Below are 144,179 nucleotides of genomic sequence, written 5' to 3' on the forward strand. Positions count from 1 at the left end.
AGAAATGCTAATGTCTGCAGTGGGATGAAGGCTGGGTTTGAAAGCAAACATTGTAAGGATCTTAGACCTAGACCTCAGTTATTTCAGTGCCTCACTACCATTGCCTCTGACCATGGGAGTGGAAGTTAGTGGGGATTTTCCATATATTAACAAAATAACTTATAAGTCATGCTGCTGGATGGATTTAGTTATCTCCATGCAGATTACAAAGGGTCTCTTTTGGTATTGGCTATGGTAGAGAAGATGCGCAAATGACAATATCAGCTGTGCTCAGGATGGAAACTTAAATAATGTATTGGGCATAGGCTTTGTGGCATAGTTACAGACAGATTTTGCTGCAACTTCCAGTTTAGATGATTTAGGTTAAGACACCCAGACCTATAAGTAATTCATGTGAGTTTCTGCTTCTGGTATTTCTGTCAAGATGTATATCTACACTGATCTGCTTAGCCATGTAGGTCCTGTAGACTAAGTACCCAAAGTGTCACTCAAGGAAAATGGATCTGATGTTTTTGTTCCTTAATAACATATGGACAAGTATGAGCAGCAAGCTAATTTTGGACATTACCTCAGAAGTGACTAAGTCAGGGACTCAAGCCATTCATTGTTATTCATTCAACTGGGAAAACTAATATGATACAAAGCGTACTAGATGGGGTCTATCTGTACTCTCTCCAGCAGTAGTGGGACATTTACCAATGAGTTCAGTGGGTGGAGACTGGACCTTGAACCTCCATCCTACAGCTCCAACTTCCGTGGTTGCACTTAGGTGCTCTGCCTACAAATGAACAAACCTGGCTCTCACTGGCAACTTACACTTCCTACTCATCCCTTCAATTAATTGCAAAGAGACAATCCATGTGCACACCTTGCAGACAACAGGACTTCTCTTGCCTTTTCAAACAGTTTAATACATTGGAAACATCCAAACTGCAGAGACACTTATTTGTTGTATAACAACAACCATCTTGTAAGAAGTTACTTTTGATAGCTGGGCTACACCTACTGCAGTTGGGAAGCCCAGTGCTTTATGCTGTTGAGGGAACTTTTTTCCTTCTCTATCAGTTTGCTGTTGTGTCAGTGATACTGATAACAGCTCAGTTGCAGATGCTATTTTAAATGCCAAGGCAGATTGACTCCATAAAGATACTCCAGCTAAGGTTAAAATCAATCTATAAAATGAAGAAAATTCTGCTTTTGAAGCTTGTTTACTGAAGAAAACACTTCCAAATACTGTAGATAGATGGGGGGGGGGGGGGGGAAGGAGACATTAAACATCAGGCCATATTCATGCCTTCTAGCTTTTAGGGTTCATAGGACAAAAATGATTACCAGTGCAGAGTCTATTACAGAAGATGAGAAAGTTCCTCATGGGTTTATTTTCTGACAAAAACACTTCATTTGGAGTTCATTCCATTTCTGTAGATTTCTACTCTAACAACTGAGTTTCTTATTAACCATTCCATTTTTTATTTAGGGAAAAAAATGTAATGAAGTATTTTGATAACACTGAAACTAACTTAAATGAAAACAAAACAAAACAAGAACAACCTCTTGAAAAGTTGTGCTACTGGCCTCTGGCCATCATATTTATATTGGCAATGCTTCCAAACTCAGTTGGAGAGTCAGCACATAAAAAGCCATCTTCTACTTGACTGATTAGTATATCTTGTCGTATGTTTCCCTAGTGGAGAGAACCCAATAAACTTACAATTGCTCAGTTGCAGAAAGGCGACAGCATTAGACAACACTGCTTTGAAATTCTAATTCTTACTGATTTTATGGTTTATTGCCAATAAAGCAAAGACATTTTTCATGTACAACTTTAAAATACAAACAATTTTTCTAATAAGTAGCATCTAGCATCTGTGTAAACCTATAACAGACCTATTCTTCCATTGACAAGCTTGATGGATTCACACTTTCTAGGTGTCCTGAAAGCTTAACATGTTTTATGGCAGCCTTCTGCTATAAGCCGAAAATGGAAACTACTGATGATGGGATCAAAGCCAACAAAAAAATCTTAACAGAGAAATACATACTTGTGATATGGTTGAAAATCCAAGGCAGAACTACTGGCAGCAGTGGATTGAGATGTAGAATACCTGCAGTGGGATCTAATATTCAGTCTCATTTCGTTGCTGCTGAAAAGCAGTGAAGACCTGTATTCTTTGAAAGACCAATAAGGTGCTGCAAGCAGATTTTATTAGAGAAAAATCTGCATCTAGAAAAATCCATTCTGCTGTGCACAAAGGTTTAGTGAACAAGCTTTTACCTTTTACTACAGAAACGTAGTTTACATCTACTGGACCCTGAAACCTCTCTGGCATGATAAGCTATGCAATGAGACGTGCCCAGCCCATCACCCTCCCAAACCCACTGCCTTCATCCTACCTTACCAATGCCTTGCAAGTGGATCACAAAGTCTGTACAAATTATAATCCATTACTGTGTTCATAAATGCAAAACAAATCAAGTAGATTGGTCATATATTTCTAGCTGAAAATAGTTATTTTCCTCCCTCCCTCCCTCCCTCCCTCCCTCCCTCCCTCCCTCCCTCCCTCCCTCCCTCCTTTCCTCCCTCCTTCCCTCCCTTCCTTCCTTTCTCTCTCCATCCTTCCCTCCCTTCTTCCCTTCCTCCCTCCCTCTATTCATTTTCTTATAAAGGCCTAGGTACAAACTTAGAAGAAGAGAAAAGGTAGTCCTATCAGAAAGATGTTTTCTCTTTATCCAAACTATATAGCACACTAAAAATCTGCTTAGCATTCAGTGTTTATTACATCTGCAGTTTGGCCTCTTCTTTCTATTACCAATGCCAAAAACTGGCTTAGAGTGCTGAAACAGTTGTAGAGTGGTAATCAGCAAATACGGAACAACAGACCTATTCCACTGCTGGAAAATGTGCACATTTTAGGTGATGATGCTCAATAGGAATTGCATTTATTTTCATTTACTTACATTAAAATACATTTGAAAATGAACAAATGTAGTGAAAATAACATATAATTTATGTTGCACCAAAAAACGTACTGAATTATTTGGAAAAAAATTAAGTCTACTGTAAATTTTTTTCTCATCTGCATAGCTCCAGCCAGTATCTGCAAATGGGATAAACATTTATTAAAATGCAGAACAGAGGAAGTTTTAGCCAGTGGCTTAAGGTAGAGGGAAAAGACTGTTTAAAAAAGTCACAATGTCATAAAGAGTTGGTAAGTGATGTATAACTGTGAATGCCTACAGTTAGTGTTGGCAAACATGAAGCCCTTCTAAGTATTTCAGATGAGAGTATTTTGATTTATTTATAAACCTCACATACTCTGGAATTTTATTAGTCTGCATTCCACTCCCAGGAACAAGTTCCTAAGAGCTCCAGAAGAACAGAAAACAAGACTGATGTTTTGGGAGTGAAAACTGTGGCTATAAAGTAATGACATTAAGTGAGGAGTGGTATCTTTTTAAAGAATAAATAGCATTAGGTAAACAGAGGGCTATTTGCCTTTTGGTTAGAGACTTAATGGAGCAAAATATATATGAAAGAAGGACAAAGGCCTATGTGGATAATAAAACTAAGGACTGACTATGAGTAATGCATGTCACAGTCATCAGGAAACGAAAATCAATGCTAAAAATTTAGGAAACTGCATTTATGGTTGCTTTTATTATACGATCATGCCGATCTCTGAAGGAGTGTAAAGGTTCTGGGTTTTTCATCTCTCACCTCTGTGCTGAAATCCACCTAATACTTCAAGAAAAAATGTGATGTTTTTCATGCACCTTCAAGTTATAGAAAAGAAATGTTATTAAAAAAACAAAACAAAACAAAACTATGTACAGTCTCTTCCCTTCTATATTTTTACCCCTGAGTTTCTCACAGGACTGACCGTAAAATGTCCGTATCTGTATTTATGTCTGTATTTATGTACAATTCAAGGAGTAGAATGGTAGAATTCCTTACCCAAGAAGGAAAAAAAACCTGATTCTCGTTTTACACAGCTCAAACTTTCAGTCTGCACCATTACTTTGTTTTTCATAATTGCAGAGTGATGATAAGAAAGTTTTAACTGCTGTTTGAAAGAATAGTCTATAAATCCTTACCTTTCTTGAGGAATTATGTAGCATTTATCTCAGAATGTAGCACTTTCATACCTTACAATGAATGCTTCACTCTGAAGCCATCCTGAAGTCATTAATAGCCATCTGTGAGTCAAAGAACTTGAATTCGAGAAATCTGGATGGTAAATATTTATCAAGGACACCTGCCATTTCAAGAACTATCTATAGGAAACTCAACACTCAGTAGTATATGGAAGGCTATGCACACTGAAATGCAACCAAGACGTTAGTGTGCATATAGCCACCACATGGAGCAACAGCACATGAAGGAAGAGGAGCTCTCTGAAAGCATGCCTGTCTGCAGAATGCTGCCTGGTCTGTGTCTACCATGTGTATTTAACATGTAATTAACAGCAAATTTAGTAGCATTTATGATAACTTATCTTGGGATCTATCACAGAATCATTTGTGTTTGAAAGGACATTTAAAGGTCATCTAGTTCAACTCCTCTGCACTGAACAGCAACATCCACAGCTAGATCAGAACCTGGTCCTACCTGACCTTGGATGTCTCCAGGGATGGGACTTCCACCACTTATCTGGGAAACCTCTTCCAGTGCCTCTATACCATCACATCCTCCAGATGTGCTCCAACAGGTCAATGTTTCTTCTGTGCAGAGATCGCATCTGGATGCAGTACTCCAGGTGAGGCCTCACCACATAGAGCAGAACAGCAGGATCACCTCCCTCGAACTTCTGGCCATGCTTCTTTTGACGCAGCCCAGGATCTGTTTGTCTTCCTGGGCTGTAAGAGCACATTGCTGGCTCATGTCCAGCTTGCTGGCCACTGGTACCCTCAAGTCCATTTCAGCGGGGCTGTGGTCAACCCTTACAGCCCCTGCTTGTATTGGTTACCTCGACCCAGGTACAATACTTTGCACTTGGCTTTGTTAAACATCATGAGACACACCTGGCTCCACTGCTCAAGCCTATCTAGGTCCCTCAGGATGGCATCCCACCCCTCAACCGCACCCCTCAGCTTGGTGTCGTCAGCAAACTTGCTGAGGATGCACCCCACCCCGCCATCAGTGTTACTGATGAAGTTATTAAAGAGTATTGATACCAGCACTGACTTCAAGATGAATTCATGCTAGTTTGTTGTCCCTTCTGAAAAGCAGTAAGCTATTTCAGTTCTATCTTCCGTAGAGTCTTTGCCAGAAGATGCCCATATTCAATAAATGAAAAGTAGACAAAATAAACTGAAACCAGTCTCCTTCCTTGAAAATGAAATGCCCAGCACATAATTCAGGCCAGCCTCACCTTTTTAGTACAAAATGTTCTTGAATTTACTCAGTTGCTAATACAAGTCAACTAAGAATTCATCAGTCACCTGTCACTGGCATAAGAAAGAAAAAGAGACCCAACCTAGCATTTGACTGGAGAAAGAAACAGCAACATATTCATATTGAATGAATTCAGATAGAATATTTTTTTTGGCAAAGGCATGATATTGAACCAGAAAGATCATTGTCTTTCCAGCTGTGTTTTTCTTTCTGACTGTGAATTTCTTAGTGAAAAATTAAATAGGATTTTAATAATTAAATAGAATTTTAATTTTAATTTAGTATAATTTTATTTTTCCATTATTCAAAGAAAATTATAACCACCAAAATGCTGCCTGCAATAATACAGTCAATGAAAATGAGACACAGAAGGGATCTCAAGAGGTTATTTAGTCCAGTATTTTGTTTTGAAGGCGAGAAAATACGACTTCACAGTTCATGTCAGATGCTTGTCTTTCATGTCAGTAAAATGTACACTGGGACAAGAACTTTGGGAGAATGGCAGAAAGAAATGTTATTTTTTGATGTTGCCTAAGAGCAGGACTACACAGTAAACATCACAACTAATTCCACTTCTGGAGATGATTATAAAGTAAACATGAAATTCATACTTAATACTAAGGACGTTTCTTTGGTCTATTTCTTTCCCACTCAAAATTACTTATTATTGAATATGAGGCCCAGTTTCTTCATTTCTTCACCTTTTTCTGAGCAAGAATTACATGACATTCACTACACAGATGGAAACAAAACCGAGTAACAGGATAAACAGGTCTTGGGGATTTAAGTTTGAAGGGGAAGAAGAATGATCTTTTTTCTTCCCCTGAATCTCTTTGTGGGGAGGAGTAGGACAGGGAGGAAACGTTCATTTTGTTCATTTCATTCCTTTCATTCAGAAGACAAACAGCTGTTTCAGCTGACACTACATCCAGCCTGATAACAGTATGCTTTATTGGTTGTCCTGTTTCATCTAGGAAAGCTTTGTTCACAATATACTATTTCAGGCCTGCTGGTCTGTGACGCTGCCTGTTTGAAGTAAGTCAAACACACAGAGAAAATCAAAATATGGTAAAAGAGATTGCATTGCCTTTACTCAGAAAGCTAATATTAATTCGAGCAGTGTTCCTACAAAATTCAAGTGAAAGTTGCGCCTTGTTCTTTTCCTTCATGTATGATTATGTACTTTCTTAGCAATCTATACATGTGGATCCAAAATAACACAGTTACGGCTCACTACCCAAACTGCCATACAAGAGTCACCTCATCTCTGGATGTAAGATTCACCACTGATTGGAAAACCAAGTGTGTTATAACAAGTCCCCCAGTGTCATATAACTGGACTGGCAGAGGAGTTGCTAACCTGGTTTTGGAAATTCAATACATTCCATGAACTTTATTTCATCTTTACCAACATTATTGGTGTCAAACGACCAGCAAATGAACTCAGACCCAGTTAAAAGAGTAACTTAAAGAAAGAGCATAAATACTGAAGTAAGGCTAACCATGAAGATCCGTAAGTACAAAAAACTAAAAAGGGTATGTTCTTTGACTCCCTTTTCTCATCAAATTCAGAAAGAAGGCATGGAGAAAATTATTGCTTAGTAGGGAAAAGGTCTGTGACATTTTCCACTGAAACAAAAAAAAAAAAATCAGGCAAAAGGGAATTTCTTATATGTTATACATTCAAAGCGATACTATTTAAGAACTGCTGTCACTCCCAACAAGTAAGAGTGAAACCTCAGTACTTCTCTTCTGCTCAGTGAAGCAGCGTCAATGTGATCTCTGATGCATGTCCAGTTAACACATTTGTACTTGAACATCTATATATAGCAGCCTATTATCAGTTTAACACCATTTCAAATTACTGTGAGACTGAATGAAGCTGTTTATTTTCAGTCTGTGACTGAATACTTTGTATAGAAGTCAATGAAACCAGTTTAGACTTGCTAAGAATTTGCCCTAAAACTTCTAAGTCTTAGCTATTCTGATAGCTATTTTCAGCAACAAGTAGGCTGAAAAACATAATAAATAACCCTTGCGTCCCACAGTAACTATGTTTAATCCAAAACACAAATAAGGTAACTTCCCAAAATTGCATAATTAATTACAGATACAAAGGCAAAGATAGGACATTTTTTTCACAAAGTAGTCCAGGCTCCTAATATGGACCCAGCATATTTCCTTCCTGCCAAGCTTCTTGCAGAGGTAAGCCCATTCTAATATTAATTTCAAAACCTTCCTGGTTTCTGCAACACAAAGCCTCACCAGAGCTTACCAGATCCATGGAAAACAGGGTATTAGAGCACGCTATAAGGAAGAAAAAGATCTCTTCACAAAAAGGAGTAGGAGTAACTCTGTTTACCTCAGCACTGCTGTGTTGCTGGGAGTAGACAAACCCAGAGACCACCTTTTTAAAGGGATTTGTAGCTTTGAACAAATGCAATACACATTTTATCTGTCCATCTGTAGGATAATGCCCGAAGCTGATCTGCACTTGATGTGCAAATGGTAGGTCTAGCATTTGCATGCACAAGTGATATGCTGGGACCCGTTTGCACTTACATATGTAGAAGATGACATTTGAAAAACTGGCTCCTAGAATCATTCCTTCTGTGAATGTTATGCAGCCATCTGTACAAAAGTTAGCAACCAAATACTTTGCCATCAGCAGAGTGTTACCCTTTCAGATAGACTGGCTAAGAGTTGTTTTTTGTGGTTTTTTTTTTTTTTTTTTAAAAACTTCTTTTCAACAGAAAATAGTTTTTCCAACTAATACAATTTTCCAACATAATATAAATATGTTGTTAGTTTTTAGCTGAATCATTCCTTTTCACACCATTGCCAAATTTGATTTGATTGATCTGATAGCTGCTAAGCTTGACTGTGCCCTGGAACTTTAGCTTTCTCTGTTGTACCCTGATCAGAGATTCTCAAGTCAAATCCTAGCAGCTCAGCAACAGAAGTGTGATCTGAGGGGCTGCAGCTTGCAGAAAGAAACATTACCTCAGATAGCACCAAAGCATTTTGGCGGGTGGTGAGGATTAAGGGGTGAGGAGGCAAAAAACAACTTTTTTTTTTTCTTACCCCACTTCCACAAGCATAAAAAAATCCAGCGTGGAAAGAATTATTTCCCCAGCTTATTTTCAGTGATTCTGAAAACCCTAACTTGCCACAAAATGGTGCATTGCTCTTCCAGGAGTGAACTACTCAAGGACGAAGGTCTTTTCCAGACAAATTATTGGGACAAACTGTCAGATAGATTCCTTTACATTAAGATCAATGTAAAGGCAGCTGCTCACAGCCAGTGCTCTGTTTTCAATGAAATGTGCTGCCTCTTGATCAATGGTGTGGGTGGACAAAGCGTGTAGTGGGAGAGGCATGAAGGCCAGGGCCTTGAATGATGAGAACCACATGTGGAATCCATGGGTCGTGCACTGTGCAAAATGCTCAGTATGTTAAATCTATCAGGAGACTCTGCAGCGTGCCCAGTTACAGATATTAAATACGCGTGTTGCATGTTAGATTACATCTGACTCAAATAACCTAGACACAGGTGATAGCCAATGACAGAACCCATCATAGAGTCATGAAAACAACAGTGTGGCAGTTTTCCAAGATATGCTGAAACTGCACACATGCTAGGACAGGTGTTCTCTACTTCTACACTACGCCTGAGAAATTAATTAGGTAAGTGGAAGAGCAGCCTTGATTTGCCTTGTGTTAATCTTTGCGAATACTCACCACGTTTTTGCCCTCCTTAGTACTTCAGTATTTTGTATGAGACTGAAGTCATGTGTGCCCACATGCACACAGGTCAGAGAGAATGACTGTATATTTTTTTCCAATTTCTTCTGGAAAAAAAAGGGGGGGAGGAGGGGAAGTACGTAGGGGGGATGAGAAGCCTGTTTCGCTGTATCTATGTATTTACAACAAATTTTGCTCACATTTACATGAGAGCAAAATTGGCATCTATTAAATCAAGCATAATTTTAATGGCAAAACTGAATAATAATAAAAAAAAATTCCTCCCAAAAAAATGCTGCTGCAAAGCAACTTACCTTCCTCACTTGTAAAGCTTCTGAAGATCCAAGGTGCATTTGGATCTTCAACATTAATCCTCCTCTTACGAGGAGATATTTTTAAATTGCCTTTTTTTTGTTCAAAGTCCTCTTATATACAAGAATACTCAATGTGGGAGTAAAGTTGTCTTACTTCAGTTTGGTAGTGCTTTATCTTCCCATCCTATTCTCATAGCATTTTACACTTATATAAGCTACATACAGTGCATTATTGCACAGGACAAAAGACGATGACAAACTGTGATCTAAAAGCCAATGGATTTGGTATTTTGCTTTGGATTTGTCTGAAAAATGAATTTTGATGCCCAATACTCCACTAACAATTGAAACCAGTCCGCAGTGCTTTGTTGTTTCTACCAGAAACCTTTCTGAATCACAGAAAAATAGACATTAGATAGTTGACAGCTTTTATGAAATACTTAAAATCATTTCCCTCTCTCACTACTGATGTCCATTTCCATAGAAGCAGAGGAGAAAATGGACCGTTAACATCTAGGAGTCAACTTAAGCTACGCATACTTAAGCGGTCAATTTCTACCACTGAAAAAGACACTGAATTAGTGAAAATTGGAGTTCTAAAATGACCCCTAAAACAATCTTTTCATGTATTTTTCTGTACTAACCAGGCTCAAACTCTATGGAACAGAGCAACAAAGGCACTTGTAGCTAGCAGGGAAGCAGAAGATGAGTATTCCACATCACATGCAACAGCCGGAAAAAAAACACAAAACAAAACTAAAGGCAGCTGACATGTTGGGGTTCTAAAGCCCCTAAAATGAAATGAGGTTTTCAATTCATTGAAAATTGCATAGACTTGTTTTTTAAATAGTGGCTATTTCATAGTTTTGTTTATTAAAACAAATTCTTGACATCCTTTAGCAAGTGCAACTAGACTCTTCAAGAAGCCACTGTCCTTGGAAAGGTGCAATTACGGGAGAGAATCAGGTATATAGGTCATGGGGATGTCTTGTTACAATCATATATTCTCTCACACATTGTTTTTACCAGTGCAAGCTATTCCTGATTACATAAAAGAAGCAATTCCAAAGCATCTTATGGTATATACGTAATACATAACTGCAAATGCTGAGCTATAAAAATGTTAGACTTGCAGTCTGGAGATTATATAGCTTAGCAGCATGGTAGAGATAGAGAACATCACTTTTTTCTTTTTTTTTTTTTTTTTGGCACAGCACTATTGCAGTTAATGACATTGCTCCTGCTTTCTAAACATGAGAAGCTTCCTTTGTGGGAAATCAAGGCAATCAAAACCAGTTTTGCAGTGGTTGCTTTCAAGGCTAAGCGTGCATGTGTTGTGCTCTATTTGCACATTACATCAATCACAACATTCAACTGCCATTTTTGCTCATGTCTCTGTACGCAGTTAACAGTTTATGTATTCTTTCTAGAGCTGAAAGGCACCTTGCAAAACTTTAAAAGCATCAACTAGAAGTCTGTGCTGTAAAACTGTGTTTCTACCTGAAGACAGAACAGTAACATTTCAGCATGGCAGTTTGGATGCCTGGAGCTTAGTAGCTTTGCATCTCTTTGGATGAGTTTCACCCCCCTCCCCCCCCTCGCAGATGGTTAAAGGATGAAAATTACAGGCTTAGTTTTTTTTCTTCAAGAATTCTGTCTGATTTCTACAGTGCATTGATATAAAGGTCAAATTCCATCAGTTTCTGCCAGAGAATTCTCTGAATTTTATTTTTTTTTTCCCCCAAGATACATAATAAAGTAGAACACTTGCCTTAAAAATGCTTCAACTTTGGGGGGATCTGTCAATTTCTTTTCTTACAAAAGAAATTACCTCTGTATACTATTTGTTAATTTCAGTATTTAGCTCCATTATTTCAGTACTTAGTCTTCAGCATTGGGTTGAGTCCTTTTTTTCTGTCTCCATAGCTCTCAGAAGTGAGAAAGAACATCGTGTTCCTGCAGATTGCCCAGGACACATGCTTCACAGCTGTGCCAAGTTTGCAGCTGACCAATTGGCCTACGTTGCAAGAAGACTCATTTTCAAAATTTACAATCGTTTTTTTTAATGTGTGCCAGATAGGCCAATTCACTGTGAGACTTCTTTGATTTTATTGACGTTTAGAGCCTCATCCAGTTCCCAGTGAAGTCAATGGATGTCTTTCCAGTCCTTATAGAGGACTTGGATGAATCCCTAAGTGGGCAGAACCGTTTCCTGTCACCTATTTTGCCCTCTGAGACATTCAAAAGATCACTGACCGCCCCATTCTGTAAGACTGGATAAAGGCATCTATCCTGAAATTTAAAGGGAATGCATGATTGTCAAAGGTAGCCACTGAATAAAAGGTTGCGAGTCACTTAAACTAGCACATTTGCCAACATTAAGGCTTTCATGGGAATGGCAATACTTACGGCATTACTTTATTTGATCTGTTACAGAAATAATATGTACCTTTTAGAGTTCCAAGCCCTGTTTGCTGGAAAAGGCAGCTTGACCAGGTGAAAGAAATGCATGAACAAGCAAACATCAAAAATTACATTACTATTTCATTAGTACAAATTTTATAACAGTGGAAGCAGGCATAATTCAACCATAAAATGTTTTGATTAGAGTTTAATGTCTGAAACTATTTCAGACTGAACATTTCAGTTTACAGAGCATACAAACAGAATTCTGAAATTCAGCATTTGCAAAGATGAAATCATAAGCTGGAAGACTCCAAATCCAGATGACAATTTGAGTCTGTAGCCAACAATAGCATCCACTCTGCAAAGTAAAACCAACAGGGGAGCAGTGATGTTAGCATATGCACCTTAAACACAAGAAACTTATTTACTATACACGGCCTGATGTGACTTCCCTGCTAAGTGCAAGAAGAAACAGTACAAAACAGTAAAAAAAAGTACAAAAAGAGCTGGGCAGTTTAAGGCTTTACAATGCATTCACCAAAGTATTAGGAGGAAATGAAAGAAAATGAAGCTGATTAACTCTTTTCCCCATTTGCTGCAGAAATTCTTTCTAGCACCTTCAAGCAGCACCTTATCAATATAGTGTACATAAGAAGAAAGGAGGGAGGCAAGAGAGTTCACTTGCTAAAATAATAGAATATTTGTAGCCTCCTTTTCTCTCCCCTCCTGGCTCTCATCTTCTTTTCCCTCTAGCCGTTATAAGGAAACACAAAGAGTCATAAACTGAAAAGATCAATTCTTACAAGAAACTACAAGAATATTTGTCCTTTAAAGAGTTTGTGTATAAAACTTCTCCTCCTCCTCCTGCTGAAAGATCATAAGTTATCAAGTTATAAGTTATCACTTTGTGATGTCTGAATTCAGAGTTGCTTCAGGCCCTAGATTCCTTGAAATTCTAGATCTTCATGCATGCCAATTTGGCACTGCAGAAGATTTTAGAGAAGCACTCCTGAAGAAAATAACCAAAATCAGAAAGTGGCCCATTGTGGGCACAAAGGGACATGACTTGTCTGAAATTGAGCTATATCAGGGTGATATATTAAGAAAAGTTTTCAGTAGTAATGTCTAAAGGAAGATGACATGCTACCCTCAGATGTAAGAGTAGGAGAAACACAGAATAAGAGAATCATAGATTGGTCTGAGTTGGAACGGACCTTTAAGGTCACCTAGTTCCACCTCCCTGCTGTAGGCAGGGACACCTCCCTCTAGTACAGTCTCATCCAGCCTGGCCTTGAGCACCTCCAGGGCAACCTGTCCCAGTGTCTCACCACCCCCGCAGTAAAGAATTGCTTCCTAATAACTAGCCTAAATCTACCCTCTTCCAGTTTAAAACCATTTCCCCTTGTTCTGTTGCTACACGCCCTTATAAAATGTCCCTTCCCTGCTTTCCTGTAGGCCCCCCTCAGGTACTCCCAATGCTATTGCTCAAGGTGCTTGAGAACATGCCACAGGGAATCATTTTGGTATGGAAAGCATAAATTGGATATATAATCTTTTTCATCCATACTTTCTCTACATTCTAACATAATTGAATGTATATCGATAGAATATCTGGCAGGAGGCACGGAAATGATTTTCTACTCTTCTGTAGAAAGAAATTGCTATAAAGTCAATTAAGAAAAGAACTGGAACTAAAAACAAGCGATTATGGAAGAGGAGATATTTGAATGTAAGAATAAAAAAATCTTCCCCCAAAAGACAAGCAAAGACAGGATAAAAATCTACGTCACTGCAATTGTTAACATTTTCACTCTAAAATTGTTTTCATTTCCAATTGTATTATTCCCTAAAGAAAACAAAGAGGTCAGTTGTAGAAAATTGATGAGAACATGCTGTCTTTAATAAAACGTCAGGTCCAAAATTAGGAAAAGCAAAAGTGTAAGATACCTGGACATGTTTCTTCCAAGACAGTTTAGAGTCATACAAGGACATTAAGCCTATTTTCCCATTCCCTTTGCCCTTGCTGTCGTGGCTCTAAACACAATTATCTCCATTCCCATCTTTGCTCTTATGTAGAAAAAGGAAGATGAATATAAAGAGAAATATCAAGAAATGACTTTTCATGAGCCACTACATCTGGGGCTCTGCAAAGTCTGGATTTTGTCATTAGAGCAAGAATGCAAAATATGAAAAGAGAGGAAATCTGCCTCAGCTACTGGAATTAGTCCAGTGGCTAGCTGAGGTAGCAGTCATTGTTTATTTATACTACAGTATCATTCAGCAGGCTTGTTCAGACTGAAGTTTTGTAATCTAATGTGCTATATAAGCACAAAGAAAGGCATCCTCTCCCAGGACAGGAAATGTAAGGCAAAATTAGTGCCCTGAGGATTTGGTAACCAGTAAGGCAAAAGAGAAAAATGGGAAGGTAGCAGCTAAACATGTGCCAAAGAAGGGGCTAGCAGGACTCAAGGCACTATTTCTGCCTAAGATGATAATAACTATTTCTCTTTGACAGCTGATAATGTACATGGGTCTCAGCACACTGGCATTCAGCCTCCTTGTCTGAACAGAAAGAGTGGTTCACACAGTGGGTGAATCTGAGCACAAGAGCTGCAGAGTGTGAAAGCAATGCAGCACTGAACCTGGGGAATAAGGCAGGTTCCAGAAGAGATTGTGTGTGCGTGTGCACACATGCATGGATAAGACAGCTAAGACTGCTGGAGCTGACCAGGACTTCATACCTCTTTTCTTTCTCTACATCTACAAAAAGGAAGGACACATTAAAACAGCCTCAGGGTGTGCTACTGTTCAGCTTCCATTTGACCCTACAGTCACCAAGTCTGCACTTATGCCACCGATCTTTAAATGGAAGCATGAACTGAACCGCAGAACACAAGAAAATGGCCCCAAACAACCAGCTCCATCGTGGCTGAAGTAGCCATGATGCTGCCAGTCATTAAATCCCCTTTTTAGGAATATTTATGAAAAGATGAGACAAAATTTCCCACTTAGCTTATTTTTAGCAATGGGCTTTTGAATACTATAAGCAGATAAATGTACAGAGAATAAATGGTCACATTTTGGAAATGATGCTAGATTTCACATGGGCTAACAATTTGCTTGGAAAGTGGCTGATAAAACTCCTAGATGTAGGAAGGGAAATTGTAACTAGTTCCCTACTCAATTATTTTTACTGTCAACACTGCCTCAGATAATATTCATACATTGCCCACTGAACAATTCCAGCTCTCCTTCTCAAAGATAAGCATACCCACAACCAAGATGTTCTCATAAAAGATTAAAATTCCTTCCCATATCAACAACAAATTAGTCATTCATTTTCACAGTATTGCATTCTGGAATCTGAAAAAAAACATAAATTATTAAATGTTCTTGTGCTCCATTTACAAAAGCAACTATTTTAGTTAATTACTAATTTGGGCATGGCTTAAAAACTAATCAGAAAATATATTGTAAATGTTAGCACTCAAATATATAAAGTGAGTTCTACCAGGTTTCTGCCAGCTCTACTATCAGAGCTTACCAGGGAAATCTGGTGGAATAATCCTTCAGAGGAATAACTGCTAATGTAAAAAAGAGAGATTTGCAGACTATGCTTAGTAGTATAAAAATGGATCAAGATACTTAAGATACTATTTAAGTTAAATATGGCTTATAACAAAGATTGTGTTTTCTTTCCTCCTATAGCAGAGTTATTTTTATAGGCAGATACAGGAATATGGTTACATGCACTTGTGACTATTTCAGAAACCTGTGTGGTAACCCAATGATAAACTCCAATGAAATCTTATCTATTGACAAGATGAATAATTATGACAAGACACTTGTCAAAGTAACACTTTAACTTCATAACATTCCTGAAAGGGAATTCTTCAGACAGCTCTATCTGTATCACACCCTTTTACCAGCAATGAACCCAGATAAATAAATCACCTACTGGCATAAATAAAAGTACATGCTGGTTCACCTCAGGTGAGGACTGACAAGTAGGCTTCATCAGGACTTGACACAAGGACATCAAATTATGTGATTTGGTTCTTTTGTCCAACTTTCTATTGCAGTGGTGCTCTAAGGAAAAAAATGTCTTTTCACAGAGAGGATACATCCTGCAATTGCAAGTAATGTTCACTGGAATGTATTCCATCCAGAGTTATCATCCAAAGCAGTGGACATGTTAAAAAAAAAAAAAATACTAGGCAGCAACTTTGTGGCTTGACATGAAAGACTCTTAAAACAATCTGCTCTATGAATTAAACAAATATATTCAAACATCAAAGCAATCCTGGACAGCGTGGGCTTTTTTTTACGCCACTCTATGCAAACGGCTACTGTACTGGGCATCTGTTACTGTACCTCCTGAAGATGAGAAGGCTCTGGTACACAGGCTATGACCAGGCAGGGTGGGCAGAACAGTCTGCAAGCACCATCCCTTGTACTCCCCCAGGAATACTGAGGCTTCAGAGTGAATACTGGCAAGGGCAGTGAAATCTATTTCAGAAAACCTCCAAAAATTGCCTCCCTTCAGTTTTTTCTTGCCAAGACTCACTAAGATTCCATGCAGTGCTGATACTGCATGAAATATAGCACTGTGCAGGAAATAGGCTCACCACATTTATGGGAATGACTTAATTATCATTTTAGCTGTTACATTACTATATGGGACTCAGATATACATAAATCAGACATCTATCCAGCCCGTTCTTGCTCCCACTACAAGTGGTGGAAGAAAATCAACTTTGTATCACAGATCTTAGACAGAAATGACATGCTTTATTAAAAATCCAGAGTATGCAACTCTCACTATGAAAGAACTCCTAACCCACAGTGTATCTGTAGGCACCTTGATTTTTCTTTTACAGGTTTTTCTTTTCAGCTCACTACTCCGCAGTACAAGAACTAAAATGATAATTTAAATATTCCCTGAATCATTTTGCAAACCAAGAGCAAACATGGGAAAAAGAAAGAAAGAAAAGAAAGAAAGAAAAGAAAGAAAGAAAAGAAAGAAAGAAAAGAAAGAAAGAAAGGAAAGAAAGGAAGAAAGAAAGGAAGAAAGAAAGGAAGAAAGAAAGAAAGGAAGAAAGAAAGAAAGGAAGAAAGAAAGAAAGGAAGAAAGAAAGAAAGGAAGAAAGAAAGAAAGGAAGAAAGAAAGAAAGGAAGAAAGAAAGAAAGGAAGAAAGAAAGAAAGGAAGAAAGAAAGAAAGGAAGAAAGAAAGAAAGGAAGAAAGAAAGAAAGGAAGAAAGAAAGAAAGAAAGAAAGAAAGAAAGAAAGAAAGAAAGAAAGAAAGAAAGAAAGAAAGAAAGAAAGAAAGAAAGAAAGAAAGAAAGAAAGAAAGAAAGAAAGAAAGAAAGAAAGAAAGAAAGAAAGAAAGAAAGAAAGAAAGAAAGAAAGAAAGAAAGAAAGAAAGAAAGAAAGAAAGAAAGAAAGAAAGGAAGAAAGAAAGGAAGAAAGAAAGGAAGAAAGAAAGGAAGAAAGAAAGGAAGAAAGAAAGGAAGAAAGGAAGAAAGGAAGAAAGGAAGAAAGGAAGAAAGGAAGAAAGGAAGAAAGGAAGAAAGGAAGAAAGGAAGAAAGAAAGAAAGAAAGAAAGAAAGAAAGAAAGAAAGAAAGAAAGAAAGAAAGGAAGAAAGGAAGAAAGAAAGAAAGAAAGAAAGAAAGAAAGAAAGAAAGAAAGAAAGGAAGAAAGGAAGGAAAGAAAGGAAGAAAGGAAGAAAGGAAGGAAGAAAAGAAGAAAGAACAAAAAAATAACACAGGGAGACTTCCAGTGATTGAATAGTGAGACAGTGGGACAGTGGGCTGTGAATTCCCGAGGCCGTGCCTTCCTGCAGCTCTCTTGAGTACAGCACAACACAACACACGGCTCACCATGCCTCCTCTGCATTTCCTTGTTGAAAGCAGAAACACTAAGAACAACTGCTTGCGAGCTTATCTCACAGGTGAATCTACCACATGTGCTGCTATAACTCATTTTCCACAGAGTTTACATTAGCTACATTAGCTTTCCAGCTTCTTTCCTTTAGCCATTACCAAAAGCAACCAGTAGCCAGTCATGCCTATAGCATGGTATCTAACTGAGTCAAGGCCTGTCTTGGGACTACCCAGCTTGGAGATTCTCTGGGTGACAATGAAGACATGAGTATCTGACATGAGTTACTATGGCATGTAAAAGTTTGTGCCAAGTGCACAACTGCTGAGAAAAGCCACCCTTGCAGAGTCACTGGCTCTCTCTGGATCCCCATTTTCTGCCTTATCATCTCAGACTGGATGGGGACTGTCTACAAGTGGGTAATCTGAGATTGGGGTTTGCTTCCCACAATCCATTCCCCTTGGTAGTTTCCAGTTACCACGTGCAAGGCAGATGTAGTTTCTGAAAACATCACAGTGCTCTAAAAGCACTTCCTCCCATGAGCCCCCAAGAAAAGTTTTGCTGTACCAGCAATTCCTATGTTCTGCATCTTACTGTGATGCCCGTTACAGTGCACCTAACCCACACTCTGCTCCTGCAGCCTATACACTTTGGTTTTTATTTCCCGTATTCAAGCTATCAGCACCTTCTGTATCTTCTTCAGTTTTACCTCTAGAAAGATCTATGAAAGTCAAACAATTTTTTGCGTCACATTCATGACTTTTTTATGTTGGCTGCTTTCTTAATCCATTTTTGTACTGACTTCAGGCTATTTCATCTTCAAGGCTGTCATGAGATCCCTGTTAGATCTGACTTATGATATGACACAGCTCATGAATTCAAGTTCCCCAAATTCCTTTACTTTAAAAAGTGACGCTTCAAGAAACAGGGCAGAGGGCAGTCCCATCTCTTCTGATGCTGGTGACCCTACCGCAAGCTACAGTTGCATCATATCAAAGGATCTCTTTTCAGCAGCAAGCTACATCAATAAACTGCACTTTATAACACAGCTTCTGCTTCGGGGAACACGCACAGGCAAACAAGGGCTGTGACAGAGCAAACTCTACGCCAGACAACATAATTCACTTCTGTCGTGATCTGAAGACGACCCTGGTATCTTGGCACCAGCCACTACTTCATTTTGCTATTCCAACCCATGCCCATCCAATAAAAAACCCCAACACCAGTAATAAATACTCCCAGAGACTTTACCGCTCTGTTACAGGTTCATTTCCCTCTCTTGTAAATGTTATTGGCAAGTTCTCCTTTTCCAAAATGCACTGCATTGCCAAACTGATGTAGAAGAGAAACACTTCTCATGTGAAACATGAGAATATGAAACATGCAACCACAACATATAAATTGCTGGGTTCTGGGCAGAGACTACCACCCCTACTTTTGAACTTTCATTCTTTTCCTTAGACCCCAAAACTTCACTTTAAAACTGCAGCATTCTCTCTCCCCACCCCTTTTTTTTGTGGTTTAACAGATAAAGTCAGAAAGGGAGGAGGTTTCACCACTTTTGCTACCTACATAAACATAACATTATTCAGTTTTTCTGACACTTGCTGATAGGATGAATACAACAACTGAACTTCAAGGATAGCATTTTTTTGTTCTGCTAGTAAGAGTGCTTCTTTCGTTGTGGGCTTCGGTTTTATTACATTGGGTTTTTTGTTTGTTTGTTTGTTTGTTTGTTTCAGTTCAGCAAATATCTGATGCAATTTGATAGCAGTTCTATAAATTTTTAGCTCCAAACCTTTCCAAGAATATTTTTTCTATTATTTTTGCAAATAAAGTAATTTATAAACTATTAAGTTTGTATTGAAATACACCAACTCAAATGAATGTTAAATATTATATTACAATGGTGTCTCAATAGCATATACCAAGTAAGTATTCTTATAGAAATATCACATACAGTACACTGACTACTACATTTCAGATTAGAATAAAGCCAATTCAGCTTTTGTAGAATCACAGACTCGGAGAAGCAACCAGGTTGGAAAGGATCTCTAATGATCCCTCTAGTCCAGTCTGTCCAATTTGCTCCAAGCAGGGCTACTTAAAAGTTAGATTGCATAAATGATAAAGAGTTCCAAACTCTAACTTGTCAAATTGCTCTTTGTACACTGACATTCATTTAAGAACAGTTAAAAAGAACTGCTAATTGCATGTGCATGTGTGTTAGTATACAAGTGCACTGAGGGCCACCATGATAAATCACTCTGTCCTGCAGCAGCATGGTGGGACTGGCATTGTCAGTATCCTTCTGCCGCTCCTACCACAGAAGAGATAGAAAGCAGGTAAGAATAGTAAAAGCAACTAACCACCATGTATTCTCACTTGAAAAAAAGTGAGAGGCAGATGTTCTCAGCCTTCTCCATTCTTGGAGAATTAATGAAGCATCTCTTTCTAAGGTGCAACACAGCATTTACACGATCATTTTATGATTGCTAGAATGACAGCTGCCATGATGTGATGTTACAACAAGTGGAAGCTTTGTTGCGTGCAGTCAGTTGGCAATGGAATACCATTAAACAACTAATTAATCATATTTCAGTTTCACCCAAAAATATAAAAACAATCGCCCATTAGATTAAACAACAAAGATTCATTTGTTCATTGCTGCAATAAGAAAATAAGTACCTTGCCCAACCAGCAAAAGAAAACTGAATATGCTTTTCTTTTGGCCCTAAACTCCTGCTAGCATCACAGGATGAGACCTAGTTTTATATTTGCTTCCCAGTATTGTAATTGTTAGAAATGTCACTCAAGATGTATTTTATGTAGGAGCAACAGCACATGTTCCTGCCTGGCACAATTTGGATTATTCATGCCCATATTGCAGTGAATTTTGCAGGCTCTACAGAAACACATTGAAATTGGCAAGCTTTTCAAGGCTTGATCTTACATTTTTCACTTTTTGCAAAAGAAGGGAAGGTACCCACATTGAGACATATCATGAACAGTGACAGTTATGAATAATTGATGTAATGGTCCAAGTATTTCAGATAATTGGTAATAACAAGTTATTTCTTCTACCCTGATGTTACTGGAAGAAACGAGGACTCTATATAAACTGATGCAAAATGACTAGATGTTCACAGCCTAATTTAAACTTCTTCTTCTCAGATTGAGCTCACTACAGCAGGATGCAAATTTCTCTGTGATGTCAGTACTGAAACCTGCAAATGGGTTCTTTAGGGAAACAATCTCAATAGAATACACATCTACAGATAACCATGAAAACTGATTGATTATTACTCACGGGGATCTTACTACTACCATTGGTAGTATTCAGAAAGTCATGATAAACATTGGGTGCGCAAACAATACAGCACACATAGAAACTTCTAAGATTTCTGTTTATGCTGCTTCACTCATCTACACAGTAGACATGAGTCTTGCACGGCTGTCAAGCCTAGACTTTCCTATCGCTTAGAGTACAAGCACTGAGAGAGCAGAGGAGGAATTACTCATAGATTTCATAAAAAGCAGAATCTATGTTTATGTAATTTTATATGGTTGAAAGATAAACACAGATGTTGCATTTGCAGATATCATATTTATAACACTATTTTTATCAATTACACTGTGCTTCAAAGATAGAAAAACATTGTCTAATTATTTGCCTTAATAGCCTGTACATATGAAAAAAAAAATCTTTTTGATTTAAAAAGGATTCTCCACAAAAGTAAATTTTCATGCAAGCAAAAATTATCAGACCAGAGAAAAAGATTACATAAAAATCAACTTTCAGATGATTAAAAATAGTTTGGTTTTTAAGCCAAATATTTTGAAGACTTTTAATGAATACAAAATACTTTCAGGCTGTCATCTGCACACAGAAATCTTGTTTTCCACTAGTTCTGTGTTTTGGATGTGTTCCAAAGCAAACCGGATAGACTCCTTTCTAACTGATGCAATGGAACGACCCTCAGCTTTTTCATCCATGGTAATCTGGTGTTTTAATATCATCTGGGTGGCAGAGGAATGATTTAGAACCCACCTCAGTTGTGGGTGAGAAAGCTTAACTCAGTGAAAGTAATATTTGGTACGGTTTGTGTCTTCTTCAGAAAATTACTGTGCACATGCACTTCCACAGCCATGGAGGACTCCAGTGATCATCTATTCCATCTCCCTGGCCAAGGCAGCTCAACCAGAATCTAAGCTAGGCAGCTTCTTTGTTCCTAAAAACCTTCAGAGATTCTACCATCTCCTTAGTTGCCTTATATGGTGAAAAATAAATGAAAGCCTTAGATGTTCACCACAGCATTAAGTGAATAATAAGCTGGTAATAAATTGGAAATATCTATAAACGGAGATTTGGCTGATTAGCTCAGACATAGACATCTGTTGCTGATGTTAGGTTTTAGGTCAAACGGAACCCATTCTAACGTTCCTACAGAAATGAAATAAAATACAAATCAAATTGCCTGCTATGCCCAGCATGACCAGCACACTGTTAAGCTCTAAAATAAAAGGTTGTCAGGTTTACTTCTCCGATACTTAACTGATTAGAGGTTTGTCTCCTTCTTTCCTGGATTCCTCTATTTTTAGCTAATTCTTCTACTTCATACGCTAAAATTCTTCTAGGCAGTGAAGTAACTTGTATTTCATGCTAATATTTTGTCTTCTAAAGCACACCTGAAACCACAGTTTTAAGCAGTAACATTTTATTTGTCCTGGCTATGACAGAAGAATATCACAATTTTCAAGCACTGGTATTTATGCTTCTTGTGATCTATTTCATTTATTTTGTATCTAATTCGAGTCTACAATAACTACGGACTTTTTTTTTTTTTGCTGTTTTCCTGACTCCCCACTACGGTCATTCCTTTGGTAATTCTGCATGACTAGTTCGGCAGTGTATTAATAGAACTTAATCTGTGTAAATTCATTTTCATCTTCAGGAATATGAAATACTCCTAATACAAAATACTCCTAAAGATAAAGAAAGAAACATTAATTCTCAGCTGGCTGAAACTGCACTGCTGCAAGACATTATGGTATTATGTCAAGAGTGACAGGAATGTTCTGACTCATCTATGACATAAGTCATTAGCATTCATCACATCTAAGGTATATTCTAATAAAGATCTCTGTACTGCCTTGTCTACCTTCGCCCATACTACTACAGGAGATCTGATTCTGCAATGAGAAAATCCACTAATCTAGGTATCTTATTTTTCACATGGATTTGCCTTGACAGATCTTAGAAAAAAAACAGAAGGAAATCTCCCTGCTTAATGTGTCAGTAAAGAAGAAAAATGGGGTTTGCCAGTGATAATGACATAAATCCAAATTTTGGGGAAGCGTGCTTTCCCCACAGATTCTCTTTGATGACTGTTTGCATTTTTTTCCTCTCTATTCAATTTCTGTATTTTAATTTTTTTTATTTCTGAAAATCAAGCTGAACATTTTTGGTACAGGGAAGAGAATTTTCAAGATATTTTATCTCCAGTGCTGCACGACTTTTCCTACAGAAAGCCTGCTCAGAGGTAATATGTAAAAGCTCAAATCACCTAACCTCTACTAGTACTGAACAAAAGACCTGCTCATTTTTATATCACGTTCCCCAGTGCAGCCTGTGTCAGAAATGTTCCTCAAGTTATCCTGATGGATACACACAAAAGTTGTTTTTCTTAGCAAGCATAAGAATCTGTCTTGTAGCCCAATAATCCCACACTCTACCTGTATTTTACCTGTTTTTATTTCTCTCCATAGATTTACAAGCAGTCCTGTTTACGTGTCGCCATAACGAATTTCAGTTGGCCAAAAAATAGCCTTTTCAGTAAACATGTATCCAAATCAGGTGTATGTATGTGTCTAACTATAAGCTTTATATAGGAAAGCTTTACACAGCCCTAGGACTTTCACAAAAGTAGCTGATTGAAAAAGGACAAAGCTTTTGAACATGCGCATCTTCCTCTCTCCCTAGTGAGATTTACACTATAGTACTGGCTCATAACATTGTCAGAGAAAACCTCACTGCACAGCCATCACCCACCAAGATTAAACTTGGGAAATGGTCCCTGAAGACACTGGCATAATGATGTAGTTTGTGGGAAAGGAAGGTGAGGGAGCTGGAGACATCTTAGGAAATTAATCACAGCAGACCTAGAATGACAGCCAGCAAGCAGTGTGACAAAGCAGGCTACTGCTACCACCTGCTTTCTCCTCTTGGGTTCCTTTCTCTCCCCAGTCAACAGAAAAAGAAGCAAGCCATGTGCTTGTGGTGAACTCAAAAGAAAAGTTCAGGGAGGAAATGTGGCAAAGAAAACAGATTTCAAGATGCTGCAGAAAGGAAGCAGGCAGGAGGTCTATCTGACCCTGCTCTGGGAAGGGAATGCAGCCATTAGCTCCAGCTCTGCATTTCACCTGTGAGACACATCTAGTTGTACTGGCCATGGTCCATTATTCCAGAGGTTTATAGTTCCTTAAATACCCACTGTCAGGCCAGTGCCCAGGACTAGCATTCCAACCAGCTAGTCTGTCTAATCCTCTTCAAAATCCATGCTGTTTTTGCCCTCAGCAATAGCAAATGCAAGAGACAGTAGTCTGGACAGAAGAAATGGAACACTTTCTCAACTTTGCTTCTGCCTGCATTTTAAATCCCACAAGAAAAACAGTAAGAGATGAGAGCTGGCATTTCCCTCAATCTTCCATTTTATTATACAGTAATTAACTCACATTGATACGTTTGCTTATATAAAAACACCAATCTTTATTCCAAAAGGAGTGTTTAGTTTAAAAGTCACTCTGTGCACTTGGATCGTCAGACCATGACATGAGTTTTCCGGGGAACTGTTTTTTTACAGTTTTCCAGGGACTGGACCCTGCAACCCCATGTCTGCAGCCTTGCCCTGCTGTCACACTTTTGTGTAGTCAGATCCATGTTCCTGCTCCAAGAGGCCTCGGGAGCTGTCATCTTCTCTCATCTGCAGCTCTCAAGGGAAACAAGTCCTAATAAATCAATGCAGAAAGGGTTAATGGGTGTCAGGAAGCATGCCAGTGCATCATAGAAGCTTGCAAAGTCATTAAATCAACGTGGGAAAAAAAAATGTCTCCAAAAAAAGGAAGAAATTGTGGAAGAGTATGCTTTACAGAAATTATAACTGATAAGAGATTTCAATTTCTTCCCAACACTCCAAATTTCTTGTTTCAGAACATTTTTCAGCAAAAATACCTCCAAAACCTGAAGATTCCAGAAACATGCATAATACCTCTACCGCACTCCATCAAAACCTGTTAACACCATGTTGTAGTAGAGCTGTTCTCACTTTTGTTACCAGATCATAAGCTAACTTGCTGTCTAAGAACACCCAGCCACCAAATAAAGCCAGGCAGACTCTTCACGTCCCCCCAGCCAAATTGTGTTTCTTTTTCTGTAAGGCTCTCTTAAGACTTCACCAGTCTCAGCTTCACACATGGTATTTAAGGGCCTGATAGATACTTGTGTCCTGCCTCTACAATCAGAACCAATTTTATTGACACCTCTCTAACACGTGCCCTCCTAAAACTCACACTAAACACAGCAGAGAAAGACAACTCTGCAGTGCAGTAAAAGGTCTGACCCCATCTTTTTCTAACACTCCACCACAGCTGCACCCATTTGTACCACCACTGCAGGCACAAATACTTTACTTTTCATGGCCTATACATCTCTCTGGTCCTTATTTAGCTACTGTTAATTAGGACACACCTGGCACTTGTATCCACCATCCCATAGCACTGGTCTGGATGGCTTCTTAGCTTGCTTCTGGCACCCACCTTCCATTTCTGCATGCCATGTACTTGTGCCTGCCACACTTCTTCCTCTTTCACAGCAATACCTACAGGAACTGACTCACAGTAACATATGTACCAGTATTTATTACCTAAAGATAAATAGAGGCCTGTCCAGACACAGTACACACACCTCAAAAGCATAATTCTTTTGCTGCAGCCTCGTGGTGCCATGTCACACCCTCGTGTTGTCAGAGCCACCTCGGGTTGTGAGCTCCTTTGTGCAGGGAATAAGACACTTCACTCGGCGCTGCACAGGGCCTAGCAGACTCCAGCACCCTGCGAGATGGTACTTTGTGGTGTCAACCGAAGATCGTGGCTACTTCAGACAGCCGCCACCTCCACCCCGCGCACTGGGCTTAGCTGCGAGGCCGGGACAAACAGCACCGAGGATAGACGTGGGAGTCCAGACAGCCCAGGGCAGCCAAACCGCGGTGAGCGCAAGGCCGGGCTGGCAGCCCCGGGTGGAACCACGCACGCTGCTAGGGCTCTGCTGCCGCCCCGGTAGGACCCGACCCGTCCTCCCCGCAGCGGGCAGCAGCACCCCTAGCCCCGCATCACACGAGGCTCGTACCGGGGCCCAACGCGCTGCTAAAGGGGGGGCGGGCGGCGACGGGCACCGCCCCTGGTCTGTCAGCGGGCGGAGCTCGGGGACGGAGAAGGGGGCGGCCGCCGACAGGGTTGGAGCCCGCGCCGGGGGCGGGGCGGAGGCAGCGCCGGCGGCGGGCACTGCACCGCCTAGCACTAGGTCGGCGAGCGCAGCCGGGGTGAGCTGAGCCCGGGCGCTCTGCGGAGAGCGGAGTCGAGGCGGCGGCGGCGCGGAGGGAGTTGGCGGCGGTGCAGCCGCTGAGGTAAAGCGGGTGCCGCTGCGGCCGCCTCGCGTGGAACGGACCCGGGGGGAGCGCGGCGCCGGTCGCGGGCGGAGGGCAGGGCGGTGCGGGGCCGTGTGCGGCCGGGCGCCGGCGAAGGACTGGCTGAGCGGGAGTCGTCCCCGCGACTTTTTCCCCCGTCCGAAGCGCCGGATTGCCGCCGAGCACCGCGGCGCCGCAGGCCCAGGGCAGGGCAGGCGGACGGACGGCGCCGTGCCCCGGCGGCGGCGGCGCTTCTTCCCCCGCGGCTCCGCGCTTCCTGGTTGAGCTCTGCCGGCGGTGCCGGGGCGCGGGGTGAGGCCGGGCTCTCCCGCGGCTCCGGGTGCCGGCAGGAAGCGGCCGGGAGGTCAAGCCGGTGGCGCCGAGCGCAGCGCCAGCCCGGCGTTCGGCGCCCGTCTCCGCGCCGGGGATAAGTGGCCCCTGCGGAGGGCCGTCCTGCGGCGGAGCTGCCCCGCGGCTGCACGAACCGCAGCGGCGTTGCCCTCTTGCTCGGCGTTGCTGCTGTTGTGAATGGGTTCCCTGAAGCGGTCTTTACGCTGCACGCTTTCTCGCATAGCTGTGCTGCCCCTTCGGCGGCTTTGAGATGCTTCAGAGTGGGACGTGCTTTGCAGGATCCTGTGTTAAGTTAATGCCTTAGTTGTCTGCATGTTGTTCAGCGGTAGGGTCTCCACGGGCTTTAAAGCTGTATTTGAAAGGCTGGAATTTGCTTACGCAGTTGCGTGTGTATTTTTCCTAATACCTTAGTGACTGTCTCGAGCATCATTTTCTTGCAAAGAATGCTGCTCGCTGTGGCATTGCCGTAGTTATCTCCTGGGGAGCGGCAGCATCGCTAGAGATGTTACAGGTGTATAGACACCTAGTGGGGAGAACAGGCGGGCTCCGAGCGCGGCGGCAACAGCTGGTGCTCCAGTGCCTCCCTTAGCGTGCTAGTTAGGTAGCCTGAATTTCAACCATGTAATAGCTTTGGAAGGAAAGTTACTGCTTTCCTGGAAGTATTTGGAGTAAGTATTAGGGGACCAACAATCAAGAGTGAGAGACGACAGTACAGCAAGGTATGGATCATTATATGTGACAATTGAAAAGTGAAGAAAGTCCTTACTGCCTTACCAGAGGTGCGCAGTCCCTCTGGCTGGACAGCAGTAGTGTGGATCCATGGAGCAGAAGCTGTTTTTTCTTCTCTGTCCCCAATGTGGGAGGAAATGCTCAGGTACCAGCCATGTGGGACCCAAACATCTGAGCAGGGGGAGAACCTTTTATGTCTCATTCCTTTTCTACTTGAATTTACACAAACCTCTTGCAACTTTCTGGTGAATGTTAAAATCTCAGTCTGTCAGCACGCGTGACATAAATCATTTCATTGTGACCAGAATTCTGCCTGAAGTTGGGAATCTTTCACTGCGATCAAGCTCTTAGTAAATAAAAACCAAATGAATGCTTGATTCTTTTACAATGCTTCCTCCTCCTTTTCCATTCTGCCCGCCAACTGGAAATCCAGTAATACATCATCTCAAATATAATAATGTTTCTTGCCTAAAGTGTTTGGTTTGGGTTTTTTTTTTTTTTTTTTTTGCTCTACTTAGGATGGTCTCCAAGCTATTTATTTTAAGAGTAATTAGCTTAAATCAGTTTGAGACAAAATGTCTGAGGGCAAAGACCGTGTAAGCCCCACTCAGAGTAAAGAGAGTCTGTTTATAAAGAGAGTCTTAGCAGAGCAGAAAAGAACAGGAAGAACTTTCCAAAAGGGATTTTTGGAGACACTACAGCATTGCTGCTGGAGGAATGCTCTTTATCCATCCATGTACCATACGGCTGTCTGCAAAGTTCTTGGAGACACCGAACTTCACAGGTGCTGATAATATAAAAGAGTGCGTGAGTGTTGGATCAGTCAGAGGTTCAGATGTAGGGACCCTGTACCTGGGGCAGTGCTGAGCAGTGTGTATGGACCAGTCTTTGGTTTGGTGGATTTGGGGAGGCTTTGCTGCCATCATTGCATGGAGTTGTTCTGGAATGCAGTTATGTCACGCCTTTTGTTCTTACAGTTTTTGAATTTTTAAAAATGTCATAAACTCTTTCTTCTGCTGTTACAGCATTTCAAATTCTGCATTGTCAGACCAAATGCAAGACATACAAATGCTCATTTTAAATATCTGTCCATAAAGTTGCTATGATACATTTGATAATAAAAGATCAGAGGCGTAGGTCAAGTCAGTTAAATTATGCAGTGTTTAGACGACGTATTTGGTTAGCAGCCAAAACGCCTGTAGGCAGTAGGAATAAAATGAGTACTTGTAGCAGGGCACTTGTTGAACCCTTCTTGAAAAGAAAATATTTCTGAATATTTAGCGTAGTAGAAGAAGTAGCTTTTTAGCAGGTCTTGCTGTGTGCTGTTGGTTTTGATTGGAAACATTTGGATTATCTCCAGCATTTAAATCTAAGGGGTGAAAGTGTTTTGTTTCTTTGGTTTATGGGAGGAATTTGTGCTTTTGAAAAGATTTCTGTACAATTTAATTGATACTTGTGCTGTTGATTTTTGTTCTTCCCCCTTCCACTGCCTTTTTTCCTTTTTTTTTTTTTTTTCCTAATTCATGCCTGTTCACTTTCTCCTGGTAGAAAAGCTAAAATTAAATATCAGTGAAACTCTCCTCATGTTAATTTCATAGTCTGTGATGTTTGGTGGTATGTGCTAAGGCACATGGTTTGGGTTTTCAGAAGTGGCTACAGAAATTTCTCATTAAAATTTTGGTGGGAACTGGAGGCCTGATTCATGTGACTGGATTTGCAGAATTTTAAAACAAGTACTTGTGTGTAGGCTTCTTTAAAATGAGAAGTCTAATTGAGACTCATATAATTCTTCCCTATAGCAAAACTGGTTGCAGTGGATGATAAGGAAGTTCTTCAAGAACTTGCAATAGTTTCTTATGTGTTCTCTTACGAGAGATGTTGTGCAATAAGCTGCATGGAATTATATTTAGACTCAGTAGACTGAGGAGAAGCCACATATGAGCTAGGGATTGGACCATACGCTGAAAAAGGAAGCCTGTGTGCATTCTTATAAACACTTCTTAGCTTTTTCAGACAGTGTTCCTAGGACCTGCTGACTGAGACTTTAGAGAAAATAGTGTGGAAAAGAGAGGTCAGAGGTTCCCTTTTTCATTCCTGTCTGTTGTTGTCCAAGTGCAATGTGAAGAGAAGTGCTACAGAAAGAACTCCAGCTTTCTGTAGCATTAAGCATACATTATGCAGTTAATATTTTACCTACTGGTATTGCATAGTCCCCTCAGGTCCTCTATTCAGCTGTAGTTCAGGAGTTTCAATGCACTTTTGAATAGTTGGCACTTTCTGGTTCCCAGTATAGCATTTCAAATTATGAGTGGGCTTGACTTTTTAAGGAGATAAAAATGAGTGGTCAAAATGATGTTTAGAAAACTTTCACTGTGTGCTTTTTCTATATGCCTTTAAGCTACTGTTTCCTAAATTTAACTTTTCACTCATATTTTTTCCTCTAAGTCAGGCAACCTTGAGTCAAAAAAGCCTGTAGTCTCTTGCCTGTAGTGTAATTTAAGTGTACACCCTGGTACCTTTCGCCTCTAGTGCTGCTTAGGTGGTCCGGGCGTGTCTGTTTCAGTTGCTGGTTATTTTTTCAATATTGTGCTATAAACACATTACAGAACATCTGGATGATGGGGGAGTGGTAGAGTCTGTCTTTTGTATGAAAGTATAAGTATTATATCCATCAAGCAAAATAATTTGAGACGTATTGTTGCTCCTGTATATTAGAGAAGGGTGCTTCTGTCCAAGAGTTTTTGGGGATACAGGTTTTGGGTTGTGAGGTGATGCTTGCTTTCTGCATAAACAGCAAGAGATTGAATAGCCCAGCACTGAGTTCTGAGAGCATCAGCACTAATTACAGTGAGCTCCACCTCTGTCCTGACCTTTTGGCATGGGGTTGTGGCTATGTGTCTTCAGGGAGATAACTAGTAAAATCTTGCCAGGTTAGATGCTGCATTGACAGGATGCCTTATGGGCTTAGAGCAATCTCTGTCAGAGCCATAAGCCACAGAGAAGAAAGACAGTACATAGCAGCTTGTCTTATACTGTAGGAATAGAAATTTGGTTCAATACCTTCACAAAACACAGATTTGTGTATATATGTATTTTATGTGTGTATGTGAGGTTGCTTTCTTTTATGGATTACACTATCTCTGCCGGGGTTATGGAAAGCTTAAATCATAACCAGAATCCCAAGTTCACGAGTGACTGTACCAATTTTCTCTTTTCTTTCCAGGAAGAGCATGCGTGCAGTGTTCAGTGACAGAATATTTAAGGTACGTGCACGTCTATGGCAAGTTCATCAGATGGTGTGACTGGCTATGAGCATCAGCTGAAGTTGAGCATGGAGATTGGGAAGTTCCAGCAAGCTGAGAAAAGGAACTATTTGGAAGAGTTCTGCTAGACATAGAAGAAGTGGAACGCATTCTTCTGCAACAGTAATTGACTCAGAATAAATATACAAATTAAAAATCATCAGCAGTGAAATGATAGACCCTGGTACTTTTTGATTTTCTGGCGGATTTTATTACTTAGGCATTGCTATTGACATTTTTATTATCCCATTTAGTACATCTTGAATCTGTCTGTAAATTAGAATATAACTGGACAATTGCATTTTGATTCTGTTTAATAACACTTTGAATGTTAAATAATTTGCCAAGATGAGTGCTGAAGGATATCAATACAGAGCTTTGTATGACTACAAAAAAGAGCGAGAGGAAGACATTGACTTGCACTTAGGAGATATATTAACTGTGAATAAAGGTACCTTACTAGCACTTGGATTCAGCGAAGGGGAAGAAGCAAAGCCTGAGGAAATCGGTTGGTTAAACGGCTTTAATGAAACCACAGGGGAGAGGGGGGATTTTCCAGGAACTTATGTAGAATACATTGGAAGAAAAAAAATATCCCCCCCGACCCCAAAGCCTCGTCCTCCTCGACCCCTTCCTGTAGCACCAAGTCCTGCAAAAGCTGAAGCAGAGAGTGAGCAACAAGGTTAGTACTGACTTCAGAAGGTGTATGTATGTGTTTTTGTGTACGTGTCTGTCATATTTTTCAGATATTTTTGCTTCATTGGCTTATATGACTGTGTTTCCATGTCTTAACACATACTCGTCAGTTTTTTTTTTTTAGTGCCTGCAATCCATTCAAACAATTAAGAATTATATGTGCTTAAAATATTTAGCTCTTAAAATCTGTGGTCTCATGTGCTCTGTCTCAGTTACTTGTCACTGCAGTACCTTACTGTGAAGTACATCTCTTAGATTTAAAGATATACTTAAAATTCACAACCACAAAGGCTAAAACGGAGAATGAATGAGCAGGTCAGCATTTATTTGAGGTTTCTAAGATGCTGATTGAAATGGTTTCTTCAGTTGTTAATCATGTTAAAAATTTTCTTGGTCAATCTGATGGTACAAACTGCATAAAAACATCAAATTTGTATCATATTATCTGCTGTTAGCAACAGACTTATGAACTGTCACAAAGATTTTCATCTGGCATTAAAGTAAGAGCAGGTGTTTAAAAATGAATTGTAGAGTGATGAAGAGAAATTTGGGTTTAATTTCTATTTCAGGGTAGAGCATGCAGTAGAAAAAAATAACCCTTATATAAACAAGGGAAATAACTTCCTTTGTATAAACATAATTTGCTTTCTGACCCACATTTGCTAAGAAGATTGGGCAGAGCTCAGGCAGGATGTGATTGGAATTCTTCTGTTAGTAGAAGAAAGTCTTAAGAACTGCAAAAAGCGGTAGATTTAAAAACAAAATAAGAAAGCCTTCATGTGTCTACTTTACGTACGTTCAGATATTAGAGCTTTACACAGAAATAAGCCACATCCATCTGAATCTGAGTCGTACATTGGTCTCTCACTTCCCAGAATCTAGAATGTTTCATATTGCTTCAGCATCTAATGCTTTAAATTCTCAGTGTTTGTAACCTTTGGGAATAGGAGTTGTCGTATGTGATCCTGACTCCTGAATAGTATCGTTGCATTCTGCCTTCCTCAAAAACAATTGCAACATTTTGCAAAGTTTTGTTGTCAGTTTATCAGCTTCCATCCCAATTCACTTACTGTGGTGTTATATTTAGGTGTGCTGGTAATCATCAAAGATAAAAGTAGAATTTTAAAAATTGTATGCGGCAACGAAGCAGATACCTGGAAGAAGCATTTCTAGGTTGGTGAGGGCTTAATAATGAGTAGGCCAGAACTGTTTTGCATAGCAGTAGCCTTAAGTACTGAAGAAATGCTAGTTAGTGCATAGTATCTACATATACATCATCATTAGAGCAATGGAAGGGGTCAGCTGGATGTGTAGCTACGTAGGTCTCACCTCCCTGAGCACTCAGCCTCCAGTCACACAAGTCTCATAGTTTCTCATTCGATTACTTCTGAATGTCTTTGCACTGGAATGAATTTTTTTTCTTCTTTGATAATTCCTTTCTTCAGATGCTATTATAGATCCTTTCTCTAGATGCTAAGATATTTCTTTTCTGTCTTAAGCCACTGGGATAGATGCTGAGATAGTTGTCTTCATCACATATAGCTGCAGAATAACCACTGCTTTATGTGTAGACACCTTGGTGTTAACAGGTTATTCTGAGAGGCAGAGAGCGGATGTTCACATGTGCGCTGCGGTGAAGTAACCATTACCCAAGGCTTTGATGCACTTAATGCTTTAAACATCATCAGTGCTTTATAACCGGCTTGGTCTTTGTGCTCATGCATGATGCTCATGTGCCATAGCTCTGTGTTGAGAAGTCTCAGTGTTAATCTTGCAGTTTCTGAGCTCCTGAGAATTGTATTTGTAACAGGCCGAGTTCGAGGTTCTGGCTGCTGAAGTCTAAAATCCTGGTGCAGGTTTGGGGGAGGCTGTGCAGAAACACTCTTCAGATTCCTTGGGTTTAGATCATGCTCCCATCCTTAGGGACAAAGTCTCTCCTGACATGAAATTTACTCCTTCAGAACAGATTAGTGTTTTCATGCAATATGTTTATTTTTTAATAGTTTGGGTCTCTACAGAGTTTTGAAACAAGAAAGTGTTCTAATTTCTGGATTTTTTAACCTTAAAGTCTGTCTGGAGACATCATTATGTTATGCAGACGTTTTTAAGGATGAGCTTGCAGTCTAAACATATATTTTTCTGATTTTAAAAAAAAAAGTTCCCATAATCTTTTTTAATTGAAGATTTTAAACTCCCATCTAAATGGCCAGGCATGTTCAGCACCAGGAATTAAAGAGAAACACTGAAATATGAACTCCAAATGGCTGAAGAGATGGGGTAAATTGTTTCTAAGATGGTGAATACTTCAAAGAAATTGGGAAAACTTGATTTTACTTGTGTCCTTTCACAGTTCTTTTTGCAGGAAAGAGCCAAGGCAGAGAGTGCTCCAAATGCTAGAAATAACTGTGGGAAGTACAAGGAAAGAATACTATAAAATCTAAATGAAAGTGGAGCCTTTTAAGTAAGCAGAATAGTAATAATAATAAAAAAAGACGCCTACAATACCAGAAGTGCAGGAGGAAATACAGTTCAGTTAAAGATAAGAATAACACAGCAATGCACATCTGACTTTGAAAGAGCTTTGCTGTTTCTGCATTTGAAACTTGGTTCAGGGATTAGCACAGTTAATATTGTCTGGCAGTCAGTGTCATGGGCAGTGCACCAGCAGATTCTTCCCAGGATAATACTTGTCTCTACACCCCAAAAGTATATTTCAAGTGAATTAATGAGAAGTATGAAACTTGCTTGACCAAATACAGTCAAGTTTACATTTTCAGCATGTAATGATTTGAAACCGCTGTGTATGAATATGACAAAATAATGGGAAACTGGAAACAGACTCCTTAAATGTATCTCAGTTATTTGTAATCCATATACTTTTTTCCTTCTGTGAGAAGACTATACTGTACATACCATGTGTGCATATTTTGAATAAGAACATTAGGAAGTGAATTGCGAATTTTTAAGATTTTGTATACAATTGTGAGCTTTAAATTTTACCATACGCATAGATTTTTTTAAAAAATATTTTCTAATCACATCAGTAATCTCCAGGACTTCAATTATTCTGAATGTTTCTTCCCAGCCTTGTTAATTGTGCTCACTTGCTCATCAGTATGCACGTTCTTTAGTGTTGGATCAAACTTGCAGTACTTACACCACACAGCCAGGTGCTGCAGGTGCTGTGATACAAGTAACAGTAGGCATCTAAACATCAGTGGGGCTGGTAACACTGGCAGAGCTGTCTATCAGGCTAGTGTCCTGTGTAGTCATACTCCTATTTACCAATTGGAAGGTCTTTTAAACATTGAAAGCTAATTTGAAAACAAATAAAACTGCTAGTGGTGTCAAGTTACGTTAAAGCATTTGTTTCCTTATTGTAGCACCTAGGCCAAATCTTTGTCCATGCTTCTGTTTTATCAGTAACCCATTTAAATTGATTGAACCACTGATCAAGACCAAGCAGAGAACACTTGAATGATATTCAAGAACTGCTGCATTTTTGTCCATTTTTCTTTTACGTTTCTGAGTGAAGAATTAGAGATCATGTGAGTTTGTTTTGGTTTTGCTTGCTGTTTTGTGTTATAATTGCATCTGAAAATACATGAAAAAGCAGAGGTTTCAGTTTCAGACGTTGGTCAGGGCAGAGCTATCGAGAGGTGGATTTACCCCACAGTCGGTGCGAGGCCATCGGCACCTGGCTTGCCATTTCTTTCCAGGCTACTGCCTGCACAGACGGACACCCAGCACAGGGTCATTTCTGCATTTCCTCCAGACCCCTGGAGTTCATGTAAAGCAGAACTCAGACTTGATGTGAAAAACTCTTTATCTTTTGTTTTTTTTTCTTTCTTCTTTTTCCCACATTGCAGCTGCATAGTTCTGATTCTTGTTTCCTCTGAGTTCAGCTGAGCCTTCTGAACTTTGATTAAGCTGATCTGGTACAACTGTGTACTTTGGTTCATACAGTGGTGCTTCTCTACCAGGTATGAGTGAGTGGATTTTAACCAGACTTCAATGTATAAAGCTTTGATTGACAGAAATATTTTTCTTCACTTGAAATGCTAAATTCCCACTTGTAAGTGAAGGTCATTTTTGCAGAAGACAGACCAGAAATTTAAGAGTAATCTGTGTGTTCTGATGTCTTGGAGCTTTCTGCTACTTCCTGTGAAACTTAAGATGATTGTTTATGTTGACAATACAATTTCAACTGTTTTAAAGCCTAAACATAATCAGAAATTCTTCCTTCTTATGATGAAAAATAAATTTTAAGAAAAGAAAGTGACAAAACCATCAAAAAACAGCAGCTTTCTTCACTTTTCTCCTTGAACAGATACGGATCAGCAACTTAGACAAAGATAATGACAGAATATTTGGAAACTCTTTTCTATCAAAGACCAGGTTGTGCGGTGTCTGACAAGGATCCAGTCTGACAGAGAGGAGAAAACCGTTTGTGCATGCTTGAAGTGAATGCGCTGCAGAATTTGTTTCTGTATTTAATTTTCCTATAAAATCAGTAGAGAGATGGAGTTCATGAAAATTATTTACATTTGTTAAGTAGGGGATATAATAGCAAGTGGAATGCAGCAAGCTGGGAGCCTTCGCTGGGAATGGAAGAGTCATCATCTCTCCTGATTCAAGAAAATGGAAAAAGGAAATCAGGGGGTGAAGTGACGAGTCACTATCTCATTTGGTGACTACATTTGCCACTCAGTGCAGAGCCTTGGGCTTGTTCTAAATAGCCCAGTTTGAGAGCAAGTCTTCATTTGGCTAGCGTCATCAGAATGCCCTACAGTCACTAACTCTCAAAGCTGGTTGATTTTTGCTTGCAGTGAGAAAAGGGGCAGGTTAATGCCAGAAATCCTCATTATCTACTTCATCATAATGTTTCTCAGTGCATGAGAAACTTTATATTTATAACTGCCAAATTACCATATTTCTGAAAACAAAGCTCTCACCACCTGCTTTTACCACTAATGAAAAAAAAATTTTGCAAGCTGTATTGAAGTGAGAAAGAGCTCTTTTATTTTGCAGTGGTAAGTGGCAATTAAAATATTTTTTTGTGAACGCTATACAGAGCACAGGGTGATGCATACAAATGTTAGTTTGTGCTGCACGTTTGAGACCTGGGCAAATTCATGGCTGATGCTTGTCCCCATCTGCTGGTGGAGGAGAAAGGAAACAAGAGAAAGGAGGGAGCTTTACAGCCTTTGTCTTCCATATTGTAGTTGTGATGGAATACCATGTGAGAGAGAGTTTTTAGGAAAAATGTTTTATTTTACTTCGACAGATGTTATTTCTGAAGAAAACCATACCACTCGGGGAGCAGAGAAGCTCCTGCTGATCCCTGAGGATGACCAGATCTGGAAAGGCTTTGTATGGCTGATTTTTTTTTTTTTTTTTTTTTTTTTTTTTTTACTTCAGTTGTATCAATTAGTCTCAAAAAAAAAAAAAAACAAAAAAAAAACCATCTTTCTCCACACACTTCAAGAAACTGGAAGCAATGTACTGTACAATTTTGTTGCTATAAGAAATGTTTGTCTGTTTTGCATTACACTCATTTTGATGCACTTTTCTAGAGTTACAACAGAAGCATCATGTTGAGTGATTTTGTTGGCACTTCTTTAGCCTTCTGTAATGCAGACAAAGTATTTTAATATATCTTACTGACATGAATGATCCTGGGGCAAGATGCAAAACAAAGCAAAGGTAAAATAGCCTGCTCCTCTCAATTGGATTTATCTTGATCTTTCTTCTCACTGTGATCCAGGAACATCTGAAAAAGGTAACTGGCTAGCAAATAGTTCTTACTTAAATTTGCATATGATAAGATCAGTTTGTGAGTTTCAGTAACACATGGTGGTTTGTATTTGCCAAGAATGGATCACTCTGCACCCTGAGCAAACAGCCATGCCCACTTAAATAGTTGTGTGATGCCATATAAACATACAGATTTTCTTGTGTGAAAGAACACAGGTGTTGTAACTACAGCTGGCTGTGTTCTCTTTCACATCTGTGTCTTGCTGCAAAGCTGCTTTCCATGATGAACATCCATGAAATCAATCTGAAGGCTTCAATACAAAGAACTGCTTTATTTTAATAGCTAAAAATGATAAGGGGAATTACAGGATTTTAAAAAAGAATTCAACTGGAAAAGGATGTTAAGTCCTGAGAACAATTTGGTGAGACTCTGGATACTTAGGAGAATTTAGAGAGAGAATATTAGGCTGTATAAAAAAAGATGACTGCGGTTAAAGCTTAACTTCTACTCAAGCTTTCAGTAAAATACACGTCTAAAACCAATTCTAGTTTGTCTTTCCATCCATGAAAGTACTGATTTTATTTTTCATGTTATATATGCATTTGTTATTTACACTTTGTTGTAGAAATTCTTACATTCCTGAACATCACCTGGTGTGCTGGCAGGTGTAAATTTTCATGCTAATGTATCTCCTTCTTTCATTCCTATTTTAATGGTGTCTGAAGTGGTCTAGAAGATAGTACTCAAACAGTATTCTTTATATTCTGTTTTACAAAGAGTTTGCATGGTTTACCTATAAGACTGCGTCTGATAATAGTAAGTAGGTTCACACCTTTTTAGGTAATAAAGATGTGCAATCAAAAGTCCTCAGGACAGTTTTCAAAGCACACTACTGCTCTGAACCAGGGAAAGATGTGATTGTGTATGGTTCGTACTCTTAAATATCCTTTAGGACTATCTTGTATGTCAAAGCTACTGTGTAAACTGTAGCATGAATGATGAGAAAGGTCTTTAATAGTTCAGCTAGCTATCAGGCAGTGTGCTTTTATGATTCTCTGCATTTATTCATATGTGCTTGGCATTACTTGCAGACAGCAGACGTGGAGGGCAGCTGCTAGATCTATGCTCTGTGATCCAGCTCAGAACCCTTTCTGGTTCATCAGTACAGATCAACATCTTCTAGTAGTTCTTAAGCAGCTATTACATATTTCAGTAAATAAGCAAGGCCTAATCTAGGCTGTTTTTTCTGCAATTTTTATTGTGTATGGTGTGACACTGCACTGGAAGACCAGATGTAAAATTAACTCTTGTTATCTTTTGAGATTTCCTTCTTTAAAAAAACGAAAAAAACACCCAAAAATATAAAGATGTTGCTCAGTTTCACCAATTTCAATTTAGCACATCATGTTGATAGTTCAGGAGTTCTTTTCTTTCTCTCTTGGAGTTTCTTGATGCAGCATGTCTCAGCATTACTGTGCCATGGCTGCACTGGAAAGGGAAGAGAGCGGCACAAGGTGAGCTCTGTGGTGCAAGGAGGAAAAACACCTTTCCAGAGGCTTGATTCCTTGAGTTTTGTCTTGTTAACAACTACAACTGCAAAATTTATTTTAGCGGGTAGGAGAGAAAAGTTTAGCATCTCCACTGATTTCATCCTAGTTTTCTTCATCCCATCTGATGATGAGCTGATGAGTATGGAGGATTAGTCTTGGTGAAGGGCTTCTAAATGGTATTGAACACTGCAGATCTGTGTTTCAAAGCCTATCATGCTTGCTTCTCAAGCAGTCTGTGTCAAAGGTGGAGCTTTTAATTTGTGTGGTTACCTTTTAATTTCCAAGCCCTCTTCCTAAGCTGCTTCTTGCTCGAGGTAGACCAAAGCACTTAAGTTATAAAATTAATGAAAGAAACCACTAACTATGCACAGTGGTAGATAAGGTTTCATAGCTGTGAGGCTTCATTATCTATGCAGAACCGTTCCAGAAATATGCAGTGAAAGGCAAAGATTTGCAGCAATTTTCCTACTTTCACATGGTTTTTAACACTTTGAGGACACATTCCAGTCCTCTGTTGTTGATTTTTTTTTAATATATAATTTTTTAAATAAGCTGTGCTTGAATGGAGAAGTGAAAAAGTCTGTTGCGTGTATGAACACAGCAGTGAATTGTTTCCTGGCTGCTACACAGCTGTTTGGCACAGGTGAGGGCTGACAGAGGCGACTGCGAAGCCTGCTGTGGTTTCCTGCTTGCCTCCCAATTGACTGGTGTGCAGTTGAGGGCTGTCTAACCTGCCCTGTCTAATCGGTCTTAGAGCTGTAAGACTCTGGGGTAGGATGCTGGTGGGATGCAGCAAGGCGTATTCTGTACACTTTTCTGTCACCTCTGCCAAGCACAGGTCCCAGAGTGGCCTATGTGGAGTGATGCATGTGTCTTCAGTGATGACTTGGTGACATTTGGGAGCTCCTCTGCAGCACAAATTCTTGGCTGACCAGAATTGATTACTTTGTGACTCTTAGTAGTAGTTCTGTGGTTTATTCTGTGCCTTGTATTTATTGCATTGTTTGCAATATATTCTTTCTCTTGAGAGAAATGTCAGAAAATGTTATCCCTTTACATTCTGAAATGACTTATTTTGAAAGTGTTAGAGTTGGATCTATACAGATTTTCAAGAATAGTAGAGAATATTTTTTTGCCAGTCCAAATCTATTCAGTTGTTCTGAAGCCAGAATAATGTAGTTGCTCAATAGCCTACATAAGCAATTTTCTTACGGAGGGGAAGTTCCACTGTGAGCTAGTTCTGAGGCGAAAAGTTTTTTTTTTTTTTTTAGTGGATCTCACAGTCTGGCTTCTTCAATAGAGAAAGTGTTAAGGAACTCATACTCAAAACAGTAAGTAGCAAAATCTTCATATCAAATATCTGGAAATAAAGGCCTTTTTTGTTTACTTACTTAGGAGTCCTCAAGAGCACAGCAGGATGAATGTTTGAATTCTCCTTGCTCTGCTGAATTTATAATTTATTACTGTTGGTTGAAAGATCAGTGTGCATTCCCCACTGCTTTCAACTGCTTTTTCTAACTTCCTCTTGAGTTCAAACTTAGTGTGGACAACTCCAAGACCCTTTTGTTAACCTATGTAAGCTGCAACCTTATCTCTAAAACAGGAGATTTTTACAATCCAGAATTATCGAAACGCTTTTTTTGTTACAGTAAATCACCTAGAGTGACTAGCGTGAAGTCCTTCTGGCTTTTGAGAGAATTCCGACTGTCTGCTAGAGGAACATTTGGCACTCATCTGTTGCATGTAATGCTAATAATTGCTTCGGACTGTGCTGGTCTCTGTGCTAATGAAACGTCTTTTATATTCCTGGTGTTAAAACTTGCACTGACAAGGATACTGGTCTGGGGGTTCGTTTCCAGTGATTTAAGATTCAGGACTATTGAGTTCAGCAGTTTAGCAAAAAAGGGGAAGACGGTTACCAACTGTTGTTTTTTTTCTCCAGATGTTTCCTCTAAGACAAATATCTAGGGTTTTATTATGACACAGAAAAAACACGCCAGTAAGATGAGAATGGTTTGGGTTGTTTTTTTCTGTTCATTGTTACATCTAACAACTAGTCAATCAAATACTGTGGTAGATCCCCTGGTAGTTCAGATGGGACATGCCTGTGCTTGTTAATGTGAGCTGCTCTCTTCTGAGCAGAATTTTAGAGAGTTTTATTCAAAATCCTTTTGGATGCAAAGTAAAAATAAGATTATTTTAAAGTAATCTTCTTGTAAAGTACGCTTCTTGTAAATATTATACATGGGATTTTTGTTTACTTAAAAGACATGTTCATACAAGAAGTAGCAGGCTTTTCTTTTGCTTTCCCTAAAATTGGTGGCAAAACACATTCTGACTTGAGAAGGAACAGGATCAGGCCTATAGGCAGGATTTAGCAGCAGTGGGACAAATCCCACAGCTGTTACTCTCATTTCTCTCAGGCAAAATTCCCATTACCCTCAGGGTCTGGTGCACAAATGCTATAATTACTCCTAGCTCTGTTCTGAAAAGATTCTCCCTTTTCAGTATACCAAATTGCATTTAATGTAAATGTGTGTAAAATGATACACGTTAAAGATTGATGTAAAGTAGGACAGTCTCTTTTTTTTTTTTCATGGATATTGAAGACATGGAAGTGAAGTACTGTTAGAATCATCTTGTCTGAGCGCAGTCACAGGGCATGGAATTTCACTCCATGATTCCTGGGTTAAGCTCATAACATCTAGATGATTTTAAGCGTGTTTCTAATTCATCCAAACTTCTCTCTTTAGAATGTACTTAATGGAGGCAACTTAAATTTTACCTACTTAAATGACTCTTATAAAATAAGACTTGCAGATTTCGTAGCAGAGATGTCTTAATTGAGGGTGGAGGGACAGACATTTTGTAGTACTTGGTTAGGACAGTACTGAGATTATTTTCGCCAGGTTATTTTCTGCCATTATATTCAGGCACATTTTACTGTCTTACCTCTGCCTGCATCGTACAGCTTTACCAGCTGGAATCCAGCTCTGAGCATCAAAAGCAAAATAATTATTAGAATGTGAGTGCATGCATTGAACAGATGTGGTGATATTTAATCTTGTCTCATTTTTTTCCCTGATACTGAGAATTTATAGTTTCAGATTCTCCTTTGTTGTTAGTGTAAACGTTGTAATAGAAATGTGCATATTAGAAGGATGCGTGCTTTAAGTAGCTTTTTCTTCACAATTTTATGTTGCATCTCTAATAATTTCTTTCATTGTGTTGTAGTTGTGATTTGCAGAAGGAATACAGGGAGTTTTCTAAATTATGGGGAATTATGTAGGAAATTACAGTACTTGAGACTTGACAGTAGTTTTCTGATACCAATTAGTAACTTGCTTACTTGAAAGATGTTTTTGGTACCATCTTTATTCTGCTGTGCCATAAACTGTATCTTTATTTCACCCAGAGGTGTGGCAGTGCAATTTCATCCCAGTGTGATAGACAAGAGGTTTTCTTTTTTTTTTTTCTTCTGGATTATTCTATTGCAAGATTTCTGTCTAGGAAAATAATAGCCTAAAAGTTTGAACTTAAGAGGGTCTCAATATGGATGACAGATCAGTACTGGGGGAGATAGGAAAAAGACTCTTGACACCTGGAAGAGGAATTCATTAACTTAGCAGGCACACAAAGAACACGGGAAAGCTGTTCTGCCGTGGAAGAATCTGTGCTGTCTCGTACCAGACCTTTCTGCCAAATTTAAAAAATTTAAAAATACACCCCATGCATTTCCATATGAATTTGCCTGTTCACCTTTTGTATTCTTTTTTTTTTTTTTTTTTTTTTTTTTTTTAATTTTTCACATCTTCTATATAGTGATATGTAAACTGTGGGACCATTACTGTCTTAAGTACAAACAACTCAAGGACTCTGAAGAACTGTGGCATTTGATCTTTGAAAACCAAGGGTATAGGAATGCATGCTCCTATGAAAACCTCGAATTGCAAAAATCATTTGTAGTGGGCTGTAAAAGCATTTGACAGATTACGTGCAAGTATATACATGTGTGTTTCATTATTTGATTGCCTTAGGAGACTGGTGTTTAAGTTGGCAGATCTACTTATTAAAAGCAAAGCTCGTCAGTTGGCAGGATTACAGAATGCCAGAAGGAAAGGGAGAATAAATGCTGAGAGTAAGAGAATAAGTAATGCACATTGAGAAGCTATAAAGACAGGAAAAATTGGGCTTCATTGTGGTTCTGATTGTTCTTTTGGGCACAAGTTGATAGCCAGTATGAAGTAAAAGCATGAAGTTTTTTAATTTCAAGACAAATTCAGTGTTTTGGAAAATCTAGAGTCTTCTGTCAGTGTAAGTACAATTTGGTCCCCCTGTTTGGGGCCTGTCAGAAATCTTTCATTCTTGCTGCTTGTTTTTGCTGTCTCATGTGAAAAAAGGGCACCTTCCTCTGAAACTCTGAAATAGAGTTCTGTCAGATGTTGGTGTACGTGGACACTTTAAAGCTTGGGAACTTTGCTCTTAGTGTTGATTAGTTTGATTCACAACTGCAGTATTGATTCCCAGTATATGTTAAGTCTTCTGCATGTAATTTGATGATAAATAATTTGTAGCTGTTCTGCAAGGAAAGAAGCAACAGAAACCAAACACCACCACAGCCTTTTTCATAGCAGTTTAGAATATTCCAGGGTTTTGGAGACCAAACAAGCTGATTATGTGCATCTCCAAGGCGTCTGTACCTGTGGCTTACCACTTACTCTTTCCAGTCACATCCCTTCACATTCTCCTGCAGGACAGGTCAGAATATTCTCTTCGTGTTTTGCGTTTTTTGTTCTTGACTGGATGCTGTTAGAATAACCAGTAGTTTTGCCTTGTCTCTTAAGACTTCTCAGTTTGAGAGTGATGTTTGAAACGTGGGAAGCTGACTGGTGGAAAATTGACTTGATTGGTGGAGCGAAACGCAACAAAAAGAGAAGCAGAAGCGCTGTCTCCCCTGAGAAAGTAAGAAAAAAAATATTTCCCTTTAAACAGGACCTAGATTTAGGTGATTGCTCAAATTGGTCTATCTGAAAGAGGCAATTAGCGGCACATTTATGGAAGGTTTACTGTGAAGTATTACAGCGCTTTGTGAGGCTGCAGTGTGGGGATTCTGAGTCCTGCAGGAATTACATACATGCTGGGAGTAATGCTTAGATGAGTTAGACCAGTTGTCAGCTGTATTTACTGTTTCTGAAGAGTTTTGCAACTGTCTCAGTAAAGTTTAGTGAACGTGGATGAGCTAATTAGGACTCGAGTCTTCACAGATGTAACCGCTAGTTTAGAAGGGTAAAGCTAGAAGGGGGAATAAGTAGAAAGGTGCTGATTCTGATATGTCAGGCAAGTCATGTGAAGTACCCTCAAAGACAGGGAGTCATAAGGCTATTACAAAAATCAGGTCAGTTTAAAATTTATTCATTCCTGTTCCTTCTGTTCTCGGCAGGAAGCTAGCTTCTGGAAGGATTTTCCATCTGGGAATCAAGTGAGCCATCCTTACGCTTCTTGGCATGGCCCACATTAACAAAAAAAAGAAAAAAGGGAAAGAAAGATGTTCTTCTAAAATGTCAAATAAAAAAGGAAAGAGGTCTATTTTTCTGTTGGGGTCAAGTAAAGGTAACTACTACTCTGGTTCTTTCTTTTGGCATGATGAAGATGGAGGTATTCTTCTGGAAAAGGATAATAGAACAGATGTATAAGAGTTCATTTATTTTGTTTTATTTTAATTTTATTCTTTCTACCCTGGCAGCGTAGCAGGAAAACAACCAGTATGATATACCTGGCCTTTGGACAGAGTAGCAGCCAGTTCCCAATCCTTGCTGGCCAACCCTGAAGGCAGCATACTCCTTCCAGCCTTTCAGCCCCACAAACCTCCACCCGTTCCTTACTGAGTCATAGCTGGAAGACTTTATTTTTTTTTTTAATTTGATCACATCTTGTGCAACTTAGGCAAGTGTTTTTACTTCTTTGTTGTGTCCCATAATCAATGTACTGGAACAACTAAGTGATTATAGCTTTAAGCTTTCTCTGTGACTATGTAGAAACACAGATTTCACAGAATTGTAGGGGTTGGAAGGGACCTCCAGAGATCATCGAGTCCAACCCCCCTGCCAAAGCAGGTTCCCTATAGCAGGTCGCACAGGTAGGCATCCAGGCAGGTCTTGAACATCTCCAGAGAAGGAGACTCCACCACCTCCCTGGGCAGCCTGTTCCAGTGCTCCGTCACCTCACTGTAAAGAAGTTCTTGCGCATGTTTGTGCAGAACTTCCTATGCTGCAGATAGCTTGTCTTCTAACTAACCTTATCTCTTGTCAGGAGCAGATGATGGACAAACTGTTTTGTTGTTTTTTGGAAGAAGAGGCCTTCAGAAATGCAGTATACTTGTAGCACTTAAACTCACAGCATGTTAGTGGCGTGTTCATTTATTCACTCAGTACTACCCCAAGTTCGGAGGGTCAGCTCAAGGCGCGATCCTTCAAATTTCTTCAGTGAAGTTGGGGTATACCCACATCAGCTCCATGGTTTCCCTTGTTACAGAAAAGGCTAGAGCTGAGTGGCTGCAGGGAAGGAAAGGGAAGCAGCTGCTCAGGGTGCAGCTAGCTCACCTCTGAGCATTTGCAGAGGATAAAATGAGCTTCTGCCTGCCTGACACAGCTTTGATTTGATCACCTTAGATAAAAATCACTGAGAACATGTCAGTTCTCAATCACATGCATTCATTTTTTTTTCTATGCACAGCTCTTCTCCAGCTTAGGTATTCAAAGTTCTTGTAGAGAATATTTTTGCAGTTAGTTCAGCCTCTTCTATTCATCCTCATTCCTTCACACCATACTTGTTTTCGAGAGGGATACTTTTTTTTCTTAATTATTTAAATCTTAAGAAATGCCTTCATGCTGCAGGGTTGCATAGAATTTGCAAAAGGATTCATCTGATTCAGTTGCTTTGTTAATATTACAGGTTTTCTTACAGAGATGCTTTGCCTGTTTCTTCTAGTTTATTTGCAAATGACGACTAACAATGCAAATTGAAATCCTGCACTGTACTTCGTTACCCTTGACTTAAGTTAGTCTTTGGCTTGCAGATGAGAAGGTAAAACCATAGTAAAGTTTTCATGCCAGCTTTTCATTTACACCATCTTTGTTCTTTTCAGTTAAAAAAAAAAATCCTATAAACACATTTTTTTACCGTACAAATTTCTGCAGCACAGTGTGCTAGGCCGTAAGAAAATAAAGTTCTTTGTCTCACAGTCAAAGCAGTCTCTGGCTGCTTTGTAAAGGTCCATGAAATTAGTTCACCACTTTAACTACTAGGATCTAAATTACAGTTACTTTAACACTGCAGTGTGAATAAAGTTTGATTTATAGAAAAGAGGCCTATAAGTTCATGCATGAAGTGTCTATACTGCATATTCCATAACATCTTTTTTGTATCATGATTGCATGAATTAATGGGATTAGAAATCAATACTGGCATTACTATGTAGAGAAATATAGACAGGTGTATGACATGGGTCAGAAAATCTATTATGAACAGACTGAGAGTTCTCTTCTTTATACGAAATTAAAGATGACGGTGGGATTAACTCTCTGTAGCTCCAGTTCAGGAATTTCCAAGTAATGTTGTTGTTTCTGTATCTATGTCAGATCAGTGAATGGTTTAATGGCAGTAAGGATTAACCCAGTTTTACTTTCTTAAAAGATTACATTTCATCTAGATCCTTTTTTTTTCTTTTTTTCTTTTTTTAAGGAGGAAAAAATACTTGATTTGAAATATGTTAGTTTCCAGAAGTAAAAGAATTCCTTTTGATGCTGGATTACTGTTACAATTGTTTTTTTTTTTTTTTCCCCTGGGTGACAGCTATGCGCTCATTATTTTTAACTTTGTGTACTTATAAATGTTTCCCATAATTCCCAAAAGATGAAGGAACTGTTTTGGCTTTTATCTGTCAGCAGCTTCTGCCAGTGCTTTTATGTAAATCTTCCAGATCTAAACAACTTGACTTCTCAAGCACAGTAATACATATTATCTTTTCCTTGCCATAATGAAGAGCTTATTCTTTCCCTATAGACAGCTTTCCAGCAGATAGTTTGAGAGTGTTCTGTATCCCCACCACCTTAGTTTCTCCACAGCAAAAAAAAAAAAAAAAAAAAAGTAGCAAAATAAAATATTGTTTCAAAGCAAAAAACATACTGTCCTGAAGTTTAATGTATTCTGATTACTGTGTGAAAATAAAATTAAATGATGCTTCTCAGACAGAATCATTATTACAAACCAGTGACAGCCTTGCATAAGAAAAAATAATGACGGTATTAAAAAAAAAGAAAGTAGGAAAGAGTAAGGAACAAGGATCTGGTAAAGATGGGGCAGGTTGCTTTGGAGAGAATTCCAGCTTCTTCACTGAATGTCCATCCAGCAGCTGTATTTCTGTTACAAGGAAAAGATGCTGCAGGAGTACTGATATTAACCATCACTCTGATTATGTGAAAAGGCAACTGAGGTAGAATCTTGGTAAGTTTGTACTCAGAAGAAATTAGGGCAACATTTTTTAGGTGAAGAGGGTGAAATGTCTGAAAATAAGGGAACTTGGCATTATCACTGAAGCTTTCCACATGGAGGTCTTTGATGTAGTCTTACCATTACATGCTCCACAGTCTTGCCCAGAAGAGGTCAAAGGTGGTGCTGGCTGGACAGCGAATTTTCAATTGCTTCTTGAGATGAACCTCAGCATTCCTTCCCTTAAAAGGTAGGAGCTGTCTCTTGTGATGACAGGAACAGACAAGTACCTATTTGCTTTTCCACTTGCTATGAAGAGCTAGAGAGCAAGGTGTGGAACTAAGTGCTCTTGCATGATGTTGAATGTGAAATAATGGAGGACTCGGTTTTGAAGAGGGAAGTGAACAGGAGAAAAGGAGCTGTCTAGGAGACCATATGTCTGTATATAATCTAGTTAAAGCTCAAGATAGTAAATACCTCAGTTATTCAAGTGGGATCTATGCCTTGAGTGCACTGGACGCTGCATGTTCAAACAAGCAGAATATGTTCATGGGAAAAATGCTGAATCTTGATGTGGAAAGAAGAACTGGAATTTCACATGAAACCTTGCTTCATAGTTGTCTTAAGTTTTGAGCTCTTGACATTGTGATATTTATGCTTCTTTCATATAGTTTTGTTTCTGCTTGTGTGGTATAAAAGACAGAAAACAGGGAGTTCTCTTGTGGAGTGACTATAGTGAATTACTGTGTAAATCTGTGAACTTACATATTGTCTATTTAAAATAAAGCACCCTTTTACTACAGTCTGACCTTTTTTAAATTGAGAATGCGTAAGTTACTGGAATATTATGGCTTTATATCTTTGTGAAAGTTTGTAGAAGGTCAGTAGAGCAGCTGATACGAGTTCTCAGAGATTTCTTAGTTAAGACCGGTAAGGTAGGCAGAATGATCACAAGTTTGTTCATGTTTTGATAAGGGCTTCCAAGCACTACCAGTATAGTACAATAATATACCAGTTTTGCAATGTGAGTGCTTATTAGCAATGATAAACCTGAAAGTTGTATGAAGAAAACCTATTAAGTAGTTTCCAGGTGCAGATGTCAGTGGAACATGCTATCTCCCCTCACACCTGTGCTGTCCACAGTACACCTGACTATTCAGTGCATTATTTTTTCCTTCTCGATGTTGTGTACGGTTTCATATGAAATCATTGTCATAAGATGGAATGCTAGGTTTTTCACTGCCAGTTACAATGTATGATGAGAATTCGGCAGAACTACTCAAAAAAGCTCAGCTGTTTTTCAGCTATGGAGCTACGGAGCTACTGTCCTGAAGGAAGAAGGAATGTACATAACCTTCCTTTGGCAATAAAGACGGTGTTTGGAACTTTGCTGGATCTAAATTCTTGGCTGTCCTTGTACCTCCCTCTCCTTGCTGTCCCCTCCATGATCTTACCCTGCCTTGTGGGGGTGCAGTAAGTGAGTACTGTGTTCTCTCTAACTGCAGACTGCTGGCCTGGAGCCTGAAGATACCCACAGGATGCAAACTGTGTGTGTTGTCTTTTTAAAATGTTTTCTCTGTTTTCAGAATCATGCTGTGCCTCTCTCACGCTGGCAGTAAGGAAGGCCCAATGCGTGTCCACATCTCCCACACTGCTCAACCTTGGCTTCCTGGCTTATGGTGTGCTCTGTGCTTAGAAGCAGGAAGGCAGCTTATTTTACTGCATTCTTATTTACTTCATGGATTACTGTTTCTGTTTATCTGACAACACTTTAAAGGGCAGTTTAATAAACAGGTACTTCTCCCATCTTGTCCTCCAGCTCCTAGTGGGTTTGCTTTTGCAAAGCAGTTCAAACGTTATGTGTGGCATTACAGTGCAGTGTTCTGCATGCAAGGAGATACTGCACTTAGTATATTTTTCATAAGCTGTGCAGTTTCTCTTCAGCATAGGGCTACTTGCTTCTCTAATTTTGCTAATACAAATTGAAAATAGTTGTCGCCATTTCAAGTCTTGAATTCAGTTTGAAAAGAAGTACTGCGAAAGCTCACCAGTAGAGGGAAGCAAAGTATTGTCTTATAGAACAGTGTTAACTACTGGTTTTTTAAAAATTATCTGTGCTTCAGTTGAAGCCAACAAAAAACATCTGTTGCCTTATTTATAGCTCCTATTTCTAAGAAGTATACTCTGTGGCAGATGAGAAAAGTGCTTGACAGCTCATAATTCATAAAGTTACTGAGGTTTAATCTGATAGAATATTATGTACAGAATTCCTGCCCAGTACAAGCAGTATCACTTCCCTTTCAACAGATGATAGAAATAGAGCTTTATGAAACATTAAATTAATGGGTGTGAAACATGATTAGCAGTCAGTGCTAGATGTATAAACTGTTGTGAAGGAGTATTCTGTACTGCTGTTACTTGGTGGTTTTATATGTTCCATTTATTTATGCAGCTGAACCAGTCAGATATAGCTTTTTTTCTTTCCTTTCTTTCTGAGCTTTCATTTTGTTTTATCTTGTATGAATTTTTTCAACTGTCAGGGCAGTGAGTGTTTATTTTCTTGCGTCAGAGAAGGGTAAGGAAACCTCAGATTTCTCTTGGGAGAACAGCTAAAGTACAAATTTTTATGTCAAATCAAAGTTTTGTGCTGTTTAGTTCTGCCATCTACTGTTTACAGATAACTTTATTGTGCTCATCTGAAAGTGCCTTCGGCTATTTCCCCTTTGTTCGAATAGTTTCCCCTGTACTCCTTACCCCTGAGAATGGCTTGACATTACAAGAAAGGGATGAGGAGAGAAATTTATTCTTCCAGCTCCCCAAACTTCTTGCATAAACAGCATGCACATGGTATTTTTATCAGTCGGATCATTGCTTGTATGTACGTGTAGGTGATAAACATAGAAGGTATCAAAGTATGTGACTTGTCTAGGTTAATGCACTGATTTAAACTATTGACTATGTATTTTTCCAGATATTTTGTTTGAAGTGAAGTAACATTCAGTTTTTATTCCAGCGTTTGTAGATTCAGTGGGTTGAATTATAAGTGGCCTGATCGCGATATTCATACATTTGTCTTCCTGGAGAAATGACTGCCTCATTCTGTTAAGTGCTAAGTATTTTGTAACAAATTACACCCATTTTTCTGCAAGAACTGGTTTGAATGTTCTTTTTCAGGCTTGTAAATGGTGTTTTCAGTACTTGCCTCACATACACGATTGTGGAGATGCTGGGTTTGTGTTTTGATCAGTGTATTGGGATTGGCTGAAGTTCAGAGTCATGTTCAGAGTCATGTTCCACCTTTTGGAATAAAACCCTTCCAAAAAATCTGGTCCCTGTATGTTAGTCATGTAGGACCACAGAGGAAATAGGAATGTTTTTAAAAGTGATTTAAAGTCCAGAAGCATATTAATGAGTATTGTTTCTCCATAAGAGTTTATTGTTATCGAGATGCCCAGAAAATATGTTCTGCTTTTTTAGGTATTTCTTCTTTGCAGATGAAAGAAAAAGAGGACTGACTGCAGATATGATAAACTATTTTTCTAGTACCAATCTGTATTTTTTGCAGTGGCTAAAATGTTCAGTATACCATTAGCAGAGAACATCTGAATTAAGTTGTCACTCCATTTCTGGCACATAATGAATGCTTGCTGACTAGTGGAAGAACAAAACTGGGCAGGCAACATCTTTTAGAAGAATTTTCTGACAAGGTTTTTGAATCAGTATTTTTATTACTTTTCCTAGTTGTACTCCAGTCATGTAAGGTCAACAGCATATACTTTCTCCATTTGCTTTCATAGCTGTATGATCATTTTTACAGTAATAAATCTTGACTTGCAGACATTTTTCTGTCTGTGTAAAAATTGGGCTTCTTGTGAGCCTGTGCACTAATAGTTCTACTGGGTCAGAACTTTTCTTTTTCTAGTGCTTGGGTAGTCTTCATCTCTCTGTGTTTCTCCTGGGTCAAGTCTCCTCTAGCAGTGTTGGCTTCTGTGATACTCTGAGTCCACAGAGTCTGCGTGGTTGATGGCATCTGATAAAAATAAAAGACAAATAATAGTAGGCAGGCTTACTAAGCTACTCATAATGACATGCAAAATTCACCGAAGCCTAAAACTTTATTTTATATTTTCCTCTGAATATTGTTATTTTTAAAAAATGTATCTAATTAAAGTACTGGAAGAGACGGCTGAGCACTCCTGCCATTTTCAGTTATGTGTTCAGCACCTACAGGAATTTAATTGTAGTCAAACTTGAATTATCCCAGTTCACATGGAGCATGAAGAGAGGTCTTCTCCTCTTCCAACAGTTGCAGCTGAATTTACTGACTATTAGAGTGCTTGATTTATCTGTGACACACGGTGACATAAAATTCCTGGTCTTCACTCTCACTTTTGTTCATCTTTCTTCACCAAAGAACTTTTTGCTAGTGGCAGATAGACAGTACCAAATCCAGATTAGTCATCAAATCTCAGAGTGAATTTCTCTGTGGTATTTGTAATTTGTAATGCCAGACTTGTCTTTTCCTGTCTTGGTTGAACCCAAAGCTCAGATTCATATGAAAACTTTCTCTGTAGCATCTAGATTAGTAATTTTTTTTTTTCTCATACATGTTCTACCAAAAATTTCTGCAGAGGTGGCTGTTTCCTAAGACTATAACCAAACATACAGAGGACTGTGAAATGCCCCTGTGCTAATCATTAGGTGTTCTGTATCCCTGAGTTTCATTTCATTCCCTTCTGGAATCTTCCCACGGGAAGCAATGTCTGTACTTCCTGTGCTGTTGAAGGCAGGTGCTGAGGAAGGGGTAGAGTACACTGTGGCCCTGTGTTGGACATCTGTGTGGAGCATCGAGCTTCCCCATCAGCCTTTCAGAGGCACCTCCTGGTGCTTCCCAGAATTACAGGATCTTCATGGTTGTTTCCCAGAATAACAGCTATTCAGTGAAGAAAGTAAGCTCGTACCTACTCCAAAGCTTTCAGTAGTGAGTATGGGTACTGACTGTCCTCATCTTGCTGTATGTTATGCCATAGACAGTGCTGCGAGAAAAGGGATTTCATGTTTTTGATAAGCCATTTTTTCCTTGTTTGCTAATTGATCTCACTGAAGGACGTGGTCACCACTTGCTTCATGATGGCCATTATTTCTGCATCTCTTATTCTATGCTAATTATGCAGTTCTTTTTATTTCAGTTCATTTCAGTGCTGGTCACAACATTCATGTTTGGACGAATCTGTGATTTGCAAACATGGATAAGTGAAAATCTTATGAATGTATACTTTAGTTTGTTAGTGGAAACAGTTGCACACGTATAAGCTGGTTATGATTATCTGAAGACCTGTGCTTGGAAATGTTAGACTTTTATGTACAGCTGTGTTGCCATCAAAAGCAATGTGTACAAACAGCTTTAAATGTCATCTCTTGAAAAATAACACACATGGAGTAATTGAGTCAGCACTAAGTTCAAATGTGTTAGTATATAGTTCCTGTAAAATATCCAGAAATTGAACTCCAGCTCTTTTTCATGGTATTATATAGTTACATTTTAAGCTATCATTTCTATGGTGTTTGTACTGTTGTAGTTTAAGCCATGTATATTTTTTAAATGTATTCATTTTCATTTTTCTTTCAGCAGTAATGAAGGATTTGGCTCAGAAACTTCTGAAGCCAAATTCCAGCTTTAAATTTCCACTTGCCATTGCCAGGTACTAATGTTAAAATATCTCTTTTTACTGAGAACCCTTCCAAAAGGTGCAGCTGTGGGCTGGTTTCATCTTGCACTTTGTAGCTGTGTTGGCAACCCTTGAACATTAGGTATGTTCCCATCTCCCACACATTGCGATAGCCTTAATGCTGTTCAAGCCTGTCTGTATCAGGGAGAGGGTAGAGTTCACAGATTGGAGAGAATCCTGGCTTGTGGTTCCTCTCATTGGTTCTCACTATGGCAAGGTAAAAATAGAGCAAGTGGAAAATCCAGCTTTTATCATGTGTCATCAGAAGCTTCCTTACTATCTGGAGACATACTACTGGGCTTGTGACTAGAAGGAAGACATGAAAAGTGTATGACAGCTTTTCAGAACCTTCGTGTTTTGAAGAAAAAAAAAAAGTAGTTGATTACAGGATTTGAGGAGAAAAAAAAATAATGATTGCTTTAAGTGAAAAACTGATACTGGATTGTAGTAAAGGGATCTACAAAGTTGCTCAGATTCTTAAGAGTGGATTTGGTTCTCCAAGCCTCTGCGCTGTGCTACAGCATGCATCAAAACAGAAGATACTTTTGAAATCAGGTACTGAATGCAGGTTGCATGTTGGATTTATTTCCTTGCCTTATACTAGAAGTGACTTATGTGAAAAATTTCTTTTCCAGCTGTAAACCTTTGAATATGCTGTATTTTCTTCATCTAGTCTACTTGAAGAGTATCTTGTATTCTGACTATAAGATTCAAATGGTTTTTACAAAACAAGTATAGTTTTCTTTACTTTAATCTCTGCTATTTCCTGTTGACATTTCGAAAATGGAGGACATTTCCCAAATTTGACTGTATTTTATGTAGACGTTGTAAATTGGCTTCAATTTTACAAATTCTAGGTCTTTTTTTTTTTTTTTTTTCTTGTCAGATGTGTGTTTTGTGAGATCTTCCAACTTGAACATCATTTTCAATTTTCTGCATAAGTTGTAGAGTTTAAAGTACAAGTCAGTGTGATGCAGTAACTTAGTTATAGGGGCAATGACAGTAATGAGTGGGAAATCCTAGAGTAGGTAGATTAGGTAGTGTTCATTCATTAATTGCCTACATGCTTACAAAGTGAAAGTTTATTCATTGCTGTTGAGCATTGTAACTGTATCTTTAGATGCATTGTTCTGACATTACCATGCCGAAGCTGCCTAGATTGAGGTTGGTTTGTGTGTATGTGTTTGTGTCCTTTTTGCTACTGAGCTTTTACTCATCAGCTTAGTATTATGGGGAGGTGAATATCCTGGATTTTTAGTGAAATATGTAAATATTTTATATTTCATTTATTTATGGAATAGATTCTCTTTATTTTAAAGGCTCTCTTGATGTCTAAAATTGCAGCAACATCCCTGATTGATAAAAATTTCCAGTTTTGGAGAAATTGAATGGGGTATAGGAAAGAAGAAATCAGAAATCTTGATTTCTATTTTAAAATTTTAGTGCTACTTCAATATTTTGATAGATGTGCATTTTAGGGTGGCAGTAGGAAATTCTTAATTTTAACCAATGTGTTTGCTCAATATTCATGTCATTGTACACAAAGAGTAGATTTTACTTAAATATGAAGGTAAATGTTTCCGGAAGCTTTCCATTGTCATCTAAGAATATTATTTAAGAATACTGTGCAATAGAGGGATTCAGTAGCAGATGATATAGATGAGAAGAGAGGCACTCTACAATGTATTCGCACCATTCTTTATATCCTGTGGAGACAGATGTGCAGTATTGTGTGGCGTCTTTCTTCACTCTGCAGTGACTTCCTCCCATGAAGTCTTCACCTGGGATTAGATTCTCCTTTTGGTTTACTTCAGTGATTAAACTTCATTTATCAGGCATAGCCCACACCTCATGTTAAAAAACAACACCTTAAATCAATGGCAAATCGAATTATCTTTCTAAATACATCTTGCTTATAGCTACTTGCAGAGTATCCCTTGCCATCTTTTCAAGGCATGTTTTGCTGCATGTGAGAAAGCATAGTTCTCTCTGCTGCCTGAAAGGAAAGGCAGCAGCTGAATATGCAGGACAGACCGTCCTTGAGCTGCTATGCTGTCACTGAAAGGTTTCAAGTGTCTGTCAGACTGACTTCCACTCAGTGCAAGTGGCTCTTTCTCCTTATTTTTCTCTCATTTCTTTTTGCAGTTTCAATTTAGCTTGAAACACTGCCTCTAGCTGGAATTATGAGATGTGCATTTTTGTTCAGAGATGATGCAATTTCTTTGCAGTTACTTAAGAAGTAGAGTACTTACTGTAGCTGGCTACCTAGGGGAGCAGAAAGTTAAGTAAAAGTATGTAAACTGTTCTTAAATCCTATTCTTGCTTTGCTGCCATGTAGGGATGTATTTTATGCCCTTAGCATTCTGCAGTGTATTAATACGTGTCATACTTCAAATATTTTCTTAGAATACCCTTTGATATGATTCTGATCTGATCTTTCAGTATTATTTCAGTAGATTTGCCCTTACCATAAGATAGATTCATAGTTTGGGGTTGAGAAGAATTCTGTGATCTGATCAAATGATCTTTCAGTATTACAGTATGCCTAAGGAGATGCTGCTTGGACTGCATAGTCTTGCATTTGAGACCAGCTTGTGTTTGATGAAGAAGATAAGATGCTAAGCTAAAGGAAGGCACCTGAAAGTGGTTTGAAGATGTGAAGAGATGTATACATCATCTCCTTCCCTTAGTAGCTTGTTCTATATTAATTATTGCATTTGGAGGTCTAATGGTCAGCTACTTCTTGATCAGCTACACTAACATGTCCTTTATTTTTGTGTAGGTTTTAATTGTGAAGTTATACTAACTCAGCTATCTGATGGAGCTCGAGAGTTTATGTCAACTCATTTGCATGTTTAAAATAACTATATCATCATAAAGAAGGAAGTAGTGTGGTTTTTAACAGAACCTATTCTCTACAAGGTATGCAGACAATCCTTAGCTACACTGCTGCCTTTTATCGTTTCATCATAGGAATCCAACATCAACTTTTCCTTAAGATTGTTAATGTAACTAGCGTGTAGTCATCAGTCGTTTTGCTCGTCTTTTCAGGCTACAAGCAGAGCAGAAGAACTCCTTTGATCCTTAGGGTCTGCTCATTTTCCATGAGTGATTGAAAAGTAACATCAGCAGGCCAGGGATCTCCCTAGGCAACCCTTTTGAGTCTCTTGAATTCTCATTTTCTGGGCCTTCTAAGTTAAAAATTTATGATTAACAGATGTTTTCTTGTGTCCTTCTCAGTTATGAATGGACTGGAAAGTAATTCATGATTGTTATTCAGGCATTCTGCTGTATGTTGTAAGGGCCACCTTCTACTATAAATCTGTAAATAATTCATTATCTTTCGTTCTTCTCTTTAGTTCTCTTCACTTCCAAAGTTCTTCAGTAATTTCTGTCTTTTTCACTTGCAATTTGTTCACATTTTTAGAAAGATATGTACTTACTCAGTGAAAAAATTGTCTGCTATTTCAGTTCTGTTAGTTTAATTTTTGCATATTTGAAAGATATTAACTTAAAACAATATTTATATTTTGCTGTCATTTCTTTTTTCCCTTCTACTTAGTTATCATAATAGTTCTATTGAATCATGTGCACACACACAAATGGATATGTGCATGTATACATTTCAGAAGTGCACCATTTGTTCTGATGAATTTAATTGAGCAGAGATCAGCACTGTTTAGGCAACTGACAAATTTTACCTCAATGGTTAAGCTCTGTTTATCAGCCAAAAGCCATCAAAGTATGCCGGATGTTTCTGGCAGCTGTTTAATAATAACTTTATATAAACGTTCTTGTGTTCTAGGAATTCAAAAAGATTTCTTTAAAACTTTTTAAATTATTCTTTTGGCAAAAACAGTGCATTGAGAGATTGATCATCTCTCACACTACAGTGTTAGAACATTCGTTTATATAGTATGTTCTCTCAGCAAAGAAACCACTGCATGAAGTCTGTATGGAGATGTTATGCAGGGTTATTCGGATCTGCAAAGTGTTCCTTCCTGATTAGCTCACCATTCATCCTTAACCAATAATTGTAGAAAAGAAAATCATTGCTTCAAAAATACCTACACTGCTGACACTGCTAGGCTTGAAGAATGTCTGTGCATCTCTGTATCTATATAATTGAGCGTTTTTTGTGAATATGAGCCTGTTTCTACTGCTGTTCCCACCTTTTTTACCTAGTGGATCCTCAGCTCCCATATGGTGATGTGTTTCTCCCTCACCTGGTATACACTGGATGTAAATATTTTAGGAATATTTTTTTTCTTTCCTTTCTTGCATTGTGTTTCTGTCCTCCCATAGGTGTCAGACTTTTACTGTATTTTTCCTTCCTGTGTTAAATGAAAGGTGATTTTAGGATTGATGAAATTTTCTGAAAGAAAATGCTCAAAAAATACAATCCTCAAAATTTTTTACAGCTTTCTGATAAGTTTTGGAGCATTTTTACTTAAGCCTGACAAGTGAGATGTTTGCACAGCCTTTTACAGCTGATAAGATGAACTGTTTACTACTTAAAAATGAACTGGTTTCATTTTATGTCATGATTTTCATAACTGATGGTTGAATTCAAGTGTAGCTTAGCTTATTTTTATTTTTCTTTTACAGCTTTTTCACTTCCGGATCTTACGGAGCAGTTTTCACCTCCTGATGTTGCTCCACCAATCCTCATCAAGATAATAGAGACAATTGAAAAGAAAGGTAGGCTGAGGAGTTATCCATCACTTTTTATTTCTTGTGTGAGCCAAGGCTGCAGAATTAAATCCAGAATTGACATCTCCCTGTCCTAGAGCTGCTAAGGCATCACATTATCCAACTCAGATGAAAGTAGTCTCATTTAAGGTTTGTTGCGTTGGTTTCTGCTGAGAGGCTATTCAGACCTGAGCAAAGATAGAAGAAGAAGGGATTAGATTTATCTTTTTTTTTTTTTTTTTTCCTAACCCTCTGAAGTCCTAAGTCCTGATTGTGGAAGAAGCATCACGACATTTCATTGGATGCAGGGCCAAATAAGTAATTTTTTTCTCCAAATCAGAAAAAAAAAAACCAAACAACACAACTGAATATGAAAAGGTTAGAACTGTTTTTATACTTCAGGAGGCAGATGTTTATTACTGCTGTGTTCTGAGACAGTCAGTGATATTTTTTATGGTTTTTTTGCTCTCCAACTTCTTTATATTCTTTAGTCAAGTGCATTCTGAGGCGTACTACATGATGGATATGTCCTCTCTTGTGGTAGTGATGTGACACACCCTGTTTACACACTGAGGTTTTGGGCTCTACAGATTGTCAGTGGTAACCCAAGACTTGCCTGTTCCTTAGAAGAGACTGTATGTCTCTGTTACCTGTGTAGAGTACCAGGGGTGAGCTTGCTTGTGACTTAGAAGTCTCAGTTAAGTCTATTTAGGCTTAACACTAGTTAAGGTGTGTCAGAATTTCTGTCCTTTCCCATTCCTGAGGTAGTATACCTCAGGCTTCTTACTTATTAAATAGGCCAGGTAAAGGAAGATGTGTCTCCAGCGTTGCTCCTGCGGGTTGTTCTCTTTGCTTTGTCTGTTGCCAAATCCTGAGCTTCTGTGTTCATCTCACGGAGCGCTGCACTGAGTGAGGGAGTCTGCTGGGATCTCGGATCTTCTATGGCTAGTTCTATTTGCAGAACTTAGTTTGTGTGTACAAAGAAGTATATTACAGCCTTAAAAATCAATTGTATTTTGTAGGAGGATAGTGATGGTAGAATGTTGCTAATTTATTCTATATATGCTTATTTGAAGAATACAAAAGTACGTTGTTACACGGCAGCAGTCACTGGAATATTAATACATCCCATCAATTTTGTTTTGAAGGTCTGGAGTGCTCAACTTTATATGTGACACAAAGCTCAAGCAGCTCAGCAGAATTAAGACAAATTCTTGAATGTGGTAAGTACAGCTCTCTTCCCTGAAGAACTAGGTGGATTTTAGGGTCACACTGATCCTGTTTTCTTTGCTCCCCTGCTCAGCTTACGTATAACTTGATTCTGAATAATATAATAAGTCAAATATAAATAAGAAAGATTTGTAAAGTTTACGCTTAATATGGAAAAGTTGGGGTTTTGTTTTTGTTTTACTCTTGCAGGTTATCTTTTTATTCACTGCACCAGTTCCTCTTCCATAAATAATATTTTAGTCATTTGTTGGCCACCTGCTTGTTCAAGGGCTAAAAGTTCAGCTGCATGGGGGAAAAAAATAAAAAGAAAAGGGAGGTTTTGTGTTTGGTTTTCTTCTTTTTGAAGCAAGGGAAGGATGCATCATTCCTGTAGCACTGCACTACTGGTTAATATTTTGTAAACAAAAGGCCAGTTGTTTACGTACAGTTCTGTACGTACATTTGTGGCAGGAGAAGCAATAGCTGAACATTCCCTGTCTGGTATGGAGATGATGATGGAAGGGAAAGCAAATGATTTGAGCCAGTGTTGCTGCAAAAGTTTGGGTTCTCAGGCTTTGGGCATTGAAGATGCAGTTACACTGCTAATGCCACATACACATTCAACTTCTCTGACATGTGCTTCCTTCTCTTTTGGTATTATGGTTTTTATACCTTATGCCAGAATTTATAGGTGTGGCAACACTTAACTGCACTATGAGAGATGAGGAAGTATTGTAGCAGCAGTGCTTCACTATGCTTTTGCAACCTGGTGTGCAGTGTGAGCTTGCTTTTTGCATGAAGAGGCACAAAAATACAAGAGGTAGAAAATGAAACTGGTTACATGCCATGGTGCCAAATGAACTAATTAAGCAACTCATACTTCTCTCTTCATTTTTAGTAATTTCAAGTATTAGCAAAATAAACAAAAAAATGATGTTTTGAGTTGACTGTTCTTTCAAATCAAAAGAGCATCTTCTCCTTTGTTGAATCTGGTGGGAGAGAAGAGGTACATGCATGAAAGCAGAGAGAGAATATACACATGTGGTACTAACAGCCTAAGCCTTATTTTTAGCATCGTAATTATATTTCAGTCCGCATAAATCCGCATTTTTACAGCATAATATGAGTGCAGATCTTAATTTATTGAAATCCCATGTTAGGTCTTTAAACTGGTGTATACTTTTATGAAAGATTTGTTTATCTCCTAAGATCAAGAACTTGTGGTTTACATTTATTCTTATTTAAAATGTAATTAGGTTTGAGGAAAGGAAATCGGGACTTTACTTGTTAGTAACGTAGTAACGGAGTTTCTTACGCTGTTCTCTTTAAGATATTACTAGGGTCTTCCAGGACAGGTCCAGTGTGGTGGGTGTCCAGATGCATGGATACAGAGAGATTGGATCTTTGCTGCCTACTGTCTTGATTTAACAATGTGCAAGTCAGCTTTATTCACCAAGCTGTGAAGAGCATTAATGTGCTGTTCTGCTTATGGCTAAAGTACTCTGCATTTTAATTTGGATAACTGCCCGTTAGTTTCAACACAGTGTTATTTAGCTCCAAAATCAAAGCTGTCTTGCAGCTGGCCAGCTCAGTAGACAGAATAGTTAAGGTCTGTTTATAACTACACTCAAAAAGCTGCAGAGTAGCTCAAGTTAACTCTTACTCACACATTCATGTGTAGGAATGGGTCAACACTGAGAGAATCAGGACTTAAATTATGAAATAAACATTCTTGGAGCAACGGGACTGTTGAAAACTATTAGGAATTTGTAGTTGGTTAGGTTTCTCGGTGCTTAGTTGCTTTTGTAGAATGCATAGCCACACTGCAAGTTTTCTCATTATTTTCTCGAAAGGATTCTTTGGGATTAAACTCTGCTGCAGGCTTTCCTTTGGAGAAAACAGGAGGAAGGAGAAAGAGCACTGGGTGTCTCACTAAACTGTTTTGACTTTTTTCACAGAATGTGTAGGCACACCATATAGCTGAGTTCTCTACCTCACAGTACAATTTGTTTCAAGCTGGCTAAGTATTTTCTAGAGTTGTTTTAGAGGAGACTTGACTAGCCTAAAAAGTTGTTCAGCATTGGTATCTCTAGATTCTTGTCCCAGATGTGTCTTTCTGTAAACTTTTGGGACTATACTGCACCAGACTTTTATGTTTTAAGAGGAAAATCAAACTTGCTTGCACTATTTCTGTTTTCCTATTTTTAATTTTGCTGCTGATATCCCTTGCTCCAGCACTAAGAAGTACTGGTACTCTCAGACCTTAGTTTGAGTCATAACAATACTGGAAGGATACCAGGTTTTGCAAGATAAATCCCAACTGCTAGACAAAACACTCAGCACCTAGTTCTGCACATGTGTATTTGTTTCCACTTACTCACATAAATATTTACAGGCATGGAGCCCCGAGTTGTTAATTAGTCATAATAGCACTAGCTGTCAGCAAAGAGCTTGCATTTGGGTAAAGCCTTGATTAATACTTACTTCTTAAACAAAATATTTGTAGGTAAAACAGAGATCTGTTAAAAATATTCTGATATTCCATAACATTACCAACATAAAGCAAATCATTATCATGAGTTCAGCCTAGCACTGTGTATGACTGAAAGCCACACAGCAGTGGAAGTTATTTGTTTCATCAGATGTGAAAGGCCTGGGCACAGTGTTGAGCACTATATATTCAAGTCTTAACGATGTGTTTTGATGTTTTAGATTGATTATTTCTTTTGAGTTGTTAATTATAAACCAGATATTAATTAGCAGTTCTGGCTTGTTTTGAGAGGGTAATATCATAAGTCTGCATTTTTCTTCTAATTGCTAATGTCTTAGAACTATGCTGTTCTTTCCTTCCAGATGCCTCTTCATTGGATTTAGAAACTTTTGATGTACACACTTTATCAGATGCTCTCAAGAGGTATCTCCTAGATCTGCCAAATCCCATAATTCCAGCAACTGTTTACAGTGATGTAATTTCTGTTGCTCAAGGTAGGAATACCAAATTATTTCAAATGTCAGAAAAAAAGATTTTTTTTAGGATTTTGAGTTCTAGTGATCAGGTACATAACCCAGAGAACAAGGAAGATGCTGCACAACCTGGCAGTTATCTCGGAAAAAAAAATTGACACCTTTACTGTTTTTGATGAGAGCTGTTTCAGTTCAGATCTAGATCTGCATTATTTACTTATGTGTTTAGGTAAGCATGATAGAAAAAAAAAATATACAGGATAATGTAATTCTTTGCATTTTAGTTGGTAGAAGGACTGTAGAGAAACGGGGGAAAAATCAAGGACTTATCTGTGTGCAGAAAGCTAATTTTTAACTTTTTATCAGTGCTGACAAAGTAAACGTATTAGAGGTCGTGGTGTTCTGCAGTATGTTGGGAGTTAAAGATTATGAAGTGACAAATACATGCATGTAAGATTCACCACCTATGGTGCTGATTTCAAACAAACAGCGTACATGCTTTCAGCTCATCAGCGAAGTATTCTGTTGTATTTCTCAGGACAGGATATTGTTACTGGTAACCTTCAAAGTTAGAACAGCACCTGTGGGGCTTATCTAGTGCATCTCAGAATTACCCAATCATGTGTGACGCTAAACACAAGACAGACTTCTACCAGTACGCTCTGAACACATTGTGGTTTTTACCAAAATGCATATCTGTTTCCATTTGACTTCTGAATACTTGTTCTTTACTTTTCCCCAAGCATTTCACTTCTTTTCCAAAGAAGAAACAAATCTTACAGCACTAAGGAAGGACTGAATTTTTATTATTCTTCTGCAAAATCGATGCTTCCAAAGGAGGGAGATACTTCTACATTTTATTTGCTGAATATTCCCATGCTGATATCAAGATCCTTTTATCTGTTTACTTGTAGATGTGCAGAGCTCAGAAGAATACGCACAGTTGCTGAAGAAACTCATTAGATCTCCAAATATACCTCACCAATACTGGTTTACGCTCCAGTATTTGCTCAAACATTTCCTCAGACTTTGTCAAGCCTCCAGCAAAAATCTCTTGAATGCACGGTCTCTAGCTGAAATTTTCAGCCCTCTCCTTTTTAAATACCAGATAGCAAGGTACGTAGGACATCTTAATTATATTCGGTACCATAACTTGGGTTAACTGTATACAAAAGTAATTGTAATGAATTAATTTTGTGACCTGACTTCCAGCGGGGAGAGTATTCTGGTAATTTTTTCCAATTCTTTTGAATAATACTAGGGTAAAACGTTTGTATTTTTCCTGTTTCTTATTGTCTAATCCATCTCCTACAGCTCTGATAATACTGAACACCACATAAAGATTCTAGAGACTTTAATTACAAGTGAATGGAATGAGAGACAGCCTGTACCAGGTAAAAGTTATTCTAATTTTAAAAGCTATACAGTGTCATTTTTTAATAGTAAAATTCAACTTAAGGATAATAAACGGTTGTTGCTTTTCTTTCTTTTCAAACAGTGTAAAATGCGTAGTTGCAGAACTGAGTTGTTTATATTTTTCATAGTGATGTGTAACATCTGTTTTTATAAGGAATTATCTTTTTCATTAAATCAGCCTAATATCCATAGTTTCTACAGTCTTATGATTTTCATTCCTTTTTCATTAAAGAGAGAACATTAATTTTGTAATTTTAAGATGTGTAAACCAATAAAATGTGTATCATACAGTGGAGGTGGGAGGAGTAAGTTCTGGAGATTTTATTTAATTGTCCTAAAACTTAGCAATAGCTCAGAGATCATCTGAAGAAGTCAAGGTTTTCCCTTTTGTTTATGTTATACATATTTTTTTTTTTAATCCAGAGACTTAAAAGATTCATTTATCAATAAACTGCAGAAAATATTAAAAACACATTCAAGAAAATTAGTTTATAATTGTTTTGGTGCTGTGAGTTAGCATCTAATTTAGTCAATAAACTAAAAATCCTTCTCATTTAAGCAGAGATTCCTCTTTTAAAATCAAATACTTGGTAGAAGCATGGCAGAATTGCATACTGTGTACAAAGAAATTATGAAGGTAGGGACACTGTATGTGTGAGACTGAAGTAATTCCTTTTACAGCTTATTAACAAAGAGTATCCGAGCAAAGGATAGGGTCACGGTGAATAGAACATTAGGCATGATATAGCTCTCCCACCTCTATTCACAGTACAAGGTAGACTTCATGACAATTGGATTTGTAGGGCTGCTACAAATTTCAAAGAGCTGGAGCACATCAGCAGAAAAAGAGCAGCAGAAACCTACCCTATTTCTAGTATTACACTTACGCACATTCTGTAATCCCCTCCATCAATAAATGATTAATTTTAAAAATGTCTAAAGCAAAGGTTTTTGTTCCTACTGCTTTGATTGGAAGGTTCTTCCAACCTTGCCAGCTGTATTAATTTGAAACATTTTCCTAACAGCTAGTGTAAATGTATTTTCAGGTAATTTGTAGTTCCTTGTATTTTTTTTTCCTCAAAATAGGTTAGCAGGCATTTCCAGAACCACTCCACCTTTCTGTTCCTAATGTTTCATTAAAACCAGGAGAGTTCAAACTTTTAATGACTGCTTGCATTTCTTTATTAAAAATTTGCAAATAACTCATTTTTCTTTGCCACACATTTAAAGTATTAAGAAGGAAAATGCATTATTGAATCCTCTGTGCTTGACAGAGTTTGATAATAGCAGTTTTTGAAATTGTGTTTGCAGATACTTTAGGATATGTAGGTTTACATGGCTTGAGACAATCATGTGTGAGATAGTCAAGTACTGTTTCTTAAGTTGGTGAGAGTTACTGAGGTTGCACTGCAGAGATCACTTAGTTGCATATAGTCCCCAGTTGCTTTATGTGAGGAACATATAAAAGTGAGAGGTGTCAGTATTAGAACTACTAATGAGGAAACAGTCATCCTGAGAGTAACATTAGAGCACTTGAAGAAATATGGCTGTATTCATCAGATTTAGAGTTTGGCACTATATTAATAATTAAGCATTAGTCATTAAAAACAAAAACTTGTTTTTAATATTGCTTTGGGGTTAATTAATATTTTGTTATCAGTTGTTTATTTTGAGGGTCCTTCTGGGGTTTCTCATAGGACAAAAATAGACCTCCTTCTCTTTGTGTGTGACAGTTTATCCTGACCAATGGAATATTTTCAGTAGAATATTTGCACATCTATTAATATGCTGAAAAGAGGTACAGATTTTCAAACTTCGCAGTCTGTGGTTAGCTTCTCTGCTCTTAGGCATGTGAAGCATTTGAATAAGTTCTGAAAGTTGAATCTTTACTGAATGCTAAATGAGTCTCCAGGATTAGGACACAAGTCTGTGCTCAGCACCAAAATTGTTTGGTGACCTGATTGTTTGCAGTGTTGTGTTTTTTTGTTCTCACACAACTCTATAAGATGCATTTTTCCAAATTGTGAACTTCAATTCACTGCAATGAATTGTGGCTTGAATTTCCATAAAAATGTTTAGAGACATTGTAATAAAGGAAGATCTTTAGCAAAGAGAATTTATTTGTCACATAAGCGTGACAAATCTTACTTGTTGAAAGTAGTGTAATGACAATTAAGCAATTACAAGTAAGCCAGTGCTGCCCATTGTTTTTTTTTTTTTTTTTCCTCAGGCTGAATGGTTAGCATTCTCCTTTATTTCTTCTTTCTATTATTCTAAAGCATGGATGAAAACATTCCATCTAAAATGAATTGCACATGAAGTTCTAGTTGTATCTTAGGCAGTGAATAGATAATGAAAATCTTGGCCTAGAGATGACTGATTGGAGTAGGGAGGAGACCTTCACAGAACTGTTGGTCTTTTTCATACCACTTCACCCACCAGTTGTGGTTCTAGCTTCAGCCCATTAGAAAGCACACTAATTGGAATGCTACTGTATATTGGACATCCTATACAAAAGTGTTGCCTGCACAGCGTAGCACAAAAACAGGCGTTACTGCTAGGCCATTATTGGATTATTATTATTCATCAAACAGTACCTATGGTCTGAATTTCTTTTTCCCCTGTAACTGCAGCAGACTCTGTGTTTTTTTTGTTGTTGTTGTTACAGTAACATGTAGCCCTCTGCAAAGTTAAAACAGTGAACCTAGAATACTTCTTATGCCTATGTTTGTAGTATATGAAGACACAGAAGTGTTGCTGACATGACAAGCAACCCTTTGTTTGACAAAGGGCAATGGGAGATTAGGAGTAGGTTTGGGGGGAGAACATGGAGCAGTCAGGGTCCTTCTGAAGTGGAATAGTGTAGAGTGGCTTTGGTTGTGTGAGATGAAGGTGTATCCTAAGGCAGGGAAGTGAAGGGGAAGGAGGAAGAGATGGAGAGAAAGAAGCATGGAAAGTCAGTGGTGGCATTGTGGGCAGGAGCTGGAAGGAGCTGCTGCGTGGCAGCCACCTTGAGTCCACCTGTCCCCTTTTACTGTTGTAAAATAAGCGTGGAGAAGTGGGTTTTACTATTTGTGAGACCATAGTTAAGAATTGAAATAATGACTTACATCTAACTGCTGGGGATTCAGTGAGAATCCTGGCAGTATCACCACGGTGCAGGCACTTTGCTTTTAGCTGTACAAAAGATCAGCAAGATTAGCAGAGGGTAATCAATGCAGGGGAGGTTATAGAGACTCTTCCTTTTTTTTTTTTTTTATGGAAGTCTGTCTCAAAGCTACCCTGAACTATGCTGGTCAGGTTCAGCTCAATTCTGTCTGTAGGGTCTGAGGCCACAATGAGGAATGTATGAATCCTGTCCCTTGTCTGGACTTCTCATCCATCATGTCACAGGTTTTGCTGGGCTGTCGGACACATGATTTGGTGTGTGAGCAGGGGCAGTACATCCCCTGGGAGGGCTTTGTACCTGCTGCTGTGCATTGGCTTCTCACCCAGCAGAGGGCTCCCCTTCTAAGCTAATGGAAGTCAGGCTTCATAACCGATGTAGCCAAGAGCAAAATGCGTTGATAACGTCAGCCCTAGTATTGCTGATTTCTTGCATTAGATTTTGACAGTAGGACATACTTTATATTTCTCAATACCAAGTTGAGTGTATTTGGTAAAATTGAAAAATGTGGCATTGTAAGAATTATTTACAGATTAATGTGTGTTAATTTATACTCATACGTAAGTGCATGCAAACCTGTCAGGCTTTTCTGCTTTATGCATCATTTTATAGAAACAAATTGGTTATTGATATTGATAGGTGAGCATTGTGCTTAAGAGTGCAAAAAGAAGTATGCTGTTGCTTTCTGAAAATGCATGTCTACTGAGCACCGCTCAGTGTGTTGAAATTTGAATTTGAATAAAAGAAGGTTCAGTTGTGTGAAAATGCTGGAGTGTGCATGTAAGAATTTATTTTTTTGAAAATGTGTGTGGTTCCTTCCGCAGTATGATTTTAGACATTGATTTTTGCACAAGGCAGAGGAATAAAAAAAAAAAAGCCTGGATTTAGGAACAGTCTTATCTTTCATCTATACCTCTATACCCACGGTTTTTAAAATGATAATTAAGTGAACCAACTTTGGATTGTCCTATCTTCTTTGAAAATATGCATCTGTATCTTGGCCCTATAAAACGAAAAGTGTTACCAAGCTCTTTTGTAATTTTTAGCAATAAATAGGAGGCAAATCAGTTACCAGTAGGAGCTACACTATTCTTGTGCTGTGGCTGTGCAATGCCATGCTGTAAGAAATACTGGTTACTGTCTTAATTTGCAGTAGTCTTTCCTTTTATGATGGCACTGCTTTAAATTATATGTATAACATAATTGTTCAAGTAGGCAAAGGCTAGAATTTGAAGAGTTGAGTGATTTTTATAGGTGAAGTTAATCTGTGAATTGTAAAACGTTAAAATTGTACTGAAGATAACAGTATAATGAAGTATAAGCGAATTTTGGTAGATACAGTATTTTGTATCATAAAGGGATTTGGATAGGGGGAGTATTTGTGGGTTGACAATTTCAGTGCTATTTGACTGCCAGAAAGACTGCAAGCACATCTCACAGTACCCTGCTACCAGAAACTCTCAATTGTTTCCAAAAAGTGGAAGGAAAATACTCATCCCCTTCCTCCTTTCTCTGAATTGAACCCGGTGGTCTGCTGTTTCTCCTCTCACTTTGGATTTACTTCTTTATAAAGGTATAGCTGGCAAAGAAGTTAACTGTCATGCACAAAACAGAACAGGCTCTTCAATTGCTGCTCCATTCATTAAGAGGACAGATCTCCACCAAACAGTAAGGCAAGGAGGATAGATTTGACCCTCTCTGGGCAGTCCCTTTTCCCACCTGCCTGCATGCAGTGAGTAACCCTGACATGCTGGCAAACACAGATACAGAGAGGTGTTTCCTCTGCTTTTTCCACTTTACAAGAGCTGGGTAAAATGCCTCTCCGCTTCATTTTGAGGGTTTTCATGCAACACCTGTATTTGTGATCCAGAGCAGGAGGTGATGCTGTGGTTGCAAGCAGGCTATTTGGCTTGCACAGGGCTGACCTGTGAAATGCAGTTCTTTTCAAGGAAGATTTTGATTCTGTTTTATTTTTCTGCAGAAAGCCACTTCCTGCAGTTAGTTTGTTCTTAGTGTGTCTCTTCAGTACTGCACTCAGCAGCAGGTTGCAGAGCCTATTTAGGGCCTCTTACAATGGTCTTCTCGCTTACTTAGCTAAAATGAGAAAGTTAGCCCTGCATTGACCACTTGTTGGCTGATGACAACTTTTACTTTGAATTTGGCTCCCCTCCCCCACCTTAAATCCCTGGCTCAGCAAATATTTGAACCTGCCCAAGTTAATCATGAAACTGAGATCTTTATCTCTGAGAGACATGCAAGCTACTGAGGGTGGTGGTTTCTTTTTTTTTTTTTTTTTTTTTTTTTTTTTTTAAACGGTACTAAAGTCAGGTTCACTTTTTAATGATGAATCAGAGTAAGAGGATACCTTCTGTAGAGCACAGTGCTATAAACAGTTGAGAAGAAGGCTGGGATTTTCTCATTGCATATTGCAGAGATTTTGGTGGAACAGTGGTTGGAAAGCAGAGTCTTCTTTTTCCGAATTATTGTCTGCTTCAGAGCAGTTCCCTCAAAGAAGTTTTTTGTTTTGCTTTTTTTTTTTTAATGAAGATTTTTATAAGAGGAAGCCAATTTTTCAGGTTGTTGGATCGTCTTTTCAGACTGTGTAACAAGGGCAAGCATTTGCAATGCGTAATTTACAAAGTAAGTGATTCAGAATTTCTTTCTGTTTTCTTCATCACTTTATGGAACTATTTTACTGTAACTGATTACCAAGTAGGGATTTAATAGTCTTAAAATATGGGAGTGAAGGTCAGCTACCTGTAGGTTACGTGGGGAAACGCCTGTGTGCCTCCTGTCTTTCCCTGCCCGCGAGCGAGCCTGCCTTCGGCTGAGCAGCAACCGCTTGTGCAGCACAGCAGACTCAATTCAGCCAGAGCTGAATGCAGGGAGAAGTAATTTCTCCTGAAAAGCTTCATTCAACAGAACAAAAAACATTGCTGATCCCACATTTGACCTAAGTGCAGCCTTGTAGTCTTTGCGGGATCTCTTTGTAACTTAATTTAAATAATTACCTTGGCAACTCAATGTTTAGGTAGCAGGTGGGCGAACGTCGGAGCGCGGTGTCAGGACTTGTGCATGAGATGAGTTTAAGTATCCTGTTTCACTCTGAAAATGGAAGGAATCTGTGTAGCATGTCTACCTAAGCAGGGAGGGGAGTCTGCTTCACAATGAATTTAAGCTCCTTAACATATAATGCAGAGCAACATGCGTTTTTTTTTAACTGTTGGTACTCCAGACATGTTCTGATGTGTTAATTCTTGTATGAAGGCGATGAGCTGGTGAGGGGAGCAGAAGGAGGGGAGATCTGTGTGAAATGCTTGGAAAAACTAGAAATTGTCTTAATTTTTTACTGAGTATTTGTGAGATAGAGCACGTTTCAGCTGCGGCAGGATTCCTTATGATGAGGCACAGATAGTTACTACAGTTACCCTTTGTTGTGGTTATTTTTGGTATCTGATTTTCTGCTGCCGTAGAGGATAGTGAGGATGAAGCACTTGGATTGCTTTCCACAGCACTCTGCTCTGGAATCAATAGCCTGTTCTGTGCGTGTTTCCCAGAGAGGTCTGACAGAGTGGCAGTCCATGATGGGCGGTTAGAAAGAATATTTCTGAGCACCAGGAGTACACGGGAGTTGTAAAGTCAAGTTTGGAAGAAGATGCTGACAAGGACTCTTGTTAACTTGGTATTTCAGTGAGAACAGAGTGAAGAAACAATGTGAAAAGGTGAACTAAATCCTGCTGTATCCTGACAGACTAGCGTTCTATATTCAGCAAAATCATTTTTCAAGATCTTAACTCAGTTTTTTTTTTTACTTTATTCCACAGTGTTGGAGAGCCTGGTGAATGTAAGGTTACAATATTTGATGTTTAGGTTTCGAGATGAGTTAGTCCAGATCAATTGGAATTGTATTTTATTATAAAGTGATGCTGGGGGGAGGCATCTATTGCAGTGTGTCCCCTTTATATAGTAATTCTGGGAGCATCAGATCAGTGCGCCCATTAAAACACAGAAATCTGTACAGTTTGAAAATGTATTTCATATATATATATTTCATTATGTGGATACGTACGTGTTTAAGTACATGTGTGTGTAATGGGCACATAACGGATACTGACACACACAAACACGCATGCAGAGTCATGCTCTTATTCCCTTCCATATCTTAACATGTACAGAAACCCTCCAAAGCCTTTTCAGCGATAAACTCCAGGCGTCCGAGTAGGAAAATGAATCTAAGAAGTGACCTACCTATCCATAAAGGGAGCCGTGCTGTGTGTGAGCGTGCATGTGTTGTGTGCGTGTGGTGTGTGAGAGCTACGTGCTGCAGCATATCAGCCTTTTGTCATCCTGCCTGCCTTGGACTGTACCATGCTGCAAAGTCAGGAAAATGAAATGGAAACAAGGGTGTGTGAGAAGAGCCCGCTCTGTCTTTTTGCTTGTAATACCAGGTTTATATTGCGGTTCTGCTAAATGCAGGTTCCTTCTGAAACTGAAATTGTTCGAAGATTAACGTAGAACAAAATGATGAAACAGGAGTGGTCTGGTGACATTATTTTGACATGATTGGCTGAGGATTATGATGTAATAGGTTACAGTGCAGCCCCTTATAGGTTTTAAAATGAATTCCAAGACACCATTACAAAGAGAGCCTGACTCTTTCCTTGTATCTGAGCTTACTCAGTGAAACTCATACAAATGTACAATACTGTTTGGAATATGGAAGAACTGGATATAGAATATCCTAAGACAGATATAAACTGTGGCACAGACTTGATGTTTTACATAGAAATGGATCCACCAGGTAAAACTGCAGTCTTATTATGGAAGACTTAATTCTTTTTTATCTCTATGATAGATGCTGAAAAATTCTTAGTGGATATGTAAGATTTATTTACATTGTCAGTGCTACAAATAGTTTTTCTTTTTTTTCATTAATAAGAATTGTATTTCAGTGCTTGTTTATAGTAACTAGTATCATAACGTGTAGAATTACCTGCCTGCTTACTTAATTGATTTTTTTTCTGAATTAACCTGTTTCTGCTTTGATTATTTTTTTGTCTGTTGTGAAGAATTTCATTTCTTTTGTAATTATTTTTTGCTATATTTGTTTAACGCTGTGGCTAAAAGGAGATGCTGTAATAACACTTCTATTTTCTGAAGCAGTGATTACAGACTGTTGGTTTGGATCGTTTTAGAAAGAACTGATTTTTAAAATCTAACAATATTAATTGAATGCTTGATATCACATCATCTTCTCGTATCACATAAAAATACCGTGCTCTCTTTATTTTCATTGCATCATCTTTTGTAGCCAGTATAATATACATACAGGGATGTTCATAAGGAGTGTTGTACTTACTAAGAAACTAAAAGAGCTGGGATGATTTTTTATTCCTGACCCCCATATAGTCCCCCTTGCTAGTAAGTCAGGAGTGCTGCAGTGTCTTCCTCTGGCAGCCACTGGTATACGTATACATCTTTGACATTGAGGAAAGGGGCTGTGGTTTTTAATCAGCCCTGGCATTTGGAAGACAATTTATTCTGAAGAATTCTAAGATTAACGCAAGGGATATTTGGGTCACAGATGGGTTTCTTAAAGTGTTTTTTGGCAAATCATTGCACAGAATGCAGAGGATCATGGAAATCCAGTTCATAATATTAAAATGTACAGTACTGCTGTGGGTTTGCATTTTCTATTACTCAGCTTCTAGGTGAGACAACAATATTACTATAAGATCAGTGTGTAGGAGAAAAAAAAAATTATTTTCTGCATGTTTTATTATTTACGGTTACTGGAGATAGTGGAAGAAGGTAAAACCAAACTTCAGAATATTTTTTTTTTTTTTGAATGTTCTTATCAGAGAAGAAAGAGATAAGACGTTATATTTTGCTTAAAATACATTATTGGAAGACTAGCATACTTTTTTTTGAAACAGTACATCTATCTTGTTGAATTGTATTGTTTTCAGAAAAATATCTTCATTCCCTTGGTTACTTTTAAATACTGCTGGAGGTGGAATACTCCGTAACTATTTCTTTTCTCATTCATGTAATAATCTGTAATTTCAAGGGACGTGTGGTCATGTTTTCAATGAGTTATAATGAACTTTTCCCCCCTTTATTTGTAGCACTGCCTCCTAAGCCACCGAAACCTAATACTGTAACTAACAACGGCATGAATAACAACATGTCATTACAAGATGCTGAATGGTACTGGGGAGATATATCAAGGTAAATCAGCTCAAGACATGTAGTTCTCGTGTTTGACTTTATGTTCTTGCTGTGTTATTCTTTTTTTATGTACTCTGCATAAATACAGGAAAATTACAGTAATAAGAGCTATTTTTAGGATATTTTCCAACACAATCATATCACATTTGGTTTTATTCCAGACATGACTAAAAAGTTACTGGCAGTCCATTAGAATGTAATGCATGAAATGATTTGGTGATTGTTCTGTTATTTTAAGATAGCTGTATGAAATACTAGCATGAAAGGACAACACTGAGAAACAAGTATTTTTTTACCCTGTTTTTCATCCAGAACCACAACTGTAGGCACAGTACTTAACAAGCCAGACTAACAAGTGCTATGTATTAGCAACATTTTTAACTGTACTATATATAGGTACATTAGACCAGCACTGGCTGCTCCGATTGCGCAGGCTTGTATGAACAAGCAGAAGAACTCTGCAAGAATATCATTTTGTTTCAGCAGTGAGAGGACATAAAATATAGTGTTTTTGTATCCCAGTTGTTCTACAGTAATAGTAAATAAGTTCTTAAATAACTGTGTGAGTTTATATGGAGATCAAGGAGGCTTATAAAACAGTTATTTTAAGACAAGAATTTGGAGCACAGAGAGATGATAATGGAGTGAGAAGTAACTGAAATGATTAGTTACTTTTGCTTTCATTTTAGAGAAGAAGTAAATGAGAAACTTCGAGACACTGCTGATGGTACCTTTTTGGTACGAGATGCTTCAACCAAAATGCATGGGGACTACACACTTACTCTAAGGTAAGATGTTAGGTCTGAAATATGTGACAGCAAAATGCAGTACTGCATTGAAAAGACAGTGTTCTTTAGGAAATAGTACTCCAAGTATGCCTCACTTTATAACAAACTTTATTTGCAGGAAAGGAGGAAATAACAAATTAATCAAAATATTTCACCGAGATGGGAAATACGGCTTTTCTGACCCACTGACTTTCAACTCTGTGGTTGAGCTAATAAACCACTACCGGAATGAATCTCTAGCTCAGTACAATCCCAAACTTGATGTAAAATTACTGTATCCAGTGTCTAAGTACCAGCAGGTAATTTGCTTTATTTTCTTTGTGTTCCACGTAGATAAAGGGAAATTATCGCAGACTGTTACAAACAATTTCAGCTCTGTTAATATTGTAAAAAATAAAAGAAATGTGAAAGTGAGTATTTTTATTTAAAACTAGCTCCAGAAGCTGCTTATTAAATAATTAAAACTTTAAATACTGCAGATATGTTATTAAGAAATAAGCTTATGTAAATAATAGATAGCCCACTCATTGCAGATGAAATATATCATTTCCAGTATAAACTGCACACTCGTTATGGAAAACTGCTTTTTGTCATTAATTTCATTTGTGTTTGCACATGGTGCATATAGTACATCTTACCTCTATATTGATAAAAGAGGTGTCCCATTTACCATGTAAATACTTGAACTTTTTTAAGCAGTTCCGAAAATCTGTGCAGTGTGTTGTTGATTTATGAAATATCTTTTCTTCTGTTCCCAGGATCAAGTTGTTAAAGAGGATAGCATTGAAGCAGTGGGTAAGAAATTACATGAGTATAATACCCAGTTCCAAGAAAAAAGCCGAGAATATGACAGACTCTATGAAGACTATACACGAACGTCTCAGGTAAGACATGTTTGAAACCAAAAGACTATTGTGTGTTGAGGAGAATGTTACTGTAAATTCATACTGCCATCTTCTTCCTTCTTCCTCCTCTCTTCCCCTGCCTTTACTGTTGCTCAAAAACAGGAAGACAACATACTTAATGTGCTAGCTCAGTGCAATGGAACTGCTTACTTGTATTTGAACAGTCGCCACCTGCAACTTAACACTATGCTCAAGGGTGACACATGCATCCAAAGCAGTCACAAAGCTACTTTGATTTACCAGTACTTCTGCATGCTGTCCTCTTCTGTCCAAGTTACGGTTTTCAAGACACATATGCAAGGAAGCATTCTGTTTTATCACCAGTTTTGAAAAGATCTGCTTTCAGCTATGCAGGCTGGAGAGGTGGCATGTAGATGCACTGGTAGAAGGAAAAGCTGCTTCTATCCTCCTTTCGTTTTAAACAATTACTAGCCATGTCTTGAAGCATCAGTGAATTAGTGCTGTTTTACACCACTGGAATCCAGACTGTTCCTTAAAGTTAGCAGAAAATAAGACTGAAAGTAATAGAAAAAAAACGGAGGTGTGCAGGCAACTTTCGTTTCATCACTACAAAGACTTAGGTATTGACTAGCTAGGTAGAGGCAGGAGGATGGACTAGATGACTGGAGATCTGTCCTTTCCAGTGGCTTGTAATTTTTTTATTTCAGAAAGTCAGCTGTTCTTCTAAGCCTTGATACAAAGGGAAAATTGGATTGCCACAGGGCTTTAATCCTCAGAAACAAAACTTACTTATACAAAACAGAGATTGCATCTAACTCTTTGTCTAGTAGGTTTTCTTTCCTGGAAAGCCTTATCATGATAGCCTCTTGCACAGATCCGATTTCTCTATTTTGTACTGCAGACAGAATACATTCTGGTAATTGGATATTGAAGTCATTGTTAAAACATGCTCAAGTGTTTCCATGATACAAGCCAGTAAATTATCCCTCTGTTTGATAACCACTATAATTTAAACAACTATTTTATTTTCAGGAAATTCAAATGAAAAGAACAGCTATTGAAGCGTTTAATGAAACAATAAAAATATTTGAAGAGCAGTGCCAGACGCAAGAGAGATACAGTAAAGAATACATTGAAAAATTTAAACGAGAAGGAAATGAAAAAGAAATACAAAGGTCAGTATTTGTATTTGCAAAACCGAAGTAAGACTGCAAAGTTAAAGTAGATCAGTTGTAAGGAAAGAAGACTTCAAATGGGGCAGATGTGAACTGCAGAACATGAAGCTACATTTAGAGAAATGATCTGTTCTTTTAGTTGTCTTGATGAGAAAACAGAAGGTATAAAGGTCAAAATAAAACACGAGAATATAACCTATCACATTGTTCTATTCAGAATTATGCACAACTATGAAAAACTGAAGTCTCGAATAAGTGAAATTGTGGACAGCAGGCGTAGATTAGAAGAGGACTTAAAGAAGCAAGCAGCTGAATATAGAGAGATAGACAAGAGAATGAACAGCATTAAGCCAGACCTCATACAGCTGAGGAAGACAAGAGACCAGTACTTGATGTAAGTATCATTATGAATTAACAAGTTCTTGCTTTGATTTTTCTTCTTTTTTTTAACTGGCATCTAACTTCTGTGACTAATAATTAATTTTGTTTTGCAATTATTCTCCAGGTGGCTGACTCAAAAAGGTGTTCGGCAAAAGAAGCTAAATGAATGGCTTGGAAATGAAAATACAGAAGAGTGAGTATTCTGAGATTTAAATATTCCTGGTGTTTCCAATCATCTTGCACAGAAGTGAGGTAGAATGTATTTGATTCCAGGACCACAAAAGGGGAATCTCTAGCTTAGGTCTCTTGTAACAGTGCACACAGTTAACACATGGCAGCAGGCCTAATACAAATATTCAAAAGGACAGTTTGTCAGACCCTACTTGGCCATTACTCAGGGAAGTGTGGATCAGGTTACCATAGCAGAGCACAAGAACTTAACCTGTGTCTTTGTTCTTGTGAATGAAATGAAGATTATAAGGTGTTAGTGTCTTAGAGAGATGCCATATGAGTGGATAAATTGTTCAGAAGGTCCTTTAGGTGCAGATAGACTGTTTCCAAATTGCAGTTGCTGATATTATGGTGTTATCCTATACTAGGTAACATCAAAATAGTAAGTGAAGCTGTTTAAAGAAAATCTTCATTTCCTTTGTCTCCGAGACTGTCCTTGTTAGTGAATCTGTTAAGTACTTAGATTTCTACTGACAAATTAAATTTTTAGAACTTGACTTTTTTTCTGAAGTTGCAAAGAGAGTAAATGAGTGTAATAAGCAGCTGTAAAACCCAGAGGGGCAAAAAAAAAAAAGAGAACCCATCTTTCCCAATGAATTATATCCATGTGAGATGGCTTGTCTTGGTGGACTACTTGGAGATTCTTCAGGAAGACCGGTTGTAAACAGAGTGGGAGAGGCAGTGCCCACCACTGCAGGCTGCTGGCAAATAGGCTGCACTTAAACTGTAATATGTTGAAGTGGTGGTGTCCACATAGCTGAAGCAGAGGCATCTTCTTTCACAATGGGTTTAACTCAGAGAATTCTTTAAAAGTCTGAATCAGCTTTGTAGTGGTGACTGTTCTGTTAGAGAAGGTCCTATTATATATTACTACATGTTTTCTTCATAATCTGGTTATAAGAAAAGAGAATCCTCTACTATGTAACCCTTTCTACAAAGCCATCTTTCATATAAATAATTTATCTACCTGTACGACTGCTTGTAGCTTTCACATGCAGCAGATGTAATCAATATGTTGCATGATTTTTCACTGCTGACCAAGTGTTCTGATCTTTGGAAATAAAGCTGACTCAGTGGATATTGATTTCACTGGGCTGCTGTTTACCAAAACGTGGGGCAATGGTAGAGGTACCGAAGTGTTTGCAGCATATTCTGGAAAATAAGACAGCATCCTTTTTATGTCCTTCAGATCCATATGAGTATTTTTAAAAGAAACAAGGTCCGTAAGTTTTATTTTTATTCAGCAAGTGAAAGGTATTACATGATTTACACCCCTAGTTCTGTCTAAGAGGTGACCTACTAACCAATAACTTAGTGTTTTCCCAAGTAATATGAAAGGTGGTCTACCTTATTCCTGCAGCACATTGCGTGTAGCTCTGCAACATGTTGCACAACAAATATTTTGTCGTATTTTGACAGCCAATACTCTATGGTGGATGATGATGAAGACCTCCCACATCATGATGAGAGAACATGGAATGTGGGAAATATCAATAGAAGCCAAGCTGAAAATCTCCTGCGAGGAAAGCGAGATGGAACATTCCTTGTTCGAGAGAGCAGCAAACAAGGCTGCTACGCCTGCTCTGTTGTGTATGTACTCTAACCTGTGAATGATTTGAACAACCTTTGAGGAAGCTCAAATGCTGGGCATTGAGCAAGGGGTGTAGATATATGTTTGCATATGCATGGTTTCCATTGGATCTTTAGGCTTAGAAGCTGATCAACAAGTCTTCAGGCCATGAAGAAAGGAACATAGGGCACAAAACAACTCATCTATCTGCAGCTACTAAATCCTGCCTATCTCCTGTGTCCTGTGTAGAGTAGCCCAGCACCTGGGAATTCAGGTTAAATGTAGCCTTTTACCAGTATCCTACCGTAGAAGACAAGAGTGCTATGCAGTGATGAGCATTTTAAGGTTTCTTGTCCACATCTTAGTTTCCAGCTTAGTTTTATGGTATTGGGAAACTAAAAACTGTTTGTTTCTTTTCCTCTTTAGGGTGGATGGAGAAGTGAAGCACTGTGTGATAAACAAAACACCTACTGGGTATGGATTTGCAGAGCCATATAACTTGTACAACTCTCTGAAAGAACTGGTGCTACATTATCAACACACATCCCTCGTGCAGCACAATGACTCTCTCAATGTCACGCTAGCCTACCCAGTATATGCACAGCAGAGGCGATGAAGATCTTAATACTCTGGGTTGTTTGGTTTTTTCTAAAGGAGAGATTTGACAACATTGAAGCCTCTGGAGAGAGAAGGCTCCTTTCAGTCTTACTCAAGAATTTGAGCTGCAGTGTCAAAGCTGTCTGTCTTCAGATGGGACTAGAGCTTTCCTTCACAACTGCAGTGGGAGAGATCACAGCATTAAGCTGTGAATGTATGCTTCTAATCTGAAGTGCTTTTTTTTTTTTCCTTCCCAATTGAGAAACGGAAAACACAAGAGTAAGAAATCTAACCTGATCTCCCTGCAGGGACATAGAGGCCTTTAACCATGGTGCTTGTTTACGACCACTTCTGAAGCTTTACCAGCTAAAACATTGGATTCTGCAAACACGATGTTTAAGAGGTCTTTTCATTCACTTATTGGAATTTCTTGGTCCCGACCTGGCTGGGATTTGGTGTTGCCGCGCTCAATGGATCCAGACACACAGCATTGTGGATTTTTTGGTTTCTGGTGAATGACATGTAGCAGAATGGCACTTTCATTTATAAGGGACACTTTAAAGGACTTCAGTTACAGTATGCTGTTAAGAGAAATCGTGATAGTGAAGTGCCAGAAAGTGTTTTGCTTAGACGTTTAAAAATCCTGTTTTAAGAAAACAGGTCTTTCAATGGCATACAGTCTATAATAGTGTACATAGTGTTGGATGGCTAACTATCATTGATGGAAACTATCAGTACCAAACTGCTTCTCTTTTCCTCTTTCTGTTTGCTAAAAGCTGAATTCTTAGACTATGCTATGCAATACTGAATTTTCTTTAGGCTGTAGTCTTCTCTTGAGCATGTCTACAGGTTAAACTTGTTTTTCTTTCTTCTTTCCTTGCTTCCTTTTTACTTTTTTTTTGCCTGACAATATTTTTTTTTTAATGTACAGGAAGCCACCAAGAGTTGGCTTCATAATTAAAACTATGAAATATTTTACAGTTTTCTTTGTACAGAATATTGAGCTACTAGCTCCACGTTTTAAAAGTTCGTAATTTTTTTTTTTTTTTTTTTGACTAAATATTTTGTTGGGCAGTGCCTGATAAGCTTCAAAGCTGCTTTATTCAATAAAAAATATATGAACCTTACAAAATATCATGGACTCCAACAATATTGTTTCAGAGGCATCTTTAGAATACGGTACCATGCTATGTTTGCTTTTTGAAGCATTTTGAACTTCTGTCATGATCGTCTTTGTATTTAGAAGATAAAGAATTGTGTATCCTTCTCTGATAATGACTGCAGAAAAACAGGAAAATTTGGCTACTGGGTTAGATAGGTTAGATTTCAGAATGAAATCACGCTTCATAGTAAATAAATGACATCTTGATCTACTGCGGCAGAATTCTTGTCAGCATGTCAAGGTATTTTCATTTCATATGAAGGACGTTTCTCTAAACTGTTGCTGAAGTTTGTTTTTTCATATTAATATTCTGAAAAAAGTTCCCATCTGTAGGTAGAACAATCGGATACAACATAGAGCGAATTACAACTGGAAAACCTCTGTTTTTTGACAGTGATAAGGCTTTCCTAATTAACACTTTGGATTTGTTTTCATAACTTTGTAGACTGAGAGAATATCAAAGTGAACACTTTCATAATTTCAAGCTCCAGAGATTTTCAGTTATGGTTCAGTTAAAGGAAATGTAAAAAATTCAACTAAAGTAAACTTATCAGTAATTCTGGGGCAATTCACTGTGGATGGTTTGTGATGGCCATGTTTTGCCATCAAGGTGTCTCATAATAGCTCTGCTTTAGAGATACATGTGGTTTGATTCCAAGTATGCAGTGCTTCTTAAGCTATTGGAAATAATAAGAAATGTGCAGGTCTCCAGTAATTTTTATATTGTCTTCTATTTTTTTACATTATCCCTTCATTTATGAGGCTGTAAATCTTTTAATCTTATTTGGATTTTGTGCTTTATTTGGTAGGTTGTCTTTGCTTTCCTATAGATGTATTTTCTTGCTAGAATCTATATCAGGAAACGAGATTCAACCAACATTCATGTGTCGGGATAGTTACCACTTGCAAAATTATTCTGATTTTTTTTTTTTTCTGAATAGAATTTTAGTCTTCATGCCTTCCCTTCTGCATTCCACTCTTTTCAGGCCTCCCACAATAGAATCATGTAAATTTGGTATTCTAGTAACTTTTTTTTACTGTGGAAAACACCAACAATTGCTCTAGCATGACGGTCATACTTCTGGGCTTGAAGTTACAAATTAGCTCAATACACAACTTAACACTTGTAGCAATCCAAGGTATTCTTCAGACATATATTAATTTTTGAATGTTAAATATTTTACGAGTAAAATTGTATTTTTTTTCTCTATAAGCAAAATATATGTAATCTGAATGGATGTTTCACTTTGTATTTCTCAAGAAATTTCATGGAGTTAAGGCATTTGGATCTGATTTTCCTCATATTAAGTAAACCTCTGCTGTGTCAGTGGGCCATATCCTTAGCATGCCCAGCCCAGTAAGGGATGTCATTTGTTCCTGTTGTGCTGTACTACTTCACTTCATCTGTGGTTCTAGCAGAGAAAAAATAGTGTGCGTGCAAATTTGGCACTTGCTTTTATTGCACAAGCAACAATGAGAAATAAGCACTATGTTGTGGGGATAAATGCTTAGGGCTTCGTTAAGGGAAGTTCTGCCTACACAGGGTCTGTGCAATTCACAAGGATCACTTGCGCCCTCCAAGTGGGCCTGAGTGGGATTACTTTGGTACCTAGGTATTGTGTGGCCTCTGTATTTCCCTCCCTCCTTAATGCATGGATCTGCATCCTGCCAAAGGCCCTATTCACTGCAGAGTTTGTCCTTAATATACCGTACTGTTCACTCCAGTTTTGATTTGATCTCAGACTAATAAACTGAAGAAAAAAAAAAAAAAAAAAAAAAAGCATGTGGATATAACTGAAGAAACACATTGCTTCTGTGTTTCTATTGACGTGTACTTTTTCCACCTGGTGTGTCTGAAAGGTGGGAACTGTTTTGGTTCTTTTTTTTTTTTTCCAGTTGTTCGGGGAATTTTTAATTTCATTTTAAATCCCTGAATTATGCTGCACTGCAGCAGCAGTTGTGCAAGGCTTTTGAAAGGTATGAGGCAAAACACAGAGAACCAACACCCACAAGCAAAATTAGGAGTTTCTGTTTGGGGATATTGCATGTGTGCATCTTGTGCATATGCGCACACACTTGCTGTGTTTATATATGAATAGATCTCAGTATAGGTGCATTTTCACCAAATGTGATCATTTTGCTGAATTCAGTAAGTGATATCATTAATTTTGTGTAAGACACAAACGCACTAGACCTTCGTGGGTGCAGCATGTTTCCAAATGCAGTTTCTGTGTTGTTGTTTTTTCTAAAAAAAAAAAAAAAAAAAAAAAAAAGCTTGTCTGTATAGTTCAGTTATCTAAAAAATCTTGTCAAAAAATCTGTAAAACCAAATCTTCAAATTTTCTATTTGGTGTCAGCTGTTCTGTAGTAAAGAAATGGCTTTGTCTTGTAATTGGCAATGAAATAATAATGCTTGGGAAAACATGCAGATGCTTCTAATGGGGAAAACTTACGCTGATTTTCACACAGTGCTTTTGCTATGCATGGTATTAAGTTGGGAAAGTGAATCCTGGTAGTATTTTTTTCAGGGTCACTTTTAGAAATGGGCAGCTCAAAACACAATGCCTCCCATAGGACGGGGTTCCAAAATGCAACATTTTATGTAGAATCGTGTTGTATTTGCTGACTGGAGAGCTCAACTGGACTGGGGGAGTTGGTAATGTTACATTGCGCTTGTCCTAATGAGACTGCATTAGCTGCCCAAGATGCTGCTATTTTTTTTTTTTATTCTTGTTTTTAAAAATAAAGCTCTGTTCTGTTAAATGTCTTTAAAACATTAAGATTGCTTTGTTTTAAAATGGTCTTCAAGGAGGTGGAGGGTAAAGTGGGTTGTAAATTGCCTTCACAAGGCAACAGTGAAAACATGCCTCCTTGAAATTCTGTTCAAGCTATAGAGTTGATGGAGCTGTGTCTTGTTTTTAAGTTGCTTTAAAAATTGTAATAAGTCTTCAAGCAGAATAAAAGTTGTTTTGAAAAAGCTTTTCAGTTGTTGAGGCTTCAATAAAGACTGAGATGTCTGTTTACCAGAACCGAATAAAGTAGCTGACTAGCTCCAAAATATTCTTGTGCCAGAATGATGGTTCTACTAGTTTCATACACTTGCAAGAGCAGTGCATCTGCCTTCTGCATTGAAAGCAAAATTCTGTTTCTTCTGAAATTTGAATGAGTGTGGTTACTGATATCCATCAAGTTAGCGTAACAACATTAGCTAGAGGTAACTCACCACTCTTGCCTTCCCCTGCCTGTGAAAACTAAGGTGACAGTGAAGGAAAGGGAGAAGTTAGAGGCTGACATATGGTATTAGAATTTTTCAAGCACATCCACATCTTGCCTTTAGAAGTTCCCTGGGGAACCCAGCCAATCCCTCTGGAAGAATAAGGAGATTCCTGTTCCCAAGTTTTGCATTCCAAAATCTGCCCATTTCTTGCTCACTGTAGTCACAATACCAGCCAACTGAGGTACTCAGGTACCACGGGTGGAAATTAGTAATTTTTACAACATAACCACCAGCCTTTACAGTTTCTTAGAAGAAACAGATGAAAGGCTGTACTGAATTTTCAATTCACTCAATACAGAGTGGGGTTAGATCTCTGAGAAACACGTGCATTGCAGTTTTTGCAATTAGTAAGCTGATTCTTTTAAATAGACACCATGCTTATCTTTTTCCTGCTCACAAAGCATATATTAAGCAACACAAGCTCTTCCGTAAGCCAGAGAGATCCACATCTAAAAATAAGGTTATGGTTGTGAATCACACATCTCCAATTATCAGCTCCTCAGAGACATTATGATTGGTTGATCATAATCTGCAGAAATGTACAGACCAGTGGCTTTTTGGCCTCTGTCATATGCTGTATTGAAATCACACTTGGCAGACTGAAAAGAATAGTTTTCAAAAATGTCATTCTATTTTTGTTGTCTGCAGACAAAGACATTCCCATTTTTCTTTGCTTTCTTCCTAAGACTTTATGGTCATTTTTTCTTAAGGAATGTGAGAAGTTGCTTGAATTTATCTTTGTGCAGCTACAAGTTGATGTAATTTTTTAAAGTGATTGGGAATACTTTCCAACTTCTGTCTGTCCCTAAGCCACTTAACTCCCATGAAGTCCCAAGCACAGGTAACTTCTCGCACGTCCCTTTGAGTCAAAGAGAGAAGAAGGGATTTTAGACTTCTTTCTGTCCTGTGAAGCAATAGGTGATGCCTCCTCCCCTCTCAGAAGGAACACGGGACAAATGAAGACCCTCGCAGCTGTCTGTCGGGATTCAGGCACAAAATGGCAGGGATGAGCAAACTTCTGTAGCACAGCCCTGTGTGCTGTGAGGCCCACCTGCGTTTGCAGCCCTCCTTTATATCTCCACAGGAAAGGACATCTCTGTTTTGCAGGGGTGCTCAGAGGGACTCTGACATCTCTGGAGTATTGAGGAGACAACTAATGTTTACAATGGCCTATGATGTCCTGTACAAGTCCAAACAGGGCTGCATCTGCTTCTACCTGGGAAACAAGTTGACTCCCTTCACCTTCCTCCCCTCCATGTCTTGAGTGCCCAAGGCTGAGACAGGCACCAGCTACTGTGGGCTATGGCAGTCCCATGGAGATTGCCCTCAGCTGCAGTGTGGAAACTAAGGAGACTGTAAATGCTGAGGTCCTGCCAGCATCCCTGATTGGAAATGAGGAAGAAAAATTACTAGTTCTGCTTTGCCTGCTGGGACGTGGGGTCAGACACGCTTCTAGCCAGAGCAAAGTTGTACGAAAGTCACTGCACCCATCTTTAATGCAGCTGAAAAAAGCAGCATTAACTATGGGAGCTCAGCAGAGGATGTGGTCTGACCTGTCTTCCTTTTCTTCTCTCATTTTCTTTCTTCTCTCTGTTTCTTTTTTCCTTCCCTCCTTTCTTTTTATGATCTTCCTTTTCTTTCTTTTTTCCATCCCTCCTTTCTTTTTTCCATCCCTCCTTTCTTTTTATGCCCTTCCTCCCTTCCTCTTCCCTTCCCTTCCCTTCCCTTCCCTTCCCTTCCCTTCCCTTCCCTTCCCTTCCCTTCCCTTCCCTTCCCTTCCCTTCCCTTCCCTTCCCTTCCCTTCCCTTCCCTTCCCTTCCCTTCCCTTCCCTTCCCTTCCCTTCCCTTCCCTTCCCTTCCCCTCCCCTCCCTTCCCCTCCCCTCCCCTCCCCTCCCCTCCCCTCCCCTCCCCTCCCCTCCTCTTTCTTTCTTTCTTTCTTTCTTTCTTTCTTTCTTTCTTTCTTTCTTTCTTTCTTTCTTTCTTTCTTTCTTTCTTTCTTTCTTTCTTTCTTTCTTTCTTTCTTTCTTTCTTTCTTTCTTTCTTTTCTTTCTTTCTTTCTTTCTTTCTTTCTTTCTTTCTTTCTTTCTCTCCCTTCCTTCCTTCTTTCTTTCTTTCTTTCTTTCTTTCTTTCTTTCTTCTTCTTTCTTCTCTTTCTTCCTTTCTTCCTTTCTTCCTTTCTTCCTTTCTTCCTTTCTTCCTTTCTTCCTTTCTTCCTTTCTTTCTTTCCCTTCCTTCTTTCTTTCCCTTCCTTCTCTCTTTCTCTCTTTCTTTCTCTCTTTCCTATCTGTCTGTCTGTCTCTGTCTCTCTTTATGTCTGTCTCTTTCAAACTTCCTTTGGAGGACTATGTCCTCAAATATATAAACTGCCAAAAATAGAAAGTCTTTAGGGGCTTTTTAGTTAAATAAGTATTAGTCAATCAGCAGCTATTCAAACATTGATAATCTTTGTAGGGACCAGCATTTTAACCTCTGTACAGCAATCAGATGGCCAAAAACATCCTGATAATTCTTTGAAAAAACAGGGTTTTATCCATGGCTCTGTCAGTCTCTGCCACAACACTATTGCACAAACATATCTCATCGCTCCACTCTTTCTTGCATATTCAGAAAGGAGGAGTATAGGCCATCAATTTAGATATGTGCAAATATTGACAGAAGAAAAATTTAACAGGTAGCACACAAAAGAATCTAAAACCTGCTGTTCTCAGGGTGTTAAGCAAACAGTATTGACAACACCAGACATGAATATAGTTAAGTCAGATAATGATTTCACTTTCATGTGTCTAGTTTTCCTAAATCCTTAGAAGACTGTAGATTCAGAAGAAAATGAATTCACACAAGAGAAGATTTGTTCCTCTATGAATGCTTATTTCTTTACACAGTTTACTTTATTTTCCCACAGATTTTGTGCTTGTTGTAAAACAAACATTTTGTGAAGGTTGCTGGATTAATCCTTCTTCACCTATCAAGAAACCTGAGAATTTCAGCAGGTTTCTCCACAGGGCGCTGGGTGGAAGAACAAAACTAAAAGTGAACATTCTGTGAGCCATGTGAACGGAAATGTGTGTCTGGTTTGCATGGCAGAATGGTACACCACACTAGTCTGTCGAGCACCCATAGCAGCACTTTACACTGTTACTGGCTTTGGGCCTCCTGTTTCACTGATCTGAAAGACAGGTAAAGAAAGTTAGAGCAGATTTTATGTTGCAAGGCTGAATGGAAGTAAAGACCAGAGAGGGCAGGAGATGAAAATATGATAGGAATGCAACTCCAGCAGCTGTGGCCAGACAAAGGGAATGGCCTTCTGCCTCTCATCATGTCCTCTGGACAGGACACTGGCTGCACTGTTCTGAAACAGGGGAGCAAGTGCCTTTCACCTTCTCTGTCCATGCAGGGTTATTTTTCTGTTTGGTAAAGGCTGCCAGTTAAACATGGTGGCAATTTGCATGCTTGTGTATCTTGCAGCACTCGCTCTGGCTCTTCCCTGTTTCAGGAAAGCAGTGATGCTGAATATTTTAAGGTGGAATTCATTTCTAATTTTAAGCTCCTGAAAGAAAAGCTTGTCATCAAAGTCATCTGGCAAAGCTCTCATCACAGGGAGAGACAGGCAATTCCCTAGGGTGATTCACCCCACCTACCTCCAGCTCTATTCTTAGGATATGGTGAATCATGCTCTGGAGTCACTCCATTGACTGGAGGGGGAGTCCATGAAATGGTTGATGGCGGACATGCAACTTGAAGGCAGCTGAAGTTAGATGAGCACAGTCTCTTCCCTGCTGATAGGAGGTTCAGTTTGTATCTTTCCAGTACCATCTGTGGTATCTTCTGCTCCTAGGCATGATGATAAGGCATAATCAGGGGTGGGAAGATCAGTTGGTTTCTAGAATTTTGGTCTTTTACAATAACTGTGGAAGTGACAAGTTCAAAAACATTGCCAGGCCATATCCTCCCTGGACCTGTAATGCTGGGCTCTATGCAAGGAAGGATACTGCCCTGCCAACTTTTCTGCCATCTCCAGAGAAAGCCCTGACACTGCCTCAGGCCTGGCTTATCAGCACCTGCCACTGGCATCCTAGTGCCTACCAACAGCCTGTGTGTGACAGCTGCAGACATCTCCTGGTGAATCATTTGATCTCTTGCCAGCCATGTGGTCAGCTGAAAAGGCATGGGTGAAGATACCGCAGGTATTCCCAAATGAGATTACTTTCTAGGCACTGTACTTGCATTTCCTTTCTCATCCAGGGGAAACTTATGGAACTTAATTTTCTTTCCTCCCAGTTGATCCATAGTTGGGATCATGGGCTCTGATATTTTGATGAAAAAAACTGAAAGAAAAATGACTTCAGTCAAATTACATCTAAGACACATGAGCTCTGTCACAGGCCAGGAGAACTGGTGGAGATCCTCCTTTTCTCCAGCTATTGGAAAACCCAAGGTTGTGGCAGAACCTATGTTTTTTGGGGTACAGCTTGCAGACCCCAGTTAAACCAAGCCTTTCAGTAGAGAAAAGCCTAGCATAGAGAGTCTCCCTGTTCAGTGAAATGGAAGACCTGGCTTCAGGTGTGTCAGACTAGCTCCAGTGATTTCGGTAGTTGCAGTGACAGGTGGGATTAGGGTCAATGCCAGGAACAACATTCTGGGGAGAAGTTTCAGGAAACTTGAGATGAAAGAGGAGAAGCTGTTAAGCAGAATGCTGTTGCTGTATTGATAACAGGCAATGTAAACAAGAAATCCCCAGACTGTCAAACAACCTATGAGCGCTGGGAGTCCTCAAGTCCTCAAGACTCTTATTCCTCTTGTGAATAAGAGTCACAGAATGGGTTCACAGTATTATATGTACTTATGGTAAGTGCTGGAGGCTTCTGAACAAGAGAACAATCCTGCTAGGTGAAGACAGACTGGGGATGGCAGGTGAATACCTGTGCACAGCCACCCTCCTCCAGGGTTGTGTGTATTTCAGAGGGGAAAAGAGGATAAACCGATTTTTAAAAATGCCAGCTGGTACACAAAGACACACAACTAAACGACGATGCAGTTTCAAACTGTGTCTTGTAACAGTATTTCTAAAAACCAAACCTTGCTCATAGTCTGCTTCCCGCAGTGTGCTTGGCAGGCGCAGTTCAGCAAGGCCTTTTCCTGGAGAAAATGCCTGTTATCTGGGTGGGCCGCATGGGCATCCAGCAGGGTGCGGCCACGGCCTGGGTTCACCTCATCTTTCTCCAGGACAAGTCACTGTGGCGTATGTGCACTGTGTTGTTCAGCTCTGTGTGATGGCTCCTGGGTAATGGAGATTCAAAACAACGGACCATGTAGGAGGGGAGGGGATTGCCATTAATGCCTTGCTAAGAACTTGTTTTCACAAGAATTTTCTTTTTGCTGTCATATACGCAAGAGTACGTCCTCAAACAAAGCCCTTCTACAAACCTCCTTGCATTGTTTTTTCTTAGAGAAGACAATGAGCTGTGCAAATTCAAAAATTGTTATTCCCCCTTACTTTCATAACATTTACAGCAGTGTGAGTGTGCTTGCACCCTCAGCCTGTCTGTGTTAGCATGTATCTGTGGCACATCTGGGCTCACCTGCCATCATTTAGCTGTAACATGGCCTCAGCTCTGAAGATAAGCTGACTACTAAGGCAGGCTACACCACTGATAGTCCTTGTTTCCAAATGCTCCCTCCCCATATTTTAAGCATTCATTTGTCCCTTGAAAATGGCAAAAAAATAATACATTGAAAACCAACAACTGCCACAGGCTTCTTAGGAAGCCTGGGAAGTCCATGTCAATGATTCAGTTAAGAAGTAAAAAGCTGCACAAGTGAAACAGACTGGTGTAGGAGTTTCCCAGAAAAGATGTACTGGAGCTTTGAAAGTGAATCTATCCAAACTTTATCACTGTGTCCCATCATTACTGCATGTAACTGGAATTTCCATGCTAGGTTTTCTTGGTTTATCTCCAGTCAAAAACAAAGAGTGAAGCCTTTCTGACTGTATTCAAATCTTCATATTCCATTTGCTCACAGTGGTGTTAGTTGAAGCTCAAAAGCTGCCCTACTCATACACCTGGCTTATTCTGTGGCAGTGAGTCTGCAAGAGGAGGTGGGTTTATGCCCTGAAACACAATCAGGACATGCCTGAATTCAGAATCTCAAAGAATGTGCTCCCATACTTGGTAAAATATACCTTGGTTTATGTGCATCTAAGTCCATGAAAATGCATGTTCTTTTCTTTGAGCAGCCACCTTCAAATCCTACTAGCTCACAAGAAAACATTATCAGAATTTTGGCAGCTTGTCTTCTCTGATTTCTTTAAATATCAGCTCTGCTCTGTATGATCTTCAGATTGGACCAGTGACTGTAGGCTCCTCACCAAAAAATTATGGATGCCTATATCTATCAGTCCCTGCATGTTTGAATCTGCCATCTGTATGCAGGCTTTCACCTGTATAGCTTTCAAAGCAAACCTGGCTCTGAAGTTTAGCAAACTGATTCTCACTGAGAGACACTGGATTTATTTATCTTTTTAATTTTGATCTAGGGAGCATTAAGAACCTAAATTCCCAGCCCAGCATCTTTATCAGTTTAAAGTTATTGGTGTATTTGTTAGTCTTGACGCATCTGATATTACGTAGCTACTTTCTCATGTCAGATAAATGGTCCACTCTGCAATTGAATACTGTCATTTTCGATCCATTCTTAGCAAATAATCTGATCGTGAACCTTGAAAGAGGCCAGGAATGTAAGGCTCAGCATACACACTGGATGGTTGATCTCTATAGAATAGTTCTCCAAGGACAATTCTCCTTTAAAAATCCTGTCCTGTTTGATACGAAATCTCTGCAAGGAGCTACAGTTTCAGCAGACATTTTTCAGTGTTTGAAATAAGAAACAGGACTCCACTTTCCATCTAATACAGCCTGTTAGCCAACAGTGATCATGCAGGTTGTCACTTAGCATATGTGAGTTGTAGAAGAGTCTCCTGTGAGCAGTAAGTCAGACATCAGGCATCCTATGTGAATTCTTTCCCTGCCTGGCTAAAGGATTAACTTCAATCCATTGGTGGTTTGACTCTGTATGAATAAAATATTCATTGGGATAAAGAAAATTAATTAAGGTGCCCGGTCATTCTGGCACTCACCAGAGACAAGAGAAGACCAAATTTACATCCTTGCTTTAATAGTTAATCCATGTATCAAGCTTCTTGAAAACCAAGCAGACTTAGGCTGAGATACGTCATTGTGGCTACAAAGGTGGTGTTTGCTCTCAGCAGTTTGATTTCCTGGCCCTTCACTACTACAGCTTAAGAATTGACATCTAGGTCAAGACTACTTTTTGGTTAATATTCACATTTCAAGGCCTAGTTGGCTGTGATGTGAATCTGGCTTTGGATTCTAACAGACCAAAGTTTGGGAGGTTTTTCAGCCACGCAAAACAATCCCATGCATTTGCAGAGATTACAGATGTTCTGTTTCGAACAACTTACAGATACAACTTAAAGATAGAACAGGAAACCAAACCAGATATGACTGCGACACAGAAAACAGACTGGACTGATGCTTTCATAATTGTACAAAGTACAATTGTACACCCAGAAATCAGAGGTATTTCAGATCTTTGTTTTTTGGTTTGGCTCATTGTTAATTAAAAGCTCTATAGTACTTACCCTTTTGGATCAGAAATGAACACTTGACAGCAGCAGTGAAAGTGTCAGTGAATATGTTAGAAGTTTTTATGGCTCTAATAAGGTACCACAGCTTAACCAACTGCTAACTGATTAGACGCTGAAAAACAGGAAAGACCCTTGGGTCTCTTGTTTCAAACTTCTCTCGAGACCATCCCAACTGCAGCACAAATTCATGTGAAGTAGAAATGGACACACGGGGCTGTGTGTGCCTAAAATCTCTCTGGGTTCACTGACTCCATTTAATCCCAGCACAGGAATCTCCCCAGAATTATCTCTAGTTCCTATAGATAGGTTTGGCTGCAATTCAATTTTGCCACTCAGAGATTAACTCTGAACTTCTTGACTTGAAGACATACATATCTCAGTAAAGGAGTTTTCCCCTATCATATACAAGGGAGAAGAATTAAAGCTCAAAAATTGTAAGTGAGTGACAGAATTACACCAAGGGCATTCATTAAAGAATATTCAGTGCAAGAGGGTCACATTAAAAATTTTCTCAAGCAAATATTTCAGAGAGCAAAGGAACAGCTATTGAAATGCTGTTCAACTAGCAAAATGGTGATCATACCTGTGAGACAACTTATTTGACAACTTTTTCAATAGTTTATCTAGCACTGATGATACTGCATTTGTAAATTTGTGAATTTGGTCTAGTATTAAATAGGGAGGTTGCATGTGGCAGGGAGGTTGGAGATTCATGATCCTTGAGGTCCCTTCCAACCCTGGCCATTCTGTGATTCTGTGATTCTGTGTGAGAGAGTGTAAATTATCAGCTTCATTTAATTTTGCTGCCACTAGCTTCCGTGGAGAACCTCTGTACTGATGTCATGGAAACCTGTTTCCCTGTGTACCTGATTGCAAGAACCCAATATATCTGTTGCACTGAAAAATAGAATTCCTCTGACAGTTAGAGGACTTGACAATTCTTACAGATGCCTGGGTTTCTGGATCTCTTTGTACACTGAATCTGAGCTATCAACTTGAAATATTGTTCCCACCATGATGTTCTCAGCTTTTGAGTTTAAGGACTTTTTTTTTTTAAACATTCTTCTGCATATTCACCTCCCTTCCTAAATATTCTCTAGGGGAGGGAGGCCTGGTGCAAATTGTCAGTCTGATCATCTTCTTGGCTTACCTTGTTGACAGCATTTACCTTCAGGCTGCGACAAAATGTTGATGGGAGAGCAGAGTCACAGAGCCTGATGAAAACATATTCTTGTGATGGCTACCTGCATCAGGAAGGTTTCTCTATTTCTGTCTGTTTTGCTACAGAGACATCTGGAAGTTGGTGAAGAGGAGTCAGCTTCTTCATTAGTGGTAAGGGCAAAGGGAAGTGTACATTTCCTCCTGTAAAATGCAGTATAAAGACTTACTTTTATTATTAGTAACAACAGTATTATTAATATTATTAATATTGTATTTAATATAATACAATACAATATAATAATATATAAATATTAGTATTAATGAGATGCATTAAAAAGAACATGGCCAGCAGGTCGAGGGAAGTGATCCTCCCCCTCTGCCCTGGTGAGGCCTCATCTGGAGTACTGCGTCCAGTTCTGGGCTCCCCAGTACAAAAAAGACAGGGATCTCTTAGAAAGAGTCCAGCGGAGGGCCACGAAGATGGTGAAGGGCCTGGAGCATCTCTCCTATGAAGAAAGGCTGAGTGAACTGGGTCTGTTCAGCCTTGAGAAAAGAAGACTGAGAGGGGACCTGATCCATGTCTATAAATATCTGAGGTGTGGGGGGCAGAATGGTGAGGCCGGACTCTTTTCAGTGGTGAGTGGAGACAGGACAAGGGGAAATGGCCAGAAACTGGAGCACAGGAAGTTCTGCACAAATGTGCGCAAGAACTTCTTTACAGTGAGGTGACGGAGCTACAGTGAGGTGACGGAGCACTGGAACAGGCTGCCCAGGGAGGTGGTGGAGTCTCCTTCTCTGGAGATGTTCAAGACCTGCCTGGATGCCTACCTGTGCGACCTGCTGTAGGGAACCTGCTTTGGCAGGGGGGTTGGACTTGATGTCTCTGGAGGTCCCTTCCAACCCCTACAATTCTGTGACTCTGTGAATACTATTATTGTAGACAGTCATTGAGGATAATCCACTCAGTTACTGTCACTGCTGACGCATGAGGCTGCACCACGAGCACCACGACAGAAGTCCTGCACCTACTTTTCTCATGCTGGCAGTGGAAATTCACAGCTCAGTCTGTTGCTTTGTCACACAATAATTGTAAGAAAGCCCACTTATAGTACCCAACCCAAAGAAGATCAGTTCAGAAATTGGTAAATAACATAGCTGTTTCAAAGGTAGTGGAAATCTGAGGCTATGTTTAATTGTGGTTTCCACTCACCTAAAAAGGGGACCTTTGACATGGGCCCTCACATCCTTCTCTCTAAATTGGTGAGGTATGGATTTGAAAGATGGACTGTTTGGAGGACTAAGAACTGGTTGGCTGGTTGCAGCCAAAGGGTTGTGATCAATGATTCTGCATCAGGGTGAAGGCTGGTCACAAGCGGTGTTCCCAAAGGGTCAGTCTTGGGACCGGTGCTCTTCAACATCTTCATCAATGACACTGACGATGGCCTAGAGTGCACCCTCAGCAAGTTTGCAGACAACACCAAGCTGAGCAGTGCAGTCGATATACTGGGGAGAAGGGAAGTCATCCAGACAGACCTGGACAGGCTGGAGAAGTGGGCCCATGAGAACATAATGAGGTTCAGTATGGCCAAGTGCAGGATGCTGCACTTGGGTCAGAGCAGTGCCAGGTATTTATACAAACTGGGGGAAGATCTCCTTGAGAGCAGCCCTGCACAGAAGGACTTGGGGGTCCTGGTGGAAGAGAAGCTGGACATGAGCCAGCAGTGTGTGCTTGCAGCCCAGAAGGCCAACTGTGTTCTGGGCTGCATTAAAAAAGGGGTGGCCAGCAGACAGAGGGAGGTGATTGTCCCCCTCTACTTGGCTCTTGTGAGGCCCCATCTGCAGTACTGCGTCCAGGCCTGGGGCCCCAATACAGGAAGGACGTGGAGCTCTTGGAGAGGGTCTAGAGCAGGGCCACTAAGATGGTCAGAGGGCTGGAGCACCTCTACTTATGAAGAAAGGCTGAGGGGACTGGGCTTGTTTAGCTTGGAGAAGAGAAGGCTCCGAGGAGACCTCATTGTGGCCTTCCAGCACTTGAAGGGAGCATATAAACAGGAGGGGGAACGGCTGCTTACATGGGTTGATAGTGATAGGACAAGGGGGAATGGTTTTAAACTGAGATAGAAGGGATTTATGTTAGCTATCAGGAGGACGCTTTTCACACAGAGGGTGTGTGTTCCAGACACACTCAAACAGGTTGCCCAAGGAGGTTGTGCATGACCAACCCCCGGAGGCATTCAAGGCCAGGCTGGATGTGGCTCTGGGCAGCCTGTTCTGGTGGTTAGTGACCCTGCACATAGCAGGGGACTTGAAACCAGGTGATCATTGTGGTCCTTTTCAAGCAGGTAATTCTATGATTCTATGATTATGTGAAAAGCAGATTATAAAACTAGTAACGGAAACAAATGAAATAGCAAAGGTTGTTACTGTCGACTGGCTGCTCCACTGAGCAGGGAGACAAGGTAGTCTGGGATGCTCTAGTTCAGAAAAGAGGTTATTGAGGAAGTGTGGCAGAAGTACTACTGCTTCTGAAGGACAGAGAAGGCAAACAGAACACTCTGTTATTGCTTCTCAAAACACAAGTCCATGTACATCAAACCAACTTAACAGGTGGCTGATACAAAACAAGTGAATGCAAATAATACATTGGTGAACTGTGAAATTCTAAGACCCAGAGAATAGTAAATACCAATTCATGGCAGTCAAATCCATGAGGGCTACTGAGCTCAAAAATGCTGCTACAACTGCCAGACAGTGAAATTCTTGAACTGGGGGAAGGTGGAATACAATCCAGACGAGTGTTAATGTACACAATATTTATACTCATCTTTCAAGCAGTCTGCTACTAGTCATAGTTACAGATACTAAGACACAATGACCAATAATTCAATCATACACAGCTCTGTTGTTATGTTGTGTATCTCTATGCTTTTTGAGAACAAAAGTGATGTTTTATCAAGAAAGATATTGTTAAGAGAACTAGAAGAGCACCTGAAAAAAAAGTTACTGAAATAATGCAGGTATGGATTGTTGAGAATTTGGGGGTTAGTTTCAGTACAGCTTCAGCTGGAATGTTCAGCTCCACTTGTTTACTTGGATTCCTATCTTCAAAAAAATGTGAGTGTGAGGGGAGTGGGAGAGGGGGGGTGTATTCTCGTTTTGCTTTTTACCAGAATTTTGATTCTAACTCATATTGTATGTTACTTTACTGTTTTTTTGTTTGTTCGTTTGCTTGTTTTTTGGAAGTCTGCAGGAGCTCAGGACTGGTCTAGCAAAAGTTCTGGATAATCTGGCAGAATTCCATCTCCACAGGAGGATGTGAGATTCACATTTAAATTCTGGAGTGAACAGCACTATAGTTACATATTCTAAAATTACACCAAGTAGTTGTCAACACAAATCTTTTTTGATCTTTTGCTTTGGAGGTAAATGGAAGCTTAATTTCTAGTATTTCTCAGCTTTTGCAGAGACATTCTAGGAGGCTCAGTTTTAAACAAGATTAAACATGTTCACAGCTGAAATCTAAATGAGTTCTGCATCCTGTTGAAATGTTCTGCTAATGTTTGATCCTTAATACAGTCTACACTCTGCCCACAGCAAATGTTCCTCCCAGCTGCTGTTCTTTCCAATTAACAGAAAGGGGAAGAAGAATTGAGGTACTGTTCTATCCAAACGTGTTGAAGCCAAGAGTTCTGTAGCTGCCATCCAAATGCAATGGCCTATAATAGATTGGGTAATTGCCTGCCCATATATTCAGAACTCATCTTGCATGAAAATAACATCCACATTTTTAGAAATATTTTCCTGATCATTGAGTGCTTCTAATTTCCAGTCACTCAAATAAGCTTTCTCCTCCTTTCCTTTTTGGAGAATTCACCCTGAAAAACGAGGATTTTTTTCCATCATTGTCCACTGTTCAATCATAAGGATGATTTTCATCTTGAAGTGAAACATGGAATGCAAAAGCCCTACTGTCATGCCAGATTCAATCTGTTCATCCACAAATTACCATAGGTAGGTCCTTACATTTCCATCTGATGCACTTCAAAATTTGTATTGCTTCTTGCCATTTGCCTATTTCATCATTCTGCATTACTTGAAAAATTAGGAGTAGAATGGAATCTCTTTGCTTCTAAACACTGAAAAAAAACACCCAAACTCTTTCAAATCAAGACTGTAATAAATAAGTTTTTCCTCCAGCTTTTAGCTGCAGTTATGTAATTTTCAGACATTTTCAAAGTAAATTCTCTCTATTCAGTTGAACATGAGAAAACATCTAGAACTCATCGATGTCACTAGCTGAAGCTGTAATAGGAGAGACAACATAACAATGTTTGATCAACTTTGTCCTATACGATTCTTCAATTTCACTCAGCAGCCTTACAGACATTTTTACTTTATTTTTGGCCTTGTGAGTTAATATGTACGAATTTTCAGAAGGCTAGGCTTTTTGCCTTTCAGACCAGAGTCTTTTCCTGTGGCCATCTGAGTAGTACAATTGACCAGTGCAGTGTACTGCATGAATTCTTCTGAGTGTATTCTAAATTACCCAGTGCAAGCTTGTGATTGCAATTGGTCAATACTCAATCTATACAAAATTAAAAGTGAAAAACTATAAATACAGGCATAAGGGGAAAAAAAAAAAAAAAAGAAGAAGAAGAAAAAAAAAAAGAAAAGAAAACCTCTGAGTGATAACAAGAACATTTTGAAAGGCTCTATAATCAGCATGCATCTACTTTTAGTATCTGGGAGAAATGATCAAGGACGTTTCAGAAAGAATATTCTAATACCGTCACTGTACTATTAGTTCAGCAGACCAGTATCACCACCAGACCCATCAATACCAATCTATTTGCATTTGTAGAAGTAATCAAACATTCACAGGTCCAGCGCAAGCACAGGCAATTAGGAAAGATATGATGGCCCAGTGGCTAGAACTCTCACCAGGGATACAGGAGAACAAAGTTCAAGATCCCACTCAGGCACCCATTTAATTATGTATATACCCTAAAAGACAGTATTTATCTATTTAAATAGCACTAACAAGAATCTCACTTTAAAAAGTCCTGTTCCAAGTATCTATCAGCATCATGGTAAGAGTATATTGCAACATCGTTAAAAAGATGCTTTTTATTCTTAAACTGACTTGGTGAAAGAAGCTCATTATCAATTAGATATTCCATTAGCAGAAGATTCTCCTTGAGTTTTCTCCTATCAAAAACCAGGAACATTATTCATATTTTATTTACGTTCATGAAAGAAGAAAGATGTTTCTTGTCCCTTATGTAGCAAAATAAGTTATATCCCAGCTGGGAGGTTACCTTGACTCAATGCATACCTCTCCAATGATCTCTGGGGGGTAAGGAAGCCAAAAACTGTTGCATGGGAATTTGAAGTCACGTGAAGCAGGCAGCATTTGGGAAACTATTCAGCAGTGTGGCATCAACTTGTCTTATTTAAGCAAGGGGAAAAAAAAAAAAAAAATCCAACAAGAGAAAATGTTTATGATTTTAAAAGCTCAAGGTCAGGGGGGAGGAATGAAGAGCTCTGGCCCCAGAATTGAGCCTGTGAAGGAAAATTTGTTACAAATCAGCTTAGCTAAGTAATAATTTTGTGAGGATTACTGATGGAACAGCTAACAGCAGGATAATTTGATTAGAGACATGGAATTAGATCAAGGGGCAGCTTAAAATAAACTGCTTAGATATTTTAAAGCTCTGAGGAAGAGAAAAGACTGGGAGAGTCTTTGCTCTGTACATTTTTTGTTAGATTTTCAAAGAAAGATTTGAAGAAGATTCTCCAGGAGTAGAAGCTGTGTGGAGGAGGAATTTGTGTGAGTGAGCATGAACATAAGGATTGGAGCAGAAGGAACAGACCTCAAAGGTTGGTGCAGAAAAATCTGTTCTAGGGAAGAGAGTGTTTCATGAGATGTGGTTGGCGAACTGCCCTGTGCACATGAGGTGTTATTCAAGAAATTGTTTTCTTAGCATTAATATTGTGTTACTGATGCTGATTACTTCAAACTGAACTACTGCAGCAACAAACAGAAGGCTGTAGCTGCAGTATCCTTGCTGTATAGTTGGGATGGTCTTACAGCCATAATAATACCTCAGTCCACTTGTATGTTTAGAAACCCTGGGTCTGAATCAGTAACAGTAACTATGCCACTGTCTCTTTCTTGAACTGAATCTAAACACATGAGAAAACTGAGGCATAGTTTTTAGTCTGAGTTTGAAATGATCATCCAGGAGGAAAAGTTGCATTCATTTGTCTGTACCAAGATGCTACATGCATTAGGAATGATAGGAAAATGTATTTCTTGTACAAAGTTATTCAAGGAAAACAGAAATATTATTCCTATTCAGTTTGTCTACTCAGAAAAATCTCATTCACTGGAAGTCAGAGATTCAGAAAACATGTCTTTGATCATATGCTTTTGATTCTTCTTTAGGAGCATGAAAGGTGCAACTAAGATAACTTAAGATGACTGAAAAGCACAGTACAGTAAATAAACAGCTAACATCTTACAAAATTTTGAGTTGTTGTCAATTAGGCCTTTATTTCACCGGTGTGAATGCCACTGCAAACCTTCTCAAGAAGCTAGATAGTGAAGCTGTAGGAATATCTATCTGCATACATATCAGTGATGGAAATGTCTGTTAGGAATCCAATTATGCCTGTGTGGTCTCCTGCATTGATAACAGTATGTGAAGAGCAAAACAAAGTTTGAAGATGTATTAGTGCTTTGTAGCCTAAACTTCTCTGGACTAACTATGGGCAGCCAACAAGTTTTTGAGTGTATCAGTCTGAAGACTAGCATAGTTTCTGAACTGCAAGAAGTGCACTGCTTGAGCAAATGTTAGTGAGAAATGATGCTTTTTAACCTACTGAGACAAGATCTCTAAGGAAGCATAAACTGAGTTCAAAATGGAAGGAAAAGTTTGTGTTGAGTTTGTTTGTTTGGTTGGTTGGTTGGAGTTTTTTTGGGTTTTTTTTTTTTCCCCAATCAAGCAATCAAGCACAATCCTGAATGGCTGTGAATGTTGCCATAGCTGTGATACAAGCATGGTGAAAAAGCTTTTTGCTCTCCCCAGCGGAGGTTCTAGCCCAGCACTCAGCTATAGCCATAAACAACCACTGAAGCACAACAGCCTTTGTAGTACTGCAGTGTAGGAAAGCATAGAAACCTGCTGTTTTGTATCTGACATTTATAGGACCACCATGGATGGATGGTACTTCTAGTGGGAACTTCTTGTCCAGCCAAGCCTAGTTCTCTGTTGTAGAAGGGCAAACTGGAGCATTATCTCAGCACTGCAAATGAGCCTGCCTGGGATGATGTTTTTCACACTTTAGACCTTTCAATCTCTGCCCAACAGCAGATATGCACTTCTCTACCTGCACTGTTTTGGGACTCAATTTGCAGTGAGCCTATTGGCTCAGCCTCCCCAGAGGAGACATGCTGAGCACCTTCTGATCCTGCTGAGTTCTTGAGATTCAAAAACATTTATCTCCACTGGGAACTATAAACATTTGCCAAGCCCTACAAAACAAAACATTGAATGGATGTATTTCTATTACATCTCTGCTAATAGCTACACATAATGTCAGGCCAAGAACGAGTTTGCTGTACAATTATTGACTGAAAACCATAGCTAGTTTTTAGAAACCTTCCAGTATACAGTTGTCAGTTCTCTGCTACCTCTCTGCACTCAGAATTCATCATCCACAATACAGACAACACTTCCACTTAACATTTTATCTTGAAGAAGGAGAAGTTTTGCATTTCAAACTGCCTGACTAAAAAATTTTATTAGGCATTTCAGAGGCTCTTTGAGGTTTCTTCCCATTATGCCTAGAATAATGTAGGTAAAAAAAAGAGGTGAAGAAAGTTGCTCCTCTGTTACAGCCAATCTCTTCAGTAGGCCTCATTAGTTCTTGCGTATACTGATGCTTATCACAACATCAAATCCTGGAAATATTTTCTGAATATGGACCATTATTCTATAACTGTAGAGACAACACTTTACTGTACTCTCAAATGTCTCTGCATCCACTCCTACTCCACCTCAGCTACATGAGGATGACTACACATATCTGCATAGAAAAAGAAAGACAGAGATACTTTTAACTATCTTTAAAGCAAAACCTGATTTATGTTTTCTAGAAAAGAAGAAATTGCTACTTTCATTACAATGCTTAACTATCCTCCTCTGTTTTGTGGAATATCAAACACCTGACAGCATGCTTAATCTCCTGAAAATCCAGGAACAACCAACAATTTCTTCTTCGGCAGTGTGGACTTTCTTAAATGCACCTCTCACACCATAGAATCATAGAATCCTTAGAGTTGGAAGTGACATTTGAACATCTCATTCAACTCCCCTGCAACGAACTGGGAAATCAACAGCTAGATTACTTTGCACAGGGCCTGATCCAACCTTACCTTGAAAGTCTCCAGGGACAGAGCATCAATCACATCTCCGGGCAACCTCTTCCTGTGTCTCACCACCCTCACTGTAAAAGATTTTTTCCTTATATCCAATCTAAATACACCCTCTTTCAGCTTGAAACCGTATCTCCTTCTTCTATCACCACAGGCCCTGCTAAAGACTCTGCCCCCTTCTTTCCTGTAGCCTCCCTTTAGATACTGAAAGGCTGCTCGCAGGTCACCCCGGACCTTTCTCTTCTCCAGGCTTAACAGCCCCAGCTCTCTCAGGCTGTCCTCATAGGAGAGATGTTCTTTCCTTGGATCTTTTTTGCGGCCCTTCTCCAGACACAATCCAACCGGTCCATGTTTCTCCTGTACTGAGGACTTCACATCTGGATGCAGTTCTCCAGGTGAGGTCTCACCAGAGCAGAGTAGAGGGACAGCATCACCTCCCTCGCCCTGCTGGCCACACTTCTTTTGATGCAGCCCAGGATACGGTTGGCTTTCTGGGCTGCAAGGGCACAATGCTGGCTGACATCCAGCTTCCCATCCACCAGTACTCCCCAGTCTTTTTCAGCAGGGCTGTACTCAATCCTTTCATCCCCAGCTCCTGTTGGTAGTGAGGATTGCTTTGACCCCCGAGCAAGTTCTCACGTTTGGATTTGTTCAGCCTCATGAGGTTCACCTGGTTCCATTGCTCATGCTTGTCTAGGTCCTTCTGGATGGCACTGCATCCCTCTGGTGTGTCAACCACACCCCACAGCTCGGTGTCATCCACAAACTTCTGAGGTTGCACTTGACCCCTCTGTCAATGTCACTGATGGAGATATTAAAGAGTATTCGTCCCACCTCTGACCCTGTGGGACACCACTCATCAGTCATCTCAATTCAAAAATGTCCAGCATTAAGTAGTAATCCTTTCCTCTATCTCCTGCAATAGCCTCATAAGCAGTGTGTCTTAAGTCATCTTCTCAGTAAAACCAGTGTTGTAACTGCAGATCTCATCCAAGTCACCAGACTCTTGTCATCTACTTCTTTTTCATTCTGGTCCTCATCATGTAAGGAAATGTTCAGAAAGATTGAGCCATATTTAAGGAGTATCAGCTCACTGAAGATGAGATTTAAATCTTCATGTATGAAGGAGTAACACCTGTAAAAACTTTGAAGAATGTTTCTATGCATGTATTTTCACAACTGTGCTTATCTTTTAGACAACTTTCCATTTTTTTCTTATCAACACACCTTGCCTATTTGCTTTATCTCACAGCTTTAGAAGATTTGGAGTGCTTAATGTCTTTTGGTTGTCTACCCCAAGGCCATTTCAGAACTGTATTCTTTATTTCAAGCCCCTAAGACCTCACCTCCAGCAGCTTGTTCAAAGGGTTCTTGATATTTCTGAGGGGTTTGTTTACCTTCAATAGACACAGATTTATGCCATGAACTCATAGTGAAGATGTTTCTTATGGCATAGGTTCACAATAGTCCAGCGACCAGCAGATGTGGGCTCTCTCAGAGCTGCTTGGACTAGCAGAACTATTTGAATGATCTTTTGGGCTGTTGAATTTTGAAATTAGGAAACTAATCTGCTGAGGTTAAATTAATTCGAACTTAAAAAGATCAGGTTTAATTTGTTTAGGAATACATATGTACTCATAAGACAGGTCTTTCTATACTCATTTGGCATTGTTGATCTCCAGAGAGGTTACACTATTGCAAATCACAGTAGAATAGTACTAAGTATTAAGGTTCTGCTCTTTGAGACATTTTATGTATGTGGCTTACTAAATGCAATGAATTCTATGGAATACATTTAAATATTTGTAAAGATCAGATGTAGAACTATAAAATTATGGTCTAATTTATATACTGTAGTGTATATATTGTTACTGACATTACTAATCTCTCTTAAGTAATTTTGACAGAGTGCAATGTGACAGAATCTGGGCTTCTCCTTTAAAGATCCAAGAGAGAGTTAGAAATATCTGGGATGGAGTTAATTGCCAGAAGGACTGTCTACGCCATATAATATCCTGTGTAAACAGGTAATCCTACTGGTCTATTCCCCCTTGCTGACATCAACACCTCAATTTCCAGGTTAGTTGATAGATGAGAGTTCACAAATCAAAACCCTCTAGACAGTCAGAACTGGGAGGTGAAAGGTTAAGGAAAATGTAAGTATAGAGAATCCTCACACCAGTCATCTCAGTTCTGAAATACTTTCTTCCTGTTTAGATTGCATAGAAATGCAACTCCAGGCAAATTAGCAGCTCTCTCTGATAAGACAAATCTCCTTTGAGAGCAAGGATACTGTGTCAAGAGTTAGCTGCTCAGAGTCCAAATGTTCTTTCCAGAGGGTTCTAGGAATTCAAATCTTTCCAAACCTGTCTGCAGAATATAGGTATTTGATTAATCTTTGCTTGTTCTGCTGTAGATAATGCACAACTCAGAAAGAAGCTGGTTCTACCTTTATTTGAGAAGTAGGCACATCCCTAAGATTTCTTACTGCCCAGGTGTGAGAATCCTTCTTTGTTTTTTTGGCTTAAAGCTTGCTTCCCGAGGTTTTTCTTGTGATAAGACTTGTGATAATCAATATCACTTTGGGAACATTTGAAAGCCCCTTCCTCCAGAGTGCTTCCCTCCGGAAGAGAGAGCTCAGGAGTGTTCACTGGCGGAAGATCTGGCCTGTGACTAAACAGTTCCAGCTTGGTATGAGAGACTGGGGGATGATGCCATTGTATCCTGTGAAGGCAAGGTACAAGTTGGTGCCTCCCTGCTCCCTCTTATCTGCTGGAAAGGCCAGGAAGATAGGAAAAAAGGAATTTCTTGCTGAGGTCCCAGAGCCAGAAGCTGCCACTCCAAGGGGAGTTGACTCAACCATCTTGGGTTTGAGCTGTCACTCCAGTGACAACTGACTCAACCACTTTGAAACCATTGAAAAAGGGCCATCATTGCCATGGTCACCGTCGTCATTGTTGTCGCTGTCATCAACAGAACAATGCTCGACAACCCACCACTAATGAAGATCAAAGACTGAACTACTAACCACGCTGGATCCATGGTGGTGACTATCTCCCTCTTGCTGCCTACAAAGACTCCTTACCTATTCTTTCCAATCTTTTCTATCGCCCCTCTTCCCTTCCCCATTACCCTCATTCATAATAGTGTCTGTCCTCCCCTTCTCCATTTGCCAAATTAAGATTTGTAACAGATTGGTCGGACCAACATTTGAACTGTTGTTTCTTAATCTCACACCGAGTGTATAGATAATAGAAGAATCTCCTCTCCCTCCTATAAATTGGAGCAAGACACCAGGTCCACGTTTTTTTGTTGTGTTGGTTTTGTTTGTTGTTGTTGTTGTTAATTTTTATCTTGCAATTCATACAGTCTTGAAGAGCTTAGCTCTTGCAGACAGGAATAATGGCTTTGTACATCATTGTCTCAGTATTCCTAAATCCCTCATCTCTACATCTCTAACAGCTCATACAGGCAGTAGTACACTGTGCCCAGCGCCAGGACAAGAGGCAGCAGGCACAAACTGGAACATGGGAGGTTCCCTCCGAACATCAGACAGCACTTCTGTGATATATGGGTGACAGAGCACCGGCACAGGTTTTCCAGAGATTGTGGATTCTCCTCCTTAGACATATTCCTCAACATGGGGCTGGACACCTTGTTATGGGTGTCCCTGATGGATACGGGATTGGACCAGGTGGACTCAGAAGTCCTTTCCCAACTCAGTCATTCTGGGATTCAGTGTCATCATTGCCTGAGAGTCAATTATGGCACATTCGTACACCATAACACCACTTCACATATTGATTTCATGATCATTTGTTAAAGTCATGGAGCAGAGATGGAAGCAAGCCTAATAATGTGACACGCAGAAGTTCAAAAGTAGAATAATCTGTATTTGTCCTGCCTACTACAAGGGCAGCAATGCTACAGACAGAGCCTAAAACATCCCAGAGTCACTGCACTGATGAATTTCATGAACCCTAATAAATTACCTGACTCCCTTTTGTGTGCTTTTCTTCATCATCCCAGTTAAGTAGTCTGCGAAAATAACCCCATAAAAACATTGTTGCTTGTTCTTCTGCTACAAGAAAGTAGTAGTTATCCACCTCCAAAGTCTTAGCCTTGGGGTTTTTTGATCCCCAACCTGAGACTTCAATTGCAATTTCTGTAGCAAAGTTTCAGGCATAAGATAGGCCACATAATTCAATTGATGGTCTTCATCACTGATTTTCCCAAACAGCTTTTACAGTAACTGGTTTTACTTGCATAGTAAAAGCTAAAATAAAAGGTTGCATTTATAGCTCACTGCATCACCAGCCACAGCAGCAGGCCCCATTAACAGCCACCTAGCTCAGGGAGAGCTGCAGTCCCGAATGCAAATCAGTTAAATGAGAAGGACTGCATCTAATGGTAGATAAAATTATTTGACATTGTCGAGGTCACAATTGCCTGTCTGTTTTGGAAAGATATTGCTATCAAATTTAAAAGACTTAAAAGGTCAACTGTATCTTTTTAGGAAACACAAGGTTAGGGAGAGAACAAGCGGTGATTTAGCTGTGTGCTTCTTAGATTATGATTTTCATAGATTATTCTAGCAATAACTCAGAGAACAGGCAAGAAATAACAGTGCCTGTTTGTTTTCCCCTTACACCTGGCTTTCTCTGCTGCACACTGCAGGCTATAATCAAGCTTCAGGAAAACAAACCTGGCATGCTGCTGGTGGGACCAAAATTTTATAGGCCTCCATGGTGAAAGGGAGCAAAGTTTAGGAGGTTCTCACTAGGAATGAGTCAGCCATGAAAATCTTTTTCCCTAGACATGAAAAGCTTTGTTTGAACCATTATCAGAGAACAATGCCAATGTCATATTTCAAGTGCAGAACAGCAGTTAATCCCTTATCGAGGAATTATAGCAGTTGCAAAAACAAGGAGCCACCAAGTGAGACTGGAGCGCTTCTTACAAGTGGGGAATGAGAAGATTAATTTCTTACATAGTCCACTTTTCAGTATGAAACAAGAGGCTGAGAGCCTGTCTGGAGATACATTTCTTTTGAATTAGCTCAAAAATGAGATGCTTTTCAGTGAAACACACAACAAGCTTTCCGAGGCAGGGCTTTGTGTTCTTTTTTTTTCTTTTAGGGATTAGCTCAAAATCATCCATGCAACAACTTCACTTTTGCTCTATTTTGGGAGAAAATAATGGCATGAACAACAAGAATGTTAGCTTCACCTGCGGATAAATTAGACCACCGAAAAAAAAAAAGTGGTTTCCTTTTTAGAAACGTGTTCTGACAGGGACAGACTGATCAGCTGATTCCTATCTGAAGCAACATGACTTAAAAATTCTTCCTCTGACTTTGAGTTCGCTAGTATGTTTTATAGCTATCTGGCTCAATCTCTGCTGACATACAGACTGCTGAAGATTGAGCCTACTGAACTGCCTCAGTTGCTTCTCAGCACCTTCCAATATGGCTAAGGCTGTTGGGGCTCAGTTAACATCTAGAAAAATAGAGAGTCCAGACCTAATCTTCAACTGCATCTTGAAACCATTCCCACTAGTGACAGAGCTCTGATCTTTATGCTGTGAGGGCTGTTTTCAGGATGCTGATCACAGTGCCTTGATGTGCTTGAGATGTGTTGTGTGCTTGCAGCTGAGTGGGAACAAGCTGCCAGAGCACATTAGGCATGATAACTGGTAGGATGTAGTTTATGTGCTTTCAAAAGACCCTACCCTAAAGAATGTTACCCTTCTATCTTACTAGCATATTTCAAGACAACCAGCTAAGCAAAAATAATAATAAATTTCAAGAAGCCACACACACAAGTGCAGTTAAAAGAGTTCAAAGAAAAGGCATTTAAAAAAATTCGTACAAACCACAAAGCAGACAGAATTTTACCACAAAAGATAAAAGTATCTGAGTGCTGCAAGATTTCACTATTACTATTCATTTTACCTGACGGGCTTTCAGGTACTCTGTTAATAGATGGCTACAGAAAATCCCAAGAAAAGGTAAATGTATCACTCAGTGAAGGAACTGCTTTTTCCTCTTGCATTGTTTCTCTATATCACCACTTCAGAGTGTGAAATTACCAAAGCTGTAGATATCTGTAGTCACATAAACTGGGCCCAGCTTCCTTAAAGTGTGCTGCCTTGAACCAGGAAGTTGGCAGATCAGATCTTTCTTCTCCCTTTAAAAAATCCAGAATAAAAATCCAGAAAGTCTTTTACATAACAGATACTTCCATTTCCCTACAGTAAAGCAATCAACAGTATATTGACTTCTATTTCTTCTGTTACAATAACCAAAACAGCTACATAAGGCAAAAGCAAGAACTGCTCTGGTTTTCTCTTGATCAAAATGCATACCAAAAAATCCCTATGAAAATCATCCCTCAATGGCTGATAAAAATAGAACTGCAATTTATGCTCCCAAATACTACCTTTATCTTAAGGCTCTTAAGGAGAATTTTCAGTAATGATGGCTGATTTAGATGGATTCCCAGGGTGCTGGATCATTGCGGATGACATTAATGGTTTAAGGCTCCCTGAATTTTGATTGATTGCTATAATCTGCAGAAACTATTTCAGGACATAGATTGATTATTATTAAGCCTATAAAATGGTGTCAGGGTCAAAGCAAGCTGATGATTTGTGTTGTGATGCAAACATTACACAGGAGAAGATGAAATCTTTTAATAAACATGAAATTCAAGAGCGAATAGTGTTTCATCTTCTTCAAAAAATCTGTAGCCAACTAATACAGATTACAGCAGCAGGGTCTAGGTTGAGCTGAAAAAAAATAACCTTCAGCATCATGCTGAGTCCATTGAGCGTTATTCCACCCAGTGACTTACGTGTTTCACTACGTTAAACCACACCCCTCCTTCCTCATAATCTATCAATATAATCTCATTTGATAATCTTGATTTTATGAAACATTGTGGACCAAAATCTATCTAATGACATGCAGAATTTTAAACTTGTCTTTCATAGAGATTATTCCCCAACTGGGCTCGTTGTCAGAGAGAAGGGAGGCTGAACTATCCTCTAACTGCATTAGAACATAATCAGAGAAGCCACAATTGAATGTGGAGACCACTGTTTTTTTCCTGACTTCGTGTATACTCACAAGCAGAAACAGAGCAGCTGGTTTCTTACATAAAGGAGAAGCAGGGTTATAAGAAGGTAATTCATTGAATTTCATGGAAGAGATGAATATCCTTGCTTGCTTTTCTACTTGTCACTGGATTGAAAAAAAAAATAAATAGATGTGGGACTAGTAGTACAGCCAAGAAGAATGGAAGAAAGATATGCCCTCAATAATGAGGAGTCACATGGATATTTCACCTTGGCCCAGTCTGCATGCTTGATGGGATAATAGGTTATTTATGCAACTGAATACCTTCAGGCAAAAATATATTTTCTGCAAGTAACAGGACATCTACTGAAGCACCAAAAAGTGCACAAAATTTAATAATACAATTATTCTGATGGTTCTAATCGATTAAGGATAGAATAGGAGACTACCGGCAAGTTCATAAAAATCATTATGTTTATTTCATAGATTAATGTTTTTGTGTCCTATTATGTAAAAAACCATTGCCATGTCATTGTTATTAGCTGTTATTATTTAACACAGCCTGCTGTGATAAACATGATGAAAAAAATACAGAAGGAAAAAGCCACCTTGATCCCTGTAAGCTTACAAAAGTAATTTAAGAAGTAGAAAGAATTAAAGAAACTTGATATAGGAAAAAAAAAAGTAAAGCACTTGCATTTTGCAGTTGCCATTCTGTTTTATTTCCACTACAGATTGTGCTTTCACGTGAATATTTATATGTGCGCTATGTTTTATGTCATTAGAACAGCGTTCTCCAGAGCTGATGCAAGCTAGTGGAGGAGGACAGGAGAGAAATAAACAAGGCAGGAAGTACAAAGGTTAATACAGGATACAGTGGTGACCAGCAGCCTTCACAGCACGTAAGCAGCCTTCTGGAAGAAAAAGCAATGCCAGAGCACAGGGTTTAGAAAATGGTGAGTTAAGAAAGCCCAGCCTGAAGACTGGGCTGCTGAGGATGAGTGTGTAGACAACTACAACTGTGTTTGTTCGACAGTGAGTCTCATGGAGGTGGGATGTAGAATAGGACGGAAGGGAATGATTATCTGGGTAGGTTGCATCTGCACTAGTTAGCTTGGTTCAGAGGTCACAAGAAAAGGGAACGTGTTAAAAATGGCTATATGTACCTTCAACTCTTAATCAAAACCTCAAAAGGGTTATACAAAACTGAAGTGTTAGAGAAAATAAAATCAATCTGAGGAATATGTACACTTTTAGGAGGCTGTTTTAAATGATAACATTCTTTTGGAGCATTAGTATAAGTTGCACCATCTTCAGGAGTCTGTTTAGAGGGTGTCTTTCATCGCCTGAAAGTGCTCAAAGTTAACTGATCCATCCAAATGCAAACAAAGTCTTCTTGGTTGCTTGAGCCAAGTCCTGCTTATTTAGCTCTGGATTCCTTCTGTTTTCTCTAATATTGTTGAAGTCAGGCTGGAGCACTTGGAAGGACAGTGCTCAGGAGTACATGAGGATCATAAGCAGCTTGTTTGCAGAAATTCGCTCCAGCACCTCTGCACTCTCACATTTGAGAGTCTTGTCTGTTAGATCTTCTACAGAGTGGAGAATTACGATGCTAAAACTGCTTGGATAGGATTTGTTAGCAGTCTGAGGTCAGAAAGGTGAGAAAACAGCTCCGATTCCCTTCACAAAGAGTCTGAGAAAAACTTAGGAGGAGCTTCCGTGGAAAATATGAACGTCTATGTTCTTCAGAACAAGCTTCATGTCCCATGTAGATGATAATGCAAAACAGATATGTAATAACGACTAATTAGAAAGAATAAGCACTTTAGGTCAAAATTAAACAGTGGGTATTATTAGCAGTTGATGGTGTTGCCAGGCTCTCTAGTAATCAGTGGACTTCTGGGGTAAAGAGAGGAAAGGAACAAAGGTATTTGTATTGACTGAAGGATAAATGAGAAGGTGTCTATTTAAAACTGAGTCTTGTCTCAGCCAATCTTACCAAAACTAAAATGCCAGTTTTGGTGTAATGCTGTGGATGTATAGGCTGAAGTCTCAGGACACAGATACGAATACTCCAAATGCTTAGATACTCAGGACGTGAGTATGGACACAACTACAGCTCCAAGTCTCAGGACACAGCCATCCACTGAACCACTAGAAAACACATTAAGTCACTTTGAAACCAGACATCATCAGCTAGCAATCAGCAACCAGCCAGCTGGAGAGAGCCAATATGAAAGGTACCTACAGATGATGAAGTTGACTAGTTGTGAAAAGCTGAATCAATTTACTGCTAATCTGAGTCTGGGACTATGCAGACTTCTGCCTGTCTCTTCCATAAGTTGCTTTCAACAAGAAAATGGAAAGAAGCAGCCCGAAAAACCCAATAAATAATTAAAATTAGACAGTAAATAGGTAAGTACACTAATACAAAAGGATTTTAATACAAATAAAGACATTTGAAAATTATTTATGTTAATTAAATTTGTACCATATGAGGACTATGGAAATGCTAAGCTTCATTTTCAGCCTGTTTTTTTAAGGCAACAAAGAAAATACTGTTAAAACTCTGTATTGTCAATGACTTTTGAATAGATTGTTTGATTTCTATCAAATTTGGAAGGGTAGATAACCATGAGCTGAGTGTGTGCAGTTTTTTCTGTTTTCTTTTCAAGAGCTACCCTATCTGTAGTTTTCTAGTGGGACTGAACTTCGCTTTCTCTTTAAACCACAAAAAATATATATGTTTCTCTGAAAAAGGTTTCTTACAGCATACTGGATAAGGAATTCGCTGGATGGTCACACTCAGAGAGTTGTAGTCAACTCTCAACGTCCAAGTGGAGACCAGTGACAAGTGGCTCATGTCCAACTGTACAACTGTGTGCACAGCATCCAGTGAGGCTGTGGATGCTCTCCTCCCTGGAATCATTCAAGGCCAGGCTGGATGGGGCTTTGAGCAGCCTGATCTAGAGGGAGGTATCCCTGCCTATAACAGGGGTTTGGAACTAGGTGATCTTAAATGCCCCTTCCAACCCAAACCATTCTGTGATTCTACAAAGTAGAGCCTCCTATTTATTTGCATGGAAATTACTATGCGCTCACATGCACTGTTACGGGATGCCATTTTTTCTGCATGGAGGAATTCAATTCCACCCCTTTGCTTCATATACACTTCTATGTCAGACACCATTTTGTCAGACTGCCCCTCTGCTGCCATCTGTCACACAGCAACAGAATGTAATGTAATAATTAATCTGTCACCTACACATGAAATTATATATATAGCCCATTAAAACTATGTATAGCCAAATATGCCAATTCATACACATACAGTTGATTATTTTTGTATAAACTCTACTATTAGCCTAATTAACTGTTCTGACCTGATAAATGCAAAAGTGTTTCCAGAGCCTTCAGGTGGCTGCAGGGCTGGCTTGAACTTTTTAGAAGCTAATTTCTTCCTTCTCTCAGCTCTAGGGTGATATGTTGAGTCTGTGCAGACCTGGCTGTAGAGCCAGCGTTTTCCACTGGCTCCTTCTCAGAATTCTCAGGAATTATGGTAACTTCTGCATCTGAACGAGCAAAGCATTAGTTAAAAAAACTCCACACTTCGCTGTTTGTCCACCCCTCTGCATTACAGCCAGAAAAAAGGGAAAATCTTCTCATGCCTGCAGATGGACTTAGTAGTAGAGCATTGAACAGATGCCAGATCTTTTGAGTCACAATCCAACTAAATAGCTACTTTGGCAATTTAGCTCAATGCAAAAACCATTCAGCACTGCTGATAAGTTTGTTGAAGAATGTTTGGAAGCAAAAGGTAATATTTGCAAAAATTAAGTGTATTTTCAAGGTTACATTCACCACCACATCAGCAGGAAAGGCAAAGCAAGCAGGTTCCTGTTATCTCTTTAAGGAGCCAGATATGCCATACCTGTGTTCTCCCTAGCATCTGATAGCAGGTCATAACTAGTGGTTCCTGGGAGCTGTATCCCAGCAATAGCACGCCACATGCACCACAGCATCCCAGAGGCACTGTGATACAGTGCAGTTAGCTGCAGCATATGAGAGAGAGACAGCTCTAAAAGTAACTCCTAAAACCCAGAGTTAAACAGGACTTTTGCAATAAGTGGGTAGCTCCCTCCTAAGAAGGACCAAAGGGTTTTCAGTAGACAAGACATCTACAGCCTCACTGGGCAACCTTTTCCAGTGTCTCACCACCCTCACAGTAAATAATTTCTTCCCAATATCTAGTCTAAACCTATCCTTTTCCAGGTTAAAACCATTTCCCCTCATCTTGTCATTACATGCCCTTATAAAAAGTCCCTCCCCAGCTTTCCTGCAGGCCCCCTTCATATACTGGAAAGTCGCTATAAGGTCTCCTTGGAGTTTCCTCCAGGTTGAACAGCCTCAGCTCTCTCAGCGTGTCATAGTGGAGGTGCTCCAGCCCTCTCATCATCTCTGTGGCTCTTCTCTGGACCCAATCCAACAGCTTCATGTCCTTCTTGTGTTGGGAACCCCAGAACTGGATGCAGTACTCCAGGTGGGGTCTCACGAGAGCAGAGTAGAGGGGCAGAATCACTCCCCTTAACCTGCCGGTCACACTTCTCTTGATGCAACCCAGGATATGATTTGCTTTGTGGGCTGCAAGCACACACTGCTGGCTCATGTTGAATTTTTCATCAACCAATATCCCCAAATCCTTCTCCTCAGGACAGCTCTCAAGCCATTCTCCACTTGACCTGCATTGTGCTTGAGATTGTCCCAGCGCAGTTGCAGGACCATGCACTTGGCCTTCTTGAATTTCATGAGACTGGCTCACCTCTCAAGTCTTTCCAGATCCCTCTGGGTGGCATCCCTTCCCTCTAGCATGTCAACTGCACCACTCAGCTTGGTGTTGTCTGCAAACTTTCTGACAGTGCACTCAATCCCACTGTCCTTTTTGCCTACAGAGATGTTAAATAACACCAGCCCCAGCACCAATCCCAGAGGAAAGCCACTCCTTACTAGTCTCCACTTGGACATTGAGCTGTTGACCACAGATCTCTGAGTGTGATCATCCAGCCAATTCCTTATCCAGTGAGTAGTTCACCCATCAAATCCATTTTTCTCTAATTTGGCAACCAGGATGTCAGGAGGGACCGTGTCAAATGCTCTGTACATGTCCATGTAGATGATACCAGTTGCTCTTCCTATATTTCCTGTAGGATTGTCTCTGAACTGTCAGTAGAAAAAATAGTCCGTGCCTCCCTGAAACAGAGTAGAGACATTAGTGTCCAGATCTGGACATAAACTTCTGTCCATTAAACTAGCTGAAGGGGGAACTGCGCTCTTAATAGAGGACATCAGCCTTTCTCCTTATAGAATCTGCCTCTTTGTGCCCACTTCTAAGGCAGACAGAGTGCAAGTCAAAAGAACTACTGATCTGCAAAGCAGAGAAGGCTTTAACATGAAGGCACGGTTTTAACAGGAAGATGGGGGTCATGATGGATGAATAGCTGCACATGAGCCAGCCATGTGCTCCAGCAGCCCAGGAGGCCAATTGTAACTTGGACTGTGGGAAAAAAAAAGGGTGGCCATCAGGGAACGGGAGGTGATTGCCTCACATGTGCAGTACTGCATCCAGGCCTGAGGCCCCAGCACAAGGAAGACATGGAATGTTGGAGCGGGTCCATAGGAGGGCCATGAAGATGATTAGAGCACTGGAGCAGCTTTCCTATGAAGAAAGGCTGAGGGAGTTGTGATTATTCCACTTGGAAAAGAGAAGGCTCCAGAGAGATCTCCAGCATTTAAAGGGAGCTTATAAACAGGAGAGAGAGTGGCTTTTTCCATGGTCTCGTAGTGATAGGAAAAGGGAGGAATTACTTTAAAGTAAGAGAGGGGAGACTTAGTTTAGCTGTTAGGAAGAAATTCTTTACTCAGAGGTTGGTGAGGCACAGGCTGCTCCATCCCTGGAGTCACTCAAGATCAGATTGGATGTGTCCTGGGGAGCCTGAGCCAGTCGGTGGCCACCCTGCACATGGCAGGATGCTGGATGTGGGGGTCTTCAGTGTTCCTTCCAACCCAAGCTATTCTGGGATTCCATGATTCTCGGGTTCTATGGACAAAGAATGATTAGGCTGGGAAGAAAGAGAAGTTACTAGCAGTTACCTACCCTCATCCATCATAAATGAAGAACTTTTGGTTCCAGACTGAAATTATGCTGATAAGCAAATTAAGAGTCCTATTGCTGTTGATGATAGGATTTATATATAGCAGAGGTGTGCTATGTGAGTTACAGGGAACAAAGGAAACACACCTGGAACAGAGTGGTATCGAGATCTGCAAGCATGTCCTTGACCAAACGGCAAGATTCCATGTGAGTCACACCTTCACTGAGGCAGTAGTGGTCAAGCAGACCCAGAGCAGATGCCCTGGCTGATGGGGTCTATTTCCATCAGACAAGGAAAAAGTCTGTCAGGATTGCTGTGACCTTGCTTTACTGAAAAGTTAGATGAGGCAGAAAGAAGAACTTCTTAAAATACTTCAAGCAGGAAAGTACCAGGCTTGCTCCAGCTGTTCTGTACTGCCAGAAATGTGGGTTCTCCCAGAACAGCAATTCTCTTTCCATGCAATATCTGCAGATAAATAAATTAGACAGTGAGTAAGGTAGTTCCTGTGTTCTTTTGCTGGAGTATAAGAACAATATCACTTCACAGTTTTTTGCAGTCTGCCAAAACATTTACCCCTATGGATAAAGATACTTTACTTTGTCCAAACTCAGACTTCTCCAAGTTCAAGAAGAATATACTGATTCTACTAATGCAAAAGTGGAGACTTTTCAATTGCACATGTAAACAATTAACAGGGTTTCTAATAAAAGTTCAGTGGGAGTCATATGGTTGTTTCAGAGTCACATCTAAATTATGTCTTTGTGTAATATAATCTGTGTCAAGTGCCCTTGGGCAGGAAGCCATTGTAAGCAAGCTGACTAGCTGTTTACCTTGTTCCTTTATCAAAACGCCTTACCAAACCTTACCAATTCTTCATTTGCTTGCAAGAACTGTAAAGAAATATAATAAGGTCTACGTGAATAAATTAGACTTGTTAATCATACAGAAGGAATGAATAAATTCCCAATTAATAACTTCCCAATTAAATCAGCCTATGTGTCTGCTTCCAGACTATCCATAAGAAGATCATAATTAGCCCTCATTTATCTTTTATTTGCATTTTATCAATAAGTGTGTTGCAATATTCTGTGAACTGCTTCCCTGCACTATCCTGCCGACAGGACTCCTGTAAGTTCTTCTTTTTCCAGAAATCTCTCCCTCTCCCCTGTCAGCAGCTCTCCCCTTTGCACACTGAAATCCTTCAGTCTCCCTTTCTGTGCTACTTCAGGTATTTTAACAGGAGCTTTCACCAGCTGCAGGGCATTTTTCTCTTCTCTGACTCCCTGGTCCACAGTGAGGGCACAGAAGAGTCTGAAGTAGCTCTGAAGCAACTGTAATGAAGAATTATAGCATCTTATAAAGTTTCTGGGCAGGCTTCTTGCTCAAGGAGACTTATCTATGAGTGAGCTCTATTGAACCAGGTGAGGCCCTAATAGTCAGCATCCTCCTTTTGCTTCTGTATATACCCAGATGCTCGTCTGGAGGATACAGTTCATTTAGGAGGATGCCATTTGAAGTTTCCTGATTGATTTGCCCTGCAATAAGATATCCACAGGCAAATTTCCAATCCCAGGCAGACGTCTACAACTGCCAGTCTGTGCAGTCATATCCCCTCATGCACATAGATTTGCAGGGCCATCGCCATGCTGTGATGGCAGCTAATACTTCTAGAAACATTTTCCTTCCTTTTCCCAAGTTTTAGTTGAATCCATTAAAAATTTTCCAGCTGCGTATTACAGATTGCTCTGGAAATTTCTGTCATCACTCCTGTTACTGACTCAAAATACGTGTCTGAGTGTGTGCATGGTGTGTGTGAACACACCATTACCAATTTGTATCATCTCTCTGTCAAAGAGGGGAAGATGGAAACCTACAACATGGAGAACCTATATCTCAAGTCTGCTTCCTTACGTGGATATTTTGATGCTCACACAAATTTTCGTTGAATCATAGAATCTGGAGAGTTGGAAGGGACATTTAAAGGTCATCTAGTCTACTCCTCCTGCAATGACAGGAAAATCAACAGCTAGATTACTTTGCACAGGGCCTGATCCAACCTCACCTTGAAAGTCTCCAGGGACAGAGCATCAATCACATCTCCGGGCAACCTCTTCCTGTGTCTCACCACCCTCACTGTAAAAGATTTTTTCCTTATATCCAATCTAAATACACCCTCTTTCAGCTTGAAACCGTATCTCTTTCTTCTATCACCACAGGCCCTGCTAAAGACTCTGCCCCCTTCTTTCCTGTAGCCTCCCTTTAGATACTGAAAGGCTGCTTGCAGGTCACCCCGGACCTTTCTCTTCTCCAGGCTTAACAGCCCCAGCTCTCTCAGGCTGTCCTCATAGGAGAGATGTTCTTTCCTTGGATCTTTTTTGCGGCCCTTCTCCAGACACAATCCAACCGGTCCATGTTTCTCCTGTACTGAGGACTTCACATCTGGATGCAGTTCTCCAGGTGAGGTCTCACCAGAGCAGAGTAGAGGGACAGCATCACCTCCCTCGCCCTGCTGGCCACACTTCTTTTGATGCAGCCCAGGATACGGTTGGCTTTCTGGGCTGCAAGGGCACAATGCTGGCTGACATCCAGCTTCCCATCCACCAGTACTCCCCAGTCTTTTTCAGCAGGGCTGTACTCAATCCTTTCATCCCCAGCTCCTGTTGGTAGTGAGGATTGCTTTGACCCCCGAGCAAGTTCTCACGTTTGGATTTGTTCAACCTCATGAGGTTCACCTGGTCCCATTGCTCATGCTTGTCTAGGTCCTTCTGGATGGCACTGCATCCCTCTGGTGTGTCAACCACACCCCACAGCTCGGTGTCATCCACAAACTTCTGAGGTTGCACTTGACCCTCTGTCAATGTCACTGATGAAGATATTAAAGAGTGTTCCAGCACTGACCCTGTGGGACACCACTTGTCACTGATCTCCATCCAGACACTGAGGCATTGACCACCACTCTCTGGATTCAATCATGCAGCCAGTTCTTCTTCCTTCGAACAATCCACTGATCAAGTCTTTCCAATTTGGAGAGAAGGTTGTTGTGGGATACTGTGTTTAATTACTGAAGTCCAGATAGATGACATCAGTGGCTCTTCTCTTGTCCATCGATGCAGTGACACCAACATAGATGGCCACAAAGTTGGTTAAGCAGGATTTGCCATTGGTGAAACTATATTGTTTTTCCTGTATCACCTTGCTGTCTTCCAAGTGCACTAGCATAGCTTTCAGAAGGTTCTGAGGAGGATTACTGAGGGTAAGTATAACAAAAACCCACAGGAAAAATGCTATTGAGCTGTGGTACTACTGAGAATGAATAATGTCATTCACTACAATGCTTGCATCACCCCTGAAAGCAAAGAAAAATTATATGGGAGCTGGCATATGAAATGAGTGCAACATGCTTGTTCCACTGCAAATACAGAACTGCACCTATGATGGAAAGGTGGATGGAGAGTGTGCTTGAGACTTCTTTTAATACTTTGGTGCTCGTAAGCATCAGTTCCATTGCATTTGTTCCATACAGACTCAAGCTGTAATCAAGAACTTAGCTGAGGAAACCTATGAATGGATAAAGTTCATTGTGCTATGCATGTTGTGAGATATGACCAGCTGGTGAAGATTCAGACTGGGGGGAGATCCACCTTCAGATATTTATCTGATTTCAGATTTCTTTGCTGAAAATGTCCCTAGCCTGAAGCTGGAGGCAGTTAGTGAGAATTATAACATATTCTTGCCTAAATATCCTCTTTCTCATTCTACTGTATTTTTTTCTACTGTTTCCATGGAAATGGGAGGGAGGAGGTCAGACATATGGTATGGGCAATTGTTTTAAAAGGTGCCTGAAGGGCTTTGCTATTCCCTGATCTCATTTTTCTCAAAATGGAAGTGGGAATTAAAGCCAGATACTCAATTTTTGTTATTTTTTGGTGATATTCAATTTGAATCAGTAATTTCAGGAAGCCGAGTCCTTTTGCTTCCTTTTACATCTAGAAAGAACATCGCTCTTGAAGGAAAGCTATGTGATGTGAATCCCTAGGGTCCACTCCTAAACATGTTATGGACTTGTCACATGTACATCACTACCACGCAGGGCGTAAAAATTCCAGTCTAGAACAAACATTCTGTATGTACCTGGGAAAGGGGATTCAAGCCTAAAAAGTCTACTTGCCCACTGTAAATTGGGAGTAATATTTATCTTATGTTTTTTTAAGATAAAACTACAGTTACACTTGGAAAGCACTTTGAGGCCCACCAACTGGAAATAGCTCTAAAAAGAAAGCATTTACCTTTTGCTAATAGTAAGCAGAAGATAAAGGTATTATACTCCTTTTTTAAATTATTTTTTCTTATTTTATGGTCATGCTGCTAGCTTCCATTTCCATGGAAACAGGCTAGAGAGACATTGTGTAGCAACGTGCAAGCTGCATTTGGAAACGACGCGTAGATTTTAGCTGCTGGATGTCAGCTCATAGCTGTAAAAATCAAGACACAATGCAAGAGAAAGAGGGAAAGGAATGGACAAAGGGAAGAAGAACCAGAATTTCAAAGCACTTGAGAACTCTTCCTTCCTAATGTAGGCCACTAGCACTTTGTGTTTTCCCTTTCCATTACCACCTTCATGTTCCAGGCCTTTCAAAAAGCACCCTGTGTCTGTTCTTGTACCTAACCTGTTTTCTATTATTTCTGTTATAATTAGGCAATATTTTGTTGCCATGGTGCTTCAAGGCCCCAGAAAACTAGAGGCTTTCCTATGCAAGAAACCATGCAAACTTGGAGAAAGAAATATTTTCATAATGTAAAGCAGAAAAACACAGAAAAGGTAAAATGATTTGTCTGTAGTCACATATGCAGGCTAGTGTCAAAGTAAAAATTGGCTCTATTAAATCCAGTGCAAAAGAGCCATATTTTTCTCTTCCCATTGTATGTAGGTCACTCTGAATTTGAGCCCCTCTTTATTTCCATGGAAACTACAACAGAGACAAAGAGTACAATAACACTACTTGAATGTGAAAATTTCCAGAGGACTATTTTTTCAACATAATCATTAACCAGTTCATGCAGATGAGCTGATTGAGACGCTCTTCATTTCATGGTATGGCAGCTGTGCATGGCTGTCCAGAACATGACTTGTCTTTCTCATTGCTATCACCGCTCCTGAAACATACCACCACCCACCTCACTGTGCTCACATCCACTGTTTGGTCTCCATCAACACTAAGCAAGCATCAGTGAATATCAGGGGATAACATTTTTTCCACACCTTTGCTCCATATGCACATCCATATCAGACATCACTCTGTCAGACAATGCCTCTGCAGCCATCTGTCACACAACAACAAAGTACAATGAGATATTACTGGTAAGGTTCAACCTCTGCTGCCATACCAACAACAGTCGGTTGTCACCTTTCCACTGAATTCCATAATCGCTCACCTTCTTTGCCATTAAAGATGTCTAAGTTTTCTTTGTTGTCACACAGCCTGGTTAGAAGCTACATGTCTTATAACCACACAGCTATTTCTGAATGAAAACACAGGATTGAATCATTACAGTTTAATTAGTTAATTATAAATATTGCCTTCCATGTAAAATATATGATATGCAACGCAACATAACTTTTGCAGCCCAAAAGGCAGCAGTACATGTTGCAGATATGCGCATCACTTTATTTGCAGATATTGATTACACTGAGGAAGGTATTTAGCCCTAATTCTGCAGGGTCCCTAAGATATGGCACTTTAACTCATCTGCATTATGGTAAGCAAAGAGCATTTGCAGGAGAGAAGATATACAATGAACAGCCCAAAGGCAAGTCTGATAAAGGAGAGCTATACTAATCTTTCTGATCATATGAGAAAGGATTATATTTGGGCCAATTTGAAAGTAGGAATGGTTTTTTGGAGACTCTAGTCATATGCTGAAGGCTTGATTAGACTCAGGAGATACAAGCTACAAATTACAGCATTACACTGTCTAGAGCCTCCACTACAAGAGCACAGGAATAGCAGGACGGGAAGCATTACTGTGAAAGCCTCTCTTTAGTGAAATGTGTATTAAAGGTTGTGTTTAGGGGGAGAAACACAAACTCATTAATTGCAATCAATGTGTTTGTTCAGCTTTTCTGTTTGGGTACTCTCAAACCTAAGTAAGCTCCAAATCTCATTTATAATACGCCTCTCACACACACACTTTATCCTTCCATTAAACTCTTGTCGTCTATGTATGGACCATTTCAGGCTACAAATGGAAATCTGAAGCACCCTAAATGTCTAGCCAAAGCCATAATCTTGTTATTCTGCAGATACTCGAACAAGTAGGTACCCAGCATTTCTCTGTGTGCTCAAAAAGGATTGATATTTGTAATGCTGTGGCAGGCTCTAAATCTCCTAACATAAAATAGGTAAGCACCTTACTTATCAATACATCACACTAAACAATTTTTTGTTTTCTCACAAAAAATTCTAACAAGTACTACATATATATATATATATATATATATATGGTTATTTATTTAGTGCTCCAGGGCTCTTATAATCATTTGCTGTTCTTCTTTATATACTTGCTAATAAGAAGAGAAGCACAGAGATATTCAGGGCATTTTATACTACAGGAGGAATGACTGAGGGGATCTAAATTCATTTTAGGATGTGGTACTGCCACCTTCATTGCCCTAAAACTAAGCACAGCAACATATCTTTTCCATATTTTAACCACTTCATCCTTCTTCACCCTAACACAAATGCCTTCACCATTGCACTGCTGAAGTGCACCCTCTGGAAATGCCACGCTCCTCTTTGGACCATGGCACCTAGAAGTTGATAAGGAATTATAGACAAATACCAGGATTGCTATCACTGGAGAGCTATACTAAAACCAATCCTGCAGAAAGAAAAATCAGGCTAAATCACAAAAAAGGAAAATAGAACAGAGGGCATGGAAAAGATTACCAGGATCAGACATCCTTCAAATGTTCTCCAAATCCTCCCTGGTCAATATGTTGAATGAAAGATGTCTCTGTTCTGCCTTTGCAGCAGTCAAATTCATTCCTACACTCCAGACTATCAAGACCTCCACATTCATTCCATAGTCCTCCCCATTCTTTATGGAAATCAGCTTTGCACTATTATGGACTGTTAAGCAAATACACCAGGCATCCCTGACATCACAGAAGCCCTCTCCACACAGCAGCAACCACTCAGAAAGCACACCAGAGATGTTTTTCCTTCTCCCAGACTTCAGCACATTAACAGAGAACAGCATCATAGAAGTGCTGAAAGAAAGTAGAGTCACCACATGTAAATTAAACCCACTCTAGCCATAACTGATGAAAAATACCTACAAGCACCATTACTGACAGAGTTTGTCAACACTGCCATAAGATACTTCTCAACAGAAGCTTGATACTTCCTGGCAGTACTTCTTGGATCTGATTGGTCCTACAAATTACACTTGGATCCAAAGCACTTCTGAGTATCATGATTATGAAGTAACCAGAGAAATACTTTATTACATCTTTCGACAACTAGACAAGCCCCTGAGGCTAACTTGTGGTGTTATAACACTTTTCGTAGCAATTACAGGTTAGCATCTGCATATAGTCCAGAAGCCATACTTTCTTGTGGGATTTAATATTCACCATGATTCAGAAACTGTTCAAAGGGTGGAAGATGAAACTTTTGAAAGAAATAATGGGAAATGGGTGATCTGAACAAAGGCAAAGTGGAAGTAATAAAAAATACCTAAGTGACAAACACATAGAAAACAACCATACCACCTGCCTGTTCATCAACAGTGTTTGCTCCAGCAGCATCAGAATAGATTACAATTCAGCAGGATGTCTGATTCCTCAAGGCCATTTTGTTTGGCTAAATACTGAACGTTAGATAAGGAGGAGTTTTAGCCAAATAGCTGCAAGTACTGAGTGCTTAGCTTCTAATGGCAGCCCCAAAATGCATTTAACATCCCATTTAGCAGGCAAAGGAAAATGAGCCTCCTAGATGAACAGAAGTTTTCCTACTGCAGCATAGACAAGACTCCTCTTCCAACTGGTGCCACCTGTTCCTTGCCATCTCACTGTGCAGTGGATGTTCCAAAGGATGGTAAAGAAAAAAGTTCAGGGAAATGTGAATGACTTCATCATTTTGCATATGTCTAATGTAGATGACTTCATCCCCCAAAATAACCAGTCACAGCAAATATTTTTAGCAAGTAAAGAATGTTCCTGAATACGGTGATTACAAGACAAATGGCATTATATTTAATATATAGGTTATGTCATTTCTGCTTCCTTAAAATCTTTTATCTTACAGCACAAAGGCTTACACAGAAGAACATACAAGAATGACAAACTATTCTTCTAGGAAAGTTATACTGGCTTGGGATCACATCTGAATTTCCCTTTCTTAAGCTGCAGAAATAATTTTAAAAAATATTTCTTTTTAGAAATTTATTTCTAAATTATTTCTTTTTGTATGTGTGAATAAAAGGCATTATCTGAAATCAAATGGTGTTCATGTTTTCAGAATGAGAAATGAAAACAAAACATGAAGAAGACAGGGTGCCCAAAATGGAAAGTTCCTTTGCCCTTACTTCTTGTGCCAGTGCATCTTCAGAGTATGACCTCTCATCATCAACCTGGTCCCAGCAACTGCTGTTACATCCTCTTCTGCAAGGTGACTACATTCTCAGGAGCATCTAATACACCCTGGCATGAATGTCCATTTTGTGAATTATCTGTGAAAGTCTCATCCTCTTGTTCCTTGCCTACTTCTTATCTGAACAGCTAAATGTGCAGAAATTTCCACAGCACGCATGGCATAGGCAGGTGTACTTACTGCATAAAGACAGCCTCTCAGATCATTATTCAATTCCGGGATCTGTTCCCACTGAGTATAAGGTAACAGTTCTAATCTTCTTCTCTTAGGAGCCCTTGGGAACTACAACCAATTTTAAAGACTTAAGTTTCTGAAGAACACTGCCCTCTTTCTGCAAGGAGATAACAGAGAAGGGGAAGTTAAAAAAAAAAAAAAAAGAAAAAAAAAGAAAAAAGAAAGAAAGAAAAGAAAAGAAAAGAAAGAGAGAGAGAAAAGAGAAATCCCAAAGACCAAATAAAAGGCAGGGTTCAGCTTATAAACCAAAATCATTTTTCTTTGTTGTGAAAATCAGATATCTATTACCATCTATATACAAAGCACAGGTCTGACTAGCTCATCCAAGAAAAACAACACTGTTCCTGATGTATTCTTTCTCTTCTGTTTAGGATGGCAACAGCTCCCCAAAGCTGACAGCTGACAGCTCCCCAAAGCTGACAGCCTGCCTCTGCCACCTCAGTAGCTTTCATGACCCAACATGCTCACTGCTAATGCTAAAAGTACAGCTGGCAACAAAACTAGAAGTGGGATCCAGGAAGTGTGGGAAGGTCCCGGAAGGAGCCAGGAGCCTACTATGAATCCTTCACCATCCTGGGTTTAAATCATTCCAACTTTCCACTGAACTCACAACTCTGGTAATGTTGTTTTTATAATGGAATAAATTATCTGAAATGTTTCCTACAGTAGATTTCCTAGTTTAAATATTTAAAAATCGATTAAGTTTCTTTCTGCTTGAAGAACTGGATCCCTGCATTATTAAAAACATTCCTTACACTCCTTATTTGTCTTCACTTCCTTATTTAGGTCATTGGTTTGGGATTCTTTTTTATCTCCCTCAGCCTTCTTTGTTTTAATCTGACTCAAATTGAGCGTTTAGGGATGAAAGATGATAGCAGATTCTATGCAGTCTATCAGATTTTATTGAAGGATTTGGCTAGCCAAATCTTGGTCTTCATGAGGAGAGCACGCCCCATCATGCTGACATATAACAGGTTCCCTAGGCAGTCAGAAGCACATGGAGAGAGAGTAAGAGCTAATAAGTGCATTTATTCTTTGCAATTTAAAATAAGAAATCTACCTACAGAGCATGTGATAAAAATCCTTAGACAGAAAAGTGTTGGAGTTTCAGAAAGGCACAGAGGATCACCGTGGTGATGACAATACCAAGAAGAACAGAGACTGGAACAATCATTTCATGATGATAAGTCACATACAGTTAGTCTCTTAAAATGACCTTCTTAATGGTTTATGAACACCAGTTACTAGCAGCCTTACAATCTACCCGGTGCTGGAGCAACAAGAACCTATTATTGAAAAAGCTGCATATTTTCTTTATCACAAGAAACTGTTGTCTGATGGCTTATGAGCCAGGAAGATGAATCAGATGTTCCTGCAGTCTGTTTCTATCCTTGTGTGACTGAGGGAAAACCACTCAGCCTCTCTGTGATGTGATTTTCTCAGCTGTGGAAAAGGCAGAACTTTTTGTGGAACCTGTTTGTGGAGGGACAGACAGTGCAGATGTACATTTTGCAAAGTGCAAAGTAGCAGAATGGGGAGCTACTTTCATCAATGCATTTCTGTAAAGATTCATTCTGTTACCTTACCACTAGCAACCTTATCTGCCAAGTTCTGAAATCGATCACATCAAACCTACTGTGACTGTAAGCACGTCCTTATGAAGATAAGCTTGGGGCGTGCTTCCAAAGGAAAGAGAGACAAGCTCACCTTCAATTGCATGTCCTACACCTATCTTTTTAGGTCTCTTACTAACTATTTTAAATTGGAATTATTCCTAGAGAAAGGTAAAATGCTCTTCCCTGCTAGGCTGTGTGTGCTGTAGCCCAGATGGATGCATTAACCTCCACACCCATACTTTAGTAGTGCAACTACAAGAATCTGTGGGTCACCCAGCCCATCCCTCAGCCAGCCCCAACCCCACGCTATCATGGCTGTAGTTCTGCCCTGCCAAGCGGCCCAGCCCAGCCCTGTTGCTCACAGCAGCCAAACAGCAGTGTGTGATCAGCACTGCCTGAGCTCAAATCAGGGCACATGAAGGGCACATGGCAGTGCCAACTCAAGTTTTGGCAAATTATTCTAAACACTAGCTAAACATAGTCCTGTGAACAACAAAAAATGTGCAATCTTGCTTCCCATTCTGATAAAATTTGACAATAGGTTTCAAGATTGCAAATAAAAAAAAAAAGGTATATTTGTGACTCTGTTTTTATTCAACATAAATATATTACATGCACATTTTCAAACTGAATGTATAGAGTTGCAGATATTCAACTCAAAAATATTATCTCTTTATCAAATTTCTATAATCCCTGTTATCAGCGAGAAATGTCCCTCACTTCACAATCACACCTCATTCATGTCACCGCTTTTTGACAATATGTACATTTATGAAATACTGTTTTCAAGGATGAAGCATGGGAAGAGTCAAATTTCATCAAAAATCGCTTACCAACACTTTAAGATGTCACTAAGAGTTGCAACCTACTGCAGTTGAACTGTATCATATGCTTAGGTGTGGCCCAATACAATTTCTCTTCACTAAGTGCGTCCCAAGCAAGCCCGAGGTCGAATACTTGTGGCTTACACTTATTGGGACTCTGTTTCAAAAGGTTTCTCAGTGCATCTCTGGGGCAGTGCTGGCCGTTATGGGTGGCGCATACTGAGCTGGAGGCTGTATGACGTGCAAAATGAAGGAAGTCAGTCTGGTGTAAAGTAAACACAGGTTAGATTAACATAACTTACTGCTTATGTACTAAGGCCTACTGTAACATCTTTTCTTGGTTACAGAGAATAGATACTCAAACAGATCAAGGCTTATCAGGCCCTGCAAGTAATCCCTCTAATGCCTTGTGGTAGGAGGATGTACATCCAGTAGAGGTACACCAGATAACTCGCTCTTCCCACATACGTCTGGCTCCCAGAGCAGCAGGGAGTGGGCTGTGGGCATTGTTTGTTAAGCTGCTTCTTCTCCATTAGCACTACAGTTTGTACCTAGCCCTGTTTTTATGTGTCTTCTAACTGCCCATCAGCAACTGACTATTTTAACTGTTATTGCTAGGATCTCTTGAAGCTGCAACAGCAATCCTGAAGAGAAATGCAGGCGCAAAAGAACAGATGAAAGTTTTCATGCGGAAAGGAAATGAATAATTGCTCTTGCATAAAAACAAAGCGAGCTATAAATCATACCTACAAGACAAGCAGGAGAATTTGCAGAACAAAATACCCCCCAGAACAAACAAACCAAAATCTTATAATCACTGGAAGTACAGCCAACTCAAAGAGCACCTTGATAGGCAGATGCAAGAATTCTTCACATCATGACCATCAGCTGTCTAGCAAGAGACACAAATAAGAGGTAAGCCGATCTGCCCATAGAACAGGAGAGCGTTGCAGAGCTACTTTGACCTTGAGAAGTTGCCCCCTTTCTCTATGTGCTGCAAGGGCAGGAAGAATAAATTGTCTTTTATTGGCTTATCCAGCTGACTGGAAGATTTAAAGGATCACTGCTCTTTTTTTTCTACATGTTATTTTAGCCACTGCAAAGCAAGAAACATGCAGATACACTCTCTACTACATGCCTCTTAGCTGTATGTATACATGCGGCAAACATACTACACAGAACAACACATCATTTCACTTCAGATTGCTTCATCTAAAATGGGATGTCTTTGTGAAACTTTGTTGAGAAAACAAGTCTGTTGTTCAGAACAAGGTGTAATGGGCACAAACTGGAAGACAGAAAGTTCCATATGAACATGAGAATAAACTGTTCTGTGAGGGTGACAAAGAAAGCACTGAAACAGGCTGCCCAGAGTTTCCTTCTCTGGAGATATCAAAACCCACCTGGATGCTTTCCCTACCGTAGAGAACCTGTTTTAGCAGGAGGTAGACAAGAAGAACTCCAGAAATCCTTTCCAACCTCTATGATTCTGTGAGAGAGGGGGTCATAGTGCCTGGAAATGTGCCTCATTCAATTATATCAAGGAAAAGCTACCCAGTTACACACAACCCTGGCAATGCTATATCAAATGTCTCCCCTTCACTTGTCCTTTCTCTCTTTTTATTTTTCTAGTGATTTCATCTGACTGTGGTGCCTTACAGACACTGGCTAACCACTTACTCCTTTGTGTCCACTATTCACTTTCACTGAACCACATTTATTGCTGTTCTCTGCCTGTAAGAACATCACAGTCTGACCCTTTGTGCTCATATTTTGTTTCAAGTTTTTATTAATTTGAATAAAAGATGTATTTTACTTTCTGGGTTATTGATCAGTTGTGTACAGTTCTTGTCTTGGGATAAAAGGATGTTCAGTGAAAACTGCACTGCCTCTTCTCACACAGAAAAGGATGGAGACCGTAATTGCACATGACACTACATGCTTCTGTGATTCCTCAGTGACAACAAAAGCAAATCTAAGTAGATACAGATATTGATAATATTGTAGCCTATCTGTTCTCAGTCTTATTGAAGCAAATCATTCTCCGTTCACAAGGTCCTCCTTCTCACGAGCATTTCTGGAAAGCCAGTTCTATGCAGCAGATAGCCATGTGCTTTCACTTCACATGGAACTGACTGGCAGCTAAAACAGGTCATCTTGTTACCACTGGGTTCATGGGAATTCTTCTTCCACAGATGGATCATTATATAATGGCTTTATTGCAGAGTAATGTATGATTACTATTCTTGAGATGCTAAAAAAATCAGATAATACTGCTTAGTCCTAACCAGTTATTAGGCTTTGCTTCAGTATGTTGGAAATCCTTTACATAGCAGATGTATAGGACACATGTATATATAATACAGATTGTATCTAACATCAAAAATGCTAAAAGAAATCTGCTCACGATGGGAATGAGTCTCAGAGGATTTAGAAGCAAAGTTGTAGACACTTTCTAAGGAGGAAATTGTCTCCTTTTAAAGGAGGACTAAGGGATCCCAGAAAGAAACAAATCCACTCAGGGACGACAGGGGCTGTAGATAGGCTTTCTGAAGGTCTGGAAGGGAAGGATGCTGAGATGTCACAAGGTCATGCCAGGAGGTACCTTGCAGGAGCTGGGTCTCCCAAGGACTGCCTCAGCACAGGCAGCACACTGAGGACCACAGCTGAGAAGCCGCAGGGCTCTCTGCTGGGAGACCCAGCCCACTGAGTCAGGATTGTGGTCAGAAAGGGGAACAAGGCCTGAAGACCTGCCAGCAGCTTGCTGCTATCAGTGCTGCAGAACATGCTGCACCTCAGCAGCACAGTGCGCGCACAAAAGATGTGGAGAGAACAGGAGGCTTCTGCGTCACTGCTGTTTGGTGCAGGGCTTGAATTCGCATCCCTATGCAAGCACTGTGGTTGCTGAGAGCTGGTAGAGAGCCCATCCTGACCGCAGATGTTATGCAACCAGAAAATGCTATCTTTTTTTGTTCCAAGCCAAAGCTAATGCAATCACCAGTGCTGCATTTTTAATGTGGAAGCAGTTTGACCCTGTCCTGTACTGCTATCCCTTACTTGTTTAGTTTCAAAAACATGCTTGGATTGGAGCTCTGCAACTGGAAAAATAAATGTAATCCCTGAGGCGATGATTTTACATTCACAGGACCTCCACAAAAACCTTACTGCCAGAAACCGTATGTAAGAAGATCTTGTTTACCTAGGAGGTTGAAAACAGCCAGTGGGGCTGCAGAGAGATCACAAGGCAGCACAGTTAAGCTCTCACCTTAAGCTTTCACCTAACCAGTTATTTCATAACCTTGCACCTGGCACCAGCCCAGCAGCCAGCTCCATACTGCATCAGTGTGGCATGACCAAGAAATCACAGAACAATCTTGAATTACTGAAATAACAATTTGATATTTTCTACACAAATCTAGCATATCAGGTGCTACTATGCCTCCTATCTCTATTTCATTTTTAATGCTTAGTACCACCAACTGACAACACTGAACTAATGTATTTCTCTTATTTATATCTTTAAAAACAAATTACATTAACATACTATCTAGAAACGCTACAGTGCATAATGTCTACTTTCCCACTTGATTATTTTATGGAAGAAAGCTGCTACTCAGGGCTTGTAGGTACACTGATGGCAGAGTCTGTTTTCTCAGGCAAGCAATCTGTTTCATTCTTCTTTCATTCCTGTATAGGAAATTGGAAATACTTTTGTCCATCTCATGCATATTTCAGAATTTCCTCAGTCTGTAAAATTCTCATTCCAGTATGGTCCTCTTCATTTGGAAACCATAAGTCGTGCTTAACAAGCTAAACATCAGACCTGATGTGAACTCATTAACTAATGTGACCTAAGTGGGGGTGGCATCGTGTTCCCTCCAAAGCTGGCAGCAGCAGGTCACATTGAGTCTGCAGAGGTCTGCGGAGCCCAAAAGCAAAGTGAGCAAAGCTTTCCTGTAAAACAGAGACACATTAACTCAAAGTTCAGAGTACAGAGAAGCCGTATGAATGGAAACCTCTGATTAGGGATTGCAAAAAAAGGAGGTTAATATTTAACCAGCTTATCTGCTGACAAAACATTGCCAAAGATCTTCTTTAGGTTGTGATTTCTACATGGTATATAGCACGCATCTCAGGACAATTTTGGCCAGCCCTTTCAGAGCTGAGCAAGAGCGTAAAAGATACACTGTCAAGTATACTTTGTATAGATCTAATTTGGCTGATTTCAATTCTATCCCTGTCTTTGGTGTTCAATAATGCATACGAGATATCTCTTCTTTCAACTTCAAGATGAAACATGGAGATGGAAATGCCTTAAAATGCTTTAAATTGCTGAAACCTTGTGTGTGTAAGGTTAAAAAAAAAAAGTAGATAAATAGTTCTGAGCAAACAAATTAAAACTCTGCTGAGGTTGGAAGGGAGTGCCTTTGGAGACAAACGTGTACTGCTGCAGGTAGCCAAGGCTGCAAGACCAAGTGCTTTCTCACCCCAGGCACTAAGCCACAGCACATAGCCAAAGCATCAGAAGAACGGCATAAGGCCATTTTGGATCTTATAGGATTTCACTGCATCTCTAGTTATTGTCATTTTATTTTGCTGCCATCCTTTTTATCTTATCTCACAGAGTGTTGCAGGAATGGAGCTGAATTAAAAACTTGCCATGTCAATTCACAAAAATCGCTTCTTGCTTCTGGATCAGCTGGTTGGGTCTGTTGTGCCAGACTGAACCAGGCCATGGGAAGTGGATAAATGCTGGTTGGTCTGTAACAAAAGTGGGCTGACTCCATCTATGTGCATTTATTCTACATTGCATTAGCAGGTGAGATTCTGGACCAAGGCTGAGCACAGTTCCCAGTGACAAGCTGTCCGGAACTGCAGCATGTTCAGCATGTCTGTACTCAATTGCTCCCTTCTCTTCTTTTGTAAGTAGAGTTTCTTGTCTAGAAATGTTTGGAGAAGCCTTTTTACATTGCACAGACTTGTCATTCAAATTTTTTTTTTTTTTTTTTAATGAAAAGAGTTAACCATTTGCTGTGTCATGTTGAGTGGGTGCTATGGTAGCAGTTAGAGGCAAGGTGCTGAAGGGCCCGCACCAGCTAGGCATCAGTGTTCACAGGGAGGTGGCAAAAAGGCCCATCCCGAGCTGCAAGCATTTACTGCCAAGGGGATGCTTCTCCAGGACAGTGGGGAGGAGAGGGAAGATCAACGATGGCACGTGGGAGAGATGGGGTTTCTTTTCAAATCATCAATGAAAAAAGAGGAAAAACACATTGAAAATTGAAAATCACTTCAGGAAACATGCTCTAGAAAGAAGTGAAATAGCTTTTGGTTAGGCTTTCAATTTCTGCCTTGATATGAAATAGAGAAAAACTGAAGGCTTAGAAATTCCCAGAGATTGGGACAAAAATATGGTTTTTAATATCTCTGTGTCATGACCTCAGACAAGTGCTACTTATTTATGACAGCAGCTGGTTATGGCATCTTAAGTTTTTGATTCAGGCCTGTATCCCTTGGCAAAATCTGATCTCTATGCCCTTGGAGCTGGCCTGTGAGGCGGCAGGAGGAATACGCCCTGCTGTCAGCTCCAAGGGAATGTGACATCACTTCTCCCTGCAGAGCAGAGAGGGAAGCATTGGACCTTCCTATAGGCAAATTTAGGGAAGGGTTCATGTGCCAGTATGTGGTGAGTGGTGTCAGTGTAAACAGGCACTTCCAACCTGATAGCATTCAGGACTTCCCAGGAAGATGTGGTATGGAGCATGTGATCAGAAGCACTGGAGAAATTCCTTAAAAAATTACTAATGGCATTTGTTTATACATCCTCTTGAATATAATTTTCTGTTTGGAATATACAGTTTTAAATCTTTATTTAGTAGGGATAGGATCTAAACCTGAAGTGATGCTGCTGATATAACAATCTGATAAAATGAAAAATCTTGAGTATTTTATTTTTCATGTCTTCAGCAAATATTTTCTGTGAATTAATGCATCTACAGAACGTGCACTGTGAGCCACTTCAAGGATTATAAAAAACATTTTCCTGATATGTAGGCCCTGTTGAAGACCCCTTATTTCTTACAGACCCCGTTTAAATACTCAGACTGCCCTCAGGTCTTCCCGGAGCTTTCTCTTCATCATTTTCATAGAATCATACAAACATAGAATGACCTATCTTGAAAAGGACCACAATGATCATCTAGTTTCAACCTTCTTGCCATGGGTCGAGTTGCCAGTCACTAGACCAGGCTGCCCAGAGCCTCATCCAGCCTGGCCTTGAATGCCTCCAGGGATGGGGCATCCACAACATCCCTGGGCAACCTGTTTCATTGCATCAACATCCTCTGAATGAAAAGCTTCCTCCTACTATCTAACCTAAATCAGCCCTGCCTCAGCTTAAAACCATTCTCCCTTGTCCTATCAACTCATATTCCCTGTTCCAGGCTGAACAGCTCCAGCTATCTCAGCCAGTCCTCAAATGGGAGATGTTCCATTCCTTGGGTCATTTTTGTGGCTCTCCTCTGGATGTACTTCAACAGGTCCATGTCTCTCTTGAAGACTCCGCATTTGGATGTGGTATTCCAGGTGATGTCACTTCAGCACAGAGTGGAGAAAAAGGATCACTTCCCTACACCGGGATCTGTTTGGCTGGCTGCAAGGGCTCATAGCTGGTTCATGCTCAGCTTCCTACCCACCATTACCCCCAGAATGTTTTTGGCAGGGCTGTGTTCCATCCTTACATCTCCCAGCTTGTATTGACAGTGGGCCTCAGCCCAGGTGAAAGGCCTTGCACTTGGATTTGTTCAACCTCACAAGACTCTCCTGGACCCACTGCTCAAGCCTGTGTAGGTCTGTCTGGATGGCATCTTGTTCTTCCTCACATGTGTCAACTTCACCACACAGCTTGGTGCCATTGGCAAACTTGCTGAGTGCACACATGTTCCCACTGGCAATGTCATTGATGAAGATACTGAAGAGCACCAGTTCTAGTACTGACCCTTGAGGGACACCACTCATCACAGACTTCCATCTGGACATTGATCCATTGACCACTTGGGAAGAATACAGGAATGTTGTCAGGGCCTGCAGGGATGCGACGAGGAAGGCTAAAGCCCACCTGGAATTAAATCTGGCAAAGGGGATAAAGGATAATAAAAAAGGTTTTTTTAAGTACGTTAACAGTAAAAGGAAGACTAAGGAGAATGTGGCTCCCCTGCTAAGCGACGGGGGTGTTCTGGTAACGGGGGATGCTGAGAAGGCGGAGATACTGAATGCCTTCTTTGCTTCTGTCTTCAGTGAAAAAGCTCCCCCTCGGGAATCCGAGACCCTGGAGGTTAGTGAGGGGATTTGGGAAATGGAAGACCTCTCTTCAGTCAGGGAAGAGGTGGTCCGAGACCGCCTAGGCAACACCAGTGTTCACAAATCCATGGGACCCGATGGGATGCATCCACAGGAGCTGAGGGAGCTGGCAGAGGGGATTGCTGAACCTCTTTCTGTCATCTTTGAGAGGTCTTGGAGGACGGGGGAGGTGCCTGAAGACTGGAAGATAGCCAATGTCACTCCGGTCTTCAAAAAAGGCAGGAAGGAAGACCCAGGCAATTATAGGCCAGTCAGCCTCACCTCTGTCCCTGGAAAGGTGATGGAACAGCTTGTGCTGGATGTCATCTCCAGACAACTGGAAGAAGAGGAGGTTATCAGGAGTAGTCAGCACGGGTTCACAAGGGGGAGGTCGTGCTTGACCAACCTGGTAGCCTTCTATGATGTTGTCTCTGGCTGGGTGGATAGGGGGAGAGCAGTGGATGTAGTCTACCTTGATTTCAGCAAGGCATTTGATACTGTCCCCCACGACATCCTTATAACAAAGCTGAGCAAGTGTAGGATAGATGCGTGGACAGTGAGGTGGGTTGAGAAATGGCTGACTGGCAGAGCACAGAGGGTCGTTGGTGGTGGTGCAGAGTCCGGTTGGATGCCTGTAACCAGCGGTGTTCCTCAGGGGTCTGTGCTGGGTCCAGTCTTGTTCAACATCTTCATCAATGACCTTGATGAGGGGACAGTGGCCGCCCTTAGCAAGTTTGCTGATGATACGAAGTTGGGAGGATTGGCTGACATGCCTGAAGGCTGTGCTGCCATACAGCAAGACCTGGATAGGCTGGAGAGCTGGGCAGAAAAAAACTGGATGAGGTTTAACAAAAGCAAGTGTACAGTCTTGCATCTGGGGAGGAATAATTGCATGCAGCGGTACAGGTTGGGGGATGAGCTGCTGGAGGGGAGCTCTGTGGAGAGACCTGGGTGTGCTGGTGGACGACAGGTTGGCCATGAGCCAGCAGTGTGCCCTTGTGGCCAAGAGGGCCAATGGCATCCTGGGGTGCATTAAAAAGAGCGTGGCCAGCAGGTCGAGGGAGGTGATCCTCCCCCTCTACTCTGCCCTGGTAAGACCTCACCTGGAGTACTGCGTCCAGTTCTGGGCTCCCCAGTACAAAAAAGACAGGGATCTCTTGGAAAGAGTCCAGCGGAGGGCCACAAAGATGGTGAAGGGCCTGGAGCATCTCCCCTATGAGGAAAGGCTGAGTGAACTGGGTCTGTTCAGCCTTGAGAAAAGAAGACTGAGAGGGGACCTGATCCAGGTCTATAAATATCTGAGGTGTGGGGGCAGAATGGTGAGGCCAGACTGTTTTCAGTGGTGAATGGAGACAGGACAAGGGGAAACGGCTGGAAACTGCAGCACAGGAAGTTCCGCACAAATGTGCGCAAGAACTTCTTTACAGTGAGGTGACGGAGCACTGGAACAGGCTGCCCAGGGAGGTGGTGGAGTCTCCTTCTCTGGAGATGTTCAGGACCTGCCTGGATGCCTACCTGTGCGACCTGCTGTAGGGAACCTGCTTTGGCAGGGGGTTGGACTCGATGATCTCTGGAGGTCCCTTCCAACCCCTACAATTCTGTGATTTTGTGATTCTGTGATTCTGTGACCACCACTCTCTGGGTATGATCTCACAACCAGTTCCTCATCCATCAAATAGTCCAGTTGTCAAATTCACATGTTTCCAATTTAGTGTGTAGGATGTTGTGAAGGACAGCGTCAGAGGCCTTTATGGGAATCCAGATAGATGACATTAGTGGCTTTTCTGTTGTCCATTGGTGCATTGTTCCATTGGTACATCGCCATAAACAGCCACCAGATTGGTCAGGAAGGACTTGCCCATGGTCAAGTCTTGCTGATTGTCTGGTATAACCTTCCTTTCTTCCACGTTCTTTAGCATAGCTTCCAGGAGGACCTGGTCCACGATCTTCCTTGAGACAGATGTGAAGCTGACAAGTCAGTCAGTAGTTTCCTGGGTCATCCTTTCTACCCTTCTTAAAAATGGGACTTCACCTGGCTGCTGTGACTTCCTCAGATGGTTCACTTACAGTGAACATACATATTCACTTCCAGTGAGAAGGACACCATTCTGTCAATCCCTACCTTCCAACTCACCCACTGGAAGGCTCCTAAAGAGCAGTTACCGGTGAAAGCTGATACACAAAAAATTGTTGAGTATCTCAGCCTTTTCCTTGACCACTGTTACCAGCACATTCACCAGTGGGAATATTCCTTCATGGACCTGCATTTTCTGTTTGATGTACCTGTAGAAGCCTTTCTTTTTCCTTGTTGCATCCCTTGTCAAGTCCACTTCTAGTTGGGCTTTGGGCTCCCTGATCCCCTCCCTACACAGCCTAGCAGCATCCCCATACTCCTCCCATAGTACCTGTTCTTACTTCCTCTGCCTGTGCATTTCCTTCTTGCCCTCCAGTTTGACCAGCATGTGTCATTGAGATGACTTTTGCAGTGATATGGCTGCTTTTACTTGTGATGTTGTCATGGTCCATTCATGTCATATTACCAGTCTCCAGAGGCAGACTATGCCTCATTCTGTGCATTCACTTTCAACAGAATGACTGACACAAACACTGGCAATTAGTTGTTTTATGTAACTTATTCTAAGACTCTTTATAACCTCTATCTTGAAACTGCCTCATAACTACTTTGATAGATGTTTTCTATGTCATTCAGTTGTCCGTGTTTCTTTCAATTTTATGATGTCATATTTTTGGTGAGCTGCCATGCTTCCTGTTACAACATTCCTTCCAAGAAAAGAAGCCAGCTATGTGCATCTCAGTCCTCTGAAGTATATGTTTAAATGCCAGCCTTTCAGTACAGATAGCATGTGCTGAAATCTCTCAGAAGCTGATAATAATGGCTTTTTAAAAATCTAGTGAATTGTTCTTGGTTACCTTCTTAAAGGCTTCCCACACTTCAGCACACTGGAGGTACTTGTCAAGTAACTTCCACACACAGGCATTCTTGCCAGCCTTTGTTCAAGTTTGACCTCCAATATAGAAGGCACTTACTGTCACTTCTGTAGCATCTGTCACATATTTCTGTACACACGTCAGAAATTTGAGGTGGGTAAGCCATATCTGAAGTATGAGCTAGCTATATCACGTGGAGGTTACCATACATCAAAACTGAACAACAGTATGAAAGATTTCTTACACAGAGTTTTGAGGAAGGGGGAGGTGCATGTAGCTGATTTACAAATGCTACAAATATACAAATGCAATAAGCCCTAAACTACCGGATCCCTTTTGTGTGGATATTCGTTTTAATACTTCTGTCTTCCCAACATCAGGTCACAGACCATGTGTAATCAGAAGACCTCTGCATGTGACAGCACTCCAAACTGCACTTCTGCTGCCCTGGATGGTCACTCACAGCAGCCTTCACCAAGCTGTCATTGCATCTGTGTCACCAAAACATCATCCACTATGATGCAACTTCTTAAGAATCCTGTTTGTGCCTCTTTCTGGTAACACTGAAAGTCTTACCCTCAGTTTTTACCCCAAATGTCATTCTTTGCCATTTCTCTCAACCTGATGACGTCCCAAATATAGTGAAGTAGCTCTCATGACGTTTATTAATATCCACTGTTGGCTCTGGTTGACAACATGTTTTGTTGATGTCAAGTCAGTTTATGTTTCTCCTTTTGCAGGCCTTTGATGCTGAGCTCTTTTTAATGTTTTGTTTGAAGCAACTGAGTCTCTTGAAAATAGCTTGCCTAGTCTCTCAGTGAGTACCATGCTACTCGTCCAGCTCTTGGCTTCTTTGACAATACTGTCTCCTTTTCCATTCTCTATGTGGCTCCCATTGTTAGCTGTTTTGTTCATGTCAGGAAAATGATTTTCTCAGAGTCAGACCCTCTAACAGCCAAATTGTTTTATCTATTATTGCATGTAACAAGTCTGGAAGATATCCCAGTCCATGAAAAAAAAAAAAAAATTAAAAAAGAAATAATGGTAATTTACTAGCCGTTTTGCTGCCTGGATGGAACAGAAGATTTAGTTCCTCCTGCTACCCCTTCTGTTTGCCAGTTGTCTACAAGAGAAGCATTTCTTTTGGTTTCAGAGGTTGCTAGGGCAATACATTTTAATAAAAGCAGAGACTCCTTTGTTCTTGTTCTTGACCTGAAATTTCAGCTTATCTCTTTCTCTTCAGTATTCTGCTTTTAAGTTACACTTGGTTTCTGGTTTTGTGAGCATCACATCATATGATTTTGATTTGCTTTGTCTTGCTGCAAATTCACTTTCTTTCCTTGGAAAAGGCATAGGATGCCTTTGTGACATAACATATTGAGCCAGTGTCTGGTTTTTGGCTTCAAGTCTATTCATGAATCCTACCCTTCTCTTTTATCTGGCATTCTACCAATTTTTACAGACATCTTTTCATTTGTGGGTTTTATGGTTAATAGTTTCCTTCTCCAATTTCATAGAAACATAGAATCATAGAATCATAGAATCATAGAATCATAGAATCACTAAGGTTGGAAAAGACCTAAAAGATCACCCAGTCCAACCGTTCACCTATTCCCAATAGCTCCTACTAAACCATGTCCCTCAACACAACATCCAGTCTTTCCTTGAACACCCCCAGGCTCGGTGATTCCACCACCTCCCTGGGCAGTCCATTCCAGTGCCTGACCACCCTTTCTGAAAAGTAATACTTCCTCATGTCCAGCCTGAATTTCCCCTGGCGTAGCTTGAAACCATTCCCCCTGGTCCTATCCCTAATGACACGAGAGAAGAGGCCGACCCCCAGCTCACTACAACCTCCCTTCAGGAAGTTATAGAGAGCAATAAGGTCTCCCCTGAGCCTCCTCTTCTCCAGGCTGAACATTCCCAGCTCCTTCAGCCTCTCCTCATATGGCCTGTGTTCCAGACCCCTCACCAGCTTCGTTGCCCTTCTTTGAACACGTTCCAGGGCCTCAATATCTTTCTTGCAGTGAGGGGCCCAAAACTGGACACAGTACTCGAGGTGCGGCCTCACGAGTGCTGAATATAGGGGAACAATCACCTCTCTGCTCCTGCTTGCAACACTGTTTCTGATGCAAGCCAGGATGCCATTGGCCTTCTTGGCCACCTGGGCACACTGTCGGCTCATGTTCAGCCGAGCATCAATCAATACCCCCAGGTCCATTTCCTCTACGCAGTCCTCCAGCCACACCGCCCCAAGCCCATAGAAACATAGAATGACCTATCTTGAAAGGGACCACAATGATCACCTGGTTTCAACCCCCCTGCTATGTGCAGGGTCACCAACCACCAGACCAAGCTGCCAGAGTCACATCCAGCCTGGCCTTGAATGCCTCCAGGGATGGAGCATCCACAGCCTCCTTGGGCAACCTGTTCCAGTGCATCACCACCCTCTGTGTCAAAAGCCTCCTATTATCTAACCCAAACTCCCCTGTCTCAGTCTAAAACCACTCCCCCTCGTCCTATCACTATCAACCCATGTAAACAGCCGTTCTCTCTCCTGTTTATACGCTCCCTTCAAGTACTGGAGGGCCACAACGAGGTCTCCCCAGAGCCTTCTCTACTGCAAGCTAAACAAACTGTTCGTCATAGTAGAGGTGCTCCAGCCCTCTGACCATCTTAGTGCCCTCCTCTGGACCCACTCCAAGAGCTCCACGTCCTTCCTGTACTGGGGCCCCAGGCCTGGACGCAGTACTGCAGATGGGGCTCACAGGAGCCAAGTAGAAGGGGACAATCACCTCCCTCTGTCTGCTGGCCACCCCTTTTTAATGCAGCCCAGAACGCAGTTGGCCTTCCGGGCTGCAAGCACACATACTGCTGGGTCGTGTCCAGCTTCTCGTCCAACAGGACACCCAAGTCCTTCTGTGCAGGGCTGCTCTCAAGGAGATCTTCCCTGTTTGTATAACTACCTGGCATTGCCCCAGCCCAAGTGCAACACCTTGCACTTGGCCTTGTTGAAATTCATTAGTTTCATATGGGCCCAGTTCTCCAGCCAGGTCTGGATGACTTCCCTTCTCTCCAGTGTATCGACTGCACCACTCAGCTTGGTTTTGTCGGCAAGGCATGCTGGCTGTCTCAGATTATCTCTTCAACTTGTGTGTGCCTTAGCAAGATAATCAGAAGAATCTGTTCCATGATCTTCCCAGGCACAGAGGTGAGGCTCACTGGCCTGTAGTTCCCCACGTCATCCTTTCTCCCCTTCTTAAAAATGGGAGTAATGTTTCCCTTCTTCCAGTCATCAGAGGCTTCAGCAGACAGCCATTAATTTTCAAATATGATGGAGAGCAGCAGTTTCTCTCAGAACCCTCGGATGGATATCATCTGTCCCCATGGACTTATATAGATTGTATTTCATGAGGAGGTCTTGGACTTGTTCCACTGTTACAATGGGATGGAATTTGCTCCTCTCACCCATACCTCAGGGGTGAGGGTCCTGGCAGATATGGGGAGCCTGACCACCAGTAGAGACTGAGGCACAGCACTTACTGAGCATCTTAGTTTTTTCCATGTCTGAGGAAGCCAATTCTCCCTTGTTAATTATCAGAGGGAGAACACTCTGCTTGGTCTGTCTCCTCCTGCCTACATAACTGAAGAGCCCCTTCTCGTTATTTTTCACACCCCTCTCCAAACTCAGCTGCATCTGTGACTTGGTTTTTCTGATCTTATCTCTACACATGCAGACAATGTTCCTGTATTCTTCCCAGCCTGTACAACCCTGATTCCACTTCCTGTACATTTCTCTCTTTTCCCTCAGTTTAAGCTGCAGGTCCTTAATTAGCCATGCCGATTGCCTGCCTCCTCTGCTCGACTTCTTCTGCTGGGGGATGGAGAGCTCTTGTGCTCACATTAGGGTGTCCTTAAAGAGCTGCCAGCTCTGTTCTGTTCCTATGCCCTAAAGGACAGTTTCTTGAAAGGTCCCATCCAGCAGTTCCTTGAGCAGCTGGAAGAGTTTGCATTTTGTGTTGCATGGAGCTTATTTACGTGTAAAACCCCACCTCTTGGATGCCCTCTTGCTTTATTGATCTCATTCTTTCACTTGCTTTGTTTGTTTTTCATCATGGTATTTGGGATGCTTTTGTCCACACTGTCTCCTCTGTTCTGGACATTTTCTTCCCATATTCATTCCACTACATTTTCTGGCAATCCCTTTCCTTACCTTGTATTTGCTCTGTCTTTGGATGTAAGATTGCCCACTAGCCTTCTCAAAATTATAAGTAGTTAAGATATATAGCTGTTTGGGTCACTCTCCTATTTACTATATATATATATATATATATATATAGGATGTATCCTTCTACATCCTGTCTATCAATCTAGCACAAACTTTTTCACCTCTTATGAACTGCTTCAGACATTTTGCATGCTCTATCATTTGATCAGTCCCTTGTTCCCTTTGTCTATGAATGCTGCAGTTGAAAAGACAGATATTTTATGTCTTTGCGGAGTATGTTTTTGAGCCTTTCTAGGATTTAGGACAGAGCCTCCTTGACTGCCACTCCTGCATGCCACTGATGCAGATGACGGCCTTTCCCATCACACTAATACTAGAACTGGTTCTTTATTTTCCTTTTTTGTTTTTTCCTTTTTGTTTTTGTTTTACTCATCCTCTTGCAATCATTTGGTTGTCCCAGTACAATCGAAGGAAAATAATTATACTGATGGTACTGGTGAATTCATCCCTTTTCAGAAGCATCTGTGTGGGAACACAAAATTGGTCATTATCACAATAAATATTGTCTTTGTTTGAAGAGAACTGCTTGAATTGTTGGGAAATTTTCTTTTCTTTTTTTTTTTTTTTTTTTTTAATTCTATCTTCTTAGTCTCTGATCTGTTTTCTCTGCTGGGATGTCTTCTCTCTTTGTCAGCTGTACTTTCTTGAAAAAGGGCTATGCTTGAGTAAAGACCACAGTCCCCTTCTTCTCCCTCAAGTGAGTGACCAAGTGGCAAATTGCTACATCTTTATAAAGGAAATGAATAATGATTTCATAGAATTATACATCTTATTCAAAACACTCCAATATGCTCTGACTTACTTATGGCCAGTTCTTTTATGCTATCAGTAATTTACAGTATCTCACATGGAAATTGTTTTGCCCCTTTGCCTAAAGTATACTGCATGTATAGCTGTCTGTAGGCTATGTCACAAATGCAGGAGGCAACATTACATAACAGTTTTATCCACTGTGTTCTCCTTGAAGTGCTAAAAAATGTACCTAAAATTCGCTGAGTATGATAATAAAACAGTATAAAATGTATCTTTCTGATACAAAGGGAAGCAAGCTTTCCCAAAGAAGCTCATCGCACTTTGTGGAAATTTTTCTATTTCTGGGGCAAATGTGTTTTACGTAAACTGTTTTCCAAATCTCTGTAACAGATCAAGTTGCAATAAGACTGATGTAGAGACATTCACATAATGCAAAGAATTTCTCCTACATTTCTTCTGGGTAGAAAAACATTAAGAGAGGCCATGGGGCCGAATGTATTCAGCGTCACATTCCTGAAGAACAGGAGAAAATGGACTGGTATTCAGTAATATATAATTCCTAGTGCTTAAACCCTAAACTTGTGTAAGGTGCTGCTGTGCTATTGAAGTCAGCAGGCTCAGCGGTCCAACGAAATCACTCACGCTCTAAGAAGTCACCAACACAGCAGAACATCTCAAGGAAACATTCTTGGTTTTGCCTATATGAAACTCTAAATACCATCAGTCCCTTCTGAGTTCTGAAAGCATGTGTTTTCTTGCTGGGCTAAACTCCTCATCTCCTTACAGAAGTCCTAATCTTCTTGCTAAACCTGACTGTAACCTAGTGCAGTCTTGCTGGCTGCTCATTAATCAGCCCACCAGACATGCTCTCTACGCACCACCTAAGCCAGTGAGCAGATAAGCACATTTGTGTGAGACTGCAGTGTATGGTCACCTAGTACAACAGAGAGGTTTCCTGGGCTGGTTCATTTTTGATTTAAGTTAATGTTATTTTGATTATTTATGTCATGGCACGCACTGTTGTTTCAGCTGCACAGGAAGGAGAAGTTGGAACATCTTCCCACCAACATCTAGCATCCTTGTCTGAGCAGAAGTCCACGGTGGAACAAACCTTACTCTGCCTTCTGAGACTATTTCCTTGTACTGGAGACTGTCAGCATTCACCTTCTGCTTAACAGCAGGAAAAAAAAAACATTGGGGTACTTAGGGCATGCAATTCTACGCCTGTAAAATTTGCTCTCAACAGTCTACAGTTTGAATTACAAACGCCAAATAATAATAATATCTCTACTACTTTTAGATATTGATCCCTTAATCTACCCTGTAAAGAAAATAACAATTACTGTAAAGAATATTGGAGATTACAGCTAAACCTCAGGAGCCTTCTAGCTACAGCAGCCAATTGGGAGACAGGCTTATATTCTGACTCATAACCCAAACAAGCTCCTGAATGTGCATTGTTCATGGTAATAGATGAGAACGCTCTGGAGGAACAGAGCCAGGAAGAACAGTACTGAAGGTAGATAAGGTCAGACCAATTCTGGTAATATAGGCTAATTAGTAAATCAGAAATGGAGTGTTTCAATAATGTAGGCTGCATTGCATCAGAAAAAGGAGAGACAGTGTACCACGTGTCATAGAGGATGGAAAAACCCCAAAGGGATGAAGTCAGAACTACTGAAGAATTACCTTTACTTAACTGTTGAGGGGCTAGGAATGTGACCTGTCTCAGACAGTTTTATTCACTCAGCGCTTTTTTCACTGTGGAGACCAAAAAGATTCAGAGTGCAGTTTATCTGGAAAAAGAGGAGCTGAAGGATGTTCTCTGTTAAAAGGACATAGCTGATGTTGGACAAAAGATTAGTCAGGAAGTTAACACCACAGCTAAAGCTCTGGGCTCACTTAGAAGAGATTTTTCAAGTCTAAAGAAAGAAAGAGGATATTTAAGCATTTGTAAATGCAAGCTGACGTGTTCTATTCTAATGAAGAGGATAAATATTAATGTCATTGTCTGAAGGAAGATAAATTATACAAGTTACATCATGAATCCATATCAGATGTGGAACTGTAGTGGAATTCCAAGGTCACAGCCTGAACCAATGGGTGAGCTACGTGAGTACACAAGTGCCTGGAGCGGGCAGGGGGTGTCTAGAGCCACCCCTTCTGTCTCCACAATACTTCCCATGCCATCTGAATCTGCACAGGTTCCCCTTTTCCCCCGCCTTTCTCAGCTGTGGCACGATGGTACAAATGGATGAGGGTCATATTCCTCAGCTCGTTCCTTTCTCCAAACTGTTACCAGGAGGGGTGAATGAATTCCTCTTGAATATCTTTTCCTATAGCAACTATTTCTCAAATAAAGGCTCTGTCATTGCCTTTGTTTGCTCTACTGAGTATTTTAAAGAGTAAAAATATACTACTAAAAGACGATTTTCAAGAAAAGTTAAATTAAATAAAACAGTAATTAACAAGTTATTTGTCTTTGCCTTGCATGTCAACAGGCTTGACTTTGCAGAGAATAGCAAAATTTCCTTTGCTTTAGATTGCAGTGGCATTTTTGCGAAGCCCTCACGTGTGAATGATCCGTCACACAGCTCCTCATACCCATGTCTGTAAAGTCAGAAAGACATTTTTTAGGTTTCCGTTAAGAGATGACTCTTACATATGTATGGAGCTATTGGGAGAGGCTGATTTCACTATGATACTACCTGCTTTGAGTTCTTGCAGCATCACAGATGTGCAGCGGTGCTCATCCTTCATGTCACTGCCAGTGGGGTGAGAGCTGCAGGTCCTGTTTCTAGATCAAGATCCCAGTGGCTGAACAATGCTCTGTGCTAAGGAATAGTTAAATGTCCATCTCTTCTCCAATAAATTCATATTTCTTTCTCATCAGAAAGACAGGCTAGAAAGCCCTGGAGACAAGGAAGACCATGCTGAGTGAAGAGCTAACAGTGAGATTACAAGCGTATAAGGAGCTCAGTAGGAATAGGTGGGAATTACAGGATTTTAGAATGGTTTGTTCAAAGCTTTTTGTTTTGGGGGGTTTTGGTTTTGTTTTTCTTGGGTTTTTGTTTTGTTTTCTTTTGCTTTTGCTCTTTGCTTTTAGTAGTACCTATGTAGCATCAATTATTAATAAAAGGTGAAATAAGGAAATTACTTCATAAAGATTCATTCTCAAACCACTTCCTTCATTCTCAAACCACTAAATATTCCTGAATCTTCCCCTTCTGCTCCAGCTATCCCAGAAAGTCAAAACTGGGAAAGTCAAAAAACAGTTTCCAGTGCTTTTAGTACAGTAAATCTACAGACCCTTTTTAAGTTATCCCCTACCTCTTCTCCCTCTCTTCTTGCCTATAGCAATGCTACGTGGCCTTTCCCTTAAAATTCATAGGCAGTTTAGACCTACATAAATCAAATAGATGCTATCTAAAGCAGCCTTAGTTTAGATTTTTTGTTGCAAAATGGGAACAGGCTGGACCCATATTTAATACAGAAACATGAATTGAGAGGAGTTGTTTTACAGTATTGACCTAATGTTGATCTATATTAAAGTTGGCAGAGAGGGGTTTTAGACTAGTTTTTGAGCAAAATGGATGATTTATTGTTTCATGGACACTGTCCTGATCTTAGTAGACTATTCATTCAAATAACTAGTGGAGAAAATGTGTCATTCTCATTTTGCAAGGAGGCAGTAAAAGATTTCAGTGGAAAAGCCTTTTTTTCAGAACGTCCAGAGTGACAGTATTTGCGCTGCAGCTAATCTAACCAGCTACAAGCTCTTGACTGTGACGGGTGCTCCAAACCAGGCTATAGGGTTTTCCAACTGTAAGAATGCCTTTTTCTTAATCCTTTTTGAGGAAGTACTCACTAGCAGGTGAAAGGAGGTAATGTGACAACCAGCCTCTCTCCCTTTTCTCCATGTACATTTTGTATTCAGGATGCTAAGAATAAACGTGACAAAAAGCTGCAATGTGGAATAAGTAGGAAGATGTAAATTTTATGAATTCCAGGAAGATTGAGTCATAAGTTTCTCCCTGGGCAGCACTATCATTTGGATGTCTACCTGCCAGCAAAAAGAAAAGCACAGATTTAGAACTGGAAAATCAGATTCAAAAGAACTGGTCTTCTCAAATAATAAGTTGAGAGTAATAGCTGTTCCTGACAGTTGAGTTCTGATGCTTATGGACACATTTTGGGTAGACTGCAACCTATGACAGTCCTTTCCTCACATGAAGGAGGTTTAAGGTTATGGAGACTAGAGTCTGTCATTGTTGTAGTGAAT

At 39.9% G+C, this 144,179-nt stretch overlaps 1 protein-coding gene and 1 long non-coding RNA gene across 5 annotated transcripts; one reads left to right on the forward strand and one right to left on the reverse strand.

Moving 5' to 3' along the window:
- The first annotated feature begins 26,299 nt into the window (after positions 1-26,299).
- PIK3R1 (phosphoinositide-3-kinase regulatory subunit 1) lies at positions 26,300-82,453 on the forward strand. Of its 4 annotated transcripts, XM_048930654.1 has the most exons (16): positions 26,300-26,422; positions 30,726-31,486; positions 57,633-57,725; positions 58,865-58,939; positions 61,779-61,910; positions 62,804-63,005; positions 63,204-63,283; positions 72,600-72,702; positions 73,392-73,490; positions 73,609-73,789; positions 74,249-74,374; positions 75,389-75,531; positions 75,749-75,925; positions 76,037-76,105; positions 77,563-77,733; positions 78,140-82,453. In XM_048930654.1, exons 2-16 carry the CDS (start codon positions 31,153-31,155, stop codon positions 78,327-78,329), a joined length of 2,175 nt encoding a protein of 724 aa, XP_048786611.1. In that variant the 5' UTR covers positions 26,300-26,422; positions 30,726-31,152; the 3' UTR covers positions 78,330-82,453. The 4 variants fall into 4 exon arrangements, with proteins under 4 accessions (XP_048786611.1, XP_048786612.1, XP_048786614.1 ...); XM_048930655.1 differs by lacking the exons at positions 26,300-26,422; positions 30,726-31,486 and adding an exon at positions 53,309-53,579; XM_048930657.1 differs by lacking the exons at positions 26,300-26,422; positions 30,726-31,486; positions 57,633-57,725; ... (2 more) ...; positions 62,804-63,005; positions 63,204-63,283 and adding an exon at positions 68,810-69,111.
- Positions 82,454-85,753: 3,300 nt separating this feature from the next.
- On the reverse strand, positions 85,754-91,770 carry LOC125686571 (uncharacterized). Its single transcript, XR_007373835.1, has 3 exons — positions 91,567-91,770; positions 86,389-86,581; positions 85,754-85,916 (listed from the first exon to the last, which is right to left on the reverse strand). It is a non-coding gene; the product is annotated as an uncharacterized LOC125686571 (long non-coding RNA).
- Positions 91,771-144,179: the final 52,409 nt, after the last annotated feature.

The sequence above is a fragment of the Lagopus muta genome, chromosome Z, assembly GCF_023343835.1.
Source record: "Lagopus muta isolate bLagMut1 chromosome Z, bLagMut1 primary, whole genome shotgun sequence".
Lineage (NCBI taxonomy): Eukaryota > Metazoa > Chordata > Aves > Galliformes > Phasianidae > Lagopus > Lagopus muta.

Bases quoted from the DNA above. Each gene is read 5' to 3' on its own strand.
- PIK3R1 (XM_048930654.1), top strand. From the start codon at position 31,153: ATGAGTGCTGAAGGATATCAATACAGAGCTTTGTATGACTACAAAAAA. The intron at 63,006-63,203 runs GTACGTAGGACA...CATCTCCTACAG, and splicing joins TTTAAATACCAGATAGCAAG to CTCTGATAATACTGAACACC. The intron at 73,491-73,608 runs GTAAGATGTTAG...CTTTATTTGCAG, and splicing joins GACTACACACTTACTCTAAG to GAAAGGAGGAAATAACAAAT.